At 35.4% G+C, this 144,179-nt stretch overlaps 4 protein-coding genes, 1 long non-coding RNA gene and 1 pseudogene across 9 annotated transcripts; 5 read left to right on the top strand and 1 right to left on the bottom strand.

Annotated features, from left to right (window-relative positions):
* Positions 1-3,415: 3,415 nt before the first annotated feature.
* On the top strand, positions 3,416-9,658 carry LOC148792246 (putative F-box/kelch-repeat protein At1g15680). Its single transcript, XM_088902683.1, has 2 exons — positions 3,416-5,029; positions 6,113-9,658. Exons 1-2 carry the CDS (start codon positions 3,749-3,751, stop codon positions 6,125-6,127), a joined length of 1,296 nt encoding a protein of 431 aa, XP_088758809.1. The 5' UTR covers positions 3,416-3,748; the 3' UTR covers positions 6,128-9,658.
* On the bottom strand, positions 7,126-11,490 carry LOC148792245 (uncharacterized). Its single transcript, XR_016085239.1, has 2 exons — positions 10,403-11,490; positions 7,126-10,297 (listed from the first exon to the last, which is right to left on the bottom strand). It is a non-coding gene; the product is annotated as an uncharacterized LOC148792245 (long non-coding RNA).
* An 8,404-nt stretch (positions 11,491-19,894) lies between these two features.
* Positions 19,895-38,834, top strand: LOC104606987 (uncharacterized). 3 transcript variants are annotated; one of them, XM_088902620.1, is made up of 9 exons: positions 19,895-20,385; positions 26,220-26,533; positions 26,641-26,913; positions 27,040-27,110; positions 27,219-27,318; positions 37,201-37,361; positions 37,802-37,907; positions 37,993-38,118; positions 38,375-38,834. In XM_088902620.1, exons 2-9 carry the CDS (start codon positions 26,342-26,344, stop codon positions 38,507-38,509), a joined length of 1,164 nt encoding a protein of 387 aa, XP_088758746.1. In that variant the 5' UTR covers positions 19,895-20,385; positions 26,220-26,341; the 3' UTR covers positions 38,510-38,834. The 3 variants fall into 3 exon arrangements, with proteins under 3 accessions (XP_088758746.1, XP_010270767.1, XP_010270766.1); XM_010272465.3 differs by lacking the exon at positions 19,895-20,385 and having other exon boundaries at positions 26,013-26,533; positions 27,255-27,318; XM_010272464.3 differs by lacking the exon at positions 19,895-20,385 and having other exon boundaries at positions 26,014-26,533.
* Positions 38,835-51,174: 12,340 nt separating this feature from the next.
* LOC104606986 (11-beta-hydroxysteroid dehydrogenase A-like) lies at positions 51,175-74,723 on the top strand. 2 transcript variants are annotated; one of them, XM_010272462.2, is made up of 6 exons: positions 51,178-51,449; positions 51,545-51,737; positions 57,465-57,553; positions 57,665-57,796; positions 57,917-58,084; positions 74,292-74,723. In XM_010272462.2, the coding sequence occupies exons 1-6, from the start codon at positions 51,264-51,266 to the stop codon at positions 74,487-74,489; spliced, it is 966 nt and encodes a 321-aa protein (XP_010270764.1). In that variant the 5' UTR covers positions 51,178-51,263; the 3' UTR covers positions 74,490-74,723. The 2 variants fall into 2 exon arrangements, with proteins under 2 accessions (XP_088758526.1, XP_010270764.1); XM_088902400.1 differs by lacking the exon at positions 57,917-58,084 and having other exon boundaries at positions 51,175-51,449.
* Positions 74,724-99,555: 24,832 nt separating this feature from the next.
* On the top strand, positions 99,556-102,591 carry LOC104607028 (11-beta-hydroxysteroid dehydrogenase A-like; annotated as a pseudogene). Its single transcript, XR_016068635.1, has 5 exons — positions 99,556-99,833; positions 99,932-100,120; positions 100,658-100,719; positions 100,825-100,941; positions 101,046-102,591. The product of XR_016068635.1 is annotated as an 11-beta-hydroxysteroid dehydrogenase A-like (transcript).
* A 1,228-nt stretch (positions 102,592-103,819) lies between these two features.
* LOC104606984 (11-beta-hydroxysteroid dehydrogenase A-like) lies at positions 103,820-126,186 on the top strand. Its single transcript, XM_019199380.2, has 6 exons — positions 103,820-104,202; positions 104,294-104,486; positions 121,568-121,653; positions 121,768-121,899; positions 121,997-122,164; positions 125,683-126,186. The coding sequence occupies exons 1-6, from the start codon at positions 104,020-104,022 to the stop codon at positions 125,875-125,877; spliced, it is 957 nt and encodes a 318-aa protein (XP_019054925.2). The 5' UTR covers positions 103,820-104,019; the 3' UTR covers positions 125,878-126,186.
* Positions 126,187-144,179: the final 17,993 nt, after the last annotated feature.

Below are 144,179 nucleotides of genomic sequence, written 5' to 3'. Positions count from 1 at the left end.
AGACTCGTATTAGTTTAGAATGTTCTCAATCGTTGGATAGACTTAGGGAAGTTTATCCTGCCAAGGCTAACATTAATGTGCTGCCAAGAAGGTTGGGGCAACCTGTCTCAATTGCTAGGGTTGGACCCGAAGAACATGTAGTGTGTGTTTGTTTGAAACACTGAACCCAGATCATTTTTCCAGTTATGCCCTAGACCTTGGAGACTAGTGGGCAAAACTAGAAAGTTACACATAACCCCTAGACTCGATTATGGTACTGCACTGGGTGTCGGATTGGACTATCTTTGATATGCCAATTAGTGAGATCCTTCGGGGGTCAAAACCTGGATATGTTGGGGTAGTCTGAGAATTCACTCGAATGGGTGATCATAGTGATAGGATCAGCCCCTTTGCTGGACAAAGTGAATGATCAGGACTACACTCTCTCTAATGGAAGCCAAAACTACCGGCAATCGATTTCAACCGTGTTTGAGATTTGTTTTGCAAAATATATTTATATGATAATATTATATATATAAATATATATATATTTAAGAATTCGGGACCCATCCGAGCAGAGAGTGCAACACTGTACCTTGTAACCAGGGGAGAGGTCATTCCCTATTGGGCAGTGTTTGATCATTAAGGGCTGAGAGGTTAAATGTAAGAGACCATTTAGGGCTTTTTTACCTGATGGGTTATATCCTACTTAAGTCCATTGTCCTTGGGCCTTTATAAAATGGTTGGACTCAAGGATTATTTAATGTAAATGTTGGACCCATTAAGAGCTCATTCTGATGGGCTCAGGGGTTCACTGTACTTGATAGTGAATTAGGCCAGGTCTTTTCACAAAGGCTGGGTCGAACCCATATGGGCTAATGTATGGTCATTGTTGGGGTCCCACACTATACAAAGGGAACCAAATGGGCCAGCAACTACCTAGGGACATGAGCCACTTGGTTAATGGGCCTAAAGCCCATGATTAATTAGATTAATCAATTGGTCACATGACAACTTAAGTAGTCATGTGACTTACGCGGATATTGGTTTGGATATGGGTCTAGATCAACTATTAGGATAAGAGGATAAGTCTTATCCACTTAGAGAGTCCAAATCCAAATAAAGATTTGGATTACGATCCTCCTAATTCAATTAGGAGTGTTGATCCTTATGGCTTATAAAAGGAAGAGGGCGAACTGCTCTAGTAATCAATCTGCTCTCAATTCTCTCTTTTTCCTTTTGTCGCCCCAGAAACCTTAGTTCGACCTCCAGTTCTTGAACTAATAAAGATTAGTTCTGATTTCTAATTTTTGCAAGAAAATATCAGATTCAATTCATGCTTACATCTCTTGCTCGATCCAAGTTGTTGGATTACAGTTTTTGCTGAAAAACTATGTTGCTAAACCAGCTTCAATTCAAGCTATGCCATTTCCAGTGGAAGCTGGTTTTGGAATTCTCTTTAGGCGTGAACTACCACTTTGGGAGCTAAATTTGTAGAATCCATATCAGGTATTCTGCTCCCTTTCTTTTGGTTTCAAATCTGGTCCGGTTTTGGTTCAAGAACAAATTTTAAAAAATTCAATTTTTCTAAAACTGGGAATATGATTCTCAGAAGGGTGAAAGAAAATTTTTAAAATTCCGCCTAGCCATATAGCATGGTTTGGCCATCCATATAATAGATAAACCCTTCTTTCACCTACATTAGTCAGCTTTCCCTATTTCCTTCCAGAGTTGTCGTTGTCTGTCCAACCTTCTATTGTTAACAAGGTTTGGGACATAGGTAGGAACATAGGAATAATAGGATGATGCAAGATGCCTTTCCCCAACAAATACCCTTATAGTGAATCATCTCCTTATCTTTACAAGTCCATGATTCTTGATCATCATTGAACTAGAAAATGGATTTCTGTAAATGAGGCATAAGGAAAATGCTTATATACTAGCTTAATTGAAGAGTGATGTGCTCACAGAAACTGATGCACAACTTTTTATGTTTTATATAAGCCTGCTTATAGTAGTTGGGAAAATAAAGTATGTATTTCAGTTCACAACTTCCTCTTTTAATTATGAAAGGAACTACTAGCAATCTTATAGAATTTGGCTGCATATCATTGTTTTATTTTTGTCGAGAAAAGTAGTTGTCAGAAGGTTACTTGGACTTTTTGCTTTAAAGCCAAGTTCATAACTTCTATTGGCATGGAGGCTTTCTTGTTGGAATGGAGTTCGTACTGCAATTACATAATCTGAACTCAATTTTGATTGTTGATCATACGTGGTTTTACATTAATTAACAACAACAAATGCTTTATTTTTAATTAAAAATAATATAATTTACTATAATAACATTAATTTATTATAATTACATTTATTTTAATTAATAGTAAATAATTTAAGCTTAAAAAGTAAATATATTACATTAATTTATTGTTATTGTAAATAATTAATTTACTTTTTCGGAAATTATCATAAAATATTGTAATTTATTGTTATTTAATTTATTATTAGTTAATTAGTTATAAAAAATTATTAGAATTGTAGGGATGGAAATTTTCCATATAAAACTAGGTCCCTACCCTTCCCCGGCCCGAATGGGGCAAGTTTTCTCAAATCTTAAATGAGAATGGGGTGGGGATAGGGAAAATATTTTTGCCCCAAATTAGGGATGGAGTTTGCGTATAATTCCCCGAACCCGGTGGTACATTAGTATACTATATATAAATTTAATATTAATTTTTAAAATATCTCTAAGTTTTCCTCATATTCTTATAATCCTAGGATCCCATAATTTCATTTATAAAATACCTCCAAATTGTCATAATCCAATTCCTAAAATATCCCCAAATTCTCATAATCCTACTTGTAAAATATCCATAAATTAGATTATTTTAGGTGGTTGTCTCAGGGTGGGAAAAATTTGGGGATTCCTCATTCCCATGGGAAATGGATGCCTCGCCCCGAACCCGCCCCACCATTGGGGCCGGGGTGGAGATGGAGTAGAGTGCAAGGTTTTTCAAACCAGACCAGACAAGGAAGTGAGGAACCATTCTGGGTCTGGTTCCTGGGTTGAACAGTCCAACCGTCTGGTCCAAACGAACAATCCACTCTAACAGAAAAAAATAAAAAATAAAAAAAACGGTCAAAAACAATTATCCGGATCAGTGATTCAACTACCTGGGTCAGTAATTCACTGACCAAATCAACAGTTTTTAGCCAAAAAATGGTTTTGGAGTAAAACAGAACTGATCAAATGACCGATTCTCAGTTTTCTGGTCGGACCGTCCAGTCCGGTCCGCTTTTGAAAACGATGGTAGAGTCAGAGTGTCTTGATTTACGGGGGCGAGGGAGAAGGAAGGGTGCCCCGACCCCCATCCCGTGGATCGCACAGGCTCTCGTTAGTATATATTTGTAATTTATAAAACACCCGCGCTGTAAACAAACGCACTCCCAAACGGTTCTGTTCTTCGTCCATTTAAGGGTGAGAATTGAAATCGAAAGCCAACAATCGAGCGGTGTTCTTGTTTCGCCCAAGAACCGAAATGAATACAGTCGAGCGATGTTCTTGTTTCGCCCAAGAACCGAAATGAATACAGTCGAGCGATGTTCTTGTTTCGCCCAAGAACCGAAATGAATACAATCGAGCGATGTTCTTGTTTTCTTTTTCTGTAAAAGATGTTCTTGTGTGATAGAATGTAATATTGTGCTACATCTCGCTTCTTAAATTCTGTGTATCTTTCTTCTAGTTTTTGATCAGCAAGCGGAAAGCAAGAAAATGAGTACCTCAAGATTCCAATCTCCATTCGATTTGGGTATCGACATCGTTCGGAAGATTCTGTTTCGACTTCCCGGCGACGATGTTACTCGATTGAAATGCGTAAGCAGGAGTTGGTTCTATCTGATCAACGATCCGGAGTTTGTTCGGGCGTATAGATTTCATCGACGATTCGCGTTTCCGGGAGAACTGTTTGTTGGATTGTTTGTCCAGAAGACAGTCAATTACAATGCAAAGGATTTGGAAAATGTTTGTTTTTATCGATTTCTTGGTTCTAGCATTCAAGGTAAAGCCGGAAAGCAGAGGGGTTGGTTTAATTTGAAAGGTTCCCTGGATTTCCTTCCTTACCCGTTCCTTGTATGTGTTGGTACTCGACATGGACTAGTACTCTGCAGCAGCTGTCTGTCTCGTCCCTTCGTGCACTCCCCATTGTATTGTGTTTGTAACCCCGTTACCAGGCAATGGGTCATTCTTCCAGTACCCAAAACGCGGCATGGAAATTTGGTCCTGCATACTGGGTTTTTTGTGGATGAAATTGAGGGAAATTACTATGTTGTTCATGTTGATAATCTTACAGGAGCACAAGGAAAGCCTGTAGTTGTGGAGGCATTTTCTTCAGTGAATTGGGAATGGAAGGTATTAGAATTTGATGTGTCTCCTCCTCTGTCATCCAGTTTTGTGCTGGGACTGAGTTCACTTGAGCCTGCAGCAATTCAGCTGAATGGAGCACTTCATTGGTTATGTGAATCGGGAAGCATTCTTGCCTATGATGTCAAGGAAGAGAACATATTTTTTCTACAGCAACCAAACCAAATTATCAGGATAGGTGGTTTCTCTATGTTTCGTGGGTTTCTTCAGCTTATTTGCTTTAATGAACTTAGGACCTCCATTGACTTGTGGATGCGTGAGGACTACAAGAATGACAGTAACAGTCAATGGAAGCTTTCGCGGAGCATTATTGCGGAAAAGTTTCTGAGGGCATTATCTAAGACCTTGAGAAAGTCACTCAGAACTTATCTTCCTCTTCCTTTTTGCGTTGACCCCGCTCGCATTTCAGCAATATGGTTTGATGAATGGCACCCAGTACGGGCGTTCTTTAGGCTGGACTTTCGAGAGCAATTAAATCTTCCGTCGTTTATAGTTGATTATAATCTAGAGAAGGAAAGGATGCGACTCTGGAAATTCAATAGAGATCTTCCTCATTGGAATTTGGTCAGCTTTCCCTATTTTCTTCCAGAATTGCCGCTGTCTGTCCAACCTTCTGTTGTAAACGGGACAAAGGTAGGAACGTAGGAATAATAGGATGATGCAAGATGCCTTTCCCGAACATGTTCTATTATACTTTTTGATTCCCTACTAATATCAAAATTGGACATCCTTGTGCTATTTGTTTGTTTTAGAGAAGAATGATGACACGATGTCATTATTGAGTAGTCCCCTTCTTATTTTATTATATCATCTGATGTGGCATTGCTGAAATTTGTAAAGATTCTGGATGTGTCTTAAGTTGATCACAACTTTTGGAACCATAATCCAATCTGTAGGGGATTTGAGCCCGACCCCCTTTCAGAGCAGAAACGCAAGGCCGGGGTTTGAACCAACTTGGCAATCTCAAAAGATGCAATCTGTATGGGATTCTAATCTGCACAATTTCAGACATATTTGTGCCATTTCAGACCATAAACTTAATGTGGAGTCTTAGATCAACTTGGTCAATTTAATGTTTGTGCTTAAATCAGTCATCATAGCTACAGACTTCTGGTATGTGTGTTAGAGAAATCAGTGTTTATAATTCTTTTACATTCAGGAACCATTGGCAGGTTAGCACCCTCCATTTTTGCATTACTGGCCATCTTTAAAACATCATGTCAAATTTTTGCATGTGCACTGAGATTACTAGAGATGCTAAAGCAAGCATACCAGATACACAGCATAAACATACTTGACGGCTAAGTGCTATAACTGTTTGTTCATTTCAGAAGTTTTATGGTTTGTTACTAATGAAATTAATAAAATGAAGGTACAGTTGGTAATTTCTTTTTCTTTTAATTCTGGAAATGGAAAACAGATACCTTTGACTAGGACAATGCCATATATTTGATGGATAGAGTCATTCCAACTAGATTAGGTGGATTTGGTCCCTGCAGTGGGTATTGTCAGTGCACAGAATTAGCTAATTACTAAACATCTTGAACTGCTCTTGGTATTGACCATACCATTTGTTGGTCCATCCTGACTCATGCAGTCTTAACTTGTTTAAGGTTATTGAATTGTTCTGACCTACATTAGAGATTGGTGTTTATGCTTTAATGATGTATTTGGCTTGACTACTTCCAAAGAATCTGAATAGGAACCATCTTGCAGAGGTTGATAATTTGACGAGTTGACGATGAGGATTGCTTTGCCTGGATTAGCGCCATATACAAGGTTGAATACATTGTCCTCTTCCAATACAGATATGGAGCTTATTGAGGTGAGCAGGAATAAACTGTTGAAGATCATTAAATCATTTTGTGTCCATTTTATTTGATCAGTGACTTCAATGATTTTATAAGATATGAAAGAATTGTATATACACAGTAATGTGCCATGCACGCCAATGATTGACCTAGCTCCACCAGCCAGCAATCTCTCTTTCCTTTACAAATTCCCTTATAGTGAGTCATCTCCTTATCCTTTACAAGTCCATGATTCCTGATCATCATTGAACTAGAAAATGGGTTGCTGTAAATGAGGCATAAGGAAAATGGTTATATACTAGATTAATTGAAGAGTGATGTGCTCACAGAAACTGATATACAACTTTTTATGTTTTATATAAGCCTGCTTATACAACTTTTTGCTTGAAAGCCAATTTCATAACTTCTATTGGCATGGAGGCTTTCTTGTTGGAATGGAGCTCGTACTGCAATTACATAATCTGAACTCAATTTTGAATAATATAAATTCTCAAGCTTGACCCAAGCCTATTGAGAAGATGTGCAGCCTATAACTTGAGTGAGAACAGTTCCAATGATAGTAAGAAAACAGCTCAATTGTAATTCATCTTGTCATTTCCCATAATTGATCTTGGCAGGCAGTCATTTGATGCCTTCAAGACTTGAGGTGGATAGGGCAAGGTTCCGTCAATGTATCCCAATGGTCGATGGCCTCTAAGAATCTAAATCTGTGATCTCCATAGAAAAGGTTTGGTCCATCATGTTTAGCAAAGCTACGGGAATCTGGCGATAAGTTGTTGAATAATATTATAAGTTTAGCTAAAATCATCCAAATTTTTCAGAAAATTTCAGAAACATTAATAATCAGTTTGGATATCAAAAAATCATACAAACATGTCTCTGTTTATCATGCTAGACAACAAAAGAACACAATAGTAATTGAATTAAATGATAAAAATAAAAAATAAGAAATTCTTATTAAGCAGTGTCCTCTGATACCGCATATTACATACAAAGTTGAATTCAAATGAACCTGGGATCAGCCAGGAAATTTTTGAAGTTTGGAGGTGAGCAAGAACATAAGAAAGGCTCAAAACGTGCCAATATGCATGTTTTACATATATTTCACATTCATAATCCATCAACAAATGTGAGTGTTTTAATATTCAGGATAAATCCAGATCAGTAACCTGTACTTTGGGCTTAGTGTCACTTTGGTCCCTGAACCTTAAAACGTGTCAATCCAGTACCCGAACTTCCAAAACATGCCAATTTAGTCCCAGCCACAAGCAATCCGTCAGTTATCTCTATCACATGATGACATGTGCGACATAAAAGCTTTTGAAAATTTCCAAAAGGGGCCTTTTCTGAGCTGCTGAAAGCTTCCTTTGCATCAGAGCTCTTCAAGAAGACAACCCAGGCACAACTGTGGCCCATTGCTCAAGCTCTCATCATCTCTATAGGTTTACTCTCTTCTTCTGCATCAAATTCTTTCATTTTCCATATGTTTTGCTTTTATATCAGCTAATGAAATTTGTTATTTGAAGACAGTGGCCGGTTCTGCATACTTTGTCGGTCTGAAACTAGCAGATTAGGAGATTATGCTCTTGGCCATCCGATATGGTTACAACTGGACCCAAGGAATTAGAACCCTCTTAGGTCCTTAACGCACATTAGAGCTCTCACTTGCTTATCCATTAGGCCACATAACAGTGAAGCAAAAACAGAGCAAATAACTAACTGAACACTTCAAATCCAAAGAAATTTTGGTCTAAGACATTTGTCAAAGCAAGACTTGGTCAAATAAGAAGTTGATTTTCAAGAAGAAAAACTGAAAAGTCCTACAACCCATATAACAATAAGTTACTTTAATGGAGTGAGAAATATGTAAATCAAATAAGTTATCAGTTATGCAACTTAAAGAAAATGATGAAAGCTATAAGAGGATAATCTAAATTGGAAACAAATAACGAGGAAATTGAAGGAGGATTAAAGGTACCTCAATTGCTTCAAAATTTTAGTGTGTTCAAGTTCATCATAACCGTGGCCCATCGTTCAGCAGGCTCCTTCCCTCCACCTCTGTTTTCTATTCATTAAGGGCCCCAAACCTACTTAATATTGTGATCAGATCATCTTTTGATGGCAAAGAGAAACCTGGGGCAAATGTCATGAGCAATGATACTACTGATAAAGCCTCTTTATCAGTTCCCTCTTTACCATGGTTTGCCTTCAAATCCGATGTGCCAGCAGTATATTCTACCTTGCTGTTTGACTTCCCTGAGCTTGTTTGATGGGATCAGTCACTTGGGAATTAGCCTCCAAGGACTCTACCAGTAGATTGTTGGGCTCTACCAGATTTTTTTTGACAAACTACTTTTCTCTATCAGATTGGTTTTTGACAAAATAAATTGAGTATGACATTCTCCAAACAGTTTTTCGGCAATATTTCCTTTTCCGACTACATACTAGAACCAGTGAGAAGAACTGCTTAATAAAGAAAATTAGATGACACCTGAAGAACATTTGTGTCCTTTCGCACGTCACTTAGTGGCTGGTCAAGGATAGGTACTAAATTTGGCATGTTTTGAAAGTTCCGATGCTGGATTGACACATTTTAAATTTTGGGGACCAAAGTGACACTAAGCCCAATGTACAGGGTACTAAATCTTGAATTTTCCCTAATATTAATTATTTGCTTATTTATTTAAAAAAAAATAGTGGAATTGAAATAAAAAAGGAGTTAAAAAATAGTGGAATTGATTTGTAGAAATCAAAAAGGAGTTAAAAAAAATAGTGGAATCGATTTGTAGAAATAAAAAAGGAGTTTAATTGGCATATCCATTTCTTGTTAACCCTAGACTATACTCGAGGTAGATGGATGGCCACCTTAAAATTTTATTAATCATTATGAAAAAAAAAAGAAAATTACGGAGGACATAGCCCACCCCTAAGCGGAAATCATGAAGTATTACAATAGAGGTGTAAATCGGGTCGTGCCACCCACGGCCCGGCACAAATTTGGACTGGCCTGACATAACCCGGCACGATGGTCTACGGGCCGTGCCAGGCCTAGCACGATCATGCGGGCCGTGCAGCCCACAACCCGTGGATCGGCATGACCCATATATATAAATAATATATTATATATTATAAATATATTTATATAATATATTAATAAAATAAATATTTTTTTAATTTATTATACTAATTTATTTAATTATTGTATATATAAGTAATTGTATACACAAAATTCATATGAAATTAAAATTTTAAGATCAATTTTTTATAAATAAATAGCTTTGGCCTGATACACGGCCCGACCTGGCACTCTGACATTCATGGGCATGGATCGTGGCTATGCTAGGCTGACCCCCAAATTTTTCACTAAGGAGGTAAGCACGGCCCGTAACACCCCACGGGCCAGCATGGCATGACCGGCACCACTTTACACCTCTACATTACATTACAATACTCTAGGTTATAAACTGAACCCAACCCAATAAAAGAATAAAAGCAAAGGAAAACAAGAATAAAAAGATCAATCATTCTAGCAACAGGAAAACCCAATTGTGGTTTTCTTGGATCCACTTCTTAGCATAGACGTTGAACCCAGGAATATTATTGTAGATGTGCTACACCTTTTTCTATTCCTATATTGGCCACCGCATCTGCAGGCCTATTAGCTTCTCTATAAATATGAAAGACATTGTGGCATTCGATGAGTCACAAAGATTTTTAATCTCCCTTACCGTGTGATGAATAGCCCAAGCCCAAAGAGTGGTGAGTTTACAAGGTCGCGTTCTGTGCAAGTGTACCCTCGAATGAAAAGGAATACGTCATCTCATCCGTGTTAATCGTGAATTAATGGAACTTTTCTTAGTTATTAACCCTTCGGCTGGTTGAACCGGCTATTTTTGTTTTTCCTCATTTTTTACTCTCCTGCACCGAATCCAAGCATCCATCAGCGATTCACTGCATACATGCGTCATGAACGCATAAACCACCGGCAGTGGGAAAAAAATCCACCGTCCCCCGCCTTGATCGGATGACAAGAATTCTGTATCTGCTCCTCATAGAAGATAAAGTCTTGCAAATAACTGGAACGCTGGATCTGTCGGCAGCGGGAAATGAACTCGGTGAGAAGAAACTGGAACCCAGGCAACAGGAGTAAATGATCCGTCAAGTAAATGAACGTCAGATCTGTGGATCCAGTTACCTGGGTTTGATCCGTCGCCCTCTGTCGCGCTCTACAAGGCTGGTTGAACCGACAGAAGAAGCTAGAATTCAAGTCACCGGAAGAAGGAAAAAAATCCACCGTCTCACCGTTGCGGAGCTAACAACGAACAAGGGGAGATATCATTTGGAAATGAACTCCAGTGAGAAGAAAGGAGGGGAAGAAGAAAACAAAGAGAGATTGAATGAGAGATGGAATGGGTTGCGCCGAGCTCAGATTGGCCCCTGCAATTGGCCACAACAGAAAGCCCGCCGGTGTTGATCCACCTTCGTTCGCCTGAAGAAACCCACTAGTGTAAGGCTTCGATCTGTTCAAAAGAGAAAACAGGAAGTCCTTGTAAAAAATGTATCGCCGGAGTTCTCGCCGCCAATGGCCGCTGGTTTGAGTCACCGTCCGCTGCTGTAAGGTCGCCGGTGTATGGGTAGGGTTCGGTGGAGAGGTTTCCAGACAATCGAATATTTGTCTTTTTATAGCCGGTTGAACCGGTTATCCCATGTTAACGGTGTATTATGAATCTTGATCCTGGACGCGTGGTCGAATGTGATTGGCGGGTTTACGCGTCCAGTGAACGGTGGGTTCGAACGCGGATTTTGAGTTTACCATTCATTATCTGCGCAAGAATTTTATTGTCAACTTCAATATATGATGTTATCGAGTTTTAATTGAAAACCCAGGTTCATAACATTCTGAAGGGCAATTGGTTACGAGAAATCCACTATGAAACTACTCTCATTCTCTAATGGGCTTTGGGTTAATTTGAAGGGTTATAGCCCAATGCCTGTTATGGTCTTCAAACTGAGGAGGAGAAGCTATTTTGTTCAAGTCTTGAACACATAAATAATTTCTGTGTGTAAATGATGCTCATATTTACAGATTTTGCTGTTTAATAGCATGACCGTGCAATCACTAGTTATGATATGGGAGTGCAATTAAGGCCCCGTTTGGTTTATAGGAATAGGGGTCTGGAATTGGATTTGGAATGGATTATTTCGATTCCAACTGTTTTGATTGGGTGGAGTTGGAATCTTATTCCCATTCTTGCTGGAATGGCATTCTCCTATTTGAGGGAATGGCGTTTCTATTCACTGCCCCTCCTTTAGGAATGAAATCCCATTCCTGCTGAGTCCAATTCTCATTCCCATTTCTATCTAAACCAAATAGACTATGGGAATAGATCATTTCGATTTCGAAGAATTCCAACTCCAATTCTAATTGCGAACCAAACAGATCCTAAGTCACTAAATCATCCAACTTCTCGAACTTGAATAGTGTGTATATTGTGTTCAAATTTTTTATGGCAATTCCTTTAACAAAAAGCAAGTGAAGAAGCAACATTTATGAATTTCACGGTACACAATGTGTTTCAAAGCTTTTAGGGAAATTCCAATTGATCTATTGGAATAAAGTATCAGCTTTTCTAAGCCTTAAAGAAGTCTTCTTAAACCATTTTAAGTATTAGAAAAAATAAATAATGTACTAATGAACTAATAGCTTATCAACCATCTCCATTTTTATGCAGTCATTGTTGATCTATCAGCATCACACATTATGTGTGTTGCACATGTGCAAGCAATTTAATAGATGTCTCAAGATGCTCGTTTTATTTATTTAGTTATTTTAAAAATTTATTTATAAAATATAAGTTTTGACCATCTAACTTAGTTGTGAGAAAGAAATTTGGTGGAGGATAATAGGGGTCATCTTTTTCATGTTTTCACTAACCTCTGGCACCTAAGCGTGTGAATATCCCTCTCACAATGGTGAGTTTTTTTCCTCTTATTCTTGTTAATAGGGTTTGTACAGAAAGATTGAAATGGTAGGGGATGAGGATGGATGCGGTTCTACGTTTTGAGGCTTTCGTCTCAGTTTGAGCATCAATGTAATTGGCTTTCAAATCTCTCTCTTCCAAAGGGTATTTCCAGTGGGAGGTGTTTGCTTTGTGGGTGAGTTAATAGAAGTTTTTCTCCGCATAATGTCAAAGGTTGTGGGTGTTGTTAGAGGAGTTGGGTGGATGCACTGATGCACACCTTTTGGATAGGGTCACCATGGATAAATTGAAGATGTTTTTGGTGCAGTTTTGGGTGGTGCGGTCATTTAATATGTGTTTGGGTTGGACGTATATTCATTAAACGTTTGTCTTTAAATTATTTGCAAAAGTGAAAAAATAATAATAAATTCATTTATTGACACTTTGATGCCACTAGCAAAATAATAAATAAACATTTACCTGGGGAAGTGTTAAAATGAAATTTCTCCCAAAGGTAGATTGCACACGTAAATCAATGCCTGTTTTTGTAAGTCTATACATGCATGCGAATCCACATGGAGGAAATGCTGAAGTGATGCCTATATGATAGTGTTTATTCAATAACGCCCATGATTCCAAACACACGCTTATAGTGTCTTGGGGGCAGTTTCTTGTATTGGCGATTTCCTAATTCATGGCACCGAGTTCTTGACGGCATTTGAAATGGATGGGATCAATGTTGGTTTTCGTCCCGTTCTTTTGAACGTTTTGGGTTCGCTGGAATGGATTTAGATTTGGAGCACTGTTAGCACCTGTGAAGATGGAACTACAGATGTATTTTTCCGTATTGTATTGTCTGGAGATCCAGTTTCCGGAGATCATGGTCTCACGGTTTCCGGCAAGTATGTTGCTTCCGACGTTTTTGGCATTTCAATTTTGTGATCATCAATAGATCCATGTGTGTAGCCGTGCCGTGTAGGCGTGAGTTACGCCACTATTCCTTCCATCTCGGACATAGATTTCATGCATTAATGGCAGTTACAAGAGATGACTGTTTGGACAAAACTTTTGGGATTCTGCCAACTACTTAGAATGTGGATGTCATGGCTTTTCTAGGAGTTTTGTTTTTTGAACCTTTTAAAAGGTTTCCTGCATACACGTATCCTGATATGGAACGGTAGACCACTTGTCTTTTAGTTGTGATTATTTCATCCGGTTTTGGAGGAACAGTTTGTTAGCCATCTTTTTTTCCCCTTCCACCAGATTTGAAGTTTAATGTTGATTGCCACTAGATGCGTTTGAGTTTAACAATCAATTCTCTCCAAATCCCTTCTTGTTTTAGTTGTTGCTGGGACGCCTTGTTTGGGAGTTTCTTGTCGAGTTTATCTCTGTTGGAAGTCTGACCCTTCGTTTTGGCGTTTTATGGATTTAAGCTGCAGAGTCCTCACAAGCTCTCTCTCCCGTGCTCAGGATTGGTATCTTTTCTTCAGCAGATTGGTCGATAATCTGGACTTGTTTCTCCATTTTTTTGTCAATTTCTTGAACTTTTCTGACTAATGTTGATTGTAATATCTTGTATACTGAGCATATTTTTAATGAATTCCACCACATACGGCTTTTCTCAAAAAATAAATTATTATAATTAAGTTTGTGTTTGGTAGTGAGGTCAGGTGGCTTATTGGACTTTTTAAGTCCATCTTAACAAGTTATCTTTAAGAAGTCAGGTATTGTGTTTGGTGAAAATACAAAGGTGTTTTTATAGTTCAGTCCACCCCTAGGGTGAAGTTAAGAATTTTAGGAATGGACTAAATCCTGCCCGTGGATTGATGTTAAATTCATGAGCAGGATGTGGTTTATAAGGGGGCTACTAATATACTAAGAAATGGTTGCCTTTGAGGGGGAGTACAATGTACTTATCCCTTTATAAAAAGAGGAGAATCATGTGTTTGGTAACATTTGTTAGAAAAGTCATTTCCCGTGGAAACCAATTGATATCTTCATGAAGGAGCGAGAAAAGAGGTGTCACCCAAGAAAGTGATATGCATATCCATCCAAAGACAGTCCCAACCCCATAAAAACTGATCATGTTTGTAAATAAATCCATCAAATATATATTAGTAAATGTGTATTTGCATTTGCACATTGTATGCTTATGCAAGGGAGTAGAAAACGTCCAATGAAAATTCTAAAAAGAAGGGGCATTCGCTCTTTTATAGGTAGTATATATATATATATATATATATATATTGCTACTATCCATTGTAGTAACCGGATCACAAGTGAATCAAGCATGGTTTTTGAACCGCCATTGACCTGGATGGTCAGACCACTCGGCTAGGGAACCATCTAGGCAACTGGTTCTGTTTTACCCCAAACCCGGTCCCTGACCAAGACCCTTGAATCGGTCAATGACCTGTTGACTCAAGTGGTCAAACCATTTACCCATTTTGACCTTTTCAACGGTTTTGACTATTTTTTATTATAATTATTTTTTAATTTTTTATTAAAATGGATCATCCATTCGAACCGGACGATCAAACTATCAACATGTAATCCGGTGGCCAAAACGGTTTCAGTTCTGAGTTGTTTTTAAAACATTGGAATCAAGCTTACATGTTCTGCGCTGAGAACATCTTTGGTGAAGAAAGCTAAGGTTTTCATGGAAGAGGTCGAGAATATGGAGATATGAAAGAGTTATTTTTTTGTCATTTAGTAATTTTAATGGGCATATTAGTACCACAATTTTATTTTTAAAACACAGATTTGAATAAGTTAAAAGAAAAAAGGAGCTCTGATCTCCTTCTAATTTGTGTGTGTGTGTTTTTTTTTAACTTTTATAACTTAGGATTACCAAATACCCAAAATTGGACTTATCTCTTTTTTTTGTAGCCGCTAAAAGGAGATAAATCCTTATTAGCTGCACTGCCAAATGCAACCTTATATTCTATCTATTATTAAAGTTGGTTTTGATGGTACTTCTCAATAAGGAATCATTAGTTTGGGATCACAATGGTAATCTAATTATCCCCCCTAAAAAAAGCATTTCTATTTGTTCTATTGAGAAGCAAAAGCTACAGATTTCCTCGACAGCACTTCTTTGCTGCTATCTCAAGGAACTTTAGCTCAATCATTATTGAGGGAGAAACATGTTCTGTCACTAACATCCTATAAGAAGAGTTTACACTTCCTCCTGGTGCATATTATAGATTACAGGAATTTGGGAAAATTACATCTTGTGTTGTTGGTCTAGAGCTGTCAATGGGTCGGGTCTGACCTGACTGACTTAAATTGATTGGGCCGCTTTTGGTTTAAGTCCTATTATCATTGACTTTGACAGAGAGTTATTAGTATGTTGTTGTGCTATTCCCAGAAAGAAAAAAGAATTATGGCCCCTATGAGGGATCTAGGCGTCTGATTAAATACCCAAAAAAAAAAAAATCATGCATAGGAAGCATTGAGATGTGTGGGGGCATAGATCATATTAGAACTTATTGAAAGGGTTTTTTGATTGGGATGAGATTAGAGTCTCTATCTCAAGCTTTTGATGGTTAATGATTTATAACATGAATAAAATCTAGGGGTCTTTTGAAAAAATAACATCAAAATCACTTAGTTAATTTTTAAAAATATATAACAGTTTGATCATTTTTAATTTAACTAGTAAGCATGTATGTGCTTTGCACATGGTAATTCTAGATGATTATAATAATAGTAATAATGAATCCAAAAATATCTATAAATACATATATTTTATTTTTTATTTTTATATGCTTTTTGCTTTTTATTATTATTCGTATGCATATTGCAAAATCTAAATTTGACTATATAAATGCCTCATCTACATATATGATAATCAGATCGAGTTGTGAATGTTCAAGTATCATTGATAGGTCTACCTGTTTGGTTAGATTATTCTTTTTATAATATTTTATCTTTTTTTTTGTTTTTTTATTCATTTATCAAAAAATGTAAGTTTTAAATAAAGAGAATTAAATGAGGTGAAAAGTAGTAGTTCAATTTACAATTTAAACCTCACAATTGAATAGAGATTAAATTCAATAAGTATTTTAGTCAAAGGAAAGTTTCACAATCTTATTGATATTTTTAGTAGGGTAAATATAGAATTATATATGTGTTCAATTTTTTTCTATATTTTCTTTATATTTTTGTGTAAAAATAATTCTGATATGTCACACTTACTTTCTGTTTAATATGATAATTAATTAATATTATACATGTGCCAAATGTTTTTTTTTTTGCAACATTATTTATGTATTGTTTTTCATTTTTTTATTTTTGTTATTTATTTATGACATTAAATGATAATAGATTTGACCTAAAAGTTGAACTATTGATCTTTGCCAAATAGTAAAATAATTTCATTTTTAGTTAGTTCTAAAGTATGTATTTCATTTTTATTAATAATAAAAGTAGTTCTTTTTATTACACTTATTTTTTAATTTGATTAATAAAAGTACCATAAATGTGTAGTTTTTTCTATATTTTTTTATAATTTTTTATATTTATTTCTATTTTAAAAATTTTATTACCTAATTAACTATGACTTCATAGGTTTATCAATTTGATTCGAATGGTTGAATTGCTTAGTCATCACTTGGATAAATAATGTTTTTGTTTTTTAGCCAATTTTAAAACATATGGGCTTATATTGTTAAAAATATTGGCATAGATCTAATTAGTAAATTTATTGGTGAAAAATAACTTAAATATAAGATTTAATAAGAGAAAATGAGAGTTAATACCTTTAAGTATAAGCCATAATGAAAGGGGATTAAATGAGGTGGAAAGTAATAATTGAAGTTATATTTCAACCCTTAGAATTAGAGATGTAATAAATAAACAAATACAGGCATTTTATTAGCCATCAAAAGTTGGCATTAAATCTGTAATCAAATGACTTTCATACCCTTTATCAAACAAAGAAATGGAGGGTAATTTTAGTCCAAAAAAACTTTCATTATGCATCCACACTTTTATATATAGTATAGATTTTTTTTCTTTTGTTTATTTATTAGAAAAATGTAAGATTTAAATATAGGGAATTGAATGACGTGAAAAGTAGTAGTTCAATTTACAATTTAAACCTTACAATTAAATAGAGATTAAATTCAAAATGAGTATTTTAGTCAATGTTTTAAAAATCAGACCAAACCGAACAGTCGAACCATTTTGGCTGGGGAACTGGTCAGATCACCAGTTCTGTTTTGGCCCTGAACTACTATTTTACAAAAAAAAAAAAAAAAAAACGTTGAAATGGTCAGAGAACTACTGATCCAGACAGTTTAACCATTAAAATGTTTGACCCAATTAATGGTTCTTGGGTTGCTTTCAAACTAATTCCAAATTTTTTATTTATTTTAAAAATAGAAATTATACAATAAAAAAATGATAAAAGAAACTATCATATCTCAAAATCTTGTTCGGTTATTCCTATTGGCTGAAATTAGTTAGGGTTTTTAGTTATTCCATTTTGATTTTAAGTTTTCTAATTTTTATGATTCTTTTTAAGTTGTAACAACAAAAAAATTACAACTCCAATGAAGAAATTGAAAAATTGATGCAAGAGATAAGAGATCAAACACTAATCTTATATTAAAATATGGGATACACCAATGAATCAAATGATTTGGGATTTGAGAGAGATTTAGAGAGATGAGAGATGTAAAAAGAGGGCAAGTGGTGTTATAGCGATGGTTGAACCACTGACTCAGAAATTGAAAGCTAAAGTGATTCCGTTTTTGGGTCAGTTTTTAAAACATTGATTTTAATTAAAAGAAAATTCCACAATCTTATTTATATTTTTAATAGAAGTGTAAATATAGAATTATAGATGTGTTCAGTTTTTTCTATATCGTTTTATATTTCTATATAAAAATAATTCCAATATGTCACATATGTTTTTTGTTTAATATGATAATTAATTAATATTATACATGTGCCTGAATGTTTTTTTTGCAACATTTATATATATTTTTATTTTTGTATTTTTTATGTTTTATTAATTTTTATTATTTATTTATGTCATTAAATGTTAATACATTTGACCCAAAGGTTGAACTTTTAACTTTTAATCATTGCCAAATAGTAAAATAATTTTATTTTTGGCCAGTTCTAAAGTATGCATTTCATTTTCATTATCAATAAAAATAATTCTTTTTGTTACACATTTTTTAATTTGATTAATAAAATTATCATAAATGTGTCTACTTTTTTTACATTTTTGTAATTTTCTATATTTAGTTTTATTTAAAAAAAATTATTACCTAACTATGTCTTCATAGGTTTATCAATTTGATTTGAATGGCTGAATTGCTTAACCATCACTTGGATAAACAATATTCTTGTTTTTTTAGCCAGTTTTTAAATATATGAGTTTATATTATTAAAAATATTGAGATAGATCTAATTACTACCATTTATTGGTGAAAAATAATTTAAATATAGGATTTAATAAAAGAAAATGGGAGTTAATACCTTTAAGTATAAGACTTAATGAGAGGGGATTAAATAAGGTGGAAAGTAATAACTGAAGTTACATTTTTAACCATTACAATGAGAGGATGGATTAAATACACATATATGGCCATTATAGTAGCCATTAAAGCTATAATAAAATGACTTTTACACTCTTTCTCAAACAAAGAAATAGAGGGTAATTTTAGTCCAAAAAAAGTTTTACACTACATTCACACTTTTATATATAGTATAGATTAGTTTACTAATACGAATAAATATATGAGTTCAGTAGGCCTCTCCTTTGAACAATGGTATTTATCTATTCTCTTTTTCTTGCATTTGTCTTATTTTCTTTTAATTTAAAAATATAAAAAATTAATCATTGTCATGTCATCAATAAAGTTGTACCCTATTACCAAGATATTATATTATTGAATAAAAGAGAGAGAGAGGAAGAGAGAATGAGAGGGAACTATTATATTATTAAAGAAAGAAAGAGAGGGCGTTTGGGTTTTCCAAACCCTTTCATCTCATTGTATGTCATACATTTAAGAAAGATACCAGTCGAGTGATGTATAGGTGTTATTAAGAAAAATTGAGAAATGAGCTTTATGGTATTTCCATTTAAACAATGCTCATCTAAGTCCAATTTAAGCATTTTTTTTGGGTTATTTCTAGTTTATTCTATCACAATTCAAGTTACACTTTAGTGAAACTAGCTAATTCCTAAGCCCTAGATAAATCTATAATATTATTTTGTACCTTAATGCTAATTTTTTTTATTAATTTTTAGCATTTTATGGTTTAAAATTGTTTTTAGGGTAAATCTCTTAAACTATTCTTACTGTTCACGAAATTGACAAATTATATCCTTATTGTTTACATATTGTCTTAAAATACCCTTAAGTTTTTTGACAATTAACTAGCTCTACCCCTGTTGTTAATATCTGTTAATGTTTCGTCGAAATTCATACACACGTGACACTACGTGATGTATAAATTTTCTTTAAAACCCAAATTTGCCCTTCATCCCTCTCCCTTCTTCTTCACCATCCCTCTCCCCGGCGGTAGCTATAGTGAACTACTCTGCAATCGTTCCACTCCTCGTCTCTCCGCCGCCGTCGCCACCACTATCGTCGTCTATATCTGACCACTGTTAGCATAATGAACCTAGGGAGGCTATTACATGTTACTAGACCGCTACTGGAGAGGTCAGCCGCTGCTGCAAAGCAATGATGAAATAGGGCCGAGAGAGAATGAAGGAACGGGGAGAGATAGAGAACCTTTACCCTCAAAGTTGTGTCCGAGAAAGGAGAACCATTGCAGTGGTGGTGATTTAGTTTGAATAAAAAAAAAGTGAACCCTACTTCACCGATAAAATTGCACCTCCCCTGGAAGTTGCCCGGTCCCATCAATCCTTAGTCAGGTGTTATCGAAGTCTGCAAACCGGTCAATCCACAACCTAAAATCGTTTGGCGTCTTCAACAATGGGAAGGAAGCTGGAGGAGATAAAGAGAGACACTGCTGTTCTGTGTTCCTGGATTGACCCTGACCGGAGAAAGGAACTTGGAAATTGTCTGGTCATCTCACAGAAACCAACAACAACAATAACTGCAACAACCTATATCAGAATTCTTCAAGGGATCAAAAAGCTTCAACGAATAAATCTCTCTCTGTCTCTCTGCTATTTATCGAGCTCGAACGGATAAAAGCTCACGCATCGCTGGCTAAGATCCACAAGGTGAGTTCAAAATTTGAACAAATACAAGCTCTCTGTTTCGAGTGGTTTAGTTTTTGGAGGAATTTTTGAGTTGTTCTTGCGCGTTCGGCTATGGTGCATTGGAAATCAGAATCAGAGGTTTGTTTTTTTTGTTGATGTTTAATAGCATGATAGTTCTATGAAATATGAACTGGAAATCAGAATTTTTTAGTTGTTCTGGGGTAAATTAGCTATAGTCCCAATGAACGACTAAGAGTGTATGAGTAAGAGGGAGCTCGTGAGTGAGACATTTAGACCCCCCCCCCCCCCGGAACTTAAAACTTTGTTATTCAAAATTCATACCTTCAACATTTGTGATTAGTAATCACAGTGATGCATAGAAAGGGTTCACTTCGATTCAGAAACTATTAGAAGCCCTAGGATTCTGGTGGAAGCCATGGGAATTGGGACTTTAATGCAAATCTGATCCAATCTGATTTCCTTCTAACAATGGGGCACTTGAATCTTCCATCTTCAGCATCTGTAATTAAGCTTTTGGGGCACTTGAATTAGAGACCGGTGACGAAGAAGATGACCATCGCAAATCCTGATCTCCATTCTCCGTCACTGTTGGAGAAGGAGAAGAGTCTAGGGAAAGAGAGTAGTCCATCTAAGTCGAAGAATCCAGATGAGAGTTTTAGAGCAGATGAACACCAAAATTAGGAGGGCTTTGTTGAGAATTGTTGCTGGGCAAGTAAGCTCTAGTTTCCTACTTCTGGTTTTATCTTTTTCCTTTTCTAGAGATGGGATTTGCCATTGAGTCGAAAGCATTGCCAAAAGAGCAATTCCATGTGAAGGTTAAGAGAGAGAGAGAGAGAGAGACTAGAGAGAGACAGAGGTAGAGGGGGAGGTCTAAGGACAAAGAAAGGAGAGAGAGTCCAGAGGTGGAAGGGGAGGTATCAGAATGTAGAGAGAGAGAGAGAGCAGAGGCAGACGGTGAAACAGGGGATGAAATTTGAGGAATAGTGGAGGGCAAATTTGACATTTTGTTTCCTTTTGGCAAGTGTACCAAGATTTCTCAACACCCCAGTAGTGAAGGCCTGAGAACTAGGTGTCCCGGCCTAGAAAACTTCCAAAGAGAAGAAATCCCACCTCTAGAACCAATGGCTCTCGCATTCTCCTTGGAGATACTTAGAGCTTAAAGGGTAAAGCAAGCCTTCTCCTTTGCAAACCCACTTCCCGATTCAAGAACCCAAGTAAGATGATTCAGTAGTAGAACCCCTTCGGCAATCAAAACATGCTTGCTAGAATTTGCAACTGAAATACTCGGAATCGCTGCAACGGATTTCTCCTTTATTTTCAGGGAGCTCAAATCGAGTAGCTGAATAAGAACTGAAACCACACCCTGTGCAACAATGATTAGGACGTTTTTCTTATCATCCTCATGGAGCAACCCAAGCAAGGAATCCATGGCAGCATTCTTAGACTAACAAATTAGAGGGGTGGAGAGGAGGAAAGAGTAAGGAGAGACGAGACGATGAATAGGCGGCACTGCTAGTCTGGTTTTACTAGATGATTGATAAAGAAAATTAGATGAAACTTGAAGGTTATTTTTGTCTTTTTACAGGTCACTTAACGACTGGTTAACGCTGTGTACTAGATTTCGCAAAATGAAAGTTCGAGGTACTAGATTGTTGCGTTTTAAAGTTCGGGTTCTAAATTGGCACTCGGCCTAAAGTACAGGGTACCTATCGGGAATTTTCCCTTTAAAAAATAACCCGAAAGTAAGAAAGTGGCAACTTAGTACACTCCATTTTACTATTATAGATATAGATTTAAGAGAGAGGGGGAGGGAGGGAATAGTAATATAACATAATACAATAAGGGTCTATTTGGTTCCTTGGAATAGATTCCTAGAATCTAAATTAGAATGGCCAAGTGTTTGTTTCATAGGAATGGGATTTTGATTCTCATTCTTGGCAAAATGGGATTCACATTCTACAATTTGTTAAGGAGTAAAGAACTCCTGACAAAAAATTCCCCAAACCCTAATACTAATAAAATAATAAAGTATTAATAAACTATTAGCAAAATATTAATACAATATTAAAATAATAATAGAAATAATATTATGAATAATTAAATAATAATTAAGTAGAAATAAAATATTAATATAATACAATTGAAGTAATAATGAAGTACTAACATATTAATAAAATACAAGAAAATAAAATATAATAAAATAATAAATTACTAATAATATATTTATAAATTAATGATAAATAATAAGCTATTAATTATTAAAGATTAATAAAATAATAATGATATATTCATAAAATGATAATAAAGTAATAATAAAATAATAAATAGACTAATACAAAATTGAAAAATTTTATTTGATTCTACTTCCAACTCCAAATGGATCAAACAGTAGCAATTGGAATCCAATTTCGATTCTTGGCTAAACGAAATAGGTTGAGCTTAACATATCAATAAATCAAATAATATAAATAGGTTGAGCTTAAACAATAAAACATAAACCAACAAAAATAAAAATATTAATTTAAAATCTACTAAACTTCCACTTAAAAGTAATAACTATTAATAAAACTTAGTAAAAGTTAAAATAGAGTTATCTTGTAATAGTTAATAAAAATTAAGAAATTTGGTTTCCTTAAAATGTTAATTAAAAACAGTTCAATTCCACTTGAAAATCAAACTTAATAAACACTAATAAAAATTAAGAAATAAATATTGATAGTTTTAATAATATTATGATTTAATATTTTTTTGTTATTTTATATTTTATTGTTTAGCCTCAACCTATTTTGATTGAATCAGATTCAGATATCTGACTTCCTTAATGGATTCATATTTGCATGAGATCTGATCAAGTCATCATATCAGATTGGATTTAATATATGTGTTATCATATTTGATTTGGACATACCTTAATGCGAATTTTGATCAATCAAATAAGATATGCTGCATGGCTCTCCTTTCTCACCATCATTTATCTTTTTATTTTTGGTTTTTTTAGAACTTTTATTTTTAAAACTCAAGTAACTAATCAAATTTAAGTCTTTAAGACTTTCAATCTTTCATATCTCACCTCATTAATCATTCAATTAACATTAAATTGCTTATTTCCTTTTTGTGCTTTTTTCTTTTTCTTTTCCTTTTTCTCTTTTTATTTCTTTTTTCTCTCTTATCCTCATTAATCTAATAAACCAAAAACGATTTCAGGGCTAAGTTGGGCCTAATACTTCAAGGCGTGCGTGGCCTAACCAACCCATAAACATATAATAGTTTGAAAATTAGTTAATAAAATATAATAAATAGTTAAATCACCTAAAAATAATGAGAGAGAGGGAGAGAATTTTAAGACATAGGTCTCACTATTTCCCATCATTAACCTATTTTAGCACATATCTATAGGCATATTCCAAAGAAAGAGAGAATTTTACTCATCCAAATTTTTATTTCATATTCAAATTTTATTTAATTGGTTAATTGTTAGAAAATTATAATTTGAAACCTAATAGTTAAAATTAATAAAAAATTACTAAAGTTAATAAAATTTTTTAAATTTTATCAAGCTTTTATCTAACAATTATTATGAATTAAGAAATTAATAAAAATTAGTATTAATAGATAGCCTAACCCAGATAGGCCTATACATTTCTAGGCTCAAGCAACTACTTTCTTTTGAGCTAGGCCCAACTCAGATCTGCACCAAGCCCATACATAATGTGGGCAATAGGACCGTAAACAGATTGGATTTAGATTAAACCCGCATATATTTGCATCAACATTCGATTATAAAATCTCTAGATCCACATCCACATTTGATATTATTTTGGATTTCAAATTTAATCCGCAAAAATCTTATTGTGTTTAAAATGACCCAAAAATTAAAAAGTTAAAAAAAACTAATTATTTTTTATTAGACATATAATAATAATAATAATAATAATAATAATAATAATAATAATAATAATAATAATAATAATAATAATAATAATAATAATAATAATGATAATAATAATAATAATAATTTTTATTAGGCATGGATTTTAATATGACTGGTTGGGATTAAATCTGCATCCAATCTGATTATTAATCAAATACAAGGTCTAACAACCCAATATGGGATAATAAGATTTGAAGTCTAATTGGGTATCGAGCTTTTGGAATCAAATGATGGCTCTAGCGGATAGGGTCCAAGCTAAGCAACCCCTAAGCTCAACCTAGAAGTTATATGCATATATGATAAATATTATTATATAATATTTAAATAACAAATTTTATATTAATATATAGATAGAAATGTTAAAGGCCTAACCAAATATTATTACGTTTGAGGTGTGGGCCAGACTAGGCAAGACAACTTTAAAAACTGTTAATACACTATCAAAATCTGGCCTGAGATCTTTTGGCTACATTTGCTTGCAGTGTAAAACCTCATTAATGTAAAAGTCCACCGCTTTTCCGGTTTTGTAGGTGTTTGTTTGCAATGTAAAATATCACTCTCATTTAAGATTTGTCGGCATTTGGATAGAGTGGAGTTTTACATTGTAGATCGATGTAAAACCTACTTATAGTAGAGTTAATCAATGTAAATGCTAGATCGATAAAATTGATGTAGTATTACATCGATAATCATGTTTTTTGAAGCTCGACAGTTCAAAGATTTTAAACCATTGGGTGTGAAACTCCATCGGTGGACTTTTACTTTGATGAGGTTTTACACCACAAACAAGCGCAACCTTTATGTTTTTTTTTTGATTCATTGGGCTACACAATTGGTGTAGCCCATCCCCCATAACTTCTTCGACTTCAATATTATCTAAAAATAGTTAAAAAACCCAAAAATAATGCATGCATGAATTGCACTCAGTTTGGTTGAGTCCAATTATGAATGTCACATTGCTCTTAGGAGTATAACTTGGGTGGGTTGAGCCAGAATGAGGATCAACCCAAGCCTAACCTGAAGTCTTAAACTATAAGCTTGGGCTTAGATTAATTTAATTATGACTATAACCTAATTTAAATAATATTGAAAAAATTGTAAACATATAATCATTAATAAAGTAAAATAAATAAAATAGAACACTAACAAATAGTATGGCAAAAGAAATTATTTTATTAAGTAATTAGCATTACTTTATCACTTTTATTAAAAATTATTAATATAATTAATCAAAATTACTAAATTATTTTTGTAATAAATTACTAAATTACTAAATTAATTATAAGTTTCGATTGTTCCCTTCATAAATTACAGGCCTCGCATGGGTCCCCCCTAATTCTCAACAATTCTGATTAATTTTTTTAGGCCACTCAAACTCAATCTATCTGATTGTAGTCTTATAAAAATTCGTTGGATGAGATTCTACTCGAAAACTAATATAAACAAACAAATCACATTTGGACCTACCTTTTATCCTATTCGATCCGATCCTCCGTTTGCAGCAAACCGGGTTCCTCCCTTATTAAAAAATTAAAAATCCATTGGCCCAATAGCCCATTGCTGATTACCATATAATAAGACTGAACTACGTGGGCATTTTTGTCTTCTTGGCACCTGTTAATTGTTAACCGGTCCCATTGGTGGACCCTACATCGACGATTTTAAAAACAAGGCTTTCCAACGGCTATTCTCTTTTCAATTTGAAAAAAAGGTAAAAGAAGAGGGAGAGCGAAATTTCCCGACCAAAAAACCCTTGCTTTCTCTTTGCTACGACCCTGAAATCTCTCTCTGTTTCATCCTCCGATTCCATCTCCTTTATCTTGTCTGATCCAACAACTTGGATTTTGAAGCCTCCATTTATATGGTTTCTTTTCCTCTAAAAATCCTTTTTCCGTTTCTGCAGAGACTATTTTGACTCCGGATCTTGAATTCGAGGAGTTAACTTTGTCGATATCTAGGGTTTCAAGGATTTCCATTTTAGAATAGAATAAAGAAGGTAAATTTACGGTTTTGAAGATCGGGAAAATGGATCTTCCCCAAGAAATGGGCGACTACATCAAAGAGTCGATTGACTGTGCGTTAGGTCTCTCAGTTTCTGAGAAGACATTACATTTGAAGCTACGAGCGTCTGAAGAGGCGCGGAAAAGGATCCAGGATCAATACTTCTACCTTCATGACAGGTTGAAGGAAAAAGATGAAGTAATCGAGAGAGCTAAGGTTCGTAGTCTTTTATATAAACTATCTTAAGGTGATTTATTGGTTCTTTGGTTCTGTTTCTCTAGGATTTGCGATTCTGGGCTGATGAAGATGTTCTTTTTTTATAGGCTGAAGCTAGTATGAACGCTCAAGCTTTGAAGAAGTTCGTTGAGGAGAACCAAAAATTGGCGATCGAGTGCGCCAACCTTTTGAGTCAGTGTTCAAGGTGGGAGAAGGAATGCTCACTGTATGACCGTGATAGGGAGGCGTTGATGGAGTTCGGCAATGAAGCTGATGAAAGGGCTAAGGAGGCTGAAATTCGCGTCCTTGAAGTAGAGGATGAGTTGAGGAGAGTTGCAGAGGAGTTACAATTCTACAAACATGAGTACGAGACCCTCGTGGTACTTTCTATATCACTCTTTTTCTTACCCTCTATTTCGTATATATTGTTATGGTTACTTTTCACAGTTTCAGGTATATTTCATAACAATCTTTCACAATTCTGGGTATCTATGATTCTATAACAGTGTAATGAAGCAAGGGCAAGTGAAGAATTACAACTATTAAGAGAGAGAATCCGTGATCTAGAGCGTGTCAGGTGTATTATTTTTTTCATATTTTGTTGAAATGGTCTAATTTTTCTTTCTCCCATGCCGTATATGTCTGTAGAAATTGTCTTAATTTATTAATATTATGTAAAAAGCAGGTTTGGGGAATGTGACAATAATCATTATCCTTGTAGCCAATGTTCTTCATCAAATACAGAAGACCAAAAGTCACAACCACATATACTAATTTCTAAACCTGTAAGTTATAAGCTTTAATTCATGGAATACTTGTTTCTTCTTATTCTTCTTTATGAAACATCAATTGTAGAATAATAATATGGTTGGACATTTTTCACTGTTAAAGTTCCTGAAGATGTCCATTCATCCTATGATTCTGAATTAGCAGGAGTGTTTTATATGAAGCTTATTTCTTGAAAATGCTTTAAAAAATCAATATGAATTCTCCATACTTAATGAAGCATTACCTTATTCTTAAAGGTTCTCATGTCTACTTTAAATGCCACATCTTGTCCATATCTTCAACACTCAAATTGCATAGTCCTTGTACTTAAATGCACCATTTCTTTCTTTTTCTTAGAAAACCCTTTGATAATTGTTATACAAAATTTTATGCAATGGTAATCAGTGCTTTTATGTGATGTTGGATGAGATGGCCTTTCTAGTTATCAGATTAGAAGGATACAATAGGAAGGATAGTTCTACATCCCCTAAAACAATGCAATTATACAAATTAGAAGGGTACAACAGGAAAGATGGTTCTACTTCCCCTAAAACAATGCAATTCTACAAATATTTTTCTCCATTTATCGGGTAAGTGACAAGATCTTCAAAACATCTTCGCTATTAATATTGGAAGAAAAGAAAAGGACAGAATTTCCAACATACAAAACTATATAATTCTTGTTGAAACAACATTCTTGAAACCATCTCTGTTTGGGATATATGATCATGAGCCAAGCTGCAGGCTCAACGAATGCTGCTCTACTCTAAGGCAATATTCTGTATTTGTAACTTTCTAAATCATATTCCTTTTTCAATTATCTCTTGTGAAATGCACTTCCTCAATCTCCAAAATCCTTGTACTCCATGCATTACTGTCCAATATTTAGATCTCTTTGTTATTTCAGTTTTGGACAAAATTACAACTTTAGTTTCAAAGGTTAAATCTAGCCTCTTCTTCAAAGGCAACTACGAGCTAAGTATATGGACCATTCTTGGCTAATATTAATGCCAATTTAATATAGCTTGCAACTACAAGCACTGATGCATAGTCAACTCAAGGGGGAAACCTTTAGTTCTACCTTGCAATAGAATATGAAAGAGCACTTCTAAAATGTATGGAGATATTTAAAGTATATTATTTGTTGAGAGCATTGTTCATGCTCAGATATAAAGTTAGCTGCCTATTTTGCTCTATGTTTTTATTTCCTTTTCTTATTTATAGATGAGTTGGGTTGCTGTGGGCATATCCCGTTTGTGTGTGTGTGAGTGAAGGAATCATGCCAAGTATAGCTTTTCTCCCATACTTTTTCAATTGTTCTCCTCTATTCTCTTCTCTACTTTAGTATTCTTCTTAGCCTTTTTCAATTCTAGTGAATTAAACTAGAAAGTTAATATTTTTTTTTATTCTAGAAAAAATGTTGCTTCTTTTTCGTTTTCTAGGGAAATGATCTCAAGAATCAACTTAAAGATATGATTTTCTTTATCACTTTCTGGGAACTGATCTCTATGAATCAACCAAAGGGATAAAACTTTCAGTTGACTAGAATTTATATTCCCTCAAAATACATCTTTCAACCATTCTTCAATTCATTTTCAAGAAAAGAATTACTACGTTAGAATAATGTGAAGAAGTTCATCTCCTAGCTTCTTGGCTTATGATTATTGTTCATCCTAAAAACGTAAGGGTTCTATACATTTATGAGGTTACAATTGTATTCTAGAATTCACAATATGGATATAAAAATAAATCAATCTAAATGATGTAGTATGGAAACAAAGGAAAAGTTCTATGGATAAAGAAACAAATTTTCTCTTGATTCTATATTGAGTTGCAATTTTGGATTTCCTAATTTTGGTCAATTTGAGTCTTTTAATAATAATTTTCTAGTTTATTAGTGTCTTAGGAAAGAATATGAATTATTTTAAGGGTTGTGCCTTGTGAGATATGTTCTCCCCTTTCTCTCTTTGTTTGTTGTGATCACAAACACCTCATGCTTCTTGCAGCTATACTTCATATCTTATAGAGCTATTTCAGGTTATTGTGTTACTAAAGGGTTACACCCACAACTAGTTTTCTCTTTCTACCTAGACACTTTCAGAATTTTTCTTTTTTCTCAATCCTAAACCCATTTATTTCTTCTTCAAACTTATTATAACCCTCCTAAATCATGTATCAATCATTCACTAGCTTATTTTCCTATTCTACAAATTGCTTTTCCTTTTTTACCCACCATGTTCAACTCTGGTTTTTTTCCCTATCCTACATTAATTTGGTATCAAAGAAAAACCTAGTAGTTAGTTGTATCAAATCAACACAAAAGTTTCCTTTAATCATAGCCAACAACTAGATCTTGACTAATATATAGAGTTTGCTAGAAGAATCTCAAGCTCAATTTTTCAAGATTATCTTTGAGTTATAAGCTAAAATATAAGAAAATTCTAGAAAATCAAGATGACTATTGAGAAATATGATTTTAGTGCTAAAAAAATAGCTGAAACAAAGGCATTAGGACCTTGTATTCTAGAAGATGAAGCATGAGAATTGGTAGAATGAACTATGAAGAAGTTAATAAGGACTTCTTTAATCTATATCCTTTTCCTCCACCTACATCATCATAAAGCTCAGTTGGATGCTTCATGTGCACCTCATGCAAATCATCGTCGAGGAAAGCATTCTTTACATCAAGCTAAAAAAGTGGCTAGGAATAGTGGCTGCTAGAGATAAGAGAGTGAACTGAACTCATTTTGGCCATAGGAGAAAAAAGGTCTCTATGTAATCTATGCCATAGGTCTGTGTATACCCCGTTGCAACAAGCCTTGCCTTGCACCTCTCTATATTGTCATTAGTCTTATATTTCATAGTAAACACCCACTTACACCTCCTAAGTCTGATTATTAATTAGGGAGTCCATTTCATCCTGCATAGATGCCCTTCACTCAGGTTTAGAGAGTACCTAACATTCCTGGGTATAGACATAGAATCAAGGGAAGAAAAAAAGGACTGGTAATAAGGAGATAAGCTATTGTAACAAAGGTAATGTGAGATACAATGCGTTGTACACTTTCTCTTCCCCTTGTAGAGAGTAATGGGCAGGTCTAGATTATTTGCATCAATAGTGTAGGCACAATGTATCACCAACAAGAATAGAAACATTAGAGGGACAAGAGGATGGATACTTGGATTTGTATGTAAAGAATCAACTCGCTTGCATGTGTAGAATCAACCCTCTTGTTGGGAAGTGGTGTGGGTTCCCTTGTTGGAGCATGTGTAGAACCAACCCTCTTGCATTAGCATGTAAAGAATTGTCAGGTAGTATGTAATGGAGTAGGTAAAGCTGTAAAGGGGTAGGAATAGGATACACACTCTCCTCCCTAAAATGCCCCCTTGATGAGAACCTTCGGAAAAGAAGGATGTGGACTCAAAGAAAGTGACATCCATAGTAACATAATGACTCTTGGACATTGGATCGTAGCAACATCACTTCTAGTTTCAAGCATACTCAAAAAAAAAAAACACACACTTCTTGGCTTTGGGATTCAATTTAGAATGGTGAGGACCATTAATATAGACAAAGGAAACACACCCAAAGACCCTTAGAGGTATACGAAACATCTCCCCTTCAGGAAAAAGAAGACTATATGGAACCTTAAACCCAAGGAGACAAGAAGGAACTCAATTGATCAAGAAGACAATAGTAAGAATTGCATTGCCCCTAAAACGAATTGGAATTGAAGCACACACCCTAAGACTTTTTCCACCTCTACAATATGTCTATTTTTTCTTTCCACCACTCCACTTTGTTGTGGTGTATAAGAGCAATTTCTTTGATGACCCCATTCTCCAATAAGTAATATGTTAGGTCCTTTTCAACATATTTTCTAGCCTTATTTGATCTAAAATACTTATTCCTCATCTCAAATTGTGTGAGAACCATTTAATAAAATTGTTGAACCAAGGAGGACTCCTTATCACGAGACTGCATCAAATATGTCCAAGAATATCGAGAGTAATCATCTAGAAATAAAAGGAAATAACAATAGCTATCCATGGAAGAAATGTTATATGATCCCCAAACATCAGTGTGAACAATATCAAAAAATTAAAGAACTCCTTTTATTACTTGGTTGAAAAGAATGTTTACAATGCTTTGCAAGTTGACAAATTTTACATTCCAAAGTAGATAATTTTATAGACTCAAATAACTTTGGAAACAAAAAATGTAAGGAACCAAATGATAAATGACCTAATTGGTTATGCTACAACAAAATTTGACTCATTGACTTCGACCCATTACTCATATTGTTTACATGATGACTCTAGTGACTTGGAAGCACATCAAGAAGACTGACTCCATTCACCTCACAACCACTCTATATCGTCCTCCTTGACTCAAGATCCTAAAAAACCATAATAACCAAGACGAAGAAAAGTCGATAAATAGTTCATGTTTTTGGTTAAACTACTCAGATAAAAGATTAGTAGTGCAGTCCGGGAACATGTAGAATAGAAGGTAAGGTAATGGTGTTGGTTACTCTAATCAACCCTTTCTCAAAATAGGAACATGGGAACCATCTACTGTAGAGACTCTACCTTTACTAGAAAACAATCGATATGAAGAAAATAAAGTGGATCCATTTTGGTCATATGAACTACTTGAAGTGGAGACATAATCTAGGGAACCATCTCCTTACTATAGGTCTCTCCTTACTATAGGCTCTTGACTTCGACCCATTACTCATATTGTTTACATGATGACTCTAGTGACTTGGAAGCACATCAAGAAGACTGACTCCATTCACCTCACAACCACTCTATATCGTCCTCCTTGACTCAAGATCCTAAAAAACCATAATAACCAAGACGAAGAAAAGTCGATAAATAGTTCATGTTTTTGGTTAAACTACTCAGATAAAAGATTAGTAGTGCAGTCCGGGAACATGTAGAATAGAAGGTAAGGTAATGGTGTTGGTTACTCTAATCAACCCTTTCTCAAAATAGGAACATGGGAACCATCTACTGTAGAGACTCTACCTTTACTAGAAAACAATCGATATGAAGAAAATAAAGTGGATCCATTTTGGTCATATGAACTACTTGAAGTGGAGACATAATCTAGGGAGGTCTCTCCTTACTATAGGCTCTTGAGTCTATAATCTAGGGAGGTCTCTCCTTACTTGAAGTGGAGACATAGTTTGTTATAGCATATGAACTACCTTTATGAGCAAAGTAGTATGACTAGTCCTTGAACATACTTGCATCCTTCTGCCCACTAGGTAAAGAATTGGAACTAATTGTATCTCTTTGATTTCCATACTGCCCATATTCTTCCTACTTTGCCGTGAGTGCTATTGTTGCAATAGACTCCAAATAAGTTGGAGTAAGAGAACCATATAGTCTCTATCTATTGCCATATTTGCATTATTGTTATTGTTCCTAAGCCGAACTGGTATGAGATATGAATGAAGCTTCCAAGAAATGTCTTTGGTATGCTTGCGCTTCTTGCAATAATCACAAAGCAAATCCTTCTTATCCTCCCTTTTCATTCCATTATCACCCTTATCTCCACTAGTGATTTTAAAGGTATGCCTAGGCAAATAGGTATGTTGCATTTTAGGGTATGCACCTTCCCTTGGTCCTAGGTGCAACACTTTCAAAAGGTGCATGCCTGCTGTGCCTAGGCATGCTCCTAGTGTGCCTTGCGCTTAAGCCAAGTGTGTGCCTTTTGAAAATTTGTGCATCTTTTGTCCTTTTGTGCTTAGCAACTAAGCTGAGGATATTTTCTAATGATGCTCATTCATTCATCCTAATAAAAGATATTTTTAAAAGATACTTTAAATTATAAAATCTTTTTTTATAGGGATTAATAATTTAAGACCCTGATATGGACTTGTTTGGACTTGCCTTGAGGGGCTTGGTTCAAAGGCAGCTTGTAGAATTAGGAATGCATCGCATTAGCTATTTGAAGTAATGCAATTGGAAAAATATAAAGAGATTAAGAGTTTACATGCTTGAATATATTTTATATGTTGTGCTTGATTTTATTTTATTTTTTTTTTCATTTTAAATATGTTTTACATGTTATGTTTTATGTATTTTAATTTGAGACAATAGGTTTACTTAAAACATTTATTTTAAAATTTAAGTTTATAATTTTAATTAATTATGTGTTTAATATTTTTACTATTATGCACTTTTTCAAAATTTTGGCTTTTTTAGCATTTTTGTGCCTTGCACCTTGGGCACAAAATGGCCCTTGCATTTTTTTCTGCACCTTGCACACACTAATATCGACTAGGCTTAGGTTTAATTGTGCTAACCATCATCGATTGTTCAATGCTAGGATTTCTCATCATAACATTCCTCTTACTCTCTTCTCCAGACACAAAGGCAATATATGCCTGAGAGAGAGTTACACTATCATGAGAAAGACTATGCTGTCGTGTGGATAATATTCAAGATAAAATCCTGCTAGGAACTCAAAAACCCTATTCTTCTCCACTAATTTTTGATAGGTAGCAACATCCTTTGTACTCTTACAAATCATAGTCTCTAAATGGTCTATCTCTTGCCATAAAGTTTTCAAAGCAGAAAAATATAATGCATGAGGCTTATCTCCTTGACTTGTTCTAATTACTTGGTTACTTAACTGATAAGCTCTAGCAACATTTCACTCTGTCAATAAGTGTCTGCAACCCCATCCCAAATTTCTTTAGTTGTATTAGTCCACAAGAAATTTCTGCTTATATGAGATAGCATAGAATTACATAGCTAGGTCATCACCATATAATTCTCATGTACCATATAATTCACTAGTGATATAGCTAGTTTTCCTCTTGCACCAATTGCCATCTTGGCTGATTGTGACCATTCTAAATAGTTTGGATCATCTAATTTAACTATAGTGATATTAGTACCTGAACCCAAAGGACCACTATCTCCATCCACACCCAGCCCAAGGTCATTGGCCAATTGTTGTTCAACTCCACTACCTTCCATAGCTTCTCAAACAGCTTAAAACACAAATAGAAAACAAGAAAACACTTCTAGCATCAAATCGATCTCACCAGGAGCCCTAGAATCACCTTGAAACTAAATTGCCCCTTACGAAAATCACCTAGAAACCCAAAAAATCCTGATTGCCACTCTTCATATCAAAAATAAGGAGTCCCACTGCAACTAGGTTTCTTGTTCTTTCTCCAATTCTTCCTGATTTTGATGATCAATCAAGATACTCATCGAGTCTGAAGTCCAAAAAATCCAAGAACTGGGCCTTTCATTAACCATTGACCAGCCTTCTATTCTTCCATGTCGGTTGATCTAGGGTTACATGGATCTAATCCAAGATCCTCTGAACTTTGCTTTGATACCAAGTGGAAAAGAAAAGAAATAAGAAAGATTTAAGAAAAAAGTGAAGAAAAGGAGTTTCTTGAGAGTAGAAGAAGAGAATAAGAAGATGGGAGAAGAGGGAAGAGAAGGCCAAAAACTAATCAGGCTGCCCCCTCCCACTATCTTTTATATTAAAAGAATAAATAGTGTACAATCTCCAATATGCCTTCAATAGGATGACTACTTAGGCAGCTAGGAAAGGGAACTTAAAAACATAAAAAAATAGAGCCCATGGGCCAAAGCCCAATATCTCCTAGTAAATAAAAGAAACTAAAAATACAGCACAACTTTTATCAACAGTCTTTTAGTGGAGAAAATGGTCAAATAACAAAATATTCAAGCCTATAATTATCTATAGAGCTTTCAGCTTCAGTAATTAAGGAGCCTACAACCTCTTTAAAAACATGTTTACTAAAAGACAAAGCAATAAACTTTTCAGTTCAGTCACTTCAGCTGTTATCTAACGGTCCCTAAGCTAATATAAATTGAAGGGAGTGGTTGTGCCTCATGCTATTGATTCTCCTTCAAATAGTTCTCTCTTCTTTCTATCCTCTTTTCTTCTCTTCTTTCTTTTCTCTCTCTTTTACATCTTCATATTTAGGATTAGCATATTGTATGGAGAATTGAGAAGGCTAATCAATAAATTCCAAGTTGTCTACTTTTTGAAGGATATTTAGAAGTCAACTATGCAATTTTGATGCCTAGAGGTTAACTATAGTGGTTTTTCCAGAAATCTAGAAACATTAGTTATTGAGAAGTTTGATTTGAGTAGAGACTTTTTTCTTTGATTTGAGATGGCGCTCATGTATTAATTGATACATCTGACATTTTCTTATAGACCAATTATTGTTCTGTAAGAATCTAGTGTGTCTGGAGTGAGCATCCTTATGGGTTGGAGGTTGGGTTCTCTTTCCTACATCATGGGTTGAGGTTTCCCCCCAGTGTTAGGGTTTATGGCTGTTGGGAATTATTTGTTTAGATTAGTTAGGAATTAAAAGACCCTTTTGATTGTAATTCAAGGCAGAATTTTGACTCCAAACATGTTGTGAATGGTAACTTGAACTTTCAAGTTCTCTTCTGCAAAACTTGAGAATGAGCTTTTTGAACCAAGGGAGAATTATGCAGTATACAAACAAAGAAAGGACTTTTCTCCCAATTCCATATTGAGTAACAATTTTGTAATTTTTGTGTTTTTCAAATTTTTGCCAAACAAAGAAAGGAATCTTCTTGTGTGTTGTGACCCCAAGCATCTGTGCTTTTCCCTTTTATACTTCACAGAATATGGAACTATTTTAGATTGTACCTTGTGCTGCTAAACATTGCATCCATAACTGATTTTCCCCTAAATAAACATTTTCAAAACTTCACTTTTTTCTCCATTCAAATTCACCAATCTCTTCTCTAAATATATCATATGCCTATAACCATCCTAAATTAATTCTCAAACATTTGCTAGCCTATCCTCTTTCGTATTGTAAAATTTTCATTGCTTCTGCTTCTTTACCCACTACATTAGGATCTGTGTTAAGACCTCCTTTACTAGTTAGGATCCGTGTTAAGATTTTTTGTCTTTTTGAAAAAATATTGGAGTTACAGATTAGTTCTCTCAATTTGGTATTTTATCTGGATATGTTGGAGTTGATCTCAGTCTTTTGTTGTGAGTGGTGAAACTTTTCTTGAATATTTCTAGGTTCTTATTTATTCCTGTTTTATATTTGATCCCATATTTGGAGTCTTGGTATTGGAAGTTGATGGATGGATCTGTGCTTGGATGAATTTCTAGAGTTGTTTTGAATACGGTAATTGCTGTTGTATTGTTTATTTGATGACCAACCATGTGAATATCACTTTCACACAGGTTGTGATTGACTAGATCATGGCTGGGATTGACTAACCAGCCATGATATGTTGTCTTGCTGTTTTTGTTGATTTTTGGCTTTCTTTTGATTTTTGACTCCTTTATTCCCTTTGCCATTTATTTCACTTGAACTGTTGCATCCTTTTTTTGGATGACTCCTGTTAGGATAGCATGTACTGTACCACTTACCAAATTAAAAATTTAGTCTTTAAAGAACTATTTTCCTGAAACCTTTGACATTAGTAAACTTGACCTATCTTTTATGAGTGCTTCTCTCAGTATTCTTGATCTTGAATAAAGTTGATTAATCCATATAGTCATTTTTCAAGTAAAATAGAAAGGAGGGAAATGCAAATTATAACTATGACATGAATCCATAATCCAGTTTTAGGTGGTCTTCAATCTCATAGCCCAAGTATGGGTTTGCCCAGCATACGTAAGAAGAAATTAAAACATCTAAGTCAAGGTGGTGAAGTTATGTTCCTCCATGCAATATATGAAATCTGTTTATTACCTTTTTTGACTAACTTAATCTAAATCAATAATAGGTCATGGTTGGTTATCCAATTTTTTATTTCTTTCTTCTGAATCTCTTGTCTTCTTGTCTCTCTTTAATGAGGGCTGACATGTATTTTCTTTGGTTACTTTAAAGGCTCATAATACAGGGTTTGGGTCAACTTTGGAATGTCAATTGCTTGAATCAGTGGTAGCCTCGTTGGTTGACAAAGATGCAGTTGCAGCTAATGCACGTGCTTTCTTGGAGGCAAATAATGGAGTTGAATCATGCCAAAAATTGCTTAAGATGTGGGAATGGTAAGCTCTTCTCAGTATTAGTAATTTAGTATTGCCATTGCCATCACAATGATAGTGAAAGCGTATAAATCTCAGGACTTCTGGCACAAGTGATGGCTATCTTATTAAAATTTGGGATAATGTCTACCATGGAAACCAGTAGAAAAGAATTGAAAAATCTCTATAGAGCTAATTGCTTTCTATTATTAACTCAATAAAGCTGACTAGTTTTCACCATATCAAAACACCAGTTTTACTTTTAGCAATTTGTTAGTTGATTATGAACTTGAAAATCTGTTTCCAAATTTGGGGAGTCAAAAAAAACTTGAAATCTGTTTCTAGCTTGTTTTCTTTGCAACTGAATCTGCATTTTCTGTTTCCTGCTTATCAGTGGAAATAATAAAGACGAAAGAAAATATCAATCAAGTTGATTGTTATAGATTTCTCTTTCCATTTTTCAGGCTGAATCCATCAACTCAAAACATTATATCATTAGCTGCTGAAGTCAAGACATTGCAGAAGGACAAAGAACATCTAAAGGTTAACCTTCACAGAGCTGAAGAGGAAGTAAGAATATGTTATAACTTTTTTACATATCTTTGGGTAGGTTGTCCTAAGTCTTAATTGAAATCTTTCTTATTTTTTTTTCCAGGTAAAAGTGTTCTGTGAAGAAAATTGTATCTTGGATGAAGAGAACAAAAGGCTGATGAGGCTGTTGAATAGAGAAAGGAATCATCAAGGATCTGGTGGCAAACATACATGTAGTGCTTCTGCCAAGGTGAGGGATACCAAAATTTCAGTATGGTTGATTCTTTTACATGTATGATGATGTGGTTCCAACTTCAGTAATTAGGTTTCTTTCACTTGGGATTTTTTCTTTAATCCCAAAATTTATTACTAGTGGTAGAATGGGCGGGGATCATAAATTATTTCCTTCCCATTAAACTGTCTTTAATGTGCAGTTAGTCTTTGTCATATTGTTAGTTTACATGATTACCCTGCAGCATTACATTACTACCCATTTCAATATGTAGGGAAATAAACGAAAATCTAGTCCCAAGATCTGTGCAGTCGAGAAGATGAATGATCTTAATGGACCAGATTCGCCAAGACAACCTCTGTCACCTCTCTATCACAACTCTCCTGATTCAAGAATGCATAAGAAGTAGATGAACATTCTCAGGGAAGAAATTCCTACTTGTGTTCTTTTCTCTCTATTTTTTCTTGTATTCAGAGTGGTGTTACTGCTCCTTGGTAGCACTCCAATTGGACTTCAGTTTGCATTTACATTCTTTAAGATCTAATTTTCTTTTGTAATTGTCAGATCCATACTGATATGGATTGAAAAATGGATGTAATTGTCAAATCCAAAGTGATTACTGTGCTAGCCTTCATGAATTGGTGTGCACATGGAAAAGTTCTAGTTTTGGATCACTGTCTTGTACTTGGAATTTTTTTTAAATGCTTAATGCCCTAGAGACGGTTTCTAGTCAAGAGCAAATTCTGGTTAACTTTCGTTTTTTGGTTTTATAAAATAGAACAAAACTGAAGCGAAAGTGAAATAGAGCTTTCACTGCAATACATTTGTATGTGTAAATTAATTTACTTTGCATAGTTTAAGAACGCCATTTGTTCCATCATCCTGCTTAGGACGACTACTCAAACCGTATGGACCTGAGGACCAAAATGCAGAGTTGTGATCCATTAATAGGGCCGCTGCGTTAAAACTGAAACCAGTGGTTTAACGCCATTTTTGGATCTGTTTTCTCACTATAAAAAAAAATGCGATTCCGCTGAATTAAGGTCTGTTTGGAAGTGCCAAGCTGAAGATTCAGCTACGCCGGTTCAACTTGTTTGATGTGCCTGGATAAATGGATTCTAATGACTGTCTGACACAATATTTGAACTATTCAGGTTTTTCACCAAACATAGCTTCTTATGTGTGATGTGAGGCCCACTTTGAAAGTCCAGAAATCGTTGTGTATATCAAGCTGCCCATCGTTGAATAAATGGATTCTAATGCAAAAGGTTTACAAACATTAGGTGGATTCCTTTTAATGCGTATGTCAGTGACATTGATCTATGTTTGATATGCCGTGTTTTAGATTTTTTATTTTTTTTTTATATTTTTTTGCAACCGATTCAGGGGGACCGGTTTAGGTCTCCTCTACCCCTGAACCGGCCAGACCTCCGATACACCCACTATAGGGGTGTATCGAAGGGGTCCTGAAACAATACGTATCGACTGATACGGGCCGATACTTTGAACCTTGACTAGAAGGTACGTGATCGACTCCATAGACGAGGATTTTCCTTTAATTTGTTTCCTCATCTATATAAAGTGTCATTTAATTTGGTTCCTCATCTCTAACCAAAAGCTTTTAAATTAGCTTATCTTTATTTTACATTATAAAGTGTCATTTTGGCAATAAAGGGCCCCAATTAGATCCCATTCTTACATCCAGTCTCCCTATTAATACCTTTAAATTTGTAGATTCCTTAATCTATCACGCAAATCATAATCCCTCCTCTACCAAAATGTAAATAAATTTAATTTTAAAATTTATTCCATGAACATAATTAGTCAAAATAACATGGGGTGAATTGATCTTGTTCTTCTATAAAAGATAGAAAAAAATGGTTTTTTCTAAACCGTTGTTCTTCTATAATCTGTTGCTCCTTTCCATGGGTGTTTTTTGTATTTTTTTTAATAGTTTCGTTTAGATTTGTTTCATGGATTGCTATGATATTTAGTAAAACGTAAGAGGAAAAGCACCTAAAGTGAGTCTTTGGTTATCTTGATTATTTTAAATTTGAAATTGTTTTTCTTAAAATGGTTATTGATCTCATGCTAAGCACTTGTTTTATGTACTTAAGCTATATAAAAAGGAATAATTTTAAAAAATAATAATTAAACAGAAAAAATGATTATTTCTACTATTTTATGCAAAGAAAAACAAAATATATATTAAAGAAAACTTTGATGAATTACTAGTACTTCATTCTGTACTTAAAAGTGGCATTTTCAAATAATACGTACTGAAAGAGAAAATAGCTAATCAATTAAAAAAAAGTGGCTTTTTCAACTAGTACGTACTGAAAGAGAAAATATGACGTGTCAGCAAGCCTCTATTCCTCGTCATTTTTTTATTTAGTGTTTTTTCCTGAATTTTTTATTTTTCAAATTGAATAAAATAACTCAAATAGCCAATCAACTTTTAGACTTTCATTTCTTTTCATTAACCTACCATTAAAATTCTCCCTTGTTCTTTTTCAGATTTATGTGGAGATCAAGGAAAGTTTATTTTTCTGGGTATCTCGTAGGTGGGTAATTAATTTTTCCACGTGAGTAAAAATTGCCAACACTTGAGTGAGACCAAAATGCCCATTTTAATAATGGATTTTTATGAATAAAATTGGTCATTGCTTTATTTACATGGGAAATAAAAGAACATGGGTACATTTACTTGGGTAAGTAACTTACCAAAAAGCGAACAGGCCTTAGTGGAATTTGGAGAGAGATTTAATGGTATGATTAATGAGAAGAGATAATCAAGGAGTTGATGGGAGAACTAAGAGTGAATTAATGAGCAGAGACGGAAGTCTTAAAGTTGATTGACAACCTGAAAAAAAAAAGAAATTACTAAAAAATAGTAGTTCATAAATAATTAGTATTGATAACAGTTGGTGGGACTCACTCATGATTGGTTATTTTTGTAATATAATGTGGAATAAAAAATAAAAAATTCAAAAAGAAGAATCTCCCATTCACAATCAAGCATTAGTTTTGGGTGATTTAACTATTTATAATATTTTTATTAACTAATTTTTAAACTTTTATTTGTTTGTGGGCTTGGTGGGATTGTGCCAACCTTGAAGTATTAGGGCTAGGGGTGCTCGTCGAAAACTGAAAAACTGAACCAAGTCAAGGAAACCAAACTGAAAAATCTGGTTAATCAAACTGATTGGTTTGATATTTTTAAAAATCAAAGGTACTGATTTAGTTTTTAATTAATCTATAAGAAAGATTGGTGATAAACCAAACTGACATATTATATTTAAAATATACAACACATATCTTTATTTATAATATATATTATAAAAAACAAGGAACTAAACCACTTAAAAACCAAATTGATCAACTGTTTAACCAATTGATTTGATTTAGTTCGGTTCAAAACAATGCCAAAAAAAAGGACTGGTTCAATTTCAAAATATATGCCCATATATAGTTGGTTAACTGCCTGTGATCACCCTTAATTAGGCCTAAGCTTGGCTCTAAAATTTGTGAGGCAAATGCATGCCCCGGCTTAGCTTGAAATAGAATGTTACCCATAAGCAAAGTGTGTTGTTTTTTATTCATTTTTTCAAAGAAGAAATCAAAGTAAAAAAAAAAGAAAAAAAAAGAGTTAATAAATTTTAAGCAATTTAATAGAGTAATTGAGATGAGAGAGAATTAGTGGAGTTTGGAGAGAGAGTTAATGGCATGATTAATGAGAAGAGATAATCAGGGAGTTGATGGAAAAAATAAGAGTGAATTAATGAGGAGAGATGAAAATCTTAAAGTTAATTGACAAATTGGACAAAACAATTTAAGTGGCCAATCATTATTAAGACTTTCATCTCTCTTCATTAACTCGCCATTAAATCTCTCTTCTCTTTTTCATTATCTCCTTTGATTATCTCTCCTCATTAATCATGCTATTAACTCTCTTTCCTCCAATAACTTACTCCACTGATTAGGGGTGTTCATTTAGTTGGTTCTGTTAGAACAAAGAACCTAACTGACATTTTGGTTTAGGCATTTTAACAAACTGAACCGAACTGAACTTGTTATAGTCAAATTGAATTCAATTCGGTTTGGTTTGGTTTAGGCTCATTGACATGCTAGACAAGTTAATAAATAATATTATATGTATTAATAAAGGTTTAAAGTATCAATACATATTGGCTAGTATCGGTTGATACGTATCGTTCTGGGACCTCTCTGGTATGCCCCTACAGTGGGTGTATTGGGGGTCTGATTGGTTCAGGGGTGGAGGAGCCCTAAACTGACCCCCCTGAACCGGTTTTGAAAAAATAAAAAAAAGTAAAAAAAAGGTATTGATTCGCCCGATATGCCCCTATCGGCATATCAGGCATATTGATATTTTGAACCTTGATATTAATAAATATTATATATTATATTAATATAATTTTTATATTAATAAATATACATATATACTTATATACTATACACACATATATATGTATATATATGTATGTATGTATGTAAACCAAAAATCGAAAATTAAAGTTTTGTAAAAATTAAAACCAAACCAAACTGAAAACCATATAAACCAAACTAGTTTACTTATTTGATTTGATTCAGTTTGGATTTTGGTTTGGTAGCCGAATTCTAACATCCTACCACTAATTCTCCATCCTTTCAATTACTCCACTAAATTGCCTATGACTCTTATTTCTTTGAAAAAATGAATAATAAATCAAACACCTTCACTTTGTTTAGGGGAGCTCATTTCATCCTAGCGCGGGCCTGGTCTAGCACATAAACAAATAAAAGTTTAAAATTTTTTAATAAAAACATTATAAATAGATAAATTATCCAAATATAATTGGGTTGGACATAAGGGGGATAGGGGCTTGTTTTGCTTGAACTTCACTTAACAATGCACTTGCATCATAAGTCCCAACTAGAAACCTATACACAGACACACATACACTCAAACAAGGGAGGGTGTGTTTTTTCCTTTTTTTTCTTGAATTTCTGATTTTTTTACTCCACATCATATAACAACTAATCATGAGTGAGTCCCACCAATTGTTGGCATCCAATAGTTTGAATGGCAAGAGTTATTATCCTCCTAGACATTTGTTAGGAGAGAGAGAATTTTACTCTCATTCAAATTCCATTTAATTGGCTAATTGTCATAAAATTATAATTTAAATTCCAGTAACTTAAATAAAAAAAAATGACTAAAGTTAATAAAAAATGTATTAAACTTTAGCAAGATTTTATCTAACAATTATTAAAAGTTAAGGATTTAATAAAAAATAGTTCATAAATAAAAAATTAAAATATATTTGAGTTTCATTTAAATATAATTGATGTTAATAAAAAAGTTAAAATTAATAATAAAAAGTAATAAAACAAACTATTTGCATATCATATAAAAATATTAAAAATAATAATGTCTCAAGCAAAAATTCCATATAACTCCTCCTTACGGAGGATCATTTATGACCTAGACCAAATTGTCCAAAAGTGCAATTTTCCGAGCTTAGGCAACTATTTTCTTTTGGGTGAGGCCTAGGTTGAATCTACACTAGGTCCACGTATAATGTGAGATGGGCCCAAGCTTAATAGCCCCTATGCTCAGAAGTTATATATGTATATGGTAAATATTATATAAAATATTTATATAACAAATTTTATATAGATATTAATAAGTAGATAACAAATTTTATATATTTTTCTATAACTTGTTAAAAATAAGTAATAACTTTAAATTGTGAACAATCATAGTTTTATAGAAACCTTAAAAATTGTTTATACACTATCAAAATTTAACCTAAAATCTTTTATTTTTTTTTAGTTCATTGAGATATATAATGAGCGGTAGTCCATCCCCATACCCATAACCCCACTTTGGTAGTTTCGATCTATGTCTATGCTAGAATAAGTAATGGTCGTATCAATTGAGCCACCCATCCCCATTCTAAAAGTGAATAGGCAGGTCATGAGTCATAAAGCATGAACCGGATTCACGGTTTTCCTGATGTTGAGTCAAGAGCAGACATACGCATGAAGGGATCCACCTAATGTTTGTTAACCGTTTGCATTAATTCATTTATTCAAAGATGAGCAGCTTGACAATTCAACTTAGTGCCTGTTTGGAAGGGCTGTAGCACATTTAAAGTGGGTATCACAAATATAAGTTCATAATCTACTATTCATGGTGAAAAATCGAAGGGTACAAATCACCTGTCAGTCGGTCATTTAAAGAATTGTCCATTTTCTGCCTCTAATATCTTATCCAAAACGCTCCAAATCAGTTGCACCAGCTTAGCTGAATCTTCAGCTTAGCACTTCCAAACGGACCTTAATTCAGCTGAATCTTATTATTTTTTTTTTTCATAGTGAAAAATCAGATCAACAGATAATCAGTTAAACCACTCGTTGCAGGTTTAACGCAAGGGGCGTATTAATGAATCACAATTCTTCATTTTAGTCCTTAGGTCCATACGATTTGAGTTGTAGTCCTCAGCGGGACGATGGATCAAACTGTGTTCTTAAACTCTGTTTACAACGTATATTTACACCAATACAAATGTATTGCATGTACATAAAACAAAATAAATAACTTCCCCTTTGTTTATTTATTTATTTTTTGAAATTTAGGCTTTACAAGCAATGCCAATTAAAACAAAACAAAACAAAAAGGGAAAATCTAAGATGCTGGAAAAACATGGTATGGAAAGTGTTGCTGCCAAAGATGGGAACGAGGCAACAAGGTAATTTTGCTGATGTTCGAGGCCGATGGGTCCAACCTGTGAGCAGGAGAAGAGGACACGTCAGAGGCCCCGGGTGTTAGCCCAGGGGCGGAGATTTCGATGGTCAAGTTAGTGAGGTGTTAAAGAGGGGTTGGGCAAGGCTTGAGACGAGGGCTCAGAGCTTAGTCCTTAAGAGCTTAGAAGAGACCTCTTGAGATACTGAATGCAAGAGAGCAAGTGTGAGCATGATGGATTTACCTTGTGTTGGGCACCCCCTTTTATAGCTGACCTTGCCATGGAGTGGTTGGAGGCAATTAGGGATGGACGGCTAGGATTCCATACGGCTGATGCCACGTGACACGATCTGGGGCTTGCCATGTGTGCCTACATCACTTGCCCCCCACTTTTGAAGTCGTAGTGGCCGAGGTCAAGCGGTTCGTTGAGCAGAGACCTCGACCTCAGCCGAAAAGACTACCACATAGCTTCATGGAGGCATTGGGTGGCGCGTTGGGCAGAGGCCTTGGCTTTGGTCGAAGAGAGTGTCATGCAGTGGTGTGGAGACGTCGACCTCGGTTGCTGAGAGCTCGTGTTGGTAACTGTGTGGCGACTGCTTCCTTGTTTGCTTCTCACCTCTTTGGAGGATCATGGTGGGACGAAAGCACGAGACCATGGCCGGCATGAGTGTGAGGCGACCACGTTCATCGGCTATGTCTCATGTGGGTGCCATCGCCACCTGGTGTGGATCCGTATGCGGGTCGGGTGTTGGCGCTGACCGGTCATGGCCGTGCTCGAGTCAGCGTGTTGGGTTGCTCCTAACTCAAAGTCAACAGGCAAATCAACTTGCTCCTTCGGCATCGTTTTGTCTTCCCGAGGTCGATGCCATGTGTAATGCGTCAGTTCGGGTTGTTAGGTCAGTGATTCCACGGCCATTGGATCAAAGCGATCTGAGCCATACATTTTCCTTTAAATAGGGCCAATGGTTTAGGAAGTTCTCACCATTCACTCGATTTCCACTTGTGATCCCAGAGACGTTAGCCACCAACCAGCCAATCCCTTAAGCTTCTTCTTCATACTCAGACATTAGGTAAATGACTTTCGTCTTCGGACCTGAGTGTTATGAACTCCCTGACTTGAGTGACACTAGTAGTCCTTCTTCCACCTCTTCCAATAGTGGGAGTACTAGCATTGAATTCGAGAGCTCCCCTCCGGCACCTAGTGGTGTCCAGGTACTGAGGGAGAGGACCGCCCTTGAAGGATCCGAGCACGACTGGCGGGGTAGGGAGTCTCCCGATGAAAGTACTATTTCCACGAGGCCGAGGGGCAATGCCACGGGGAATGCCCTAGCATATCCTAAAGTGGTGGAACCAGGGAAGCTAGAGATCTTACTCCTGAGGAGCTTGTTGAGGCCGAAGGCCGAGGCCTGATGCTAATGCATTTCCCACACTCCGATCTGGACAGTGAGCTCGACAAGGATCAAGTGAGGGCTCTTTCTGAGATGTATCATATACCTGAGGACTATAGGGTTAGAGTCCCAAGTGTTGGTGATCAGCTATGGTGGCTAGTAGAGGGGGAGGTGTTTGTGCATGACCACTACCTCCACTTCGGCCTTCGTTTTCCTATACTTCTTCTCATCCCAGAAATCCTCAATTACTATAATATCTACCTTAGTCCACTATCTTTGAACGCGATTAGGACCATAGTTGCTATGTTGGTGATGGCTTACCTCCGAGGTGTATCCATGACCTTGAACATCTTTAGGGGTCTGTTTGCCTTGAGGAAGCATCTAGTTGGGTTCAGCTTGTGGCACCACAACTGGAAGAAGAAGTATTTCTTCATCCCTAAGTCTTCATCCAGGGGGTTTGGGACACCTTGCGGGACAAGCTGGTTGAGGTAAGACTCCTTTTCATACTTAGTGGTTTGCTCTTTATTACTTGGCTTTTTCCAACTGATGAAGGTTTTCTCTTCATGTTTCTGTAGGCATTTTCTTGCGTCGTCGATCTGTGCAACAAAGTGGAGGTCCTGTTGCAGTAGCTATGGTCTTTTCATGAGGAGAGCAAATAGCTCAAGTGCCAGCTGGCTGAGGAATGGGCCAATCGAGAGGTTGAGGTTGAGGCGACTCGTGGGGAGCATGACCGTTGATAAAAGATTGAGACCGAAGTGGCGACGAAGAGAAGGCGACTAGGCGTGTAACCCTCTAAGAGTCGTATGCCTTGGGCTGACATCTAGTCCAAGCATATAACCTTGGCTAAGGTTGTGTGGTACGGCTGGTCGTTCAGCCGAGGGGTCGATGGCCAGTTCGAGTGTATAACCTTGGCTAAGGTTATGTGCTACGGTCGGTCGTTCGGCCGAGGGGTCCTGGTGATTGGAAGAGACACGAACATTTACACTAAAGATTCAAGCCGAGGTGAAAGGAACTTTGCACACTTTATTGACAAAACTTTCACTAGTCATTTTTACATCATTGACAATACATTTAGATGTCCTTGGCATTCTAAGTGTGAGGTACTGGTCTTCTTACTCTAGAGCTGAGCGTAGGCAGGCCGAGGCTTCTCATCTTCTCTAGGGGCATGGCCGAAGGCTTGGCTGAAGGTGCTTTCGATCAAGGGGTTTGCTGATGTTGGTGCTTTCATGTTGGGTTCAGCCCGACTTGTACTATCCTCTCAGTCCCCTTGATTACTCCCACGCCATGCTTAGTAGGGAACTTCATGGCAAAGTGATAAGACGAGATGGCTGCCTTGAGTGCATGAAAGGTCAACCTCCCTATTATGGCATTATAAGAAAATGCTACCTTTACGACCAAGATCTCGGTCATCCGTGTGACTTGCCAAGGCTCGGTCCCTACTTGTGACTAGTAGGGCTATCCTCCCCTTGGGTTTGATGATCGCTCTGGAGAATCCTACTAGTGGCATGTTTGTAGGTTGTAGCCGGTATAATGCCGGCTACATCTTCTTGTACGCATTGCAGAACAGGATATCGGTTGAGGAGCCATTGTCTACAAGGACTCTCTTCACTACGTAGTTGGCGATGGTAACGGACACCACCAACACGTCGTCATGGGGCAGTGAGATCCCTTGCTGGTCGTAGTTGGTGAAAGAGATGACGTCTTCTGGCCTTGGCTTTTCAGGTGCCGAGCTTTGGATGTTGTATTGTCGGGCATATGCCTTTCGGGCCGAGGCCGAGCCCCTAGCGATGACGTCAATAACTCCAACTAGGGGTGAGGGGCCTGGGATCCAACTTGCTGTTGTTGCTGCGAGGAAAAGGCGCCGACGTCATTCCTGACATACTCTTTCAGGTGCCCACGATGGATGAGAGACTCAATCTCATCCTAGATTTCATAACAGTCTTCGGTATTGTGGCTGGTGCCGCAGTGGTACTTGCAATACTTCTTGGGGTTTCCTTTTTTGGGATTTTTCTTCCACTTGGCCAGCCACTTCTTGTAATCCTCCTTCCCTACTTGCATCAGTATATGTGTTTGGGAGGAGTTCAAAGGTGTATACTTGTCAAAGGAAGGGATCAGCTGCTTCTTGTCACTGTCCTTGTTGGTGTGATCGTAGCCGTGACCTTCCTTGTCCTTCCTCTTCTTGTCCTGGGCGTCTCGGTTGAGTTCGACCTATGGTTCTTAGAGGCACTCACTGACTTCGGCCTCCTAGATGGTGATATATTTTTGTGCCTTTTTTAAGAACTCGGCCTTGTTCCTAGGTGGAGGCTTGGAGATGGACCATTTGAGGGGTTCGGGCCGAAGGCCATTGATGGCCACAAGCATGGAGACCGAGTGGTCAAGATCTCTTACTTTGAGCTCTTCCTACTTGAATCAATCGATGTATGGTCAAAGACTTTTCTCAATGCTTCTTCTTGATCAACATGGGAGATCTGACGGTCTTCTAGCACTACCGGCTATTGATGAAGTGGGTGAGGAAGAGATTGGCAAATCGGTCCCAGGAGTTGATGGACCGAAGAGGGAGCGTAGAAAACCAGTTGTGCGCTGCTCCCTTAAAGGTGGCTTGGAAAGCTCGGCACATTAGGGCATCGGAGTACCCGTAGAGGATCATGAGTGCCATGAAGCTCTCTAAGTGGTCGTCTGGATTTGTGCTCCTATTATAAGTCTCCAAAGTGGGAGCTTTGAAGTGAGGCAGGAGCGGCTTCGAGGTGATGGAGTCAATGAAGGCGTCCATCCAGTTAGACGAGGGTTTCTGATTGGTGGAGGCTTCACCTTGGCCCTCCTTCACTTGCCGGATTTGGTCTTGGATGGCGCCTATCTTCGATGGGGGCCTGGGCCTCGTCCAGGTTCTCTCTCACATGGAAGGGGTTGGTTCTGTTTCCTGAGTGCTCAGATGCCGACACACCCTGAGCCTTGTGAGCTCGGTGATCATTTTGGACATCACGAAGATCTGATATTGATGGAGGAGAGGCATAGCATCAGCTTCCATCCCTTGGAGGAGGACTGTAGTGGCCAGAGCACCCGCCATCGTCCTGGTTTCTCTCTACACGACGATGATGGTGGTCGTTGTCCCGGTGGTTGTCGTGGGACCTTACTTTGATCATCCCTTTGGCTAGGGAGCCAAGAGGTATTCGACGGGGGCTGTCGGCTACTGCTGGCCTGTCGGCTACTGCTGCTGGACATTGAGGGGTTGGCCTTTCTGAGGCTGACTGGGTGTTGAACCAATGGTGTATGAGTGGAGCACTCACTGTACTACCCTTGGCTCCTAACGGGGCGACCACCATGCAGGCGGCCTCCTGTTAGATGCCCCACCTCGTTTAGTCTTTGGGTTAGGTTGTCTAGCCTATCGAGGGCTAGCTTGAATTGGTCCATGGTGACCAAGTCTTGAGCATTCTGATCGTTGTCTTGTTTATCGGCCATACCAGATGCTTAGTTAATTTGATTAAACTTTTTCTTAGAGGGAAGCCTTGAAAACATTCCCACAAATGGCACGAATTGTTACTGCCAAAGATGGGGTCAAGGGAAACAAGGTAACTTCATTGATGTCCAAGGCCGATGGGTCCAACCTGCGAGCAGGAAAAAAGAACACGTCAAAGGCACTGGGTGTTAGCCCAGGGGTAGAGACTCTGACGGTCAAATTAGTTAGGTGCTAAAGATGGGTCAGACCAACCTTGAGACGAGGGCTCGAAGCTTAGTCCTTAAGAACTCAGAAGAAGTCTCTCGAGATACTAAATGCAAGAGAGCAAGTCACGTGGCACAATCTAGGGCCTACCATGTGCGCCTGCATCAGAAAGAGTTTTAACCAATCAAAACCCACCGATGAATTTTGATAAATAACAAACTACCACATTTATAATACCAGTTGATTGGTTAAAAATTTTTCTGATATCATATGCTTCCGATATCATAGTCGAACCCAACCAACAAAAGTTAACCAGAGTATATTAGGAATGGCAATAGGAAGGGGGATCTTGGTTATCCCTGATTCCTAATGCAAATACCGCACCCGGTTCTTACAAGGGACAGAAAATCCTCGAGTTTGCCCCACCCGGCCCCGATCATTCCTACTTGCAAATCTTTTTCTTTTATTTTTTATTTTTTAATTTTGAAGTCAACGGTTGGATTTCCCCGAAACCCACCGCGACACTGATCACTGGTCAAAAAAGCCCGGGGACCGGAACTCCTATGGGCCAAGTTGCCATCTCTAACCAGAATTTGCTCTTACCCAGAACGAAACTGACTCTTGTAGGAGCATGACATAAAGCATTATTTAAAAAAGTCATTCCAAGTACAAGCACAATGTTTAAAAACTAGAATTTTTTTCTATGTGCACACCAATTCAAGAAGGCTAACACAGTAATTTCATTGGATTCGACAATTGCAGTATATATGCTTTTATACAAAAGGAAATGAGATCTTAGAGAATAAAAATGCAAACTCAAGTCCACTTGGAGTGGTTACCAAGAGCAGTAACACCACTCTGAATACAAGAAAAAGAAGTGAAAAAAACACAAGTTGAAAGTTCTTCCCAGAGAATATTGAATCAGGAGAGTTGTGAGAGAGAGAGGTAGGTGGTCGTGGCGAATCCGGTCCACTAGCTAATTAAGATCATTCATCTTCTCTACTGACCTACACGTCTTGGGCCTAGCCAGAGATTTTCGTTTATATTGAATGATTGGACCCGATGGTTGAACCTTTAAAACGCATCACTCAATGGCCAAAAGTGTGTAATGTCTGGTCCAAGTTTGACATTGATGCTTTATGAATGCGAGATAAATTACCAACTGCCACCTTTAACCACTCATTATTATTCAGGTAAATTGGTCTATCATTCATTATTATACATCTAGAACTTAGGTAGCAAAGGACAATACAATGCTTATAAGGCTTCTGTTTTTGCCTATATATGATAAATAAGTGATACAGGAACGTCGACCTGAGCTACTCCCCCCTTCTTCTCTCTATCTCTCTCTCTTTCTCTCTGAGGAGTCATGGAGTTCGTTCACTTGTTGATGAAGATGGTGTCTGCTCCTCTGGCTCTCATCATTCTACTAGTAGCCCTCCCTTTCTTGTCAATTGTAAGATTCATCCATTCTTTCATAATTAGGACTCTCTACTGTGAGAAGATGGCCGGAAAAGTGGTTCTCATCACAGGCGCTTCTTCTGGGATAGGCGAGGTTCATGCAAAATATTCAAATAATCCAAGCATAATTTTATAGAATACTACTGCATGTGTAGTGTAATTACTTGATGTTGATGATATTTTTCACAGCACCTGGCTTACGAATATGCTAAGAAGGGAGCTTTTCTAGTACTTGTTGCAAGGAGAGAAGAGATGCTTGAACAAGTTGCCAAGAAGGCTGGTCAGCTTGGTTCCCCGGATGTTTTGGAAATTCGAGCAGATGTCTCACAAGTTGATGAATGCAAGAGATTTGTTCAAGAAACTGTGAGACGATTTGGCCGGTGTAAGTTCTCTATGCCCCCTTCAATTCCTAATTTCCTATATATACAATACAACTCTTAAGCTTCATTCGTTGTTTCTTTTCAAAATAGGGTCAACAAAGTACGTTATATATTGAAGACATTGAATGCTCGTTCACATTAATATCTACGAATAACAAAACATACATAAAATTCAGCAGGAGTATACCTTAAGTTTGGCTGAATCAAGTAGAACGATGAAAAAACACTTCGGGGTAATGCACATATGATCGAAGTAATCTTTCCATATACGCTACAACGCGACTGTTGTTCCAAATTTGAAGTGATGCCCAATGAAATAAGAATAGGCCAGCGTTGAAATAAAAGATAAAATATCACATCAACTATTTTTTTATTCAAACAGTGGTGTATTTGTATTCATTGGTTGTTGAGATGATAAGATTTGCTAAGTTTACAAGGAATTGGGGCACCCAAATTTGTCATGAAAACTCTCATTCATCACTTGAACATGGCCTTTTCAATGTATAATGTATCAGATTCCATCAGAACTTCAAAGTTAAGCGTGATTTGGTAAAAATAATTTTAATAAAAAATGCATTCAAACATATATAACCATTAATAGAATACCTCTATTTAAAATTCTCACTGAAATAAATCAGTACAAAGATACAATATGGCTTTGAATGAGCATATGAAAACCATATTTCCAATACAATGACTATTTGCCAAGAATTATACCATAATTAATAATTCACTTGAAGCTCAATGACAATTTCTTACTTTGAAACTCTTTCAAGGCAATTGCCAGCATAGCATATGATCACTTGAGCATTTGAGATATTTTCAATATAGTTAAGACACTACAACACATTAAATTTCAGGGAGTGTTACTACTTATTCAAAATCTTGAACATGAGAGTAGGCCTGTTCATGGGCTGGGTAGCCAGACAGACTGGCCTGGCCTGGCCCGATTTAAGTCGTGTTTGGATAGGATTTCAAGTCCACGGGTTTGAGTTTAACCTTAAAACATTGGGCCGGGCCGGGCTTAGGCTTTCTTAAAAATGCCCGGTCTGAGCCCAAACCCGACTTGATAATGTATTATATAATAAAAATATATTTTGTAATATATATATATATATATTGTTTCTTTATTATTCTTCTTTTTTGTCAAGTAATAGTGAGATCTTTCATTATTTTTTGGATTTTAAGGTCTTTTAATATAAATAAAACAGTTTTTTATTAAATAAAAAAAGAAAAAAAATATTTTTCCAATTTTCTGGTAGGACTTGAGCTTAGGCCTAGGCTTTGGGCTTTATATAAGGCCGGGCTCAGGCTTAAGGTCTAGGCCTGATAGTTGAGCCGGGCTCGGGCTCAAGTTCGGGCTCAAGCCTGAATATATTCTCTTAATATAGAGACAAAGCTCAGCCTGAACCGGCTCATGAATAAATTTACATGAGAGTAACCAATCAAAACCAACCCCTGAATGATGAATTCTCATTGATTAGTGTACAGAATAGCACAATGCCATAAAGTTTAGGAGACCCAGATTCGTGCAAATGCATGTGCAAATCCGGCATCATAATGATTTTTCATTTTCCCATGCATTTTACCACGTGCAAATGCATGTGCATTCCAACTACTAAAAACTATATAGCTTATTTAGGTATGAGAAAAAAAAACAATACTATTAAATTGCAAGCGAAATTTGATACCTTCTACCTTCTTTAACTTGAATAATTAATTCCCTGAGGGATGTCAATGGGTCCGGTTTGGATAAGGTTTGAGATTAATCTTGTCTGTCATAAACTGAACCTGCTGGGTGAATTTAGAAGCCGATCGAGCTATGCCAATGGTTCCCCTTTGTAAGGGTTAGGGCTTAACCTGGCACCTAGTTAAGTACACCCACCTGCTGTATAGTCTGCCTCATTATCTGAGTTGGCAAGGTTAATGTCAGTGGGACAAAAAGCAAGGCAAGATTGGTCCAGGAGTTCAGAAAAATCTATATTTATATTATTATAAAAAGTGTGAATAGCTTTCCATGGTTTCTGAAAATTTTCTTGACTAAATTATCCCTCTTCTTGAATTTAATCATTCTCCATGATGAGGGTATAAATTGTAATTTGAATATTATTTTTTAATACATTTCATTTCCTCATTAAGACCCATATTTAAGGCATTAACTCCCATTCTCTCTCATTAAATCCCTATCATCATTAAATTTCACTAATTAAATCAATGAATACTGATATTAATAATATAAGGGGATAAAGGGAAAATTGCTGAAACTTCCCCTGCAATTTCTGGTTATTGCTGAAATCTCTCTTGAAGTTTGGTAATTGCAATCACCTTCACCAAACCTTCTAACATAGTTGCAAGTAGAAACCCTACGTTAGAATCCTCTAAAAAGAGACATGAAAGTATCCAAAAATACCCATGTAGTTATTTGACGAAAATGCTTATTTTCCAAGTTTCATCTACATATGACGAATTCCTACCCCAAATCCTTTCAATCTCTTTTCTGAAATTGATTTATTTTTCAAATTTTCCCTTCACATCAATTTCTCAAGGGTAAAACTGAAACTTTAAATTCTCTCTCTCTCTCTCTTCATTTTCATAAAGTTTGTATAGTTTTCTCTGTAGAAACCAACCTTAATAGTAACTACGTGGGTATTTTGGATATTTTCATGCCTCTTTTCAAAGGGTTATAGTAGAGGGGGTCTACTTGCAACTATGTTAGAAAGTTTAGGGGAGATGGTTGCAAATACCAAACTTTAGGGGATGTTTCAACAATTTACCTTAATATAAAATTTATATTTTTAAGTCATCTAAAAACGAAACCGATTCTTCTTGGTGATTGATAATTAATTATACCATTTGGGTCAAACAGATGAACCCACAATACCATAATTAAATACTAAAAATTTTAAAAATAGATAAAAACATATAAATAAAAATTAGAAAATTTTAGACACATCTTTAATATTATATATTTGTCATATTAAACAAAAACAAGTATAATAAATAATACATATGTTTTTACTAATGATGAAAATGGAATGCAATGTCTAAAATTGATCCATAAATGAGACCATTCAAATCCTCCGTAGGTGGTGGGTCAATGGTTCAACCATTTAAATCAATGGATCAAGCCATGATGTCATAGTAAAATAATATTTAAAAAATAGAAAAATTTAGACACATCTCAAACATTATATATTAATTCATATTAAAAAAGATAAGTGTGATAAACAAGAATTTCTTTTATAGTGATGTAATGAAATACAAAATTCAAAACCAAATGGGTCAATTGTCCAAGTCAAATGGGTCAACCCATTATGCTATAGCTGAATAATAAAATTTAAAAAAATAAAAATAAAAAAATTAATAGGAAATTTGGTATACCTCTAATATTGTATATCTGTCATATTAAAGAAAATAGGTGTGATAAATAAGAATTATTTTTATTGATGGTGGAAATGGAATACAAAAAGTAACATTGTCTTGGAAAGGAAAATATTTTTCATTCAAGGAATAGTTTAGGAATTCAATAGTCTATGTTAACTCATAATGTCATAGTTAAATAATAAAAAATTAAAAATAGATAGAAATACAAAAAGTTATAAAAAACATAAAAAACTTATAGAAAAATTAAGGGACATCCTTGACATTATATATTCATCACATTATATAAAAATGAATTGTTTTCATTGATAATGAAAATGGAGTAAAAATTTAAAATTTATATAAAAATAAATCCAATTTTTGTGTTATGTCAAATGCATCAACTAATGGTATCATAACTAAATAATAAAATTTTAAAATTAAATAAAACTATAAAAGATTATAGAACTGTTTAAAAGAAATCTAGACATATCTCTAATATTATTATCATTATTATCTAAAATTGCATCTAGGTGTGCAATACACATGCACATTTAATAGTGTTAATAAAATAACACAATGATTATAAATAGATGCTGTCAAGACATTCTATCCAAATCCAATGCTAACATATCAGGTGCGGACTATCCAATTAATTAATTGATTGTATTTTTTTGAAGAAGTCAAACTACTTTTCATTATTTTTAGGGAAAATTCCTAATTACTACTTTGTACTTTGGGCCTAGTATCACTTAATTTGGTCCCCAAAACATTAAATCACGACAATTTAGTATCCAAAATTTCAAAACGTTCCAATCAAGTACCTGTTGTTAAACGGACCGTTAATCATGTGTGACTTAAGAATTTTTTAAAATAACAAAATTATCCTTCAAAATAAAACATTATTCATTATCTTTTTCCTCTAAAAGATGAAACAGACGTATAAAACACTGAGTCAAGGATCCTAATAATCTCACAGCATTTGCTAGTACTGACCATCAACCATATCTCGATGATGGCCCTTAAAAGCCTTTGAGAATTGTCACCAATGGGGTCGCCCGATCTACCCAATAAGTCGTAAACGAAACTTAAGATGCCATGATCGGTTAGAAGCTCCACACCAGCGGCAAAGGTGTGATGATGGGCTTCTAGGTTCGTCAACGGAAGCTATTCGTGGGTAAACAGTGCAGCTTGCACGAGGTGCAGGGAGTGGAGGCAACCGCCGGCCGGTGCTTGGTTTGGGCTTGGCTGCTGCCCTCTAACTAGCTCACAGGTTGCTATGTATAGGGCGGGTGCCATGGTTCTCCAGGCAGCGAAGACAATATAGTTTATGGGCTCAAAAACCATGAGGGGTGGACGTACAGGGATGACCTGCTTGAGGACATATTAACCTTTATGGCTCTATTACATGGGGAAGCATAAGCACTGGAGATGAGATCTTGGACTAGGAGAGGAATAAGGAGAAACCAAGCTGCATGTGAAATGAGAGATGCTGCCATTGCTGGAACAACAAAGGAATCAACCAAGAGAGAGAAGGAGAAGACTGAAGACGTCTTCTAGCCGGAAATGAAATTGTTTATTGGAAGGTATATGAGGTATAGAAGACCATGGTTTTAAAAAACGACCCGGAAATGAAATTGTTCTAGTCACCGGTTTTCGGATTGATGGTTCGATTATCCAGTTCGAACGGATGGTCCATTTTGACAAAAAAATAAAAAAAAATAATTAAAAATAAAAAAAACAAAAAACCATTGAATGAGTTGACGGATCAATCGTTCAGATCAATGGATCATTGACTGATTCAATGATTTTTAGCCAGAAACTGGGTTTAAAGTAAAACTAAACCGATTATCTAGACGGTTTCCAAGCTAAACGGTCCAATTGTCCAAATCAACGGCGTTCGAAAACCATGCAAAAGACAAGAATGTGTGCAAACTGATGTGATTTGTTCATTAAATTTATTGGGGGTTTACAATTCACAGCTGATATTTTCGTATTTCATTGGGGTCACATGCGGCAGCAATCATTAATTAATTAATTTATGAGGTAAGTAGACACAACACAAATCTGGTGGTGGTCTCACCTGTAGGAATAGTATAACTCTTCCCAACATCTTCTTGAAGTTGGTAAAACGGTACTTGGCGTTTAAGAGAAGATCGTTGTCCATCATTAGATTTGGGCATTTGGGCATTTGGATGATTTATAAAAATAATTTAGATGATAAAAAATTCGAATACTGAATTGTCTCATTTTAAAATTTAAAACCAAAATCATATGAAATAAAGGATATTAAATCAGGAAATTTCCCTTAGTTGCATATTAACTGGTTGACACTGATTTCAAACTTGTTTCAATGTTGTGATTTACAGTAGACCATCTGGTGTGTAATGCTGGCATTGCTAGTTATTGCAAATTTGAAGATGGCCTGATCGGTTTCTCAAATTTCAGAATAGCGATGGTAATCAATCAATTAAAACCTAGTGGTCATACTCGTACGTTCCTCTTCATATATAGAAGACATCTGATGAACTAGTAATTTAATCATTGTGCTTTCCTGTTTTGTATATAGGATACTAACTTTTGGGGATACGTTTATCCAACTTATTTTGCAATTCCTCACCTCAAAAAGAGCAAGGGAAAGATCATTGTCAATGCTTCAGTAGCATCATGGTTTATCACACCATACGCGAGCTCCTATGGTGTAAGGATTCTCATATAGACTATCTATTGATCTTTTTGTCTTTTTGTCTTTTTGTCTTTTTTTTTCTTTTTCTTCTCATCTTTATTATTATTTTCTATGTTTTGGTAACTGAAATTTCAGGCAAGTAAAGCAGCATTGGTAAACTTCTTTGATACATTGAGAGTTGAGTTAGCTCCGGAGATTAAAATAACGATAGCAGCTCCTGGGTTTACTGAATCGGAAATGATCAACAATGGCAAAAATCTCACAAAGGAAGGTGTAGTTGAAGATAACCCAGAAATGATAGAAGTAAGATCTAATTTACTACGATTATAATTACATAATAGATGTTTGAATTACCAATGACATCTTTTCCCCTTATCTCGGATAGAAGCCAAGCTTAGGACAACCCACCTCATCATAATAAAATAATTTAATGAAAATAAATAACTGGTAGATTAAAATAATATAATAATGGATTATTAATTAATTATAAAATATTTAAATTATTAATTCATTAATAAGTATTAATAAAACAAAATATTAGTAATAAAGTTAAAATATTAATCACTGTTAATAGTTAATTATAAAACATTTTATAAGTAGCAAATAGTAAATATTTTATAACATATTAATAAAATAATTTAATTAATAACTAATAAAATATTAATAAATTAAAATAATATAGTTATGAATTATTAATTACTTATACAATATTAAAATTAGTAAATAAGTCATTAGGAATAATAAAGCACAATAATAATAATAAATATTCAAATATTAATTAATTAATTAATTAAAATTAACAACAAAATGGTTATTAATAAATGATTTACTATTCATTTAATTAGTAGATAAACCATAAAAAACGTTAACTAGTTAAAAACAATGAATAATACAAAATAAAAATTAATAATTAATCTATAATAAATATGAAAAAAAGAAAATATTAATTAATAATTAATAAAATATCAAATAAAAAATATTACCAATTACCTAATTAATTAATTGTTTAATAATTGTTATTGGCATTGATTTTTCCACTATTTTTTGCTTTTGCAAACAAACAATGGAATGTACAAAATTTCCACTCATTTTCCCTTTCTCATCCCATCCCACCCAAATCTTCCCTCAAATCAAGGGCATCCTTATTTTCTATTAGACCATAAACATCATTCTATGTGACTATGCAATACCATAAGAAGATCAAGCACTTCTATGGTGGTGTTTGGTAGAATGACCTCCAAACTCTCATTTCGCTATTGGTCAATGCTTTGGTTAAAACATCTATAAACGACTCTGAATTGGCCTCCCTTCTGAATACATTCAACATATTTATTAGCATAATTAAAATATTGAAAATAATTATTTTGTTTCTATGGGGTACTTTCTAAAGATTGGTATGAAACCTTAGATTCTTGATGATTTTGAGAGCTAAAGTAAATTCATTTAAATAAACTTGAGCCTGTCCAATTGATTATCTTACAATATGGGGAAAAAAGATTGAAAGAATGGAAAGTAAAAAGTTAGAAAGAAGAGGAAAATAGAAAAAAACAACCACTCAGCTCAAAACCGGATTGGACTGGATGGTTGAACCGAAAAATTGGGAACCGGTCCATTTTACCTCAGAACCGTTATTTCACCAAAAACAGTTGATTTGGTCAGTAAACTGTTGACCCGGGTGATTGAACCGTTTGAACCATCCAACAGTTTTGGCCATTTTTTAATTTTTTAATTTTTTGTCAGAATGGGCCATTTGTTTGGTTCAAAGATTAAACCACTCGGCCCAGGAACCAGACAATTGACCGGTTTGTTGTCTGATTCAATTTTAAAAACCAGCTGTCATAGTGTTTAATGTGGCTAATTCAGCTGCACCAATACTCCCCTTCAAGTTGAGGGAGGCAGAGTAAGCTCCCAACTTTAAATGCAACTCCCTGAATAATTGATATTTAGGCAATGTCTTTATGAATATATCAGCAAGCTGAAATCCTCCTGGTCAGAGAATAGACCGATAGAATGACGCTGTATCAGTTTTGGATCCAACTATAATGAGGCCTTGAGTTGTTTTTCTGCCTCCTATTTTTCAAGTGGTCGGTTTGGATGATGGCCTTTTTTCTTGAACGCCCCTGTGTTTGTATTCTCTTTTTCTCCTTTGTAAATAATGGTTGTTTTGTTATATATAATGAACAAAATGATTCAGAAATATCTTCTAAGACTTGCGCATATGGCACTTTAATTAAGTGCGTAAACCTAGAACTTCCAAACTAATTTTACTGATAGTTACGTATAAATGTTATGTAAGTTTAAGCAAATTTTTTTAAAAAATTCATGGATTGGATTGGGTTGAATCTACATTTATTTGATCCAATTATAATGGGTGGAATTTTCGATCACCTTTTTATTTTATTTTGGAAAAATAGATTCCTATTAATAAATTAGTATACTTGCTGAATCAATAAATGAAATTGCTTCTCATGTTTTGTAGCATCCAACTCCATGAAGGTATGTCAGTTATGTTGACCCAAGTAGCCTAACCCTAGAGAGGGCGAATTGGGTTCTATAGATTTCCTTTCCAACTAATACCTATTAAAGTTTGAGTGCTATACCCAAATAATAGAGAGCAATAATATCTATATCTATACTACCTATAAAAGAGAGAATGCCCCTTTTCTATAGAGATTTCATTGGACATTTTCTATCCGACCCCCTTGTCTAAACATACAATGGGCATAAAGAAGGCATGCATGTCCTTTACTCTCATTTTAGAAATTGCCCACTTATAACTGTCCAGAAATTGTCCATGTCCATGAATTATACTGTCACGTGCAAATGCATGTACATATTTACTAGTATAATGTAATGATTGTGTGTTAAAGAATAGTAGTGTGAATAATAAGTATCAACAAATATGAAGAGAAAGTTCAAAAAAATAACACCACACACACACAAGATTTATAGAGGTTCGATGAGAATTTTAGTTATTAGTATCAATTTTTTTTAGGAAGTATGAGGTAGGTATGGATACTTCTTTGTCAAGTAGTATGGTCCAAAATTTCTTTCCAATTCCTCTGTATTTCTTATAACTATCCATCGCTTCTTTGTATAAGATGAACGCTTTTATAGTCCAATTTGTATCTTCTTCTAATAGTGAATTTATGAAGACATAATCAGGTTTCTTATCCATTCCATACAAACATATAAAATATGTTAGATAAGAAGATAGAAATATCTTCCATGAGAATTTTCTATTAGAGAGTCATGCCATTAATGATCATACTTGCAAAAGTAGGAGCCAAACTTACTATATCTTTGATGTACATTCATATGTGGTTAAAATTTCTTTATACACTATATTCTTTGTGAAAGTTTATCTCTTGTTATTTGATTGTTCAACTTTATGAGTAGTTTTGTTGTTGAAGAGGATATTCCTTTTGACAAAGCAACGTATACTTGTCCATGTGAGAAGACATGTTCTAAAAGATAAATGCCTATATGTGAGGTTGTCTAGCCTTGATTTTTATTTATTATCATTGTAAAGCTCAAATGGATCAGAAACTGCTGCCATTTGAGTTTAAATGGGAAACCTTCATCCTTAGATGGTGAGAGTGGTATACGGGGAAGAAAAACTTATTTTTCAGCATATTGTCTTGTAACAATTTATGCGTGCATGACATTGCATTGAAAACTCTTGCAAACCATTACTGTGCCATTGCATAAACCAATGGGTGGATCCATGTTTCAAAGAAGGATGATAGGGCAATTCACTTTTAAACTGAGTCGATGTGGTGGTAAGCCGTTAGGAGTTATAAAATTTAAGAACTTAATGGGGTAGTAATTATTTGTGTCATCTTTTTTTGAGTCATAACTGTAGTAGGTGATCAACTATCCTAGGAACTTCTCAATCAACTTCTCATTCAATAAATCTATGTACTCATTCTTTGTGGCCAAGATTGTACGTTTTATTATGTAATCAGGTGAATTGCCATTCTCCTTCAGTGATGCAAATACTTGGTGTATCAACTCTGTTTGATTCGTTTCGTCATTTTTGTTTTTAATAACCATCTCTCCTATGATTTCAATCATATCACATTGTGCCATTGGTTTAGTTCCATTTCCAACAGTCATCAAGAATTCATTGAATAATGGATCTGAGATGACCCTCATATTCATTGAGTTGAAATTTTTCCACACGTGGCCAAAGGTATTATTTTACAAGGCTTGCATCAATTATTTTTAATCTTGTTCCTCGACAACAGGTAGGATTTATCAAAAATCTCCCCCGAATACAATAACTTTTCCTCCAAATGGTAATTCATTGTTCAAAATGTCTTTAAGAGTTCTACCCAAAGTTTTAATTGCTTTTCAATTTGCCATTGGTGCCTCATCCCATATGATTAGATTTACCCTTCATAGTAGATTTGTTGTGCCACTTTGTTTTGGTTTGTTACATATGCTAGAGCCAGTGGCATTAATAGGAATTTTGAATCTAGAATGTGTTGTTCATCCTCCAAGTATTACTGTTGCAGCAACACCAGATGTAGTTGCTAAAGCAATTCCTTTGTTTGGTCCAATTGTTGTTAGCAATACATGATATAGCTAAATTTTTCCTGTACCTCCTGGGCCATCTATGAAAAATGCTCTTGGACTTTTTGTCTCCACATGATGTATAATTGTTTTGTAAGACTTTTCCTGTTCTGGATTTAGTCGTGATGGTGAAATTGAATCTTCTTTAGGAGTCTTAATTTCCATTTCTTCTTCAATCACTTTTGTTTTTTCATAACAATTATTATTTTCTATGTCATATATTGTTGGGATGTCATAGTCAATAATGTTCGTGTATGTTTTGTAGGAAATTGTTAATGCTTTGAGCATGCTCATGATATGATATTCATGGCAATATGGGTTTATTCTTTAAAAATCTTATAATAATGAGTCAAAGTAGTCATCCCACAACTTGTTGACATTAGTTGCTTCACAGAAGATTAAAATTATTGCAAAAAGCCATCGCATTGTTGTTGGCATACGGAACAATAATGCTTCATGTAGACATTCTGATAAACTTTGGTCTGACTTTAATAAGTGTCTTTTCTCAATTGACTTTTTAAAGGTAGAACATTTTATTCCATCAATAGTTAGCAAATTTTTAAATGATGTTGGATCGGGGGTGTTGCTTAGTAGGAGCCTCAAGTAAAACCTTTCTCCTTTAGAAGATTTTGCATTAACTACATAGACAATAACCTCTCTTTTCTTTCTTGGTGTCCATTTTTTTATTTGTTTCACCAAACATAATGCTCTAGGAACTCTTTGTATAAGTATTTCCTTGCATTCTCATCTCTTGAGCAAGTGAGGAAATACTTTGTTAACATCATTGTAGATGCATTCTTTGAATTCATAACTTGAACTAGGTTTTGGTTATCCCAATAATAAATGCATTGTTAGTTTGGTAGATGCGATTGCAAGTTTATTATAGATCGATAAATTTCATTCAATTCAAACTGAAATATTCTCCATATTTGTTCTTGTGCTGAAACCCACCTTGCATCTTAAAAATGTTTAATTTCATCGATAATATTTTCTTCCACAGTATATGCAATAAAAACTGCAGCTCGGTCATGCCCCTTGTAGATGTACTTGTATAGATATTTAACTGGCTTAGTACCAGAGCATATCTCAACATTAATGTGGCAATTATATCTTTTCAACAAGTGTGGGTTATAAGGAATAAGTCATTGATTATATAAATGTCTATTATGATCAAATACACTTCATCCATTATTTCATCTTTGATATATAGAAATATTTACCTTGCATGGTATACTTTGAGAATTTTGTAGGATAATGGTATTTGCATTGCTTGTTTACCATGCGTGAGTTGCTTTGATTCAATATGCCGCATAGTCCATGCATCATGTGCTTCTTCACCATGCCATGAAGTATTGGATATTTTTGAGGGTCTAGTATTTTTGCACTAACGAACCTATCAAACTGAAATCAGGGTAGGTCGATTTGCATTTAATAGCAATTGATTACTTGTGTAGTCAAAGTTTTTAAGTAGTGTAACGGTCAACCCATTGATGCCAATGATCCGACTATTAACCCTTTTTCATAGTGCAAAATATTGTTTTCATTTTTGGACCTAGAAAGTTGTTATTCAGTTTGCCTTCATCAACCTTAGTTCATTTCTCATTTGATCAAATAATTTATTATTTAGGGATATCAACCTTATAACAAAAATTCCTTGTTGAATTCTTCTTATGACTATTATTTTTTTCTTAGTTTTCAACTTGGTTTCATGCATATTGATCAAATTACTATGTTTACTAAGAGTTTATTGCTGAATGAAACAATTGAAAGATGACTCTATTGACATTGATCATTTCTTCGGGATCCATTTAGTAAATATAAGACTTAGTTAAGGAGATTTAAGTTAGTCTTGACTTGCACCCTATAGACTTTAGATCTAAGATCCATTATACTTTCCTCATATGACCAATATTGATTGGAATTTTCCTTGCAACCAAATAATCTAATTTTAAGATTAATATTCTTATCCTAACAAACTACTTGCCTAATAATTCATATCTAAAGTATACAACAATATATCACATGTAATGATATCCAAGCTTAGTCATTTAAATCCTTTGATCTTATAGTTTAGCATTATTTAAATTATCATCCAAAACATGCATAGATTATTCAAAATAAGTTCATAGGAAAGAGGCATATTTTGAACCTCCTTTTAGCCAAGTTTCTTAAAGCCATATCTCCATTGGGATTGTTTGGTTCTTGATTCTCAAACTATTTTGAAGATCAAACCAGAACATTCAACCAAGAAAATTTGGTACCCATTTTTTCTTGGTTCATTGGGGGTTAGTTGTCCTATATCCTCTAATCCATTTAAAACTAGGGTCTTTATGATTCCTCCTATAATAAAAGTGAGGTACAAAATGACCTTTCCTATGACAATATGCATAAATTGGTCTAGCTTCCTTTGAATTTGATTTCTTGACAAATCTAATTTTATAAGGTTGATTATTTTGAGGGTAGGTGTACCTAATCCCTTTCCTATCATTTCCAAATGTTTGACTACCTAGCAATTTGTTGAATTTTTTGTGCTATTAGTAATCTTTTTTATGGTATCTAAGAGATCACTTTTCTCAAATTTCAAGTTCATGCATTAATTAATTAATTTCTGAACATAGTCATTTAACTTTTCATTCTCCTTTCTTAGTTCCTCATTTTCAGTCATCAAGGTTGAATTTGAGGATGTAAGAGTGATATTTTAACTCCTTAGACTACTAAATTAAACTACAAGGTTTTTCATTACCTTCCTAAGCATTTTTTCTTTCTAAACTATCATCTTGTTTTCTTCTAAAAGGTTCTCTAGAACTTTCAAAAAGCTTGTCCTTGGTAAAAGTAAAACCAAAAGTAGTTTGGACCTACCTCTTCTTCCTTAGCTAGTAGACAAAAGTTGGCTTGTTTGTCCTTTGACGCTTCTCATCTACTAGATCTAGTGCCATCTCATGTAACATTCAATTCTTTCTTCATCCCTTTGAGTTTATTCATCGGGTTTGTGTTGGGATCAATGGCCTTATCAGGGGTGAATTGTGTATAGCATAAAAATTGATCAATTCAAGCTCAAAACCTTCTCCAAAAATCTGAAACCAAGCCTTCTTGAATATTCAAGATAAAATGCAGTGAGATAGAGGTTTAGTCAAAATGTTAAATAGTTAATCATATGCTTAATCAGTAAGATCAACTAACTATCATCTTGTTTTCTTCTAAAAGGTTCTCTAGAACTTTCAAAAAGCTTGTCCTTGGTAAAAGTAAAACCAAAAGTAGTTTGGACCTACCTCTTCTTCCTTAGCTAGTAGACAAAAGTTGGCTTGTTTGTCCTTTGACGCTTCTCATCTACTAGATCTAGTGCCATCTCATGTAACATTCAATTCTTTCTTCATCCCTTTGAGTTTATTCATCGGGTTTGTGTTGGGATCAATGGCCTTATCAGGGGTGAATTGTGTATAGCATAAAAATTGATCAATTCAAGCTCAAAACCTTCTCCAAAAATCTGAAACCAAGCCTTCTTGAATATTCAAGATAAAATGCAGTGAGATAGAGGTTTAGTCAAAATGTTAAATAGTTAATCATATGCTTAATCAGTAAGATCAACTAACTATTGAAAGATGAATTGCAACTTCAAAGAAATATGCAGTTTAATAACAAATACTATAGGCATTAGTAGTTAAACACATATAGCAATATTAAAATGTAACTACTAGAAAGTAAATAGAAGCTGAAAGTGAATAGAACAATAAAGTAAAAGAGTTCTTGTAAATGTTAGTAGAATATAGTTAGAATAAAGATTCCATAATAAACTCAAATAATTGTGGAAATGTAAAGGTAGATAAAAGTAAATGAACTAAAAAGTAGATGGAAATTGCACAAGATGTGTGTATTGAAATTGTAGTTGAAGAGAAAGGACTAACCACAAGATGGTAGCTGAAAAAAAGGACCAGCTACAAAAATAATAAAAACTTAAGATTTAAGTAGTTAAATGATAAAGGAAATAAAAGAACTGCTACCATAATATCAAGAACAATTTAACTACAAAAAGTAAATAATGCTGTTGAATAATAAATAGACCAATGGATGTAAACAATTGTAAAAGTAAAGCAATTAAATGTTAAAAGTTAGTAGCTAATGAATCTCAAAAACTACTAAATGTAAACATTAGTGTAATTAGTAGGGTTAATAGAGTTGGTAGCTTAATAACTACACTAAGAAATCTATATCTTGCCATCCAAAAGAAAATAAACAAAGTAAACTGTAATAATTGCATGATTAGTAGATATTCAAACTTAAGTAGTTAGTTGAAAGGTTAGTAATGTTAGAAGTAGAGCAATTGGGAAAACTTAAAAATAAATAAAAGCACAAAGAAAACCATCTAGACTTCTTGGGTGCTAGCAAAACCTTAAAATTATAGGTTTTTCAGTGCTCCTACAACCTTGAATAGATTTTTGAATGCTACCTAAACTTAGTAAAACTTCGTGAGTGTCTGCCAAACTTAACCTAATAAAAATTCAAGGTGTTTGTTAAATCTTAATCAAACTTCAAGGTCTCAATCAAACCTTCAATGGTGTTGAAACTAGAACATATCCTACACACAAAATGTATTACAAGTAAAGTACAACATAGTAGAATAGAAAGCCCTTCAGTAGGAAAATATGATAGATTACAACTCAATCTATTCAATTACAAGAGTGTATACTCAATATTTTTAGCTCAATAAAGAGACTCTTAGTAAATGGGTGAGACTATATGAGTTCTATGGCTATTCAACTTTTCTCACCTCTAAAACTATTGGAACTTAGAAATATCTTCAAAAAATAAGACTCTAGCTAATTTGCATTCTAAAACAACTAAAGACTATATACATTAATAGTTCAAGTTGCTTTTCTAATTTATTCTTTTTCTTTACTCTTGTTTTTGAATCAAGTTAAAAACATCTATTTATAGAGATTTGGAGAGCAATTAACCATTTTCTAGCCATTGGAGGTCTCTTTCCAAACATAGTAATGACTCAAAATGTCTTTGTCATGATAAAAGGCTTGCTAAAGATAGTAATAGCATTTAAGGTTGACTTAAACCAAATTTGGTCATGTTGAGCATCATAAAAAGTGCATCTTAAGTAACTGATTACATTAAGAAACAAAAAATATAACTCTAAAACCAAGGCTTAATGTATGCTTCATCTTTGTTGAGTTGTTGTAGCATAGATCCTCTTGAGTAGCTTCAAAGCCTTTGGAACTTTTTGTAGCTTTTCAATGCTTGAATTTCCTTGGAGCATCCTCATTAGAGAGATTGAAGATGGTGTTGGAAATGTGAAACTTAGACAACTGAATCAAGCAGTGCTTCTACTTCTTCTTCATTAGCAAGTTTGCTTAAAACAACTATAGATTAGAGAAGTTTACTTAGATTAGTTGCATACTTATCACATTATTAGTGCTCTCAATAATTATGTTATCATCAAAACACAAAGTCAATAGTTTGAACACTTTGATCTTATATGACCCACTTTTTGCATTCAAAATAAGTGGGTTCTTCCTTTTTTATTTTCTATGTAGTGTTCTTGTTGTTATTTAAGATGTTTATGAAACTTTCTTGATAGGAAAACTAACTCATCATCCTCTTTGTTGCTGATGTCTTCATTTTCTATTATTTTTTTTAATTTCATCTCATATCTAAGAAGACCTATCAACCATCAGAATGTATCCAAATTTCTTGACTCCTAAATGGTTGTAACTTTCACGTCCTATTCCTTTGAAAGTGATTTTAAAGTCTTCCTTATTTGTTCCTCTTCCTAATAAATCTTCCTAAGAGATTTGAGCCCATATACTAGTAAAACAAGTAAACATTTCACTAATAGATTTATTAAGTTTTATCTTGAATAGTTCATTTGCATGCACCAACATACTTGTTATGGTCTTTACTCTATTGACCCCTCATGGGTGACCTTTGAAATTCTCTAGATTTCTTGGATTGTGTCATAGGATAAGATCTTATTGAACTTAGTCCTATCTAGTGCGCAATAAAGGCAATTGATTTCTCTACTATTTCTTTTCCTTCATTCTTTGGTGGCTAATAAGGTCCTTTCTCAACCACTTATCAAAACTCATATCTCTTTTCCTTTCTCTACTATTTCTTTTACTAGTAATTGTAATTTGTGTTACTGAAAAATGGAGGTGTAGAGATGGATTGCCGCTTAATGTAGAAAGTGATTACACGGGAGACAATTCTACTTTACATAAATGTAAAACTTTTATCTATGACAAACATACTCTTATACTACTTGTTGACCTAAGCATCCTTACCCAAGAAGGGGGTAAATTGGATTTTATATATTTTCTCTCTAACTAATGCTTCCTAAAACTTAAGAGCTATATATAAATAATAGAAAATGGTAATAATGTAAAGAGCAAATGCAGAGAAATAAAAAGTACATATAAGATTTATAGAGATTTGGCCAACCTTGGCCTATGTCTTCTCCCTAGGCACACCACCTGAGAATTTCCACTAACTCATTTGGAGTTTTCTAGTGCCAATAAAATCTTTACAACAATTGTACTTCCTTGATGCCAACAAGACCTTAACAACATTTGGGCTTCCCGAGTACCAATTATTGGTATCAATGGCCTTACCCAAGAGGGGGTGAATTGAGTATAGTTTAAAAAATGATTAGTTTAAGCTTGATACTCTCCCCAAAATCTGAAGCTAAGTCTTCAAAAAAATAGAGGTTTAGTCAAATTATTCAACAATGAAGCAAATGAATGATCAATATGATCAACTCACTGCTAAAGTATATCTTGTACCTTCAAGAAAATAAACAATGTATTCTCAAAAGCTGCAAGGGTTACTAGTTAAACAAAGATAAATTAATATTTAAATGTAATTGCTAAGAATAAATGGCAGATAAAATAAAAAGAAGCAACAAAGTAAAGTATTTATTATAGACTATTAGTGGAGTTGCAATTAAATAAAGGATGAAAAATAATTCAAAATATCTGCAAAAATGTAAAGGTAGCTAAATGTAAATAAATTGAAATATAAATAAAGGTTTTATAAGATATGTATTCTAAAATTGTAGCTAGAGATTAAGGACCAGCCACAAGTAAGTAGCTGAGAAAAGGGATAGCTACAAGAAAGTAAAATCTTGAGATTCATGCATTTGTTCGATAAAGAAAATAAAATAACCACTACCAGAATATCAATGAACAAATTAACTATTAAAAAGTAATTAATGTAGTTGAACAATAAATAAAGTAACAAATATAAACAACTACAAAAATATAAATTAAAACAATTAATGTAAATGTTAGTGCAATTAATAGGATTAGTAGAGTTTATTGTTAAATAACTATACCAAGAAAGTTGTATATTGCAAATCAAGAAAAAATAAATGAAGTAAAATGTAATGAATGCAAAATTATTAGATATTCAAGATTTTGAAATTAACTGAAATGTTAGTAAAGTTAGTATCAAAGAAATTGTAGAAACTTGAAAAAAAAAAGAAAGGTACATAAGATTTTTTTAGAGGTTTGATAGAAACCTTACCTATGCCCTCTACCTTAAACACCTTCAAAGGATTTTCACCAACAAAGAAGTTAGGTTTCTTAGAATGGTAGTCAAATTAGAACACCTACCTACACACAATGATATTACAAATATAGCATAGTTGCATGATATAAGAGCCTTTTGAATAGGAAAAAAAAAACAATATACATCTCAAACTATTCATTTATAAGAGTATGGACTAAAGATGTTTAGTTTAATGAAGAGACCCACAATGGATGGGTAAGACTATATAAGCTCTAGGGACTCTCAACTTTTCTTACTAATAAAACTATTAAAGCTCATAAGTCTCTTCAAAGAAAATAAAGTTTCTTGCTATCATGCTTTCAAAAACAATTAAAGACTATTTACACTAATAGCACAAATAGTTCTTTCTTGAATAATTCTCTTTTTCTTCTTCTTTCTTATGATTGAATCAAGTTAAATACCTCTATTTATAATGGTTTTGAGAGGAAGTAAGCATCAAAGTAGTCTTTAAGCCTTGTTAAGTATTATGAAAAATGCATCCTAAGAAACTAATTAGATCAAGATCCTAAAAATATGACTCTTAGGCTTGGCCTTGATGTAGTTTCTACTTTGAGTAGCAATAAAGACTTTGAAACTTTTGCTTTCCTTTGAGCACCAACATTGGAGATATAGAAGATGATGTTGAAATAATGAATATTAGGTAGCTAAATCAAAAAATACTTTCACATCTTCTTCTTTAATAGCAATTTGCTTAATACAATTGTTTCTTAGAGAAGATTATTTTAGTTGAATACTTAATACACCATTAGTACTTACACATAGGTTCATTATTCTCCCCCTTTTTAATGATTACAAAACATAGAAAAAAAAAACAACAAAAAATTAAGCACAAGTTGAAAGTAGAAATTAATTCTCTTGAATAATATGCTACATAGACATTTTAAATCACTTTGCATTTTAAATCATTAGGATTCTTCAAAGGAATTCATCAACATTTATCTTAATTGATGATGTTATTTGGTGCAGTTGAACACTTGTATTCAAACTGTTACTGTTACTAAATTTGTTATTATTAAAACACATAGGGACAATAAGTTATGGGTTCATGACCCACTACTTTTAGCTTTACAGATTTTACGGTTAGCTATATATAATCTTTAGTGTCAATTATTTAAATATATTACTTATGGTTTAATTAAACTACTTAAATGCATCTTATGGTTTTCAAACCCACTTAAATATACCTTGTTAGATGACTTTACTTGACATAAATATACTCTTTATTAGTGAAACATTTTTTGCAATTTTGCATGACATCATGTAACTATTACATTTTATTGTAATATTAGTTTCACACCGTGTCATAAGTCAAGTGTGTACTTTGTTGTCAAAACATTCAAAAGGATTTTGTTTTGAATCCTACATCATTAATTTCTAACATTTTAAATTAACAAATAAATTTCAATATTTTATGGTGGAAATCTGTTACAAGTAATAATCACTAGATAACAGGAAATTAACCACAATGAAGAACACAACCTACTCCAAAATTTCTAATATTCACTGTTTTAAATAATTGACTAAACATGTATAAGTCATAATAGATGGTAAGTTGTCAAAAGAAAGCACACATGCCATTGCTTAATTTTTCCTCTCTTTCTTGCAACAGAGTCCTCTTTAAAAGTTAAAACCCTCAATAGGCTTTACTTTTTGAAAGTAATTCATCATCTACAACTAGAGCTAACTTTTGATACTCTATTTTAATGACTTCCTTGTGCACTTTTGTCGCTTCTTTTATATTTTTCAAAATCTACCCACTTGCCATGGGTCATATTACAATTTTCTTCTTTTTTCTCCATTTCATGATAATCTTTTTTTCTCCTTTTTTGTTTTTGAATTCATAACATATATATACATGTTTAAGAAGGTAAGGTCAAGGTTGCCTTTAGGCAGATTTTTTGGAATAATAATCAAGAGCATATTTTGAAAATTTTAAAAACCACCAAGGACATTTTTATTCTTTATTTTTTGTCAATCTTAATCGCTAAATGCTTTAATAACTATATTTAGGAGTGATATATATATATATAATATAATTTATTATATATATTATAATAGATTATTATAAATGTAACATATATTTATATTTATATATAAAATGCATATAAATTTTATATACCAGTTGGTTTGGTTAACTATTAGTTTTTCTTTTAGGTTAACTAAAACTAAATTTACACAATAAGATTGTGAAAAACACTAAATCAAAACCAAAGTAATTGGATTAGTTAAATGGATATTTGGTTGGGTTTCCTTTGTTCAATTTGGTTTTTTGATTTTTCAATTTTTGTTGACATCCTCTAACTATTTAGTAGCTTTAGAAACCACAACATATATTTGAGTGTTTAGTAAAGTGGAAAGGTATATTTAAGTATTTAACCCTAATGTCCAAACATAGTTTATTTGTAGCGGCACTAGGTATAGACCTAGATTATCAATATATTGAAAGATAATCATCTAGTGATAATTATGTGCAAAAAATCCAACAAATAGAAATGGATGAAAATAAAAGATTTGTAGAATCCTTACTGCTAAAATCCACAAAGTGAGAAATCGATTTTTATCATTGGATCATTTCAGATTGTTGGAACAAGAAAGATAAAATATTTGGATCAAGAGTAAATGTAGTATCTAATTATGATGTCTACAAATGCAAAGTTCGAAGTGGTGTTCATCTTCCATGATTAATGGATCCTTTATTAAGGAATTATATAATCCTATTGCTAGCAGATTTAGGAAAACAAAAAGGAAGCTTTAGAAGTATTCTTTATGTTTTAACATAGTAGCAGATCGTATTACATTAATCATCAGTTGATATACTATCATTGAATATCCCAATATATCCATGTATTTGACCCCAAAAGGATATCACTAACTGACATATCAGAGATAAACATCTCTGATATCAATATCAATTCTTGGAATAAAAAATAATACCTAATTGTTCCACTTGTGAGGAAGTCTAGGAACATTTTGGGTTTGGTCTAGTTCAATGTTTGTTGTAAACACTCATCCTACACCTAGGGTCAATAATCTGAGAAGTTGAAACCCACTATTCCACTATCTTGGGCAATGTAAGAATGACAACCATGTTAGAAAAACCTAATGATACAAGAAATAAATATTCTTTTATCTATAACAAAATATACACAATAAATATTCTTTTATTAACCACAAATATTATATAATCTTTTTCCTTCATTTTTTTCTTTCTCTTTTCACATACAACCTCAAAAGGAATTCTATAAGTAGCTTTTTTTAGGGTTGGCCAATGTTAAAGTTGTTTAAATCTTATTTGAACCATGGTCGGGGTAACACTAGTGTAAAGGCATTTTCTATTCATGTGTACAAATAAAGATAAAAAGGGTAAAAACAATAAAGATGAATTTGTATTTAGATTTAAAAATCTTAATTCCATTAATTGGATTTAAAGATTAAAATATTTGGATAATTTTCATTTGTATATATTAACCTTATATGGTGTTAGTAAGATATTCTGATTTATAATTTATTTTTGTTGTATTTATATATATATAATAATGTATCATATTTAGATATTCACTATTTTAAAATGCTAAAAAAGGGTCCAATACAAATGTATCTAACAACTTAATACTAGGTTTATTTTGTTACAAATAAATTTTGTCAAATTTTGCATGAAAAGATTTTCCTAGTTAGGTTAATTATAATTTATAATTACTGAGAAAATCGTCAAAATATTATATTAAGTTGTTTGAATATATTCCTTTAATTTGCCCTTTCTCATTTATTTTCCCATAGATAAAAAACAAGGTATATGGCTTATGTTCACATCAAAGCTTCCAAAAGCCCATCAAAACATGCAAGCTAGTTCTATCCTAAAAATCAGTCATTTGATTATGATTAACAAAAGAAATGTTCATAGTTGATGATTATAAAACAATGTGACATAACATTTGAGTCAAAATTTAAACCTAAGAATTAATTTGTGTTGTGTATAAAGTTATATTTAAGATAGATTCAATTCAAAATATCATGTGATAATTTTGTTAGGTCAGCTTATTAAGGTTTATTTTTTCTTATTGATAGTCCTAGTATTTATTAGGTTGTAATAAATATATTCTACTATATTATGTTTTCAGTTGTTAACAAAAAATGTAGGTTGTGTTTTCTACCGTCTTCTAATATTGTTAGGCTGTAAGAAATGCTTTTGTACGGTAATGGTTGTTTTGCTGAGATTCTCACTAGGAAGAGGAGGTGCCACATGAATATTTTCTTCACTAGTAGTCACTAAATGTCATTGGCATATGGTTATTAGGTTGCAATTTAAAATAAATGTCTATTGGTCTTACCAACAAATAATGTAAGCATCATTGTTGGACAGGTTCTAGTTGGAAAATTTCCAATTAGGAGGGTAGGAGTGTGTGCTGAAGCCATTGTGAATGGAGCATGCTGTGGAGAGAGATACGTGATCGAGCCATCTTGGTACAAGATGTTCATAAATTTCCAATTCTTTTGCCCTGAGATTGTTGAATGGTTCATTGTTCTTTGGTTTTATATAACTAAATCAGACACCTCTTAGATGACAAATGGAAGGAAAAAAATTCTCGAATGCCAAAGAAATCAAAGTTCCTCCATCCATTATGATTTCAACAATTTAAGCATATAGTGTGTGTAATAAAATAAGGTTACTTTTAGATAAGGTTTTACTTTTTGTTTTTTAGAGTATAAAAGCACTATGTACTTTTGTGGCTTAGTAATTATTGTTGTCAAAACGTGACTTTGATAAAAGCATAAAGAAACAAGTGTTTGGTTATACCTTGTTGTTATAATATGTGTGACATGATAATTTTCATATGTCAACTTGTTATTTGTTAAAATTTATAATATAAAAATATCCACATATAGCTATGCAATATACAAAATAATGTCATCTGACATATATTTTGCCATAAATGTGGACACCAAACTTGGCATATATGTTTTCATGTGTAACTAATTTGATAGATGACATATATTTTGTTATATTTACAAATTTTCTACATGGCATAATATATGTCGTATGTTAGTGGCATATATTTATGGGCATAATATATGCCACATGGGCATCCTGGCATATATCGTTCCATATGTTGAAAAATTTTGCTACATGGCATATATTTTGTCATATTCACAAATTTTCCACATGCCATATATTTATAGATCTGATGACCTATAATTCTGTCATGTGTTACAAATTTTTCCATGTGACATATACATTTACACCTTAAAATTTTTTACAGTTCAAAACATAAAGTAAAAAATCATGATTTCATACTTTTTGTTACACAAGTAATTCTACTTTAGGTGTTTCTACTTTGAAAAACACATGTTACAAAATTCTAAATTTTTTTTTTGTTGCTAAAACAGAAAAGTACTTCAAAAAAGCTTATCCAATCATAACCTAAATCTTGGGTTGGGTATTCTTTGTAAGATAAATCTTTAATTTCAACAATAAATTAAATCTTTGGTTGGATATACTCTTTATAAATCTCATATTGAGAGATTTATGTTTAAACTATACCTTTTTATTAATTATAAAAATGTAGAAGGGAACATTTTTGAGATATCATTCTTTATATTAGACTAGTAAATATGCACATGCATTACATTTGGAGATTTCATTAAACAAAAATAATTTCAATATCCTATTCATAATCCATTAAAAAAAGATAAGTAATCAATGTATTAGTGGATTTAAATTTTATAATTGATATTTATTGTTAATAAAAATATTTCTTATTTATTATTAAACAATATTTTATTTTTATAATTCATCGCTGAAATTAAATGAAACCATCACCTACCAAAGAAAGAAACATGGAAGTGATGGGCCTCTCATGTTCAAGAAAGCAAACATCATTTACATACCCAAATTACAACTCTTCTACTAGGTGTTTTAAGGGGGGAGAGGGAAGTTATTAGGCATCCCTCTCCCATAACTTGCATGTAGTACCAATTTCTCAAAAAAATGAACAATGAAAAGAAATATGAACTTGAAGACTTTTAGTCACCCCTATGTTGAAATCTTCCCATATTAAGAAGATTATAAGCAATATAAACAATTCAACCACTAAAGCCATTTCAAAGAGTTTCATTAGAGCAAGGAGAGGTTGAGATCTCTTCCCCCTTTCTTTTTTATCCAAGAACACTTTTACAAGAGTAAACTCCCTTAAAAAATTTTATGATTGAAGCAAGGAAGTTGAGATGTCTCCTCTTAACTCATTTTTATCTAACCTTAGACTCCTTACTAGCAAGAAAAATGGGTTAAATTATTAAAAAGTCACATTAATTTCATAAGAAAATCTTGCATTAGCGACTTTACAGAAAGAGGAAAACAAAACATGTCTATTGGAAAAGGCATGCCACAAAAAAAGGAGAAACGTATATGGAACTTGAACGAGCAAAGTGAAAACATATTATTTTATAAGGCTATATATTATAAGCATGAAAAGGAAATTTCTAATCACCTTAAGAAGAGAGTCTAATCCGTGTAATAGTCAACAACAAAAAGTTAACAAGGCAAGAACAATAAATTAATACAATCAATAAAAAAAAGATGGGGTTGGGGGTTACGAGTTATCCCCATTAATTCATTCTAGAATAACTGATGGGCAATTAAAATAACAAGAAGATAAAAAAGTAAATAAAATACTTAGTTAACTACCGGTTTGCCTTTAAATCAAAATATTAAGAAGCTAACCTGAAGTTACAGAATTCAAAAGGATAGAAAGCGTAACACATTTTGCAATGATTATACACAAAAAAAAGTAAATAATCATTGGCATTCAAACCTATTATCAGCAGGTTCACTTGCTTAAAGCTTAATAAATTTATTAATAATGGTCACCCAATCCATTAGGTTAGTCCACTTCTTGATCTCCATTTTTCAATAAAGTTAATTACAATCACTAGAAATGTAGGATGATAATTTATCCCATTTCCTTGGTATGTAAGGAAAACATTTGTTGAGAAAGATTCCTTAGAATGTATTGAGGATGATAAGAAGAAGGTATTTCTAAATGTTAAGGTTACGAATTGTGTATATTGTGTCTTAGACAAAAATGAGTTCAATAGACTTTTAGCACGTGAAACAACCCAAGAAATTTGGAGAATCTTAGAAGTAACCCATGAGGGAACCGATTTGACTAAGGAGTTCAAAATCAATATGTTGGTACATGCTTATGAGCTATTAAAAAATATGATGCCTCATGAATTTATCATGAACATGTTAACAAGATTTACAGGCATTGTAAATAGACTCAAATCCCTTAAGAAATCCTGACTAGAGGAAGAATAAAAGAATAATGATTTTAGGATCTCTTCTAAAGGAATTGAAAATTAATCAAAAGTCACAACTATCCAAGAATCAATGAGTTTAAGCTCTATGCAAATGGATGAATTGATTGGATCTCTTCTCACTTATGAGATGAGATTAAAAGAAAAAGAAGAATGGAACTACAATAGAAAGAATGTTTCCCTCAAATATACAACTAAAGAAAGGGAAAAAAATAAATGTTATAGTAATAATGACAAAAAATAGGAAGGTTTCTAAACTTCTTGAAAAACAAAAGCAAAAAGTATATTACAAGAAAGCCTGTAGAAAAACCTATTGCTTTTAATGCAAGGGGAAAGGAACTTTAGACAAGATTGCCCTAATTTGAAGAAAAATTAAAGATAAAAAGAAGAAACACTAAAAGCCACTTCGGATAAGTGAAACTCAAGTGATGATGAATCTGAGTGTGAACAAGCCAATCTTTGCCTTCTTGTACACATAAATTTAAAATGTGACATATACATTTAATATAAAATAAATTTCTAATTAAAAATTATTTTAACTAAGGTTTTAAAATATTTATGGCTAAACCATTATTACTAGCATTATCAAAACCAATAGAAAGAACTTTATTTTTAATACCATATGTAAATTATTTAAAATACTTGCAACAATTGTTGGGTCAATATGTGGACATTCAATTCTTATAAAACTTAAAATTCTTTTGTATAGAAATCAGGATTCATCAATAAAGTGCCCCGTAACACAAATATAGCTAATATTATCTCTGGAACTCCAAATGTCATATATAAATGCCACTCTTGGGCCGTGAATCATCCTAACGTAGCCCATTTGTTCGTGTCATGCCATGCTAGCTAGGACTAGCATGGTGCATTGCTACAATGATTAAGCCATTCATAGCATGACTCATATCGTTTTGACCTAGTTTACTTTATAGGTCTATGCATCACATTTTATTCCACTCAGTAATGAATATGCATCCATATTGATATTGTTACAAAGATCTTACATGAATTAATGACTCATATGAAGAGAGCCTTGTTTTCAGACCACGATGTATAATTTAGACAATTAAGGTTTTCAGAGAACACTGGAGACTAAATACAATTAGGAGTTGATGAACAAGTCCTATAACGATTGTGCCACATAGCATATTTAGCCAGCTCGTGGGCCACTCTATTGCAAACATCAAATGTAGAAATAAGAATATGAGTTGTGAATTGTGATAGAATGGAGTCATTGCAAGAGTATGAGTGAGTTTCAAACCTTCAAAAACTACTTACACTTTTGCTTCTAATGAAGATGATCAATGAATATAGAGAGAATAACTAACAATGAAATTGCATCCATCACCATGAATTACAATGTCAATAGTTGAAGAAGAAAATTTCCAAGCACCATCAGTGTTTATCTTCATAAATTTTCTAAGGTTTCAGCCAACGTAAGGGGGAGTGTAACTCATGCTGTGAAGAAGGATTAGGGGAGAGATCTCTACCATGTCTCTTATAGAGCATAAGATCAGACATGTGTGCATTGATTGAAGAAATGATATGATTAAGGGAGAACAACTTATGTTAAAAATTGACGTCATTTCTCATTTTTTAGATATACCACAAGGTAATTACACCCTTAGCAAATAGAAAGGGGGAATCAAGGTTTCCATGTGAGAGGTCTAGCATGTGTCAATCTTCTAATCACTGATTAAGGGTGTGATTAATATAGAGATCCACTCTTACACCCAATGAGTTAAACCAAATTGGCTGAAGAATTGGGCAAAGAAATAATAGATGATCAATGGATTCAACATGAGAGTTACATAAATGTAAACAACGTTTTTCCAACTAATCATATACAGGAAGAGCACCGATTAAAATTCACCATAAAAAAGATTTAATTCAATGAATTAAATAATTCATTCTCCAAAAGAATTTCCAAATGAAATTTGGGTATACAAGAGAGGCCTAAAAAAGCTTAGAAGCATCTTGACAAAGGAGTTATACCCGAAGTTGCAAATGTATTTACCATGAGGAGTTAAGGCCTAAACCAACATATCATCATCCACCTTAGACAGAGGGGAGTCTCATTAGAAGGACCACAGGAGATATGTCATTGTCAAAATGAGTTTGAATTAACCGTTGGTTTTAGGAATTAGAATCAAATTGAGATCATTTTTACCTTGCAACAATCAATAGGCCAACTTGTAGGTTTGGTGATTAAACTTTGATTTAACCAAGGATCAATGAAGAGAATAGCTTTCCAACCATTGAGGATTAATCATTTGCAACCTTTTAACATGTCATTTCAACAAGCAAGAATACTAGACTAGATAGGTGAGTCATTTTTTCGATGTTGTCATTGCCAGAAGGAGGAACTTCAGAGATATTTGTTTTTCAAAACTTGAACCTAAATTGCATGTTCTTCATGGAAAAAGTACCATGCCAATTTCATTATAAGAGTTTTATTCATTAAAGCCAGATTTTTGAATCCAAGACCTCCCTTGTCAAAGGAGCACGAAAAGGAGTTCCAAGCTTTGCCCTACCAAAAATTGCAATAAATAGCATTGATTTCTTTGTAGATAGATTTCGACATGCTATAAGAAGCCATTTGATAGAGGGAGGGCTGAAAGAGTGGACTTAATGAGGGTTTCCTTCTTGGCATGAGAAATAAGACTAGCCTTCCATCTTTTTAATTTTGGTTTCAGCTTATCAATAATAAACTCCAAGCTGAGGGCTTTCTGGAAACATTCAATAAAGGTCGTCAACCTATTGGCAATGATTTTTGCCACAACTTTGTAGGTAATGTTTGCTAGGCCGATTGGGCGAAAGTCACATGGATATTGAATTTCAGTCTTCTTTGGAAGTAGTGTAATGAGAGTAAAGAGATAAGAGAATAGTTCTCAAATGAAGAATGAATGAAGTGGTAGAGATCCTCCCCAAGAATATTCCAGCCATTTTCGTAAAACATAGCATAAAGTTTGTCTGGGTCTGGAGCCTTTAAAGGTGCCATACTGAAGAGAGTGGTCTTGACTTCATCATTAGTTGGAGAGCACATAACTGAGTGTTATCATCAATTGTAATACAAGATTGAAGAAGATGGGTTAGCATGGAGTGGTAAGGTAGGGGTATGAAGTGGAGAAAAGATCATCAAAGTAACTCAATAGACTGCTTAATCAACATCAATAACAATTTTCTTTTCTTTGCCTTGTGAATGCTCCATGTAGAAGACACCAAATCAATCACGTCACTGACTATATACTTATCTCATTGTAAATATAATTATCTTATCTCACTGTAACTGCAATCATCTTATCTCATTGAACTACAATTATATATAGTGGAATCAATATTGGGATCATCAATCAATTCAATCTCTTCATTCAAATCCCATATCCAAACTTGGTATTAGAGCCATAGTCTCACGTTAAAAAAATGTCTAACTTCCCCTTTTTGTCTTCTACCTCCTCTACAATTATCGTCCCTTGCCACTAATGTAATTAGTTGAATTTCTACTGGAACCTCATAATTCTCACCATTATTTTTCTCATTAGCAACAGACATTGCTTCTATTTCTAATGTCATACACATGCTCCCTATCAAACTTAATAGTGATAACTACAATATCTAAAAGGTGCAATTTTACCCTATATTCAATACCTATAAAATTATAGGCCTTATTGATGGATTAGTCTTGTGTCCTCTCGAACCATTCCTAATCCTAATGACCCCATCAAAACTCTCCCTAACTTAGACTTCGAGAGGGGCATAGGTTGATTCATCTCTTCTCAATTATCACCAGCTCAATCAATTATTCCTTAGTTGGCTCATCTCTTCTCTGTCAAAAAGTGTTATTTCACAGGTTGTTGGCCTTACAGCTTCAGTAGTGGTTTAGAATGCACTAGCTCATGCCTCTAGATCACCATCATGGGCTCATGTTCTCCAACTAAAATTGCAACTACAGATAATGAAAATGATAAATCTTGTTGATTGCCTTACGGGAGTATCCGACCCAGTCTCTGAAAATGATATGCTCCTTTACATCTTGGTTAGGCTAGGCCTAGAATACGAGTCATTTGCCACCTTCATTACGACTCGCTTTGACATTGATAACATTTCAGTTAATGATCTTTATGGTTTTTTGTTAAGCCATAAGACTTGGTTGCAACAACACCATGATACATCTATTGATATCTCTGCATCGACTACAAACATTGCAAACACCCAATCCAAATAAACTAATCGTCCTCCTCCTCACCCTAAAAATGGATGTGGTGGTCATAGTTATAATCCCAGAGGGGGTCGTGGTAGGAATAACTCAGGTGGTCATTGTCGTGGTTCACAGAACAATAATTTTGGGTCACAAGTCACCTATCATTTGTAATGTCATCATGGACATATAGTTCTTACATGCTGAAAGCGATTTAATGTATCTTACAAAGGGGAGAAGGACTCCTCTCAAATTCAAGCCTATCATTCTGCACCAACACATCAGTCTACATTGGACCAACCACTCTTTGACTTTAATTGGTACCTGACTCCGGCACCACCAATCACATGAAAACAGATATTGGCAACATTCAATCTAGTGTTCCCTATAATGGTTCTAAACAAGTCAGGGTTAGAAATGGTTTAGGTTTGGTTATTGATCATATGGCACTTTCCATTTACAACACAAGGGCAAATCTTTTCTCTTAAAGAATATTCATGTCCATTGCATCTCCAAAAACTTGGTGTTTCATAATTTATCCTACTCATTTCTCTATTAAGGACCGGGAAATGGGGATGGAAGTTCTTCACGGGCATAGTCACAATTGACTTATATATGCTTCCCAATGATACCGTTATACAAAAGCAGCCTTCTTCTACATTCAGCTCTTCTACTAGTGGTCTCAATCTCCTAGGATCAATAAGGGTGTAGTTTTTGTGGGTGAACGAGCTTCACTATCTACCTGGCACAATCAGTTTTGTCACCCGACTCTCAAGATAGTTCAGCATACCATCTCTTCATTTGGTCTTCCAATGCTCAAAGATCATGTTTGTGCCATTTGTGATGTTTGCCAACATGCCAAAAGTGGCCAACTTCCTTTCAAAATTATCTATTTCTACTTCTAAGCATCCTCTTGACTTAGTTTACTCTAATGTATGGGGCTCAACCCTAATTACTTCCAATAATAGATACACTTTTATGTTATATTTTTTGATCATTTTAGCCGCTTTACGTAGTTATATCCCTTGGCTCAGAAATCTGATGTCATGCAAGCCTTCCTTCAATTCAAGTGACATGTTGGGGTTCAATTATCTATCACGCTCAAGTAATTTCAGAGTGAGTAGGGTGGTGAATTTTGCCCTCTTTGATGAGTGGCATTTCTCATCAATTAACTTGCCCCCCCCACCAGCAGAACGGCCATGTGGAACGCAAGCACCGCTATTTGGTGGAAACCACTTTATCTATGCTTGCTACTACCTCACTACCATTGTCCTTTTGGGACGATGCTATTCAAACAGCTACCTTCCTTGTGAATTAGCTCACAACTCCAATACTTAGCATGAAATCTCCATTTGAGAAACTTTTTGACAAACTCCCAGATTATTCTTTTCTTTGCATGTTTGGTTGTGCATGTTATTTGTATTTGCACCCGTATAATAAGCACATGATGGAGTACCATTCTCAACAATGTGTATTTATTGGTTACAATTCCTCACACCATGGATACAAATGCTTCCTACCATCCACTGGGCAGAATTTTATTTCTTGAAACATTGTTTTCGATGAGGCATTATTTGCCTTTGTTGGTCTCTCTCCTCGTGCTTTACATACATCTTCATCGGGCACTCTAATATTAGTTCCACTACATCTCTTCAATTGGCCATCTCAAGTTTAGCCCACCACAAGTTTTGGTCCTAACATCTCTATCACTGAATCTCAAGCTGCTGTGACATTGCCCACTACTACTTCACCATGGCCAATGGACAACAATTCTATTAAATTTGGCCCACCTATTGGTACTAGAACCTTACCATCTCTTGCACCCATCGTCCACGAGCATTTTGTGTGTCCAAGCACTCTCTCTCTCAGGCACTTCTTATTAAAGATTCGAACATTTAATCGGAGCCCACTTATTTTTCTTCTGCCAACAAGCACCCTAAATGGCGTGTTGTCATGCAGGTTGAGTTTAACAACTTTATTCAAAACAGAACTTGGTCTCTTGTTCCTCCTCCCCAACATGGCAATATTGTTGATTGCAAGTGGATATATATAAGTGAATGAACGCATTGACGGTTCCTAAGAGCGCTACAAGGCCCATCTTGTGGCCCGTGGTTTTACTCAACAATATGGCCTAGATTATGTGGACACCTTCAGCCTGAATATTAAGATCACCACCATACGTGTTGTACTCTCCATTGCTATATCCATGAATTGGTCATTACATCAATTAGATGTAAACAATGCATTTTACATTGACGTCTCACTGAGGAGGTATATATGCATCAACCACTTGGTTCTGTGGACATCGCTAGGCCAAATCACTGCAAGCCCCTTAGGCCTGGTTTTTTCGATTGTATTCTCATCTTCTTCATTTGTGATTTACTGCTTCTCATACTGATAGTTCATTTTTTATACTTCATTGCAAGGGCATCTACCTGAAGGTTGAATGCGATGGTTCTTCTCTCTTTCTATCCTAGAAGAAATATATTTTAGACCTACTGAAATGGGCTAATATGATTGGCGATGCTCTTCCTAATCCTTCAAACTACTAGAGCATTGTCGGTTCCCTTTAGTACGTGACCTTTGTTAGACAGTGTATGCCCTTAGCTCCAATCATATTGATGTACTTTTAATATTTATTGTAAATGAATAATAGTACATAATTGATTAATGTTATATATGGTGTGTTTCTGTATAATACCCTTAAACAGGATAATAATGAGACTCGTATTAGTTTAGATTTTTCACAGCCGTTGGATAGACTTGGGGAGGTTTATCCTACCAAGGCTAACACTAATGTGTTGCCAAAAAGGTTGGGGTGGCTTGCCTCAGCTATCAGGGTAACACCTGAAGCACATGTACTGTGGGTTGATTGAAACTCTGAACCGGACCATTTTCCAGTTATGCCCTGTACCTTGGAAATAGATGGAAAAAAACTGGAAAGTTGCACCTAACCCCTAGACTCGATTATGGTATTGCACTAGGTGTAGAGAGTGCAACACTGTACCTTGCAGCCGAGGGAGAGGTCCTCTCTTGTCGGGCAGTGTTTGATCATTATGGGTTGAGAGGTTGTGTAAGACCATTTACGGTTTTTACCTAATGGGCTAATCTCACATAAGTCTATAGTCCTTGTGCCTTCATAAGGTGGCTGGACCCAGGGACCATTTAGTGTAAATGTTGGGCCTGCTAAGAGCCCATACTGATGGGCTCAGGGGTTCACTGTCTTCAATAGTGAATTCGGCTAGACCTTGTAATAGAGGTTGGGCTGAACCCATATGACTTTGGTGGAGATCAATGCTACCATCCCACGCCATACAAAGAGAACCAAACTAGCTAGCATTTAAAAGGGAAAGTGAGCCATATGAATTAATGGGCTTAAAGCCCATTTTGAACTAGGTTTAAGTGATTTAATTAAATGGGACGAATTAGGTTTATAATCTAATTAGGATCAATAAGGGGATAAGATATGTCTTATCCACTTAAGAGTCCAAATCCAAATATCAGATTTGGATGAAGAAACTCTTTCCTAATTGAATTAGAAAGTTGATCCAAAGAAGGTTATAAATAAGGGGGCGAATTGCTCAGCAAAACAACATTCAACATTCTACAGTTTTCTCCCTCAGCTCTTACCACCCCTACCCAATTTGATGACCACTCTTGGAATTGATCAAGATTATATTTTGATATTGTTTCTTGCTAGAAGAAACAATCTGAAGTCATGCTCACAATCCCTTATGTGATTCTTGCTAAAGAATTAGGGTTCTTGTTGAAGAACCTCATTGTTGATCCTACCTCAACACATGTGCCATTTTCAGTCAAGGCGGGTTTTGGTGACCTCTTTGGGCGTGAACACCTAGTTTGGGAGTTACTTATATTCCGTATCAGGTATATCCCTCTCCCTCTTTTGGTTTCAGATCTGGTCCGGTTTATTTCAAGAACGAACCTTGAAAAATGTAATTTTTTCTAAATTAGGGAATACGATTCCCGGATGGGACAAAGAAATTTTTGAAATTTCACCTAGCCACCCTGCATGGTTCTGCCATCCATATGATGGATTTCCCATCCCTTCAGTGGTATTAGAGCCATGTTTGATTCTTGAACCAAATAAGACCTGATTTGAGCCTGCACAAATGGGCAGAATCGATTCTACCCGATTTGCGCAGATTAATGTTTTTTTGAGAATTTGGTTCTCAGTCATGGGGTGTATGATTTGAAAATTAATTTTTTATATTATGATTTAATTATGGAATGGTTCTATGATTATTTCGTGGTTGTGTGGGTTGTATGTGTGACGGAGATCAGAATCTTTAATGGTGTCATGATTTGCGCACCCTGCATTTTTTTATTCTATTATTTTGGTCTATAAATAATTTTTTTATTTTCTAGACAAAATGTATAGGATTTTATCTGATGTAATTAATATAAAATTAGGGTTTCTATCTTTTTTACATTGAAGAAGTGTTGGTTCGCTTGGAGGAGAAGAAGACATTTCGTAGATACAAGATCTACAATCTGCAATTTGCATATATTGAATGTGCTACCTGCGATTAATCTTTGTTTTGCAAGTTTGTAGATCATCCAAGAACATCACACTGCAGCCCTTTGATTTATTTCTTGCTGATCTTGATTGTCAGTTTTGGTTGTAATTAGTTTTCAGATCATGTTCTTGAAATTGCATATTGTTTTTGGACACCAAACCCTAGGCCGAATTTGACCTAGGTTTGGTCCAATCTGGTTGGTCCAAACCAATGGTTCGATGGGGTTAGCTTTCTGACCCAAATTTGGTTATGGGCAAGGGTTTGATGGCCCATCACAAGATGCAATTCGGCCCACCCTTGTAAAACCCAGTTTTGGTGAATTAAAACTACTTAAGCCCATTTTCAGCATAATTGCTATATGGGCCGAACTGGCTTTTGCAATTCAACCCATATACCTTGATAATGTTATTTGATAATATTATGGGCTTTAATGGGTTGATAGTTTTTTAATTTTAATAATTATGGTTTTACAGATTATGTGATTGATTAGATCATTTTTCATGCATGTGGATCTATGAGATGTGTTATGTGCTACGTACATGGGCCATAAGCACTTGGCCCATGTTCATTTGATTAGTGGCTCTCTACACACACCATGGATGAATGCACATCATTGCCATGGTGCCCTAAAGATCATTGGATGATCTCCCTATCAATGGGCCCCACATCAGCTTCCTCCCCAAAAGGAACCGTGCGGAACCCTAGCCGTTTTGGGCCCATTTGAATCCGACTTTAAGAAAATCGATGGGAGCCACTTTGGTTTGACCTAAATCAGATCTAAGGACGTAACAACTTGTTCCCTCCAGATATATAAGTGCTTGTGATAGAGAGATTCATATGATGAACTCTCTAAAGGCCTTCCGTCATTAGCATGAAGATAGACTTATTAGTAATGGGGAGATGCACCATAAAATTGGGCTATTCATTTGCTAGTAAATCTGTCTGATTGCTTCATAAGATGATAGGGGCGTCATAGACCGATGTGGGAGGGGCTTATCCTAAAATGGAAGACTCTCTCACGGTACCTTGGCATTCATGAATATGACGGGTTTGCACTTACTGGACAGAAATGTTTAACCTAAAATAGCAATGAACTTTGTTTGACAAAGGCTAAAGGGAAAGCTCATAAGATGAGTGGTTATGATCCTTCACAGAAGGTGGTGGGGTTATGCAGTTGAAACAGTTGGCTCCATGCACTGTATATGATTTTCCACATTTCCAAAGACATAATCGCGTCTCTGTCATTGAGATAGGAGAGAAATCTCAGAGATGAATAAATGGAAATGGAACATAGACTAAAAGCCTTTTCTATGTAGTTAATATGAATCAATTTAGACTGTGGATTAATAATTTGCATTGCCTTTATCAGAAATGGCAAATAGACAGTTTGCCAAATTATTGGACGACAACAAACTTAAGGGCCCAAACTACGCTGACTAGTTCCGTAACCTTGTGCTTATTCTGACGTCTGAAAAACTAGATAAGGTTGCTAAAAACCCTGCTCTGGATCGTCCAGATGATAGGGCTTTTGAGGCCCGTAGGAGGGAGTATCAAGAATGGGAAGAGAAGAACTCTCTTGCCTGATGTTTTATCATAGTCTCCTTAGACAAAACGATACAGAGATAATTCGATCAGATCAAAGTATCCAAGGATATCCGAGATAGTCTAAGGACAATGTATGAAGAGCAGAATCATTCTAATGAACAAAAGGTCCTAAAACTGTTTATGACCGCAAAAATGACTGAGAACCAACATGTTCATGACCATTGTCTAAAGATGATGGGCTATATCAATGAACTAGAGGCTCTTGGTTTCGGGCTTGATCATGACACCAAAATTGATGTCATCCTGAATTCCTTGCCTCTCTCCTTCAATCAGTTCATCATGAACTATAACATAAATAAGTTAAGTATTAGCCTTCGGGAACTCAACAATATATTGCAGAGGGTTGAAGAACTAATCAAGAAGGACAAGCTGATAGCCATGCTTGTTAAAGGTGGCAATTTGGGTAAGAAAAAGAGGAAGGCAAAGAAGAAGCCATAAAAAAAAGGTTAGTAAGCCTAAAAAGCAAAAGAAGGACAAGACATCAGATGTCTGTCACTTTTGCAAGCAGACCGACCACTAGAAGAGGAATTGTCCTCAGTATTTGGAAACTAAGAAGCAAGGTAATTTTGAATGTTTTGTCATAAAAACCAATTTGTTGGTCACTTCTGGTTCCTGGTGTATTGACTCTAGGGCTTCTTCTCATGCATGTAATACATTACTAGGGTTCAAGACAAGTAGAAGGCTGAGTGACGGAGAAGTGACTCTCTACTTGGGTACTTTTACAATAGTTGTAGCTACAGCTATAGGAACTGTAGAATTAATTTTCAAAGAAGGCATTGTTGTACTTAAAGATTGTCTTTATGTACTAACATTAAGAAGAAATTTGATTTTTGTTTCAAAACTGTGTATGGATGGTTATTCTATTTTATTCAGTAATGTGATTACTATTAAACGGAATAACAAATTCCTCACTTATGGAGAACTTGAGAATGGTCTCTATGTTCTCCATCCTTCTCTGAAAACAAATATAATCGAAACTACGTCGGAAATAATCTCCAAGAAAAGAACTCGTGATATAGTTAATCCCATCTGTCCATGGCATTACCGACTTGGCAACATTAATATAGATCGTATCACAAGGTTGGTAAACGATGGTCCTTTGAATTTTCTAATTGTAGAAGATCTTCCAACTTGTGAACCTTGCCATCAGGGTAAGATGATGAAGCGCCCATTTACGGGTAAGCCTGAAAGATCTACAGGCACTCTTGACCTGGTACATACTGATGTATGTGGTCCATGAATGTTAAGACACGTAATCAACACGTTTATTTTATATCATTTATCGATGACTTTTCACGGTATAGTTACGTGTACCTAATGAGGCATAAGTCTGAATCCTTTGAAAAGTTCAAGGAGTTTAGATAAGAGGTTGAGAAACAGTTTGGGAGACAAATTAAGGCCCTTCGATCAGATTGAGGAGATGAATATCTCTCCGACGAATTCAATAACTACTTAAAGGAAAATGGGATTATTTCACAACTAGCTCCTCCTACAGCACCACAATTAAACAATGTATCAGAGAGGAGAAATCGGACTCTATTGGATATGGTCCGTTCACTTCTCACCCACTCAGAGTTACCTATATCCTTTTGGAGTTTTGCATTAGAGACTCAATTTACGTGTTGAACCGGTTTCCAACCAAATCTATTCCTAACTCTATATGAGCTATGGACCGGTAAGAAACCAAGTGTAAGACACTTGAAGATTTGGGGATGTCTGACACATTTTAAAAGAATAAGTGCTAAGAAATTGAAACCCAAAACTAGTCATTGCCTATTAGTAGGATACCCCAAAAGCTTTGTAGGTTACTTATTCTATGATGCAAAAGAGAAAAATGTGTTTTGCAGTTGAAATGCCCACTTCTTAGAGGAAGATTACATCTTGTACAATCATCATCAGGAAGTTGTTCTTGATGAGGAGAACCCTGGGGTAGTGGGAAATGTTCTACAAGGTTCAGATAATAACCAATTTAGAATGTCTATCCGGGTATCCAAGCCTCTAGTTCGTTATGGCTATGATAAAAAAAAGTTACTTGATGGAAGCCACGATCAGTGAGGAGGATCCCATAACTTATACAGAAGCTATGTTGGACATAGATTCCTTGAAGTGGGTAGATGCCATAAGATCTGAGATGCACTCAATGAAGACTAATGTAGTTTGGACTCTTGTAGATCCGCCCCCTGGGGTAAAAGCAATTGGTTGCAAATGGATTTACAAGAGGAAGAAGGGCCTTGATGGTAACACTGAGACCTATAAAGCTCGTCTTGTGGCGAAAGGGTACACTCAGAAAGAGGGAATCGACTATAAGGAAACCTTTTCGCCAGTGGCCATGCTTAAATCCATTAGGATCCTGTTAGCTGTAACAACACACTATGATTATGAGATTTGAAAAATGGATGTCAAAATTGCGCTCTTGAACAAAGATCTTACTGAAGATATCTACATGCAGCAACCGCAAGGATTCATTGCTACAAGTCAGGAACACATAGTGTGTAAACTTAACTGATCCATATGTGAACTTAAGAAAGCTTTTAGGAGCTAGAACATCCGGTTTGACTCTATAGTCAAACAGTTTGACTTTGAGCAGAATTTGAATGAGCCCTGTGTTTATAGGAAGACAGTGCGAGATAAGGTTACATTCTTGGTTCTGTATGTAGATGGCATTCTACTCATTGGGAATGATGTAGGAATGTTAACTAGAGTGAAAGTATGGCTTTCACAACAATTCTCCATGAAAGATCTTGGAGATGCCTCCTACATCTTAGGACTTCGACTCTATAGAAATAGATCGAAGAGGATAATAGGATTATCCCAGTCTACTTACATTGACAAGATTGTCAAAAGATATAGTATAGAGAACTCCAAGAAAGGAAATGTTCCTTTCAAGCACGGAGTCATTCTCTCCATGGGTATGTCTCCTAAGACTTCCGAAGAGATTGAGGGCATGAGAAAGGTTCCCTATGCCTCAGCCGTAGGAAGCATCATGTATGTCATGCTATGCACTCGACCTGACATTGCTCAGGCAGTGAGTGCGGTAAGTAGAAACCAATCTAACCCAGGATAGGAGCACTGGATAGCTGTGTAAAACATACTGAAATACCTTCAAAGGACAAAAGAGTTTTGTCTGGTATTCAGTGGTAATTCACTATAGATCCTAGGGTATACCAATGCTAACTTCCAGTTAGACCTAAATGATAGAAAGTCTACATCTGGTTACATCTGCATGATAGGGTCCTGTGTAGTAAGAAAAATAGTCCACAACCCAAGCCAAGCACATTGCCGTAAGTGAGGTTACCTAATGAATGAAGTTGTCCATTCTGGAATTAGGAATTCAGCACATCACTCATTCCACTGTTGTGTGACAACATTGGATCTACGGGAGATTGTTGTAAAAAAGGTAGCATTAGCGGAGAATGTGGCAGACCCATTGACTAAGCCACTGACCCAGAAAGTGCTTGACAAACACGTGGACAATTTGTAACTGAGGCTTGTACCTGATTGGACCTAAGTTCAAGTGGGAACTGTTAGACAATGTATGCCCTTAGCTCCAATCAAATTGATGTACTTTTAACATTTATTGTAAATGAATAATAGTATGTAATTGATTCATGTTATATATGGTGTATTTCTGTGTAATACCCTTAAATTGGACAATAATGAGACTCGTGTTAGCTTAGAATCTCCGCAGCCATTGGATAGACCTGGGGAGGTTTATCATGCCAAGGCTGACACTAATGTGCTGCCAAGAAGGACGGGGTAGCTTGTCTCAACTGCCAGGGTAAGACCTAAAGCACATGTAGTATGGGTTTGACTGAAACTTTGACTCAGACTATTTTCTAGTTATGCCCTGGACCTTAGAGATAGATGGGCAAAAACTAGAAAGTTACACCTAACCCCTAGACTCGATTATGGTACTGCACTAGGTGTAGGATTGGGTTGTCTTTGATATGCCAATCAGTGAAATCCTTAGAGGGGGTCAAAACCTGAGTATGTTGGGGTAGTTTAAGAATTCACCTAGGTGGGTGATCATAGTGATAGAATCATCCCCTTTGTTGAACAAAGTGAATGATCGAGTAATGAACTCCTTTTGATGGAAACCTAAACTGCTAGTAGTTGATTTCAAATTTGTTGAGATTTGTTTTTGCAAAATATATTTATATAGAGATATACGTATATATTATGGTTTCACAAAATATTTGCAAAGGTTTTAATTCCCGTGATCCATGTGAGTAGAGAGTGCAACATTATACCTTGTAGCCGAGGGAGAAGTCCTCTCTTGTTGAGCAGTGTTTGATCATTATGGGTTGAGAGGTTGTGTAAGACCATTTATGATTTTTACCTGATGGGCTAATCTCACATAAGTCTAGTCCTTGGGCCTTCATAAGGTGGTTGGACCAGGGACCATTTAGTGTAAATGTTGGGCCTGTTAAGAGCCCATACTAATGGGCTCAGGGGTTCACTGTCTTCAATAGTGAATTCGGCTAGGCCTTGTAATAGAGGTTGGACTGAACCCATATGACTTTGTGGAGATTAATACTACCGTCCCACACCATACAAAGAGAACCAAACTAGCCAACATTTAAAAGGGAAAGTGAGCCATATGACTTAGTGGGCTTAAAGCCCATTTCGAAATAGGTTTAAGTGATTTAATTAAATGGGGCAAATTAGGTTTATAATCTAATTAGGATCAGCAAGAGGATAAGATATTTCTTATCCACTTAAGAGTCTACATCCAAATATCAAATTTGGATGAGGAAATTCTTTCCTAATTGAATTAGGAAGCTGATCCAGAGAAGGTTGTAAATAAGGGGGTGAATTCCTTAGCGAAACAACATTCAACATTCTATAGTTTTCTCCCTCAGCTCTTGCTGCCCCTACCTAGTTCAATCTTCACTCTTGGAATTGATCAAGATTAGATCTTGATATCGTTTCTTGCTAGAAGAAACAATCTGGACTCGTGCTCAGAACCCCTTGCGTGATTCTTGCTGAAGAATTAGGTTCTTGCTGAATAACCTCTTTGCTGATCCTGCCTCAAAACAAGCTGTGTCATCTTCAGTGAAAGCTGATTTTTGTGACCTCTTTGGGTGTAAACACCTACGTTGGGAGTTACTTATATTCCGTATCAGGTATATCCCTCTCCCTCTTTTGGTTTCAGATTTGGTCCAGTTTATTTCAAGAATAAACCTTAGAAAATGCAATTTTTCTAAAGTAGAGAATACGATTCCTGGATGAGAAAAATAAATTTTTGAAAATTTACCCAGCCACTCTGCATGATTTGGCCATCCATATGATGGATCTCCCATCCCTTCAACCTTGACACGGCCAGACCTTGCCTTCTTAACTTCTCCATTAACAAGGTCTGTCAATTTCTTCATTCATTGACAATAGAACATTGGAAAGCAATCAAGTGCATCTTGCACTATTTAAAAGTCCCTCTCACACATGGTTTCTTCCTAGATGACCGTTATTCTACCAAAGGTTTTGGTATGTTCCTTGGACCCAATTTGATAACATGGAATGCTCGCAAGCAGTCAATAGTGGTACGCTTTACCACGGAATCCGAGTTTCCTACAATTGCCAATACCACCACAAAGATTATTTGGCTTCAAAGTCTATTAAATGAACTTGGTATTCACTCCTCACAAGATCCAATTGTATGATGCGATAATATTGGTGTCACATACTTTGCTGCCAACCCATGCTTCAAAGCTCGTACTAAGCACACGAAACTAGACTTCCACTTTGTTCATGATTTGGTTCTTTGGCAATCATTGGATGTTCACGATGTTACCATATTACCTATTGCCAATTTCACCAACTTCGGGACAAACTCACTGTGGTTACCTCATCGTTTCGTTTGTGGGGGTGTGTAGAAGACACCAAGTCAATCACGTCACCAACATAGTGAAGCTTATCTAAACTGTTGTATACTTATCTCATTGTAACTACAATAATCTTATCTCACTGTAACTGCAATCATCTTATCTTATCTCATTGTAACTACAATTATATATAGTGGAGTCAATACCTCATCAATCAATTCAATCCCTTCGTTCAATTCCCATATCCAAAACTCTCCGAAACATCAGCATCCATAATGATAAAGAAGCATCGGTTTTTCTAATAGGCTTGTTTCTTGTGAATGGAGAGGGAGACATGAAACTGCTTGATGTTAAGGGTTCATATCAAAGAACATTGGATAGGGATCTGCCATCAAGAGATGAAGAGCTTTGTAAAGCAGCAACCCTCGGTTGGCCTGTAATTAATAACAATTTGGGATATTAGGTTCGCAACAAAGTTCGTGAGTTGGTGGAGTGTGTCGATTGCTTGATGTCTCTCAAACTGTTCGAGAGCTCCGACCCATGGGTAGAATATGCACCATTTGTCCCATCAAGTTTTATGAATCCAATACCAAGATGTGCGGTTATTGTTAGGGAAAGCTTTGGCTGCCCACAATGCACAGCATGATGGCTGCATTCCATATTAATGGTAATCTTCTTTAAGCATCGTTAAGTTTTTTCTTTTTTTCATTGTCTTTGTTTTCTTATACAAAGTTAAATTATTTTGAGGGAAATCAAATGACCCGCGTGTTTTTCCCTCTCTTCTCCTCTCCTCTCACTCTCCTCTTTCGAGTTGCTTCCCCAACTTCCCCACCCCTTTTGCCTTCCACGGTTCTTACCAGACTATTCACCACCTAAAAACCATTTGCCCCCTGTACGTCACATCTCGGTCTCTTGATTTGGACTTCATTCGCTCTTTTAAAAGAATTAAGACTTCATTGATGTCATTTTTCTAGGTTACAAAGAGCATTTATTTGCTTCAGTGATTTCTCAATCTTCTAAAGACCTTATTTTTATAGAATAAATACAACCTTTTTACACAATCAGCATAGGAGGATTACAAAAACCAATGTGTTTTTTATTAATAAATTTAGGTTTTATTTGGTTTAAAGAAAAAAGTAGGAAAAAGAAGGAAAACCTTTACAAAAAGAAAGAAAAAAGGTAGGAAAGTCTTTACAAATACAGCCTTAGTGAGAGAAAGGGGGAGGGGGGGAACACTTACGGTGCTTAAAGAAGACTACCGCTAATATGGGACATGGCATCATGTTGTGCATTCTGAGTCAAACTTTTCCCTATTGTTAGTACGTGATTCCAAGGGAAAATTAAAAGCGTGGATATCACGAAGGAACTTCCCTAAATTAGTGGAATTACTATTAAGGGAATTATTAGCTGTAATTCCGCTATCCAAGTATGGTAAGTAAAATTCGTTTTGTTCTTGGTGTTCAGTTGAGTTCACATTCGTGCCCCACATGCACATCTCAGCGTTCATTAAAAATATCTTCATACTTTTCAGTCATTCAGAAATGTTAATAATATGCGGTTAGAACTGTTGGCGGTGGACACAGTAGTCTTTCTTTGCATTAGAAGATTGATGAGGAGAGGGTGGCACTCGAATATTGGTTGTGATTTTTCCACCCTTAAAGGCAATGAGTTTAGACAGCCAAAGTGATTTGAGAGAAAGCAAGTTTATCATAGAGTTAGAATTTTTAGGCCCAAAATATAATTGGAGTAGGTGCCAGTTCAGATTTAATGTCAATTCCCGAGCAAGAATTGAAGTATAGAATGAGGGTATTTGATATTTTGAATATTTATAGATATGCAGTGGAATTCAAAAATCTGCAATGGATATGTCCATACTTTGTCCAAGTGTTTTAAATCGATGAGAATGTGGATGCGCTTTACTAATTTATCTTTCTTGGAGAGAGTGCCATTATCTTTTGAGTGGTAAGAACAAAAGATTTCTATCCATTAGCTAGCAGTGTTCCATCATTTTCATTTTTCAAATCTTATGAATCCTTTCTAGCAACCAAAGGTACTTTATTTATTTCGCTTGTTGTAATAGGTTTCAACGATTCTATGGTCCCCTACTCCCTAGTTAGCTGGTTATACGGCTTAAAATGCAACTGTCCTAATTTATTGTGTGTGGATCAATCTGTGACTCAATGTCACTTTCGTTGCTCTCAAAGCTGGATGGTCAGTCCGCTCTGGTTTAATGGCCGCCAATGGGCGTCTCTCTGAGTAGTCCCTCTCCCGCCTGTTGATCCACCGGTCTCAACTCTCAATTGAGATGATCAGTACCTTGTGATAGTGTACTGTTATTGAGATACGTTCATTTAATTTTCACCATCACCTCTTGCTTATTTAATTTTCTTTCATTTTGCATTCAAGACTTCAAAGTTATTGAGAACTTATTGCATTGTGATAGTGTACTGTTGGTACCCATAATCTGTATCATATCTATCTATACTATTGCATTGAGAATATATTGGTCTACTTTTCTGAAATTTTCATTGGACGGCTTCTAGTCAGAATATACAATAATCTTTACAGTCCGGTAGGGCTGTTCATAAGAAGGCCCAACCTGACCAAACTGATCAATCCGGATCGATCCAACTTGAGTTGGCTGGGTTTTCATCAGCACGGGTCGGTTTCGGGTTGTGCAAATTTCTAAACCGATGATTCGGGTCGGTTTCAGTTTTCACACAAAAAAACCGAAATCGACCCGAACCAAACCGACTTAGTTCAAACATGAAGTTTCAAAGCCCATTAGTCCACCTAGTTTTTGAATGGTTGTAAGAAACTTTGGATTAGTGAATAGTGATTAATGAACAACTTTTGTGATTTTCATTTAAATTTTATCATAGGAAATGGCTGAAATGATGTTCAATTTATGATTGTTTTTAAAATTAGCAAGATTTTATCACTGGGATGAACTTAGAACCGAAACCGACCCAACCCGACTCAAATCGACCAGGTCGGTTTTGCTTAACACTGGATCGGTTTCGGTTTCTATGTTAGGTAACCCGACCAGGTCGGGTCGGTTGGAAAATCGCAATAAACCGATCCAACCCGACCGGTGAACAGCCTTACAGTCCGGTGTCAAACAACAAAAACAAGAGTACACACCAAACAAAGCGGACAGAACCTGATTTTTAGCCCATTGTCGAAGGGAGCTCTAAACTCTAGAAAAGAAAAAATAAAAGAAAAGAAAATGCTTTCACAATAATTGACAGGAATACATGTAATTTTAGTTCAATGAAACATGCTTCCACGATAATTGGCACACTAAAAAATATAATGTCTCCATTCGCTTTTTTGGTAAGTTATTTATCGGGTTAAATGCATTTATTCACGTAAGTGTTTCCCAGGAAAGAATTACCGAAGTAAATGCATTTATTCATGTTTATTTTTATTTTGGCAACTTTCCCTACCAATGAAAAGTTATTTATCTACCTAGGAGATGGGTATCATCGATGAAAATAAACTTTCCCTGGTCCCCCTATATATCTGAAAAAAGAATATAGGTTTTTTGGTCAATGAGAATCAAAATCCCATTGATCAACTTTCCCCATCACAAAATCCAGAAAAAGAATATTCAAAAATAAAAGACTAACAAAAGAATATTTCAACTTACATCACTTGAACCCGAACCCGAACGAAAAATAAAAAAAAATCCCAATATATTTCTGTCAAAAAAATCCACCAACAAAAATCTTAAAACACATAAATAGCTTACCTGAGTTTGGTTCTGAGAATGTATTGAATTATGATGCTCTGTTCTCTTCGTTGCTCTGCTTTCGCTTTCTCTCTTTCTTTTCTCTAAGTTTCTACTAATGAAGAAAATGATTCTTTTTTCAGAGACTTATGGATTGAAAGAGGAAAATATATTTCTTCGCTTCTAAGTAACCCTTGCTGGCACATGCATTCAGCCGCTGCATTGCTGCATATGTGGTGTTCATATATATTTTCATCGACATCTGATGATGCATATAGTTTCACATCTCACATACCTCCAACATGCATGTGTTTTCGCATGCATGCATGACCAACGTCCATCCACATGCATGTGTTTTCCCATGCATGCATGTCCAACATCCATCCACATGCATTCATGACCAACGTAACATCCATCCTCATGCATGATAAAATGATAGCAAAATATTTGGAAGAGAATAAATCAACCAATTTGAGTGGTTAGCAAAGGATGAAAATGGCCTTGAGATGTTTTTACACAATAAAATGGTGAGATATTATGATACGGCTGAATTGTAAATAAATTTTCTGCTGCAATTGAGTTTGGACTCTTGGGGACGATTTTCTTGTTAAAAACCTAGGAAAGATAGGACGGATAGATGGAGGGAAGATGAGAACAAGAGGGACTCGATTCTGGAGAGGTGAGAGTTTTTTTCTTTCTTTCTTTTTCTTTCTTTTTTCTTTTTTTTTTGAAGGATGGAAGCTAGGAGAGAAAGGGGGAGATGTTGGATTTTGTTTGGAGCATTAAACAAACAAAAAAAATACATAATATATATAGAAAATTTTGATATATCTAATATATTACAAACTTATTATATCAAACAAAAATAAGTACGGAATCGATTTTAGAATTATTTATGTAAATAGGAAAAAAAAGTTAAAGTTTCCCAAAAATCAAAGTGCCTTTTTTCAAATCAAATACGTCAGCACAGTATGTCGTACTTATATAATAAAAACTAAAAAATAGATACAAATTAGAAATTATAGAAAACAAAAAGCTGTCAATAAAATTTGTGCATATTTCTAATATTATATTTATCATATTAAACAAAAATAAATATAAAAATAATAGGTATTTTTATTAACAATGAAAATGAAATATAAAATCTGAATCCACTGATGGTTCAGCCCAGGGTCAGAATTTTTAGATTCAAAGTACAGTTGGGATAGTACTAGTTCAGAATTGATGCCAATTTACAGAAGGGCATTCATGTATAGAATGGGGATTTTTAACATTTTAAATGTTTATAGATCTACAGTGGAATTCTGAAATCTGCATTGGGCCTGTCTGTGCTTTTCCAAAATATTAATTGATCAATTGATGTCTTTCATGTCTACTTGAACAGTCACAATTAAAAGGGCATCACCATTAAGCTCAGTTTGTTATTACCAAAAAAAAAAGCTCGGTTTGGAAAGAGTACAATTACAGAATTGCACATGTACAACGAACATATAAGATTTTGAAATACAACATACAAAACTTTACCCTGTACATACTTGTATTTTTTCTCTTTCCAAACTGAGCATACACTAGAACTGAGTTGTTCCTTGTCTGAGCAGTACTCCAATAATCGTAATATCACTAGCGGGGCAAATGGGTCAAATACTGATACGGGTATTGGCCTGTATCAATATTTTGAACCTTGGCTTCAGGTATCTAGCTGGTCGACAGGTTTGCACCGGTTTGTTTGCCTAGTGAAACCATCAAAAACCAGGAATTTAGATGCCCCGAATTTACACATAATACGTAACCTTGTTAACCTGTTATTAAAATTCCAATCATTCTTCTGTCGAAATATATTATTATTAAGGGTTGTGAACTTGTGATGGAGTCCGATCCAATTGGGATAATAAGGTGAGCCAACTTTTGAGCTTAAAACGAGGTTAATTCTGGCTTTGTTCAAATTATCTCTATAACAAGGCCGTAAGAAATTCATTGAAAAATGAATTTGGTAATCTCTTCTGAAATTATCTCTATAACAAGGCCGTAAGAAATTATCTCTATAACAAGGCCGTAAGAAATTATCTCTATAACAAGGCCGTAAGAAATTCATTTGAAATCTCTTCTGAAATTTTTGGTTGTTGCTGAAACTTCATCTGATGTTTGGTAATTATAATTATCTTCTCTTAACTTTTTAACACAGTTATCATCCTCTTTGTTAGAATCCTCTAAAAAAAGACATAATTCAAAATATCTATATAGTTACTTTTGACCAAAATTTAGCAAGATTTAAAAATATTTAGAGATTCATGAATGATGAACCTACCCTGGAGCTTTTATCCAAAAAATAAATAAATAACCTACTTTGGAGGCTAGGGCATCACTAGCTGAGTTATCTTCTGAGAATGCTTGTCTATAATAAATTGATATCTAAACAGCTCCTCCACAGTCCACCCTTAAGATTCTCTCTCTCTCTCACTACTCTGTTATTTTGTGTTGCTGAGCTTTTCTAGCTAGCAAAAGAGAAATGGATCTGATCCACAGGTTCTTGAACATGATGGCTCCTCCCATCGCTTTCATCATTCTATGGGTAGCATTACCTCCCTTATTCCTTCTAAGATTCATCCGCTCCATCATAGGATCCTTCACCAGTGAGTGCATGATTGGAAAAGTTGTTCTCATTACTGGCGCTTCATCTGGGATTGGCGAGGTTATGCAAATTAAACCAAATTTAATTCTTTCCGTCAAACATTTAACTAAACTCTTCCATGCATGAATTACTTAACCTGATCAATATTGATTTCACAGCACCTGGCTTATACGCGAAGAAAGGAGCATCTTTAATCCTTGTTGCAAGAAGAGAAAAGAAACTTAGAGAAGTTGCTGCCAAAGCTTGTCAAATTGGATCCTCTAGTGTTCTGATTGTTCCTGCAGACGTCTCCAGAGCTGATGAATGCAAGGGGTTTGTTGAAGAATCAGTGAAACGCTTCGGCCGCTGTAAGTTCAAATTAAACTTCAAATATCCATCAGACTTCTCCTGCTTCTTCCTTTGAATGAAAAGTAACCAAGTGTTCAATAATTTGAAAAAAGGAAAAGAGAAAATATAGAACAAAGGATAGCTGCGCTTGTATCCATATAATATGCAAAGGTCCAAGGAATTTCCAGAAGGTAACTATCAAAAACGGAATTTTCTAAAGGTGACGAACTGACGATGATCTGGGTTTGGTTAGCCCAACCATAACTCGATTCAACACAACCGGGTTATGACAAACCAACCCTTACTTGAAAAAGATGGAGAGTTATTGTATACTTTTGTCTCGAGGTGATGGTGGGTTTTGACATGGGCCCAGTTACCCCCGGCCAAGAATAATCAATCCCAACACGAGAAAAACCGGCCGGGTTGGTTCACTGTTGCATGTAGTAGACAGTGGTTTCTGAAAAAAGAAAATAATACAGGCTGCTCCATATATTTTGGTAAACTGAGTTTTATACCTTGAAATATACAATGAAAGCTTCAATGATCTGTTTCTGCAGTGGATCATCTGGTGTGTAATGCTGGCATTGTTAGCTATTGCAAATTCGAAGAAAGTGTGATGGTAAAATCTGTAATAAGAACTTCAGAATCCTCTTCATTTCTCTATATATGTAGGGAAAATTTACAAGTAACGTTGTTAATTTGTTGTGTTTTTCTACATGTTTAGGATGTTAACTTTTGGGGATCAATCTATCCAACTTATTATGCAATTCCATATCTCAGGAAGAGCAGGGGCACCTCAGGCACTGGATGGTTAATGTCACCATTGGCGAGTTTATATGGTGTAAGTAAGGAGCCAAATAGATGGTTTCAACCATTCTTCTTTTATTCTTTTCTCCTTTAATTTTTATAGAGCTAAACTTCTTCTACTTCTCTGGTGACTTTCAGGCAAGTAAAGCAGCATTGATAAACTTCTACGAGACACTGAGAATTGAGTTGGGTTCAGATGTCAAAATAACCATAGCTGCTCCTGGATTTACTGAATCAGAAATCGTCACCCAGGGAAAACACCTTACCAAGGAAGGTGCAGTAGTTGAAGTAGATAAAGGAATGACGGACGTAAGTAACTAAAATCTAGTTTGTGCTTCAAGGTTTTAGGTCAACTTATCAAGATTTTAATTCAAATTCTATATCCAGATCTAACTATTCTACTGGTTAAGAGACCACAAGTTTGAATTTTGAACAAGGTATTGTACCAACATTTTGCTTGAGTTGTACCATCAGGTTGCAGAATGCCCATAAAGGGGTCCCTGAACCTGAGGTCCCCCACACGTCATGGTGTCCTGACCGTATAGAGAGAAATATTCGACCTGGTACATCTAGATTTTCTTGGAAAACCAATTTCCCACAAAAGCATTTGTATTTATCCCTTAACAGCATGTGCAACTCTCTAAGAGAATTGTGTTATTAGGGTTTATTAGAGCCAGGCTTATGTTTTAGGCCTGGGATTTGGACGGATCGGCTTCAGTCAGTGTAAGACCCAGGTGTTCGAACAGCCTTTAATGCCTTACATTGGGATGGGGAGATATTCCCAATGCCTTACATTGGACTGGGTTGGTCCCATGCCAAAGATATAACCCTTAACTAAGACTCTAAAGTTGCATTTGGCATTCCTTATTTTAAGGATTTATTTTCTTTTTATTGTTAAAGTGTTTATAAATACTGAATTTTTAACTATAAAAATGAAATAAATCCTTTAAATAAGAAATTTCAAATACAGCCTAAGCCCAGCCCATTTCAACGTTAACCCATTATCACCCCTAGAGTAGAGTAGAGGTAAGTCAGGGTCATAAAATTGTATTTTATGAAATTAGCTTTTCGGGTTTCCCTAAAACTAAAATTAAATTATTGTTTAATGACACATGAAGATATTAATAAGGGTGTATGGCTTCAGGCTAGATCAGATTTCCAAAACTTCGGCCCTACCCCAACCATCCAAAAATCAGATTGTGTCATCCGACCTTGGCCAAAGCAATTTTTGAAAGGCACAACCCAATTGGGGCCAAATCGGATTAGGTTAGTTGGGTTGATCCCTGCCAGTCGCATCTACAAGGCTGAGAATAAAGCTGTAATATATTAGCTACAACCAACTAATACTGACCTCGGATGAGCTTAGGCTGTGTTTGGTATGAAAGAAAAGGTAGGGAAAGGCCAAACACAACCTCAAGATTTGTGATTTTAAAGCCCAAAAGCACGAAGTCCCAATTTTTGGCTTCATGCTTTGGGACTGAAAGGTATTCTAGCATTTGATTGTTATGCTTTTAGAAGCAAATCTTTATCTTATTTATATTTCTAATAGAAGTGTAAATATAGAATTATAGATGTATTCGATTTTTTCTATATTTGTTTTATATTTTTGTGTAAAAACAATTTCAATATGTTACACTTACTTTTTGTTTAATATGATAATTAATTAAACATATACATGTGCATGAATGTTTTTTTCTTTGCAACATTTATGCATTTTTTTTCATTTTTATATTTTTATATTTTATAAATTTTCATTATTTATTTATGACATTAATGTTAATACATTTGACCCAAAGGTTGAACTTTGGATCTTTGCCAAATAGTAAAATAATTTCATTTTTGGCCAGTTATAAAGTATGTATTTCATTTTTATTATCAATAAAAATAATTCTTTTTGTTACACATATTTTTTTAATTTGATTAATAAAAGTATCATAAATGTGTCTAATTTTTTCTACAATTTTGTAATTTCTATATTTATTACTATTTTTTTAAAAAAATCATCTAACTATGACTTCATAGGTTTATCAATTTGATTCCAATGGTTGAATTGCTTATCCATCACTTGGATAAAGAATGTTCTTATTTTTAGCCAATTTTAAAATATACGAGTTTTGTATTGTTAAAAATATTGAGATAGATCTAATTAGTACCATTTATTAGTGAAAAATAACTTAAATATAGGATTTAATAAGAGAGAAAATAGGAGTTAATACCTTAAGTATAAGACTTAATGAGAGGGGATTAAATAAGGTGGAAAGTAATAATTGAAGTTACATTTTCGACCCTTACAATTAGAGATGGATTAAATACACAAATATGACCATTATAGTAGCTATTAAAGTTGATATTAAAACTATAATAAAGTAATTTTTATATAATTTCTCAAATAAAAAAATAAAGAACAATTTTAGTCCAAAATAATTTCACACTATATTCACACTTTTATATATAATATGAATAGATTAAATGCTTCAACTGGACTTTTTGGGTTTTCATACCTAAATGTTTGAGTCACATAACTATGACACCCAACTTGGACGACCCAAGTACCCAACGACCAAATTGATTGTACATTGTTGGCAACATTCGGAATATAGAACTTAGAAGTGCAAAATGAAATCCGTCATGGTTGATCGAGGCTCAGTACGAGTGCGACACTCAAATGGGACGCTAAGAGTCCACGCCAGCGCCCCACAGTGCCCCACGGTACATCGCGACTTTATATTGGGAATATCTTCGGATGATGTCTCATCATCTTTAACATCGGATACAAGGTCGGGGTGTGCTGTGGGAAGCAGATGTGAACTCGGACGCTAAACTGATGAAAACAATCGTGACATAAATGCATGCACCTGCTCCATCCCCACCGGTCCAAGCTAGTTTAACAACTACCACTTCCATCACTCATTAATGTATGGGTTGCAGGAGGCCTAATACAGTGCTAAAGGTAATTTTGAGTTGGTGAAAAGTGGAAACTTGCTTATGATAGTGATATACGAATTTCAGCCTGAGCTATTCCTCCTCCTCTTCCCCCCTCTCTCTGTCTCTCTGTCTCTCTCTCTCGCTTGCTGGCTGATCGCTCTCGCTCTGTGTGCTTGTGCAAGGAGCTATGGAGCTGGTTCACTTGTTGATGAACTTGGTCGCTGCGCCTGTGGCTCTCACCTTTTTATTCATAGTCCTCCCTCTCTTGTTCATTGGAAGATTCATCTCTTCCCTCATAAGGTCCCTCTCCAGTGAGAATATGTCTGGAAAAGTTGTTCTCATCACCGGCGCTTCATCCGGGATAGGCGAGGTTCATGCAAATTTAATTCGAAATATAATTTGTAGAATACTATCTACTGTGATTACTTGACCTTGATAATTGATGTTAATTAATTTCACAGCACCTGGCTTACGAGTATGCTAAGAGAGGAGCTTTTCTAGTTCTTGTTGCGAGGAGAGAAAAGATGCTTGTGGAAGTTGCCAAGAAGGCTGGTCAGCTTGGTTCCCCTGATGTTTTCGTTATTCGAGCAGATGTTTCGCAAGCTGACGAATGCAAGCGATTTGTTCAGGAAACTGTGAGACGATTTGGCCGGTGTAAGTTCTCTAACCCATCATGAGTTTCTTTTTTGTATTTTTAGTTAGAGAATGAAAGGTTTTTTTTTTTTTTTTTTTTGATGGATAGAAAATGGAAGCTTACTCTATCTATAAAACGAATTCAGTCATAAAATTCAGCGAAAGGGTCAGTAGGAATATTTGGATGAGATCAGGTTAAGTGCCTAAACTTAAGCCAAATCTAAATTCTGATGGCGGGTTATATTTACAATCAAAATTTTGGCGGAATAAAGTACGTAGGAAGGTGAAAATTTTTGATGATATATAATTAAAATGTCAAGATTAATTAGGATATTGTATATCACCATGATCATGGTCATCTAAGCCTTCTCGAAACTATAGGGCTGTCTACATAAATCCATCTGTTGAGCGCCATTTCCACGATTAAATTGTAAATACTCAAATCATTTCTTACTACTTCAATTCAATCCAAGTTCTTTTGTCTGCCCCAGTTAACTAATCCGATGAATTTTGATTAAAATTCATGGGTTTGTGATTTATTATAAATTTTCCCTATAATATATATATATATATATATATATAGGTTGAACCAGGCTAGAAATGATTACCCTTTATATAATTGCTTGATCTTTCTTTAGTCCCAATTATCATGGTTTTCAAAATCAGATCAGATTGGATGGTTAGATCAAAAAAACCGGGAACTAGTTAAGTGACCGATTCTGTTTTTCTTCAAAACCAGATTTTTCTCAAAAACTGTTGATTTTAATTAATAAATCGCTGACCCGGGCAGTTACCCGTTCGAACCGTTTAAATAGTTTTGAACATTTTTTATTTTTTTAATTTTTTTTTATTTTTATCAGAACAGGCCAATTGTTCGATTCGAACAATCGGATCATTTGACCCAAAAACCGGACCCTGACCGATTCATTCTCCAGGTCGATTTTAAAAACCTTTCCAATTATTCAATATTTAATACCTTGTTCAAATAAATAAAATAAAATGAAATAAACCCTGCATTTTGAATATTTATCAAGTATATAATCAAGCACCCTACGTCCCAAAGTCTTTTAATAGATGCATGATACATTAAATATCGAACTGTGCCTTGGGATAAAGTGTCTTCAACGTCCAAATGCGTATGGTACCGACGGTGACTTTTCAATACAAACATTAAATAAGTATTCCTTTTTATAATTTTTTATTCATTTTAAGTTCTCAAGACTTCATTTATTTATGTCACAAGGAGGAATCTTGTGGCCACCAATTCAATATCAAAGGGATCCCTAGGTTAGTTACATAGGCACTCTCATGTTGTCCTATCTTTAGTTTCATTTCCCACCTTGTGTTGGAGTGTTTGGACAAGTGGCAAGGACATTGTAGTTCATCAAAATTAGGCCCACTATGGTCTTTGATATGGATTCACAAACATTCCCTTCGTTTGAAAAGCATACAACAAATTAAAAGAATATAATCCGTTTACAAATATACGATAAATAAGTGGACCACGTGGGCCTCTTTAATCCCCAACTGTAAATCGGTCTTTTAAGAGTCGGATTTTGAGGTGACCAGGCGGCTGAGACGGGTACTGGTAAAAGAAGTCGGTTGATGACTTTCTATCATCCTTGCCCAAAAGTAAATAAGGGCATAGAACCGTGCACTGGGAATGTCTATCGATCACAAACACGAGATGTTCCCGGTGTACGGAGGAGATGGGCGGTGGCCGGTGGGGCACCTGTGGGGCCCCCAGTTAATCATGGTTAATAATACTATCATGGAACGTGAAAGGTCTGGGTAACCCTAATCAGTGTATGTTGGGGTGGATTTTAGCCGAATCAACCCAATATTCGGCTATTTGAGTTCGGCTCATTGATAAAGTGTTAGGTTCGAGTTGAGTTTGAATTTGACTCGAGCTTGGTTTGGTTCAAAAGCAAGTAAGTTTGAGCTCGGTTCGGCTTGAGCTCAATTACAACCTAAGGATTATAAAAATTATTTACTATTATATATAAAAAATAAAAATATTATATATTAAAATATTATTATATATATAATAAAAATTATTTATTATATATTTATATGTATATGTATGTATGTTGGATAGTGTATGCCCTTAGCTCCAATCAGAAAGATATACATTATGACATTTAATGTAAATGAATAAAATACATATTTGATTCATGTTATTATAGTGTGTTTCTGCGTAATACCCTTAAACTGGATACATATGAGACTCGTGTTAGTTTAGAATCTTTACAGCCGTTGGATAGATCAAGGAGATTTATCCTGCCAAGGCTGACATTGATGTGCCGCCAAGTTGGTTGGGGTGGCTTGTCTCAGCTGCCAGGGTAAGACCTGAATTACATGCAGTGCGGGTTTTCTTGAAACCCTGAACTGGACCAGAATTCCAGTATTGCCCTGGACCTTGAAGATAGATGGGCAAAACTGGAATGTTACACCTGAACCCTAGACTCGATTATGATACTACACTAGGTGTCGGATTGGGTTGTCTTTGATATACCAATCAGTGAGATCCTTAGAGGGGGTCAAAACCTAGGTATGTTGGGACAATCCGATAATTCATCTGAGTGAGTGATCATAGTAACATGATCAGCCCCTTTGTCGGACAAAGTGAATGATCAGAGATGCACTCTCTCTGATGGAAACCAAAGCTGCCGGCAACCGATTTCAACTGTTGAAATTTGTTTTGCAAAATATATTTATATAGAGATATACATATATATATATATATATATATGTATGTATATAATGGTTTCAAAATGTTTGCAAAAGGTTTTAATTCTCGGGATACATGTGAGTAGAGAGTGCAGCATTGTACCTTGCAGCCGAGGGAGAGATCATCTCTTGTCGGACAGTGTTTGATCATTATGGGCTGAGAGGTTAAGTGTAAGACCATTGAAGGTAATACCTGATGGACTAATCTTGCATCTGCCCAAAGTCCTTGGGTTTTTACAAGGTGGCTTGACCCAATGACCATTTAGTGTAAATGTTGAGTCCATTAAGAGCCCATGGTGATGGACTCAAGGGTTCACTGTCTCCTACAGTGAATTCGGCCATGCCATGTAACAAAGGCTGGGCTGAACCCATGTGGTTGATGTGTAGATCAATGTTTGGGTCCCACGCCATACAAGGATATCCAACTGGGCATCAGTTTGGAGGATAAGTGAGCACATGGACTTAATGAGCCTAAAGCCCAATTCGAACTGGCTTAATTAGATTAATTAAAGAGGGGCGGTTCTAGGATTTAGATTAGCGGATAGGATAAGAGATTATCCCTATCCACTCAGAGAGTCTAGATCCAAATAGAGATTTAGATCTGAAAACTCCTAATTAGATTAGGAGAGCTTATCTTTATCTACAGATAAGATAAGGGATTATCCTTATCTCTTAAAGAGAGTCTAGATCCAAATACAAGATTTGGATTAGGAAACTCCTAATGGGATTAGGAGAAGCTCTCTTTAAGGCTATAAATAGAGGAGAAGGGCGAACCCAGTTCATCCTTCAGTCTTATTGGTAGAAGAGAGAAGACAACATACAGTTAGACTGACGCCATATTCTAATCTTGCCTTCTCCTGCTATTGTTGCCATTACCAGTTCGATCTCCACCTGTAGGAGCGATCAAGAAAGGGTTCTTGATATCGCCTTTTGGCAGAGAAGGTGATCTGAAGTCGTGCTCACTCGCCCTCCATCAGATTCTTGTTGAAGAATCACGTTCTTGCTGACGAGCCATCTTGTTGATTCTGCTCCGCCCTACATTGTGTAATTTTCAGTGGGAGCAGTATTTGGTGATTTCCATGGGCGTGAACACCTTCATTGTGAGTTACTGTTACTCCATATCAGGTATATCCCTCTCCTACCTTTTGGTTTCAGAACTGGTTCAATTTAGGTTCAAGATTGATCCTTGAGAATGCAATTTTCTAAAATAGGGAATGTGATTCCCACATGGGAGAGAGAGAAATTTTTGAAATTTCTCCCAACCTACCTGCAGGGTTCGGCCATCCATATGATAGATCTCTCATCCCTTTAGTGTTATCATAGCCAGGTTCAAATCTTGAACCGAAATTGGCTAGATCTGAAATTGCGCAAATGGGCAGAAGGCGTTCTACCCGATTTGCGCAGATTATTGATTTTTTGGGAAATCGGTTCCCAGATTAAGGGCGATTTATCTGGAATTAAATCTTTTTAAATCTTATATATATTTAGAATTGTTCTTTATATTTATCTTGATTTATGGGTTGTTCGTACGATGGAGATCGTAATCTTGATTGGCGCAAGAAATCTGCGTTTTGCAGTTCTTTTACATTCTTGTCTGTAATTAATTTTTTTTTTAATTTTTAGACTGAATGTATAGGAATTTGATTTGATGTAATATTAATAGAAATTAGGGTTTTATATTTTATTCCATTCAAATTTGAAACTGATTGCGCAGAAGGAAGGAGTTTCACAGATTAGGGTTCAACTATCTGCGATTTGTAGTTTGAAAAACTCTAAACTGTGAACTAACATCTGTTTTGTAGGGTAGCAGATCTACGAAGACCCTGTACTGATTCTTGAATGTCTTTTATCAGTAATTTAATTTTAGATCATAATCTTGAATTATATCTTGAATTAAAGATTAAACCCTAGACCCATTCGAACTAGATTGGACCAAATTGGTTGGACCAAATCTGTGGTTCGATGGGGGTTGTTCTCAGCCCTAATTTTTCATTCTTGGGTCCAGGGGTTGATGGTTAATTATAAGATGTAATTCGGCCACACCTATAAAACCCAGTTTTAATGTGTTAAAACTACTTTAGCCCATTAACTGCATAAAAGTTATATGGGCCGAACTACTCTTTGCAATTCAGCCCATATACCTAGATAATATTAATCAGTAATATTATGGATTATTATGGGCTTTAATAATGGGTTTTACAGATATTAATTGATTGGATCAATTTTGTTCCTAGATGTGATGTATGGATGTGTGATGTGCATCGTTCATGGGCCATAAGTACTTGGCCCATGCTGATACGATAGTGGCTCTTGCACACACCATGGATGAATGCACATCATTTCCATGGTGTCCTTAAGATCATTGGGTGATCCTCCCTTCATGGTGGGCCCCACATCAGCTTCCTCCCTAGGAGGAACCGTGTGGAACGCTAGCCGTTTAGGGCCCATCGAAATCTGGCTTTATGAAAGTCAGTGGGAGCCACTTTGGTTTGACCTAAATCAAAATATGGCGTATTTTTGTTCCCTCCGCTGAAATATGAGTGCATGTGATAAGGAGATTCATATGATGAACTCTCTAAAGGCCTTCCATCATTAGTATGAAGATGGGTCCTTCAGTAACGAGGTAACACACCATAAAATTGGGTTATCCATTTGCTACTGGATCTATTGGAATGTTTCATAAGATGATAAGGGCGTTATAGACCAATGTGGGAGGGGCCTATCCTAAAATGGAAGACTCTCTCACGGTACCTTGGCATTCACGAATATGATGGGTGATCACTCACTGGACAAAAAGGTTTAACCTAAAATGGCAATGAACCTTGTCTAACAGAGGCCAAAGGGAAGGCTCATAAGATGAGTGGATATGATCCTTTGCAGAAAGGTGGTGGGATTATGTAGCTGAAACAGTTGGCTCCATGCACCCTATTTGATTTTCCACATTTTCAAAGACATAATTCGCAGTCTCCGTCACTGAGATAGGAGGGAAATCATAGAGATGAACAAATGGGAATGGAACATAGATTAAAAGTCATATCTATGTAGATAATATGAATCAAATAAGGTTATGGACTAATATTTGCCTTTTATTAGAAATGGCAAACAAACAATTCGTAAAATTGTTGGATGACAACAAAACTAAAGGGCCCAAACTATGTTGACTGGTACCTTAATCTTATGCTGGTCCTAACATCAGAAAAACTGGACAAAGTAGCTAAAAATCCTGCATTGGAGCGTTCGGGTGATAGGGCTTCTGAGACCCGTAGGAGGGACTACTAGGAATGGGAAGAGAAAAATTCCCTAGCCCGTTGCTACATCATAGCATCCTTAAACAATCCGATACAGCAACAGTTCGATCAGATCGAATTGTCCAAGGATATCCTAGACAGTCTAAGGATGATGTACGAAGAGCATAATCATTCTACTTAGTAGAAGGTCTTGAAGCAGCTCATGATCGCACAAATATCCAAGAACCAACAGGTTCATGACCATTGTCTTAAGATGATGGATTATATCAATGAACTTGAGGCTCTTGGATCTGGGCTTGACCATGTCCCGAAGGTGGACGCCATCCTAAATTCTTTGCCTCCTTTATTCAATTAGTTCATCATGAACTATAACAAGAATAAGCTAAATGTTAGCATCCAAGAACTCAGCAATATGTTGTAGAGGGCTGAGGAACTGATTAAGAAGGATGAGCCCATTGCCATGCTTGTTGAACCTGGCAAATCGGGCAAGAAGAAGAGGAAGGCTAAGAAAAAGCCTCAGAAGAAAGCTACTAAGTCCAAGAGGTAGAGAAAGGACAAAGCATCAGATGCTTGTCACTTCTGCAAGCAGGCCGGCCACTAGAAGAGGAACTGTCCTCAGTACCTAGAATCCAAGAGACAAGGTAATTTCGAATCCTGTGTTATAGAAACCAATTTGTTGGTAACTTTTGCTTCCTGGTGTATTGACTCTAGGGCTTCGACTCATGTATGTAACTCACTGTAAGGGTTCAGGATAAGCAGAAGACTGAGTGACGGAAAAGTGACTCTTTACTTGGGGACTTTTGCAAGTGTTGCAGCTATAGTCATAGGATCTGTAGAGTTAATTTTCAGAGAATGAATTATTGTACTTAAAGATTATCTTTATGTACCTAATTTGAGAAGAAATCTGATTTCTGTTTCAAAACTGTGTGCGGATGGATATTTTGTTTTATTTAGTAATACGATTACTATCAAAAGAAATAACAAATTCCTCGCATACAGAGAACTTGAGAATGGTCTCTATATTCTCCATCCTTCTCTGGAAACTAAAATAACTGGAACTACGTCGGATGTTATCCCCAAGAAAAAAGCCTATGATACAGTTAATCCCACGTGCCCGTGGCATTACCGACTTGGCCACATTAACATAGATCGTATCACGAGGTTGGTAAAAGATGGTCCTTTGGATTTTCTAACTGTAGAAGATCTTCCAACCTGTGAACCTTGCCTTCAGGGTAAGATGATGAAACGGCCATTTAACGGTAAGCCTAAAAGATGTACAAGCATGCTTAACCTTATACATACTGATGTATGTTGTCCCATGAGTGTTAGGACACATAACCAACACATTTATTTTATAACATTTACCGATGATTACTCACGGTATGGTTACGTGTACATAATGAGGCACAAGTCTGAATCCTTTGAAAAGTTCAAAGAGTTCAGATAAGAGGTCGAGAAACAGTTAGAGAAAGAAATTAAGACCCTTCGATCGGATCGAGGTGGTGAGTATCTCTTTGATGAATTCAGGGACTACTTGAAGGTCAATGGGATAGTTTCACAGTTAGTTCCTCCTGCTACACTACAACTAAACAGTGTGTTAGAGAGAAGGAACCAGACTTTATTGGATATGGTCCGATCACTTCTCGTACACTCAGAGTTACCCACATCCTTTTGGGGTTACGCATTAGAGACTACGATATACGTGCTGAACCGGGTTCCAACCAAATCAATTCCGAAGACTCCCTATGAGCTTTGGACTGGTAAGAAACCAAGTGGAAGACACTTGAAGATTTTGGGTTGTCCAACACATGTTAAAAGAACGAGTGCGGACAAATTAGAATCCAAGACCAGCCGTTGCCTATTCGTAGGCTACCCCAAAGGCTCTGTGAGTTACTTATTCTATGACCCAGGAGAACATAAGGTGTTCTGTAGCCGAAATGCCCATTTCATGGAGGATGATTGCATCTTGAACAATCATCGTCAAAAAGTTGTTCTTGATTAGGAGAGCGTAGGGGTAGTGGGAGATGTCCCACAAGCTCTAGGTAATGACCAACCTAGAAGATCTACCCGGGTTTCCAGGCCTCCAGTTCGTTTTGGCTATGACCAGGATAGTTACTTGGTGGAAACCACGACAAGTGAGGAGGATCCCATGACTTATACGGAAGCTATGTTGGACATAGATTCCTTGAAGTGGGTAGATGCCATGAGAGATGAAATGGACTCAATGGAGAACAATGGAGTCTGGACTCTAGTAGATCCGACCCCTGGGGTAAAAGTAATTGGTTGCAAATGGATCTATAAGAGGAAGAAGGGCCTCGATGGTAAGGTTGAGACCTACAAGGCTCGTCTTGTGGCGAAAGGGTATACTCAGAAAGAGGGAATTGATTATAAGGAAACCTTTTAGTCAATGGCCATGCTTAAATCCATTAGGATCCTATTAGCTGTAGCAGCGTACCATGATTACGAGATTTGGAAAATGGATGTCAAAACTGTGTTCCTGAATGGAGATCTTAGTGAAGATATCTATATGCAGCAACCGCAAGGTTTTATAGTTGTAGGTCAGGAACACATGGTATGTAAATTAAACCGAACCAAATATGGACTTAAGCAAGCTTCTAGGAATTGGAACATCTGTTTTGACTTTACCGTCAAAAAGTTTGACTTTGAGCAAAATCCGGATGAGCCATGTGTTTACAGTAAATCCAGTGGGGATAAGGTTATGTTCCTGGTTATGTATGTAGATGACACTTTACTCATTGAGAATGATGTAGGAATGTTGACTATGATGAAAATATGGCTTTCACAGCAATTCTCCATGAAAGATCTTGGAGAAGCTTCCTATATACTGGGTCTTCAGCTCCATAGAGATAAATCGAAGAGGATAATAGGATTATCCTGATCTGCTTACATTGACAAGATAGTCAAGAGATACAATATGGAGAACTCCAAGAAAGGAAATGTTCCTTTCAGGCATGAAGTCACTCTCTCCAAGGATATGTCTCTAAGACTCCCGAGGAGATTGAGGGCATGAAGGATGTTCCCTATGCCTCAGTTGTAGAGAGCATCATGTATGCCATGCTATGCACTCGTCCTGACATTGCTCAGGCAGTGAGTGTGGTAAGCAGATTCCAATCAAACCTAGGGCAGGAGCATTGGACTGTTGTGAAAAACATACTCAAGTACCTTCGAAGGACAAAAGAATTTTGTCTGGTATTCGATGGTAGTTCACTACAGATTTAGGGGTATATTGATGCCGACTTCTAGTCAGATCTAGATGATAGAAAGTCTACACCTGGATACGTTTTTATGATAGGATTGTGTGTTGTTTGCTAGAGAAGTAGCAAATAGGGGTCCTGAGTAGTAAGAATAACAGTCCACAACCTAAGCCGAACACATTGCCGTAAGTGAGGCTACCTAATGAATGAAGGTGTTCATTCTTGAATTTGGAATTCAGCACATCACCCATTCCACTATTGTGTGACAACATTGGACCTATGGGAGATTAATGTTAAAAGGTAGCATCAGTGGAGAATGTGGTAGACCCATTGACTAAGCCATTGACACAGAAAGTGTTTGAGAAACACGTGGAAAGTCTGGGACTCCGGCTTGTACCAGATTGGACCTAAGTGCAAGTGGGAGTTGTTGGATTGTGTATGCCCTTAGCTCCAATCATAATGATGTACATTATGACATTTAATGTAAATGAATAAAGTACATATTCGATTCATATTATTATGATGTGTTTCTGTGTAATACCCTTAAATTGGACACATATGAGACTTGTGTTAGTTTAGAATCTTCATAGCCGTTGGATAGATTTGGGGAGATTTATCCTACCAAGGCTGACACTGATGTGCTGCCAAGTTGGTTGGAGTGGTTTGTCTCAGCTACTAGGGTGAGACATGAGGTACATGCAGTGTAGGTTTTCTTGAAACTCTGAACTGAACCAGAATTCCAGTATTGCCCTGGACCTTGGAGATAGATGGGCAAAACTGGAATGTTACACCTAACCCCTAGACTCGATTATGATACTGCACTAGGTGTCGGATTGGACTGTCTTTGATATATCAATCAGTGAGATCCTTAGAGGGGGTCAAAACCTGGGTACGTTGGGACAGTTCGAGCATTTATCTGAGTGGGTGATCATAGTGATAGGATCAGTCCCTTTGTCGGACAAAGTTAATGATCAGGGATGCACTCTCTCTGATGGAAACCAAAGCTGTCGGCAGCCGATTTCAACCGTTGAAATTTGTTTTGCAAAATATATTTATATAGAAATACACACACACACACACATATCCTCTTTAACCTAAAGAGGGACCACACAAACCGTTAGATTAAAATTAATCCAGTGATTGTAAAATAAGACACAATCTCCACTGTGGCTTATTTTTCAACCACCTTAGAAATATACTATTTGCACCTCTACTTGTTTGCAAGTATCGCTTACCTCCATTGGCCTTGTAAAATATATACCACCTTATTCAAACAAAATGGCCAATGTACTTGTGTATTTTGTTTGCAAATACACTATTTGTGCCTCCACTCGGTCCTGACTCCACCTAATTTAAACAAAATGGCCAATGTACTTGTGTAATTGTACCCAAGCTAACAATTCTACTTAACATCAGAGAAGAACCTCGATCCTTTCTCTCTTTCAATAGGAATCTTCCTCTCACTATCATCTATACTTGGAAACTTGCAGCACTTGTCTCCACTCTATCCACAAAAGAGACCCTCCGTGTGGCCACATTATCTTACACATTTTGTTTCCAACATCTCATCGAGGTCTTGAGAACCACTGTACTCCCAACCAGATGATACAAACTTTTGCATTTTTCTTCTTTCATCAGGACCATACCACCACGTGTGATTTTCATGGCTCCACCTACAGCAACAACCTTGCAATCCTTAGAATCCAACTGGCTAAGTGATATTAGATTCCTACACAGTTTTGGGGCATATGCCACACCACCCAAAGTGCAAACCACTCCATCAAACATTTTGATTTTCATTGTCTCAACACCCGTGATGTTACATGTAGATCCATTACCCAATGAGACAACACTTTTCTTCTTTTCTTGGAATGCATCAAAATATTCATTTCTAGAGCAAATATGCATAGAACATCCTGAATCTAAAACCCACTCATTTGGAGAAAAATCACATATACCTTCGGAGACTATGAGAACATCCCCATCATCATTAGATGCAATTGCCACACTAACATATTCATCCCCACTCCTTTTTCGTGCAGGACAATCTCTCTTTATGTGACCAAATTCCTTGCATCTATAAAACTATACTTTTTCCTTTTCCCTAGCCTTGGAACTAGACTTGCTACTCACAAACCCCTTATCAGACGACATTCCTTTCCGATCTGTTCCCAGTGTAACCAACACAGAGTCCTACCTGCTCTCATACTTGGGCTTCCTCCTAACCTCATTGAATAGAAGAGGTGCGATAACTTCTTCTAACTTCACTATATATTTCCTGTACAACAATGTTGTCACCAAATTTTCATACGATTCAGGAAGTGAGGTAAGAAGTAAAAGGGACTTGTCTTATTCCTCCACCTTGATATCAACTTTCCCTAGTTGATCCAAGATACTATTGAATGCATTTAGGTATTCTAGGAGATTCCCACTTTCATCCATCTTCAGCCCATACAACTGCCGCTCCAAATATAGGTTCATAGTTAAGTTCTTTTACCATATAATGCTTCTCTAGCTTATCCCATAATTCTAGTGCAGAATCTTCATCGATAACGTTAAACATAGCGTTATCAACCAAGAGCAATCGATTCGTACTAACACACCTTGGCTCGATGTCCTCCCAATCATCACCCTTCATATCTTTTTGCTTCCCATCCTTTCCCTTCAATGCTTTAGCCAAGCCTTGTTGAATCAGGGCACCCTCTACCTTTCTTTGCCATAGGGTAAAACTGCCTTCGCCATTGAACCTTTCAATCTGGAACTAAGAACTTGTACCTTTTGTTGCCATTATCTCTCAAATAATTTTACAAACACATTGTAAACACTAACTTGGGAGTTTTGATACCATTTTGTTGGAGGCTTCACAACAACCACCCATAGTATAAAATCACAAGGTATTTTAAATAGCAACCACGAAAAATCTAATACAACAAAATGATGAAATCCAAGCAAAGACAAATAAAAACAAGTATCACAAAGAACACAAATATTTACGTGGTTCAACCATACGACCTTCGTCCACAGGAGAGACGAAACCTGTTCTTCACTATGAAAGAAAACTGAGAAACAATACAAGTACCTTGTGGATTGCAACTCAAACCAACCCTTCACCCTTGTACACCTGTTCTTGCTTTCTTCTCAACCCGAAGAACAAAAACAAGAGAAAAAAAACCACTCTCACACCAAAAGCACTCTTGTATTTTTCTCTCACACATTTTCTTCAAAAAAATCCTTAACCCTACATACAAAACAAAACTTTTATATGTAAAACCTTTTTAACCTAAAAAGGGACCATACCAATCGTTAGATTAAAATTAATCCAACGGTTATAAAATAAGACAATCCCAACAAGAATCTCGACTTATAACCACCCCTGAGTGCAGGCACATTAATCTTATGATTAGAATGCATGGACATGATGTTGTCGTTTTGTGCATGGAAAACCAAATAAGGAGACAAAAATCTATAAAGCTTTTAAACTTGATGAGAAATTTGTAGTTAACCCAGTTCAAGTGGCCTATGGCCTTGTTCGAAAAAAGATGCTACTAATATAAAAATTATTTTGGCGAATGATCGTCTTGGACATACTCAAATCGGAGACAATGATAACAATAACACTTATTATCTAGCATTTGTATGTGCTCTTCCAAATAAAAAAAATAGAACGAGTTGTAGTTTGTGAGTGACTTGAACAAATAGCTACCGGACATGCAACTCCGAGTGTCTCCTTGGAGATTTTAACAACTACAAATCCATCAAGTGGAGCTCAATTTGTCATTTGAGTGGTGATTTGGTTGGTAAATAATTAGGTGGTCTACGACAAAATGCAGTTTTGAGCCCCATTATTAGTTCTCACTATCTTAGAAAAGAGATATTAAAATCAGACTGGATCGGACAATTAAAGAAGTTCTAGAGGATGAAAATAAAAGCTTAGGCCAGACCATAGATTTGAAAACCAGACTGGATCGGACAATTGGACACCGGTTGAGACGTCATTGGACTAATTTCCTATAAAATAGATATGGAAAAAGGCCATGATAAACATGAATGGCCTTATATAACGTAGATCCTTGAAAAACAGATTAAATAAAAAAAGATTCATTTAGTCAGGGAATGTAAACTTTGATTAGCTATCAAGAACTTGTAAATGGGTCTTTGGGGGAAAGATTCTATCCATCAAGGGGCATAAGATAAGGAGTTCTCCTATCTTCCTATAGTTTTGTTCTTTGTAGTGAAGCCCTTAAGACAATTACTCAGCTCTAGTGGCAATCAAGGTTCTAAATATCAACATGTCGGCCCGTGTTGGTGTTTTTTTTAATGTTCCACTTATTTTTTTTTCAAAATTGGTTCAAAGGGGCCGGTTTAAGGCCCGATTATCCTCTAAACTAGTGGCTGACCCGATACAAACCTCTATAGGGGCATATTGGGAAACTACCAGCATGATACGTATCAGGCTGATACATTGAATCTTGGTGGCAATCAAATGCTAATCTTGGCATTAAAATTGCAAGAAATTCCTCAAATATCCCCATTGATATGATTACATAATATTTTCTAAAGCATATATATATATATATATATATATACATTTAGTAAATGTCGATGTGCATTGCACGTTGAATTTTTAAATTACAATGACAATTATTATCATCAGCATTATTATTATTGTTGTTGTTGTTGTTTTTATTTAATTTCGGATTCCATTTTCATCATAAATAAAACTAATTTTTATTTAATATGATGAATATATAACATTAGAAATATTCTCAAATGTTTTTGACAAAATTGTTTACTTTTCATTTTTTGTGTTCTATATTTTTTAAATATTTATTATACATCATTAATAAAAATATTTCTTATATTTCATACTTAATTTTATTTATTATAATGAATATATAATATTAGAGATATGCTCAATTAATTTTTTTTGTATTTTATATATTATTTATTTTGATTTTTTTTATTATTTGATTAGCATTATTGGTTAACCCATTTGACCCAAATGGTTGAATTTCTTACCCACCACCTAGAGAGAAGAAATTGTTTCAAAATATTTATTTTTATATTATTAAAATCATTGTTGTGGATTTAATTAATATAATTTAATGATAAAAAAAATATATCTTAAATATAGGATTTAATGAGAGAATATACCTTAGATATGAGACTTAATGAGACAGAATAGGAAAATAATTTTATTTCCAATTGGTTTTAAATTTTATATTCTATTTCCATCATTAATTAAAGTATTTCTTATTTATCATACTATTATTGTCTAATATGATGAATATATGATATTAAAGATGTTCCAAAAATTTTCTTTAATTTCTATATTTTTTTTCATTTTATCAAGTTTTAATTTTTTATTATTTAATTGTGGCAAAAGTGCAACATGGGTTAGCCTATTTGACCCAAAATTGTTTAATTTCTTACTACCACATAAAAGTATTACTTTTCCAAGTCAATTTCAAAAGAACAAGTTTTTATGTTATTAGAATTATTTATGTATGGATTTAGTTAGTGGAATTTAGTAATTGAAAAAAACAAAAATACCTTAAATGTATGGTTAAATGAGGGTGAATAAGAGTTAATACCTTCAATGGAATTTAATGAGAGGGAATTGAATGCAATGAATAATAGTATTCAAATTACTTTTCTGCCCTCATAATAGATTGAGACCCTATTTCAAAAAAGGATATTTTAGTCCAAAAAGATTACAGAAATCTTAGACCCTATTGTACTTTAATTTATATATTTGTTTTGTATTTTATCAAGTTTTAATTTTTTATTATTTAATTGTTGCAACAATGCAACATAGGTTGGCCTAAAAATACTGCCTTTCCAAGTTAATTTCAGAAGTACAAATTTTTATGTTATTAGAATTATTTATCTATGGATTTAATTAGTGGAATTTAGTTGGAGGAGCAAAATTCTATGGAAAGGAAGAAGGTCAACTAAGCTAAGAGCAGTTATTGGAAGTATGGTCCAATGCTTCGAAAAGTAGAGTAAGGTAACTATATTAGCAAATAATAGAGCTGTAGGTGTTAAAAATATGGAGTTTATCAACAAAGCCAACCTAATGAGGCTTGGGTTGTGGATAGGGGTGGCATTTGGGCGGGTTTGGGTGAACTGGGTTTTGATTGATTTTCAATCCAACCCAAAAAAATACAGAATGTATAAATAAAGATAGAAAATACAGAAAATAACATAATGGAAGAAAATAAAAATTGCAAAATAATTATGAAAAAATAGAAAATGAAGAAAATAATATAAATTACAAAAACAAATAAATACACATGAAATTTACAAAAAATATAGAGAAAACATAAAAATTGAAGAAAGAATAACAGAAAATACAAAAGAACAAAGAAAAACATAAATTACAGAAAAAAATGAACAGGAATTGCACAAAAATTTATAGAAATTTCATTCCTTGGGTCTCAGATATGTTTGTCAATTAGGCCCAGGTCTTATAAGGGCATTTAACTATGAGATCGGCTTCAGTCAGTGCGAGGCCTGTTCAAACAGCCATTACAACCTTGCATCAGGAACATCTCCGTACTTCTGTGATTTATTTCTTGGGGAGATATTCCCGATGCAAGACTATAATGGTTGTTCAAACGGGCCTTGCACTGATTGAGTTCGGTTTCTTTTAACTGTTGGGACTGTATGTTATCATTTGTGTGGTTACTAAGTAGGGTTTACAGCTTATGTCCCCAGATGTATGTAGCACTCTGACACATTATGAAGGGTTGAATTGTTTCATTCTTAGAGAAATGTGTGGAGGTTCTCGGTGTGCCTAATTGCTAGACTTGTGATGTGGGTCCTGCCATGCTGGCACGGCATGGATTGAAGGCGGCCCTGACGCCATTAGTGTTGTGTCGTGTAGGGCCTCGGGCCTTGGTGGGCTGCACTTGGAAAGCCTAGTCCCCTTCCGAGGTCAGGCCTGGAACGACCCGTAGCCTAGTTCTTAGCTGTGTCGGGCCCTACCCAGGCCAAGCCCATTTTTTTCTTTTATAATTTTCCTAAACTAAGAAGGCATAGAAAAAATAAAAGAATAACATATAATAATAGAAAATTAACATGAATAAAAGACAATAAGTTAGAAAAAATTGTGAAATTTTTATTTCATTTCAAATTTAATATGTACAAAAAAGTAATAGGTTGAAAAGATAATGCATTGGAGTTGAATTAATAAAATGATAAAATTGAAAATAAAAATTACAATGGGAATGGATTATTGAAAATATTGCAAATAGCTCTCAAATAAAATTAAAAATATTACAAATAATTCTGAAATCTGGGCTGTGCCAGGCCGGCCCACATGTCGTGACATGGCGTGTCTATGGGTCATGCTGGGCTATTTGATCGGGTCGTGCTTTAGGGCCTGTCCCTTCCACAGGATATAAAAACATCATTTTATAGATACATGTCATGACATTTCCATCCATATAGGAATTCAATCCAAAATAATTCGCTTTATTTTCATCTTCTTCATAATTCCTACATCTAGGGGTGTCAATGGACTAGTTTTGGATTGGACCCCATCTAAATCAAAATCAACTTAGATGGATTGGACGGACCAACAAGACATATTGAATTGGACCAGTCTAGACTAAATGGTCCAAAGTATTTATTATAAAAGATTGGAATATAGGTGTTAATGGAGCAGGCTTGGGTTAGAATTAATCTAAATTAAAACAAATTTGAACAGATAGGACAGTCCAGAAATTGAATTGGACCGATCCAAAATATTCATTGGATTATATTGAATCTGATCCATTTATAATGAACTCCCAATGGATTGAATCTGATTGGACCAAATCCAATCCAATTGACACCCCTACCTACACCTATTACCTGTTGACACTAATTGCGAACTCCTCGAATTTGTTGTTCTCATTTGCAGTAGATCATCTGGTATGTAATGCGGGCATTGTTAGTTTCGGGAAATTTGAAAATGTGCTCGGTTTCTCAAATCTCAAATCAGTGATGGTAATCCATCGGCCTAAACAAGTATTCATATATTCCTTTCTATATATACAAGCTATCTAATTATCTAACTTTTGTGCTTTTGGGTTTTATATATATATATATATAAATATATAGGATATTAACTTCTGGGGATCCATTTATCCAACTTATTTTGCGATTCCTCACCTTAGAAAAAGCAAAGGCAAGATCGTTGTCAATGCTTCAGGGACCTCATGGTTAATCTCACCATTCTTCAGCTTCTATGGTGTAAGGATTCACACATGTATACAAGTCTATTGATCCTTTTTTTTCTTTATTTATTCTTCTTCTTAATACCACTTTTCTCTCGTAATTGAAATTTCAGGCAAGTAAAGCAGCGATAGTAAATTTCTATGAGACAATGAGAATTGAGTTGGCTCCGGAGATCAAAATAACAATAGCAGCTCCTTGGTATACAGAATCAGAAATGGTCAGCCATGGCAAAAGCCTCACAAAAGACGGTGTAGTTGAAAATAGTCGAGAAATGAGAGAAGTAAGTCCAAACATTTCTTATTTGATTATGACATTATTTTATATATAGGTTGGTTTTAAATTTGATATTCCATTTTCATCATTAATATCAAAAATTATTACAATTCATACTTATTTTTGTTTAGTATAATGAATGCACAATATTCAAAATGTCTAATTTTCTTTTTGTAGTATATATTTATTTATCTTAATTTTTATTATTTGATCATAAAATTATTTAGTAACCCATTTGACTCCAAATGGTTGAATTGCTTACCCTATATACTAAAAGGGAAGAAAATGGTTTTATTTTAAAATTATTTTTCAAAATATTTATTTTAATTTTATTAAAATTAATGTTGTTAATTTAATTAGTAGAATTTAATGGTGAAAAAAATATATCTTAAATATATGATTTAATGAGAGAATATACCTTAAATATGAGATTTAATGAGAGAGAATAAAAAATAAATTTATTTCAAATTTAGTTTTAAATTTGACACTCCATTTGAATCATTAATAAAAACATTTCTTATTTATCATACTTATTATTATTTAATATATGCCGAATATATGATGTCAAAAATGTTTTCAACTTTTTTTAATTTCTACATTTTATTTTGCATTTTATCCATTTTTGAATTTTATTATTTAATTGTGACAACATGATTTGACCCAAAATGGCCCATTAAACTCCCAAATGACTTGTCTATTAATGTTCTAGAGACACTGACTACACTCCCAACTTACACTTATCGGATGTTCTTTGTATTCCCAAATTTAATTTCAACTTGGGTGGAGTTTGGGAGTGCTTATTCTAATATGCACTCATGAGCATTTGGTGAAAAAGCACTTATTTCAAATAAGGATAGTATAGGTACTTTCAAAATGACATGGCAGGCCAAAGCATGCCAAAAAGGAAATAAACACTTAAAAATAAGCCCAAAATTTTGGGCCTATTTTCAAAATGCAAATAAGCATTTATTGGTATACTCCCGGTCCAAAATAAGTGCTTATTCGAATAAACACTACTAGAGAATATCTATCTCACCTAACCTTTTAGATAAGCATCATGGACATCCTTTAATGTTCCTTTTCCTTTGGATAACTCTTTTAAATCTCGACCACATGATGTTGTCTATCTACCTTAACAAACTTGTTCTTTTCACTTAAGTACCCATCCTGTTAATGTTCCTTTTGATTTAGCGTATCGTGACATTTAGGGTGGATATTCCACACCTCATTTTGGTACCCATTATTTTTTAACTATAGATGATTTTTCACATTGCGTTTGGTTATATCTTATGCATTGTAAGTTTGAAGCCACTCAATATCCCAAACTCAATTTCAACACAAAGTTCTTCAAATTCAGACCAACAATGGTTATAAATTTTTTAACTTCCACTTTAAATTATTTCTTCTGTCAGAAAGAAATTTTGCATCAAAAACTTGTGTGAAGACATCTCAACAAAATTCCATTGTTGAATGCAAACACCAACATCTTCTTGAGGTTGAATATGCACTTCATTTTTAAGTAAATTTGCCTATTTTCTTTTGGGTAGAGTGTGTCTTTACTACAACATACCTCATTTACAAAACTCCTACACAAATCTTGATTGGAAAAGCCATCATTAGATGATTTTGAATAAAACTTCCTCCTATCATCACTTGTATGTCTTTGGGTTTCATGTTATGCCCATAACTATGAACCTCATCGTGATAAGTTTGCACCAAGAGCAAAAAAATGTGCTTTTGTAGGCTATCCTTTTGACCAACATGGATATCGTGTTTATGATCTTGAATCTCATAAAAGTTTTACTTATCATGATGTTGACTTTTATAAGGATCAATTTCCTTTTCGTACCCATAATGATTCTTAAACAAGTGAAGCTGTTGTACCCTAACTTGTTGTGGATTCTAATGACATTTCCCTCCTCTTTATCAATCCAGGCCCTCGTAGATCCTTACAAGCTGACAATTAGCCCACCTACCTCAATGATTATATGTGCCAAAGCTACTTCTCCACCACTCCAATTGTCTTTTTCAACAAGGAACCCTTATTCTATCTCTAATTTCATTTCGTATCATAAATTTTCTCTATCACATTTCGCTTTCTTATCAACAATATTTGCTAAACATGAGCGTACCACATTCACTCAAGCAACTATTTTGATGTGAGGTTATGGCCATCGAAAACCATACTCTATAATAAAATAACACCTGGACACTGGAGCCTTGTCTCCCTAGAAAGACATCTATTGGGTGCAAATGGGTCTATAAAATCAAGTACAAAATTGATGGTACTATTGAGTGCTACAAAGCGTGTCTTGTTACTAAAGGCTATACACATTTTGAAGGATTGAACTTTCATGAAACATTTGCATTAGTTGCTAAATTAGTGATTATCCAATGTTTGCTTTATTTGGCTTCAATTCATGGTTTGAGCTTACAGCTGTTAGATGTACACAATGCCTTTTTTACATGGCAATCTTGAAGAAAAGGTTTATTTTGACCTTAGGTGTTTTGATGATAACAAATACATTGAGAGAACTAATGGTGTATCTAAGTGAGAGGCATTTTTAATAAGTTTCTCTGTACTTGATGAGTATAAAAGCTAGACTACTACAATTGATGAAATGTAAACTTTGCTTAGTTGGATACTTGTGCTTCAAGAAGTATCTACACTATCATAATCATCTCTCCAATAAAGGAAACTCTAAGTGAATCAAATATCAAGGCTATTGAAGAACTTAAAGGCTTTAAAGCTGTTGAAGAATGATATGCTATTACATCTCATCAAAGAGAAAAAAAGACTACATGAAGTTCTACTTAATTTTTTTTTCTAGAATCTTGTTGTAATTCGTTGTATGATGTGTTCCATAAATGCTCAACAAGACTTAACTCAGTCAAATTATCTTAACAAACCAATTATTGGGTATGGTTCCTTGTCTTTTTTGATCATCCAATTGATGGATTGTACATCATTTGAAATGAGTTTCTCTCTCTCTCTCTCTCTCTCTCTCTCTCCTTTTATTTTGTTGATGTAACTACCACTAACCTTTTTGAGAGTGGAAGTAACTACCATTTAAAGCTCATAACTTTTTTAGTCAGAATGGATAGACACATGTTAAAAAAAAAAGAATGCTTCCATTTGAGAGTGGAAATAACCACTCTTTTACATTTTTTCTTAAAAAATAAGATGCCACTTGTTTGAAGGAGATGCCCTTTGGTCTAAGGGCTATGTTTTAATATATATACTATAGAATGATGACCACATACTAAGTACAAAGCTTGTATTCTGATGATTTTTTTTTTGCACCCATTATTTATGTTGTAAGTTAATTTTTTTATTTGATATTTTTGTCCTACAGATTTGTTATTTAATTTTAAAGACTAAAATGTTTTATTTCTAATCAGACCTCCATTCATGAACAAATATTAAAACAAGATAAAAATATTATTGACATATATTTTGGGTTGCCAATTACAATATATTTATGGGACTTAGTGACTAACAATGTGAACATGGATGTTGGACAGGTTCTGATAGGGAAATTACCAGTTATGAGGGTGGGAGTGTGTGCCAAGGATATTGTGAATGGGGCATGCAGTGGAGAGAGATATGTGATTGAGCCATTCTGTTACAAGATACTCTTTCTGCTCCAGTTCTTCTACCCTGGGATTGTTGAATGGGCTGCTCGCCGGTTATACATGGGCAAGTCAGGCACCACTTAGATGAAAGTGAAATATATAAGAAGACATTGAAATCAGAAAGTTAATGCATTTAAACTTCTAGTAGAATTAATTAATTAAAACATCACTTAGCTAGTCTTTGTAAATCTCAGAGATCATTGACATATCTAATAAGTAAGGAATAATAATCCTATTGGGAAGACTACTTGAAGGGGTTGGGACTTGTTGCTACTGCTTTAATAACTCATAAATCGTTCCACTTTAAGGCTACATTTGGTTCTTGTACAAATAAATTTGCACTTTGATAGTGCGAATGATATGGGTGCAAATTCTAATTTATTTTTGTTTCAAGTTTTATTTTATTTTGTTTGATTCCAGTACAAATGATGTAAGATAAGATCTGGAATAGAATGCGGTGATATCCTAAACAAAATTAAAATAGAATTTTCATTGTTTTTCATTTGCACTCTCATGCATCTATACTAGTGCATATGAGATTGTAATACAACCAAACACAGCCTAAAAAAATAGAATGGAAGCAAATACATGATTGAACAACTAGGAACCTCTTGTGCTTATTATTTATTGGCTCCAAAGCTTAACAATCAAAAGAATTGTTGGACCTTATTGATTTCCCTAACAATTTGTAATAAATATGAATGCCTTAAATTAAATTTGCTCTAACTGTTATATGTGTAACCTCTAAAATTGACGTGAAACCCATCTTTAGCATGTAACTCAAAAAATATAGAGAATGTGTAGAAAACTGATATTCATTTCTCTCCAACTCCCATGCATTGACCACTGTTCTTGAGAGGGGGCCCTTCAAATCTCTCTATTTCCTTCTCCATTAAGTGATGGGATTCTCTCTTAATGCTAAAACTTGTGTGGGAGGGCTAAGACCCTTCCCTATTTATAGGGATAGAGGAGTCATTCCATCAAGGACTCCTCTTCCTACTAGAATTAGGACTTTAGATTTCTAACTTTGAATGGGATAATTCAGGTTTTTTTTTTTTTTTTTAACCCAAAGACTACCACCAATTTAAACTAAACTCCAACATTCCCCCACTTTACTCTAAAGAAGGTTCTTTTTGGAAAATATTTATGAAAATGATTCTCCTAGATTAATAATTTTAAAAGATCTATTGAATATGCACTTTGATTTTAAAAACAACCACTAGCTGATTATAATAGAAAATTGCAATTAATGGAGTCCTAGAGTCCTAGAAACCATCAGCAAGAGTCATGAAAGTCATTACACCATCTAATTCATACAAGATAGTACATGGTTACAATGTTCAATACACCCAACTGTGCACCAATATGGAAAAATAAATAAATGACTAAGACATCACACCTAGTGTAAGCACCCAATTGATATAGGATCATTTCATGGCTGGAATGTGAACGAGCTAACACCCAGCAAAAAGGTAACACATGGAAGTAATGGGCATTCCATGTTCAAGAAAGCAAAACATGACTCATATATATTCAATTTGAATTTCTCGAGGTACTTTTAGGGGAGAGAGGGAAGGTGTTAGGCACCCCTCTCCAATAATAGGCATGTAGTATCAATTCCTCAAGAACATGAACAAAGAAAATAACTAAAAACTTGAAAACTTTTAGCCCATCTCTATTGAAATTTTCCCATACCAAGAAAATTTTACCCCATCCAACAAGAAATTCACCTTTTCATAGCCTTTCATTAAAACCTCCAACAGTTTTAAAAGATTTTGGTTGATAGTTTGAACTTGAGCAAACACAATGGGGGTATTTCCTTCTTGCTTTATTGCTTTGTTGGCCGAAATTGGTATGCTCTCTTGGTGTGAAATCGAAGGGAGAAACTGATTTTTCTCTTCTTTTTTTCTTTTCCTCTTGGCTGAGTCGGAAGGGTGCTGGTTTAGGCCTTATGTTCTTCCTTCTTCTCTTTTCTCCTTCTTCCTACTTCTTCCTTCTTCCTCAATCTCATCAAATCAAGGCAGAATGGGGGGTCATTCTCTTTAGTTCCTTTTTTTTGGGTTATTCCTTGGTTGAGATGGAGGATAGTGGTTTATGATAGGTAGAGGGTGATGAAGATGGTGGTTCGATGGTATGTGAAAATAAGGAAGAAGGTCATGGACATAGTGGTTTGGTGGTGGAGAGAATGTAAGAGAGAGGAGGGATACCCTTCATCTTGGATGAAAAGGGTAGAAACCCTCTAGGGTTTCTTCTTCTTTCTTCTTCCCTCTTCTTCTTCTTCTTCTTCTTCTTCTTCTTCTTCTTCTTCTTCTTCTTCTTCTTCCTTGCTTAATTGGTCGAATGAAGGGTTTACTTCACTTTTTTTTGTTATTTCCTTAGTGAAGATGGGGAGTGGTAATATTTAGTGGTAGTGTGAGTGGAAAGAGCTAGAGAGATGGAGGGTTTTGTATTAGGTGGTGAAGTGTAAGAGGGAGATGGAGAGAGTTGGACTGGTTTAATTAGGAGAGATAGAGGAATGATGGAAAGGTGAACTCGATGGGAGAGTGAGGGAGGAGAGGGAGCTTAAGAGATGGAGATGGGATTCAGTGGTATGGGTTGTTGTGAGTGAGAGGTTGGGAGAAGAAGGTGATGCACCACTGGTTTGGTTTCTTGAGAGAGTGAAGGAAGGAGCGAGGAGGAAGAAGAGAGTAGGTTTGATGGTTCTCTTCATTAGTTGGTGTTCTTAGGAGAGAAGAGAGTTAGAGTATGGCAGCATTTTTAGTTTTTTTGTTTTTTTTTTTTTGTCCAAATTAGGATAGAGGGGTTTTGGTTCAATTTAGTTGAAAAACAATCATAGAGGCAGTTTAATTAGGTTAGGACCAAATTGGGTTTGGTTTAGTTAGGGTTTTATTGTTGTATTCTCAAGAGAATGGATGGTGAGGATTCTTGGGTTTCAATCCAAAGGATGGGGTGTCTCTAGAGTTTTTTTTTTTTTTTTCTTTTCATTTTTCTTATTTTGAACAAACCTAGACACCCTCTTATCTAGTGTTGACACCCGATTTTTGCTCAGTCCCCTCTCTAACCCACTTCTCACACTTCAGATTCCCGATCAGACCTCACCAATCTTTGCAAAATATGTCAAAATCCTAAGAAAACAAATTAATTTCAACCCTAATACCCTCAAATACACTGTTAAATCTATAAGATTTTCTTTTGACGGCCATGATTGCACCAGGTAACCATACCTATCTTCCAATCAGACTCTATCACATTTGCAAAACCTTTGAGCATCCAATCACACTAAATTTCATCATTAAATTCTTTGGTTTTGTTGTTCATCCATCAAAGATTCTATTTCCACACATCTAATCCTACAATACTTCTCGAGCCAAAAACTTGTGGTCAACACACCCTTGACATGATCAAACCCTTCCAATGGCCTTATAATTTTAACCCATGCAATTCTACCAAATTCCAAACTAAAATTTCCTCATTTACTCATCCATCAAACCAAGATTCCATTCTAAGCTTTCTTATTGGTTGAAATACCTACAACCTAAATTCTCATAATTCCCACATCTCTAAAGCCATTGGGCACTCCCATTAGACTCAAAAGACCCTAAAATACCCATCCACAAAATCCCAAACCTTGAAATCCCCATTTTGCTCTTCATACACAAACACCCACAAGAGATTGATCCCACCATAGCATCAACCGCATGTGGAGGATCAAATCTATTATTGTAGTGAGATGATTTTCATTCGTTCTCTAAGGTATGGCATTTTTATCTTGTTACTTTATTTACTTAATTTTGCCTTTGTAGTCCCAATATAATTCATATTGTATTTAGTAATATCCATTTCATTCTAAGTAGTCGAGAAGAATTGAGTCTTTGGGGTTGTTCCGAAGATGCATTTTGCATGAAGCTCTTCTATTGTTTTGAATAAATAATAATTGCATCATTCTTGTTTTTTTACACATTTTAATCATTAATGTATTTAGAGCTAGTTTACGTTCCTTCCTTTTTGCTTTCAGCATATGTCAACCATTAATTTGTTCAAGGCTAATTTCTTTGATTCCTTTTTTCTCTAACATCTTAATTAGTCTATAGTAGGTTTAGCGCTAATGCTAGTTTTTCTTTTTTTTTGAAAGAAATTTTATTCTAGTTAAAAATTTTCAATAAATCTACAACTGATTTCCTTCCCTTTTTCTTATTTTTTCTTACCCATTTTAATTAGTCTCTAGTTAGCCTCCATTTTAGTGTCATTTAGTGGTAAGTGTATGTTGGCAAACAACTTGAACCTAAAATTGTCAATTAATCTAACATATGCATTACCCGAACATTCACTTTTGTCATTATACAAATAGGATTCTTATTTAAATTTTCCACCGTCACCCCATTCCCACCTTAAGATCATTCTCATCATTCTCTTATTTCTAACTTGGGTCCCAGATCATTCATTATTAGCAGGACCTGTATGATGCACGGGAAAATCTAAAAGATTTAATAATTTTATTTTTCATTTAATGTTGATTTATAAAAAATAATTACTGTTAATTGAATATGAACAAATATTTTTTAATAAATTTAGTTTTATTAATAATTTGTACTAATTTTAATAATTTTTATTTTTTATTAATTTTAAAGAAAATGTTGATTAATTTTAAATAAATAAAAATAATTATAAAAGCTAACATTTTTATTAATTCTACTAATAATTAACAATTATATAGGAATGACAATGGGGTGGGTTCAGGGCAGGGCACCCCATTCCTTTCCTTGCCCCATAGTCAAGACACTTTACCCCATCCCCGCCCCGTCCCTAGTGTCACGTAGGTTTAGGGCAAGGTAACCACTCCTCAATGTCGGGCGAGTTCAAGGGAAAGGGACCCCACTCCTCATTAAGGATGGAGAATCCTCAAATTTCCCTGCCCCATCCCCAGTATTGGGCGGGTTCAAGTAGAGGTGTAAATTGGGTCGTGCTGGGCCGACACGATATGACTCGCATGTGGCCCACACAAAGTGCGAGTCATGTCGTGATGGTCCACGAGGTGTCTCGGGCTATGCCTCCCTCCACTAGAATAATTTGGGCATCGGTTCGGCACAGTCCATGGCTTGAGCCAACACAGGTCCGTGTTGCGCCGTGGGTCGGACTTGTCCATGGGCCGAGCCTTGGGCCAGGCCATGCCACACACCAAGCAAAGCTCAAGGCAAAGCACCCACTCCCCATCCAAGGTTTTTAAAATTGGACCAGATAGGGAACCGTTCTAGGGTCAAACAGTCTGATTGTTTGGTCCGAATGGATGACCCGCTCTGACAAAAAAATAAAAAATTAGAAAAACAAAAATAGGCCAAAAATTGTTGTCCAGGTTAACGGTTCGACCGCCCAGGTCAGTATCTCGCTAACCAAATAAATGGTTTTTGGGCAAAAAACAGTTTTGAGGTGAAACGGTGTCTGGTTCCCAATTTTTTCGGTCTAACCATCTAGTTTGATCCAGTTTTGAAAATACTGTTTCCGTCAACCCAACATTTAATTTGATGATAGAAATGATCAAAAGGATATATTGAGCATCAACACACGGTAAATTTCTAAACGTACACTAAATTGTCTTTAATATTCAAAAATGTAATTTTATTTATGAAAATTTTGGAAAATTTATTGTACTCATGTAATTTTGAAAATTTATTCAAATTTATTTAAATTTTTATTAAACAATGTATTATCTTTTCAAATGGTTTACTTATAGAATTATACTAATTTATCTTATAATTTCTAAAATAAACTAACCAATAATTTCCTTTTTCCGATATTATACTAATTTATCTTAATAATTTGTGTAATTATTTGTTCAAATTATAGTTTTTCATTTCCCATAGTCATTTATCTTTAAAATTTTCAATAATTTGCAATGAAAATTACATAAATTTTCAATGGTTTTCCAAAATCTATCAAATGTAATAAATTTTCCTAAATTTTCCAAAATATTCTAATAATTTTCAATAATTATTTAATACATTTTAAATAAACTTTCAAATACTTTATATCTTTTAATTTCAAAAATGTTATTTTACGAAAATGTAGTTTTATGAAAATTTTTGAAAATTTTATTACATTTGTGTAACTATGGGGACTTATTGAAAATTTTTTTAAATTATTATTAAATATATTAAGTATGAGAATGTTCCTATGCATGCCGAGATGTACATGTGAGGTGCCTGTGAGGTGTTTAGTTTGAAGGAAAAAGTAGGAAAAGGTAGGAAAACTTTACATAGCCCAAGTCTCTACCCTCCAAAGACCCTATCAACTGATCCAATTAGCACCATAGCAGTGCAACCAACTATTAAAAATGTTCATATATTAAAAATTATTTATTTCTGTTTGTCTAGCATCCTTTTTCTCCATTTCTTATATTTCCGTTTCATTTTTCTTCCCCCTATCCCCGTTTATATGTGCAGGTTGGTTGTTGAGCAAAATTTAGAATGGGTCAAGATAGGTTTGAAAACCTAAGGTTGTGTCAAACTATGAACGCCCATATCTAGCGCTTCTTTTTGGTAGAATGGTAGGTGCAAAAAAATTGAACAACTTCCTATTGGCCTGCTTCCTTAGATAGTCTCAGTACTCCACATTAGAGATTGTTCTGCTTTCTTCTGTCTTTACATATGAAATATTACATTTTCAGAGCAGCAATGGCTCCTTCCCCCTTAGCACAGATAGCCCTTTACCTTAACAGCCATTTGAGTTAAATTTTACTGTCATGAAGATAACTGTAAAACAATCTCCATTAATTTGAAGAGATAATCCTGTCTCTTAACTTTACAGTTGGTTGAGGTAGCATAGACTCATTTTGATAGGTCATGTTAGCCCATTAATTTATGAAATAAAATGCCTTACTGTATAAAAACTAAACCCTAAGATTGGTCAATGGTCATATGTCCAAGAATTCTGAAGGTGCAACAAATAGTACTTGGCCCTCTATTTACTATTTATCAATCATCATGTGTAAAAAAGCACAACAAAAAACTTGCACAAGTTCAACCTGATAAAATCCAAATTTAAGTGCAAAAAGAGATTTCTTGGTGAAAAAACAATAGAATATGTTTAGAATTTTAGATGGATTTGGTGAACCAGCACAACCACCCAAGCCCAAGGAAACCTACCTAGCTAATATTGGTCTGGGGTCGAACCCCAGGGTGTTCACTCCAACTGTACTGAAACATTGGTATCTTATGTTGACAAAAGAACACAGAATCTCAGCTCTTTCTCCATTTTGAACTACAACATTTTATTTATCAAGAATTGGAGTTCTCTCAAGGGACCAATCAACCTAAAAGCTTAAGTTGATAGGTGAGGTTCTTGAAATGGTTTTTAACTTTTTATTCTCTAGCAAGACCCCTGACATGAGGTCTCATCGGGCTTGACTCGTGGAAAAATACAGGCCCACTCAGACCATGTGCTTAAATTTAATTAACTTTAATGAAGCGGCAAGAATTGAACATTAAATCACTAATTTTATTCAAACAGACTCTGAACCATCTTAAGAAACAATTCAACTTAAAAACTTAAATTAGTAGGTGAGATCCCAAAATAGGTTTTTATTTTCTAACATGTTCGGGCTATAATCGGTTTAAATTTACATTGATTTTCGGTTCCAATTTAGCTTGGCTTAATTCTATTTGGGCCTGGGTTGAATATTTGAAGTTCAGAGATAGAAACCACACCTCGCCCATCCATAGAATTTTTATATGTATTTCTAGTCATAGTATTAGATTGGTGATACCCAACAACCAAGTATAACAGATTAATCTATAGAAATACAAGAGATGAAAGGATTTAAATATTCAGCTGGGTTCTTTTAATAAATGTCCTATTAAAGATCTTCGTTTCGAGATTTAATTGTTTATTAAATGAGTTTAAACTATCACATGTTTTAACATAGGGTAAGAGACTTGTGCATACCCTGGGTTTTCATAAATTGACTTCAACATATCCTTACTTTTTCAAATAGACTTAAATATATATCTTATGATTCTTTTATCCTTTATTTTCTTTCAAATTTTCAAAAAAAAAGTACATGAATAAATACAATTACAATTTAGTCTAAATAGAAATTATGTTAAATGCTACTACGGTCTATCCACCTCTTTGAGAACCCATAGCCATGGTTTCCTATGACCAACAAATGTAAGGTATGTTTAAGTCCAATAAGGTCAGCCCACAACGTATATTTAAGTCTATTTAAAAAAAAAAAAAACCTTAAAATACGTGTATGCCAATTTATGAAAATCCAGGTATGTTGAAGTCTTTTACACTTTAAATATTTGATAGAGATAAAAGAAAAAAAAAAAAGCATATTTGATATGGGTTAGACTCTGTAAGTTTATTGATATAATGATATGTAACATATGGATTCACAACTGCCTAGATAAAGTTATCATCCAGATCAATGTTTTCAACCATCATTGCCCGTTTGGTCAAATCATTTGATGGGTCACTCAGTCACAATAGACCCATTGGCTCGATGAAAAACCCACCGACCGGGGCAATTGAACCAAATAATGGGTCATGGGTCAGGTTTTTGATGGGTCACTCAGTTTACTTGTTGCATTTGTTTTGTTTTGTGAATTTGTGTGATGAATATATAGTTAAGATTAAAGTGATCCAATTTTGAGCAATTTTCTGTCTAGCCCACCACCAAAGGGAAATATGAATCAGGCTCTTGGTCAGTTTATACTTTATAAAACACTTCATCCCAGTTGGGGACGATATAATAGGGCCAAATTTGTTGGGGATACAATACAGCCCAATACAAAAGTGCTCTACAGCCCAACTGAACCCAAGAAATGTCCTAATTGGGTGTAAAATAAAATGGTTCTTCTTCTTCTTGAAGATGCTTTCCATTTATCAATAAATGTTACTTTAATCAGTATTATTAATAGTTTTTATATCTCACTCGTAGTCGTAGATATCTTCCTCTTCACCCTTCCATCGACGTGGAAAAGAAGGTGAACAAACTTCAACAATAAACCCAACAAATTCATCAACACTTGTCAGACCGACTTATTTGTAGCTCTGTTTGGTTATCTGAACACTCAAAATTCTCCATAAAGAAATATCTATAAATACTCAACCCTTGCTTGTTGTTTCTCTTCATCACTCAACCAATATACCCAGTTTCTTTTTCTCACAGTAAGCCTTCTAGCTACCACATTGTCATGGCTTCCAACACATTCTTCTACGTATTCCTCCTCACAGCACTCTTATCTCCAAGCAGCAGCAACATATGTCTGGCCTCTCGCCACCTGCTCGACACTGCACCAGTTGCTCCGCCTTCATTGCCGGCAATACCAAGCATTCCATGGTTGCCCAAACCTACGTTGCCTACACTACCAACAGGAGGCCAATTGCCACCTCTGCCTGTGGTGCCCAATCTGGCAACGATGCCCCCATTGCCTTCTATACCAACCATCCCAACTATTCCAACAATCCCTAAAATTCCAACCATCCCTACCTTTCCAACAATCCCTTCTGTTCCCAAAGTAGCATTACCACCAACAGTGCCAACTATCCCTTCTATCCCACAGATCCCAACAATCCCAGCGATCCCAGCAATCCCTTCACTCTCTCCACCCCCATCAGCTGCTAGTCCTTGATATCTCTACCTTGCGTGCCTATTTGGGAAGGAGTAACTCGTTTTTGTCATTACACGACGTGTTGTATTGCAGATCAGATCTGTTTTCTAGCTATGTTATCTGTTATCTGTTTTTATATTTATATATTGATTTTTGTGAGGCTTAGTTAGTGGTTGTTTAACTTTAATACATTGTTACTTGTTGACTTCTACGAATTTGCCTCTTAGTAAAGATCTTCCAAACGCTCTTGATTTGGAACAAAATCCCATGGCAGGCTCAAGAGAGAGTTGACTTGGATCACTTTTTTTGAGAATCCCAACACACTATTATTTCTGCTGGAGTCTAAGAAATTGCTTTCTATAAGTCCTGCAAAATAGCAAATAACTCAATGAATTCGTCCTATCTCCATAAATACGAGACTCTATCTAGTAGATACAATATAAATAAGCATTTGATAACTGACAAAAAAAAAAATTCACATATCATAGTCGAACCCAGAAACCTGTATTCGTTGGATATGAAGGCGTCCCTCTCAAAACGCAGCTCCCCTTGGATCCAAGTGAACAGCTATGTGTGTTTTGTAATCTTACACGTAGAAAATGCCAAACATTTGTCTCTTGACTGTGATTTTGCTACCTAGGTCCATTTTATTTGCAGCCCTTTGGAACATAAACTTGCATACTATCTTCACGGGCTCTTGGATGGATTGCTTATATTCTCTAATTAGGTTTCTGCCTGATAAATTTGTGATTCTTGATCTCATCATCAGTTGGTATGCAGTAGCTTTTTACTATATCTGGCATGCAAGGAATGAGAATTGAGAAATGTTTTAGGAATCGATCTTATCTATCCCACACTGTTTTGATGCATATTAATAGCATTTTTAGGCCCTGTTCATTTGTCGGTAAATTATTTACTTGGATAAATGCAGTTATCTGGGTAAGTTTTTTACTCACCTAGGAGATAGGTATCACTTACCGGTCCCCACATAAATCTGAGAAAAGAACATGGGATTTTTTATCAATGGAAACCAAAATCCCATTGACCTACTTTCCCCCCTCTCAAAATCTGAAAAAAGAATGCCCCCTTAGTAGGAAGCAACACGATTCCCAGTCTGAGGCCCATACTAACGTTCCAATGCTGAAATTTCAATTACGTATCTCTGGTTCAACAGAGTTAATCATCTTCACAGATGATTGAAAATGTGCAAACCAGTTCTCCTTGTTCTTTGTACATCAACTCTTGAATATATGGGTAATTATGCAGTTCAGATCAGGTAGGCACAATGTTGTAAGCATGTTCAATGAGCACTTAAAATTATTTTTGACACCTGTCCCTTAAAATACCCTCGGCCCACCCTTGAAAAAGATTAAAGGTTCGACTATGATATGGGAAAGATATCATATGTGAATTTTTTTTGACCAATCAACTAGTATCATAAATGTGATAGCCAATTAGGTGTTATTTATCAAAACTCTTCCCATACCATATCTTTCCCCTATCAAGGTTTTTGATGTTCTGAGATAGAATTTACAAGAGGTTGTTGCATCACCCTATAGGCCACTTTGGACAAGAAAGTTCCCATTTGACTTGGGATCCAAATCCATCTTAGGCCTCATTCGCTTTTTGGTAAGTTATTTACCCAGGTAAGTACACTTACCCAAGTAAGTTTTTCCCAGGAAAGACTTACCCGGGTAAGTACATTTACCCATATTCTTTTATTTCCCATGTAAATAAGGCAATGACCATTTTATCCATAAAATTAAATTATTAAAAGGGGCATTTTTGTCCCATTCAAGTGTTGGCAACTTCTCCCTAAGTGGAATGTTATTTACTCATGTAGGAGATGGGTATCACTTGGGAATCAAAATCCCATTGACCAACTTTCCCCTCTCTCAAAATCCAAAAAAAGAATGCCCCCTTAGGGTATTCTCTATTGGGAAAATCTGTACGATCCTAATTACTGAGAACTCCTCCCCACTTACATAGTTTTCTAGAGCATTATCATCCCAAGTATTAGAGGAAATAATTTGATTAAATTGCAAATCTTGTAAAAATAGAGACATAAGTTGGTCCATATGGATGGTTGAACCCTGTAGGAAGGTTGGGCAAAATTTCAAAAAATTTCTTTACCCTCAGCCAATAATCATATTTCCAATTTAGAAAATTGCATTTTCAATGTTTATTATTGTAACCAAACCGGACCAAATCTGAAACCAAGATTAGGGAGGGATATACCTGATACGGAATCCACACAAAAAGCTCCTTCCAACGTAGGTGTTCACGCCCAAAGAGTATACCAAATCCTCCCTCTATTGAAGATGACACAACTTAGAATGAGGTAGGATCAGTAGGTAGTTCTTCACCAAGAACTTGTGATTCTTCAGCAAGAATCGAATGGGTTAGTGAGCACAACTTTAGAATTGTTTCTTCTAGAAAGAAACAATTTCAAGATCCAATCTTGATTAGTTCCAAGAAATGGAGATCGAATAGGGTAGAGCGGTAAAAGCGGGGAGAAAAAGAACTAAAGGCAGAATCAGTCAAACTAAGTTGTCTTCTGTAATGTCTATGTGTCTTTTTCATATCCGCCCTGCTATCTATTTATAACCTTAAAGAGACAACCTCCTAATCTGATTAGGAATCTCTTGATCCAAATCTTTATTTGGATCTGAATTCTTTAAGTGATAAGGATAATCCCTTATCTTATCTACAGTTCAAGATCAACTTATTCCTAATCAAATTAGGAGTTCCCTGATCCAAATCTTTATTTGGATCTGGACTCTTTAAGTGGATAAGAGTTATCCTCTTATCCTTATCTATTGATCCAAACCCAGATCCGCCCCTATTTGATTAGCCCAATTAACCAAGTTTGAAATGGGCTTTAAGCCCATTAAGCTTTCAAGCTCACTTCCTTTTAATGCTGTCTAGCTTGGCTCACTTTGTATGGCGTGAGACCCTAACATTGATTTACATATTAGCTACATGGGTTTAGCCTAACCTCTGTTACAAGGCCTGGCCGAATTTACTGCTGAATACAGTGAACCCCTGAATCCATCACTATGGGCTCTTAATGGGCCCAACATTTACACTAAATGGTCATTGGGTCTAGCCATCTTATGAAAGCCCAAAGACTGTGGGTAGATGCAAGATTAGCCCATCAGGTATAACCCTCAATGGTCTTAGACTTACACTTAACCTCTTAGCCCTTAATGATCAAACACTACCCGACAAGAGAGGGCCTCTCCCTTGGCTGCAAGGTACAGTGTTGCACTCTTTACTCACATAGATCCCGGGAATTAAAACCTTTTGCAAACAATTTGTGAAAACATAATATATAAGTATATCTCTATATAAATATATTTTACAAAACCCAATTTCAAACACATTTGAAATCCACTGCCAGCAGTTTAGGTTTCCATCAAAGAGAGTGCATTTCCCCGATCATTCACTTTGTCTGACAAAATGGCTGATCCTGTCACTATGATCACCCACTCAGGTGATTTCTCGGACTGCCCCAACATACCTATGTTTTGACCCCCGCTAAGGATCTCAGTGATTGGCATATTGAAGACAGCTCAATCTAACACCTAGTGCAGTACCATAATCGAGTTTAAGGGTTAGGTGTAACGTTCCAGTTTTGCCCATCTGTCTCCAAGCTTTAGGGCAATACTGGAATTTGGTCCGGTTGAGGGTTTCAAGAAAATCCACATTGCATGTACCTCAGGTCTCACCTTAGTAGTTGAGACAAGACACCCCAACCAACTTGGCGGTACATTAGTGTCAACCTTGGCAGGATAAGTCTCCCCAGATCTATCCAATGGTTGTGAAGATTTTAAACTAACACGAATCTCATATGTGTTCAGTTTAAGGGTATTACACAAAAACACACAATAATAATATGAATCAAATATGTACTTTATTCATTTACAATAAATGTCATAATGTACATCACGCTGATTGGAGATAAGAGCATACACTGTCTAACACCATAAACCTGAATGAATGATTGGAGAAGATTCAAGGCACTTGACTCACAGGTTTGGTGTTGTTAGAAGAAACTAAATACCCACATTCCTTACTAAAATCCCCTAGTTCCGGTGCAACATATTTCCAAAAGAAGGATGTACTTTTGGGGAAATAATAGGGGAATAGACTCCAATTCCTTAGGTATTTGGCTTTCCAGATTTGAGCCCAAAGTTTGTTCTATTCATTAAAAAAGCAACAGGCTATTTTTTTAAAAGCACTATATTCACCGACTTCAGGTTCCTAAATCCAAGATCCCCATAGTTTCTTAGTTGAGCCAGTTTATGCCAAGGACACCATTTATAGGAACGTTTGTTTGAATCAGATTTACCCCACTAGAAGCTTTTAATTGTTTATTCAATTCCGTGAGTGGTTTTTTGGGGAAACTTGACAAGACCCATGGAATGAAGAGGGGTAGCTTGAAGCACACAGATTGAATTAAGATTTGCTTCCCCGCACTACTAATAGAAAAAGCCTTCCATTTATTCAATTTTGCCGTGACATTATCTAGGACATAAGATAAATTGGAGTGTTTATTCCTTGACCACAACATAGGAAGACCTGAGTATTTGGATTTAAGGTCCAATGCCTGCATCTGTAATTGACACCTAATCAATCTCTGATGTCTAGAATGAATATTTTTGTTAAAAATTATTCCAAACTTGTGAAAATTTATCATTTGCACAGATAAGCCCTGAAAGTGAGAGAGAATATTTTTCAAGTTATCTAACTCATCTCTATGGGCCCTAAGAAACAACACCACATCATCATCAAAGAAAAAATGGAAAATAGATGGGGGCTGACTAGAAAGTTAGATTCCTTTGATCTAGCCTTGATCCTCTCTGCTTTGAGTAACAAACGTCTCCAAATATGACGCATTGGCAATTCAGCACACACACAAGGGCTAGGGTTGTTCATTGACCAACGATTTAAGAAATTGTCAAGAGAGTGACCATTAGTTATCAAAGTCGGAAGTGAGCATCGGCCATAGAGATAACAGGTCCAGGGAAGGTCCTTATATCTAAACGTGACCCAATTATGGATGCTAAAGAAATAGCCAGTTTTAAAAAGGTTCCTGAATAGTGATTCTTACCTTTGCACGGATATAATTTTGAACTACAAAAGCATTAGAGGTTGGACCAATTCTCACAAAGATTGGATGCCCTATATCTTCTAACAGGTTTTCAAATGGTAAGTTGTGGAGTCGGACCCAGACCTCAATCTCATGCTAGCTCCACTCATACTTGGGTCTTCTTAGGACCCAAGGCACCAACAAGATCCATTGACTATTCCATAACCAAGGACCATTATCATGTATTCTAATGAAATCATTTTTCAAAATGGAATCAGAGATGAAAATGGCCATGATTTTAATTAATGGAGATCACATTGACGCCCCACAAAGCACGATAGTACATACCAATCATGTATTGAAAACATCTCTCACTGACAAAGTACTGGAGATGTTCTCATTGCACATTAAGATGTGTATGTGGGGCGTCTATGGGACACAGATAGTGATCTCTAATTACTACTAGGGTAAATTGATGAAACCTCCCCTGAAATTTCTGATTGTTGCAGATATTTTTCCTGAAGTTTGGTAATTGCAATTACCTCCCTAAACTTTTTATAGAAAAAACAATACAAACTTCATAAAGAACAAAAACAAAAATGAGTTTAAGGTTGTATCCTTCCTTTGAATGATTGATATGAAGGGCATATTTAGAAAATAAATCAATTTTCAAAGAGAGATTGGAAGGATTTGGGGAAGCGATTTATATGAAGAGAAAACTTAGAAAATAAACATTTCATACCTCTTGTTAGAGGATTCTAACAGAGACCAGGGGTCTACTCACAACTATGTTAAAAGCTCAAGGGAGTTGTGTGGTTACCCAACCCGAAGGGAGGGACAGCCCAACCCGGAGGGAGGGACAGATTGGGGTATGGAATTTGGAGTCGCCACCTAAATTTTTAGAATTGGAAATTTAGGAAACCTGGTATTTTTCAAGAAAAACATTTTCTTTCTTGGTGACTCATTGCCCAATGGGAATGAGATTCTTAGAGTCCGGGGACCAAGGTACGATGTGGAAAGGTGTTAGGCACCCCACACACGCACGATTCAACTGGCCTCTACTTCACCAATGTTCCAAGGACGATTTAATAATTTTTTGGGCTATCTATGCTTGGTTGATAAAATAGCAACTTAAAGTTGCAATTTAACAACCAACACTACAAATTAAACTAAGGAAAAAAGAAGCAACGGCAATAGAAAATGGATAAGCAATTAACTAAAGAAGCAAGACATAACAATTAAAAGTTTGAATCTAAAAAAGTAAGTGCTAGATGGTATGTTGACATGAAAAGGTGTTGGAACTCAATGTGTATTTACGTGAAGGTAATATAAACTAAATGCAAGAGGTGAGATGTGTAAGATTTGAATGAGTTATGAACTTTTGAAATGCATAACCAGCTAAGAAGAAAGTAGAGTGAAAACTAATTTAATCAATGATCTAATAAAAAGAACCAATTTACCTAAGAATGAGAATGATAGAGATGTTTAACTTAGATGAGTGTCATGAATTAATCAATATCTTAGAAATGAGATGTTAAATTCTAGAATTCAAGTGGGTCCTATTAAGACATGTAATTGCACTATGTAGGATGGCTAAAAGAAACATACGACATCTAAAATTCTTTTATTTGAAAGTTAAATGCATTCTGATGAAGGAAGATTTGGCCCAAACTCGTAATCACTCAACACATGGCAAAGGCAAACAGCTCGGCACAATAGTGCGCCCAGGGCGCGAGCACCAAAGGGAGGAATCAGTAGTCTGAATTCCCTACCAGCAGTTCGAACTCCCTACCAGCAGTCCGAACTCCCTACAAGGAGTCCGAACTCCCTACAAGGAGCCCGAACTCTCTACTAGGAGCCCGAACTCCCTACAAGGAGCCCGAACTCTCCCTGAGGCCCCGAGCCTCACACAAGGCAATGACCCAAACTGGCCCACCTCACGGCAGTTCGGGACACTCCCCTATCTGAACTCAAGACTTCATCTCGCTCACCACTCCAGCACTTCGCCTCCAGGACGCTAGACTGAACAAACATACCATACCTGACACCAAGGATGTCCGTATCTAAGGGCGGAACACCCGACTGACTTGGGATCTGTGCCTGACAGTCGGACTTCAACGACCACCTGCCGCCGCCACCTGCCACCGTCATCACCAGCCGCAGAGACGGCTCCGACAAAGAGAGTAGTGGCGGTTCTGCCCAGCCAGAGGGAATGACATCCGAACTAGCAGGAACTCAGATATAATCACACCCGATCTGACAGAAGCTTAGAAGTGAGTGTGCGAGGTGGTTATAAAAGGCTCCCTACCCCCCAAGAACAAGGTATGTGAACTTTGTGCCATCTGGTTTTATCTTTCCTTCGAGAGAATTCTAACATGAGTTGTGGAGCATTCATACCGGGTTCCCCCCGGAGCTTCCTCATCTTCTCCATTTCAAGCTCCCTGTAGCTCCGTTCAGAGGCAAGGTCATTGACAGCTAGGACCAGCCGGATTGCGCACCATCAATTGGCGCCGTCTATGGGAAATGCTTCTAAAAGTCTCCCTCTAAACTCTCAAAACCTCTTTTCTCCAGAAACCCCAACACTCATGGCTTCTTCCAGCAACGTCGGACATGGCCTTCACCACCACCTTCAGGGGGTGGCCCGCACTTGGTATAGGAACCTAGCCCCAGGGTCAATAAGAAGCTAGACCCAGTTCATGCAGGTCTTCACAGCACACTTCGTTACCAGCAAGCGGTGCCCCAGAACTGAGGAAAGCATCTTCGGAGTAGTCTAGAGAGAAGGAGAATCCATCCGGGGCTACATTAAGCGGTTCAATGAAGCGTGCTTGCAAATACCGCGGGTAGACCCTGCGGTACAGCTCGCGGCGGCCAAGAGAGGAGTAACGCACAAGGAGTTCAAATGGCACATGGGAGCCAGCCAGCCCGCAACCGTGGCCGAATTCCTCAAGCTCGTAGACAATTTCATGAGAACAGAGGAAGAGATCAACCAAAGGACCGAAGAAGGGGTCAAGAAAAGGAAAAGAGAAGGTGAGCCCTCCAACCCAGGTGACAGAAGAAACCCGGCCCGGGAGGCAAAGCCGAGCCAGCCATCCCGAGCTCCCTTAGTAGTTCGGATGGATTACAATCCGTTAAACGCGAGGCGGACCGAGATCTTGATGACGATCAAGGACGCCCCATACGTAAAGTGGCCACCTCGCCTAAAGGAGAATCCGAATGAGAGAAATAAAAATTTGTACTGTAGTTTCCATAGAGACCATGGTCATAGTACCAAATAGTGTAATAATCTCCGGGACGAGATAGAGTGACTCATCCGTCGCGGATACTTGAGGAATTTTGTACAGCATGATAATAATAATAACAATAAGGCAGGTCAGCAAGGGGAGCACGAAAAGGATGCCCCCGAATCTAGCAGCAGACCAGTCGAACCGTCGCAACGACGGCCTCCAGAAGAGAGGCCAATTTGGGGAACCATCCATGTAATAGTGGGAGGTTCGGTGGTAGCATGGTGTACTTCGGCAATGGCCCGGACGTCAGTTCATGAAGCAGCCCGAGAGGAACATAACCCCCCAAAGAGATCGAAGAATGAAGAGCTGATCTTATTCATGAAAGACGATGTGCGAGGGGCCCACTACCCCCACGATGATGCGCTTGTCATAAAACTGAGGATCAACGACTTCGAG

Source organism: Nelumbo nucifera, chromosome 4 (assembly GCF_055504915.1).
Source record: "Nelumbo nucifera cultivar China Antique chromosome 4, China Antique-T2T, whole genome shotgun sequence".
In the NCBI taxonomy this organism is placed as follows: domain Eukaryota; kingdom Viridiplantae; phylum Streptophyta; class Magnoliopsida; order Proteales; family Nelumbonaceae; genus Nelumbo; species Nelumbo nucifera.
The sequence above is the reverse complement of the archived record's forward strand: the minus strand, read 5'-3'. Positions and strand labels throughout refer to the sequence as shown.

Bases quoted from the DNA above. Each gene is read 5' to 3' on its own strand.
- LOC104606984 (XM_019199380.2), top strand. From the start codon at position 104,020: ATGGAGCTGGTTCACTTGTTGATGAACTTGGTCGCTGCGCCTGTGGCT. The intron at 104,487-121,567 runs GTAAGTTCTCTA...TCTCATTTGCAG, and splicing joins TGTGAGACGATTTGGCCGGT to TAGATCATCTGGTATGTAAT. The intron at 121,654-121,767 runs GTAATCCATCGG...ATAAATATATAG, and splicing joins CAAATCTCAAATCAGTGATG to GATATTAACTTCTGGGGATC.
- LOC104606986 (XM_010272462.2), top strand. From the start codon at position 51,264: ATGGAGTTCGTTCACTTGTTGATGAAGATGGTGTCTGCTCCTCTGGCT. The intron at 57,554-57,664 runs GTAATCAATCAA...TTTTGTATATAG, and splicing joins CAAATTTCAGAATAGCGATG to GATACTAACTTTTGGGGATA. The intron at 57,797-57,916 runs GTAAGGATTCTC...CTGAAATTTCAG, and splicing joins CATACGCGAGCTCCTATGGT to GCAAGTAAAGCAGCATTGGT.
- LOC148792246 (XM_088902683.1), top strand. From the start codon at position 3,749: ATGAGTACCTCAAGATTCCAATCTCCATTCGATTTGGGTATCGACATC.
- LOC104606987 (XM_088902620.1), top strand. From the start codon at position 26,342: ATGGATCTTCCCCAAGAAATGGGCGACTACATCAAAGAGTCGATTGAC. The intron at 26,534-26,640 runs GTTCGTAGTCTT...CTTTTTTTATAG, and splicing joins AAGTAATCGAGAGAGCTAAG to GCTGAAGCTAGTATGAACGC. The intron at 37,362-37,801 runs GTAAGCTCTTCT...TCCATTTTTCAG, and splicing joins TTGCTTAAGATGTGGGAATG to GCTGAATCCATCAACTCAAA.